At 41.9% G+C, this 144,179-nt stretch overlaps 1 protein-coding gene across 1 annotated transcript; it reads right to left on the bottom strand.

The window, feature by feature from the left end:
• Nucleotides 1-26,017: 26,017 nt before the first annotated feature.
• On the bottom strand, nt 26,018-129,684 carry Rnf217 (ring finger protein 217). Its single transcript, XM_051164625.1, has 6 exons — nt 128,878-129,684; nt 61,673-61,906; nt 47,754-47,918; nt 33,479-33,680; nt 28,244-28,315; nt 26,018-26,895 (listed from the first exon to the last, which is right to left on the bottom strand). The coding sequence occupies exons 1-6, from the start codon at nt 129,682-129,684 to the stop codon at nt 26,822-26,824; spliced, it is 1,554 nt and encodes a 517-aa protein (XP_051020582.1). The 3' UTR covers nt 26,018-26,821.
• Nucleotides 129,685-144,179: the final 14,495 nt, after the last annotated feature.

The raw sequence follows: 144,179 nt of genomic DNA, 5'->3' as shown, positions 1-144,179 counted from the left end.
TAGCAACACAAAAGTGATGCTTGAGGGTGCTCTTAACAACATGGATGTTTTATTAAACAAAGTGTAAAGTGTTCCCATAGAGACCTCTCACTGTTTCTAGTGACCCTAAGAACTCAAGATCCCACGTTTTATTTTCATCATCACTGTTAGTCCAATCTTGAGCCAAGACTGAATTCAAAGTACCAGAAGATGAGAACAATTTTATCCATCATTAAACAAAAATGCTTTTTTTATTTTACCAAGCACCATCCACAGCCACATGATGGATATTTCACAGTCATCGGGAAGCCAGTCTGGGAAGAACAGGAGGGTTCTGGGTGTCTCTCGTGCTCACAGGATATTTTACAGTGACGCGCGCGCGTGTTTGTGTGTGTGTGTGTGTGTGTGTGTGTGTGTGTGTGTGTGTGTGTGTGTGTTTAGGTCACAGATTTCTTCCTTAGAAAACTGAATGGCTCCAACAAGGCGCTAATGACATGTCTCCAGAAGTTCTTTGAGTGGGCTTTTATTCCTGCTGCTCAGGATTCCAGCTTCTGGCCTCCTGGAGCTAATTGGTGCCGCCAGACTTTCCAGCAGAGCCAGCTGCTTTTTTTTTTTTTTAATGGTCAAAGGAGATAAACAGGACCTCAATGGGAGATCTATTTCTGGGCATAGAAAGAGCGTCTGTACTGCTTGTTGAGGGGGGAAGTCACCCAACCGCCCTCATGGAATGCCTAGACTGTTTCTTAGGGCTCTCCTCCTCACTCTGGCACTTCCTGTTCCCTGCTTAACTTGGAGATAGGCTAAGAGAAATAAAGTGAAGTCATAATGAGCCCCGGAGTATGATATCATGTCTAATTTGGCAAACAGAAATTCTGACTCGACGGAACAGTGTGCATCCACTCAGTGTGGAATGCATGGTCAGGGTAGGGAGCACTATTAATTTGGGGTCACAATTACAAGCCAGAGGTACTCACTAACATTCTCCTCAGTTCCATACTATTTGCTTGAGGGAGGCAGAAAGAGAGGGAGCTTCTATTTAGTGAGGAGCTCCCTCAGCCTCTAGCATGAGCAGAACCCACATTTATTCACAGGGCACAGTTGCCAACACAAAGCTTAATGTCATACAGTTGTGATGGAAGTTGATTTATGATTGCTGTCCCTTGACTTTATCACACACTATTAGTCAGAGAGTATGTTACACCATGTCAGAGTTGGTTCTCCCCTGTCCAGGAGGAGGAAACACTGCAACAGAGGCCTGAGGACCTGGTGTGCGGGCACTTGGCAGAGGGCCGACGACAGCCTTGGGGAGTTAACTCACCCCTACCACCATATGGGTTCAGGTTTTCAGACTTGGTGGCCAGCGATATGTTATCTCCTCAGACAAAATAAGCCAGTCCAAGCCAGATTACAAGTACACAAGGGCAGGCTTATTTGGGAACTGAGGCCCCTGGGAGAGTTCATCAGCCTCCTCAGGGGACAAGGCCAGAGGAAGTCAAACCCTGGCTGTGGTGAGCAAGGTTTTTAAGCATTGTAGGTGAAGGAAGATGCGTCTGCCACCTGCTGGACGTGGGGAGGTGGTGGCTCCAAGTAAGGGGGTTAAGGAAGTCTGAAGGAATACCAGGAATGTGAGGCTTTCCTCCAATGGGGGCAGGGTTGGAGAGAGGAGTGGGATTTACCGGACCATGTAGGGGAGAGGGAGGGCAACCAGAGATGCCAACCGAACAGCGAGGAACCTCATGTAATAAGCCATTGAGGGAACTAAGATCTTATATTTTATAATGATGTTTATGGGAGAAAAGAAAGGCCTGTGTTAGTAGATACTTTAAGACAATTGTCAGTACTACCAATGGAATATACAGTACATAGTATATGGGGCCAGAGAGATGTCTTAGTCATAAGAGTACTTGCTGTGCAAAGTTTTATGATTAATATAAAGAGAATGATAACAGATAATAAGATAATAAGGTACCAGATATTACGTTATAGAGGAGTTCATTAAATGAGCATGCTGAGGGGGAGGGGGGAGGGGAATGAGAGAGAGAGAGAGAGAGAGAGACAGAGAGAGAGAGAGACAGAGAGAGAGAGAGAGAGGAGAAAGGGATAGAGACAAAGACAGAAAAAGAGTAAGAGGGGAGTACAAGGAGGGTTTTGTCTTTTTATATAGCCCTGAACAGAGCCACACCCCCATATCAGGTAAGCAATGACGTCACAGGTAGGCAGACTGAAGCAGAATGCTAACATTCCTACCTTTTCTCATAATTAAAAAATGAGGAACGATGGATTGTTTTTGTATATAGTAAGTTAAAGTATATAAATGTAGATAAGGGAGAAAAGAGATGGGGAAGGAAAAGTTGTGCCCTGAAAGTTCAAGGTAGAGGGCAGGCTATGTCAGCCATGTCCTGCAGTGGATAGGGACCAGGGAGACCTGGGGGAACCTGGAGCTGTTTGTCCCAGGCCTAGAGCATACCATTTCAGCCTTTTGCAAATGGATAATGGGCAAAATATTCATCTTAACTACTTCCTGCTGACAGTAGGTTTGGCGAGGCTGCTGAATCTAAGAGCCATCTATACTCCACCAGGTCAAGGAGCTTGAAGCCTGGAAATGTCTAAAGCTCTTGCGCTGGTTGACCCTCCAGTGGCTTGGCACAGAGAACAAGCCTGCGTGTGAGCATCTTGACATCCATAGGCCAACTTCTCAGCAGGGTCGGCCGTGGGACCAGTGTCCCATTCTGGCTGTAGCGCTGTGAGACCGGTGTCTCCTTTTGGCTGCATCTGAAACAGGTCCCTGGCAGAGCTGGCTCAGGCTGGACTGTGGCAGGAGGGGACATTGCATACCTCTACTTTTTCCTCAGAGGTATTGGCTAAGTCCTGGAATATAGTTTTGTTGTAACTGAGCCTGTTGGGAAGGCTCCTCTCGGGTTTTAAAGATTGTACCCGTTCCTATATGGGGGTTCAGAAAACATCCTCAGTTTTTAACTAAGATGGCAGCGTGACTGTAGTTTTGTCTACCTTAAGAATATTTAGATGGACACATTTTGTTTATAGTTTATCTTTTTTTATTAATTTATTCAGATTACATCTCAATTATTATCCCATAACTTGTACCTTCCTGTTCCTCCCTCCCTCCCGCTTTCACCCTATTCCCCTCCCCTATGTCTATGACCAAGGGGGACCTTTTCCCCCACTATATGGTCAAAGGCTATCAAGTCTCATCTTTGTAGCCTGCTTATTCTTTTTTGAGTGCCACCAGGCTTCCCCACCAAGGGGAGGTGGTCAGAATGGGGCACCAGAGCTCATGTCAGAGTCTGTCCCTGCTCTCCACATAACTGTGGAGAATGTCTTGTCCATTGGGTAGATAAAAGCAGGGATTCTATGTTTATTACTTGTATTGTCCTTTGTCAGTGCAATAGTTTGAGCAGACCCCCCTGGGCCCGATCCACCTGTCACAATGTTCTTGTAGGTTTCTAGGACCCTCTAGGTCCTTTTGTTTCCCCATTTTCCTGTATTTCTCTTACCTAGAGTCCCAGTAGGATGTCCTCACATCTATCCTAATCTGGTAAGTGAAGACTTTCATGAGATATGCCTTTTGGGCTAGTGCTCAATTATAAGTGAGTATATACCATGTGAGTCTCCTTCTGGGTTAACTCATTCAGTATGATTATTTCTAGTTCCATCCATTTGTCCACACATTTCGGGATTTCCTTGTTTTTAATAGCTGAGTAGTGTCCATGGTGTAAATGTACCACAGTTCCTTTATCCATTCTTCAACTGAGGGACATTAAGGCTGTTTCCAGGTTCTGGCTATGATGAATAAGGCTGCTATGAATATGGTTGAGCATATGTCCTTGTTGTGTGGTGGAGCATTTTCTGGGTATATTCTAAGGAGTAGAATAGCCGGGTCTTGAGGAAGCCCTATCCCCAGTTTTCTGAGAAAGTGCCAGATAGATTTCCAAAGTGGTTGTACAAGTTTGCATTCCCACCAGCAATGAAGAAGTGTTCATCTTTCTCCACATCATCGCCAGCATGTGATGCCACTTGAATTTTTTATCTTAGCCATTAGATGGAATCTCAGAGTTGTTTTGATTTGCATTTCTCTGATGACTAAAGATGTTGAGCATTTCTTTAAGTGTTTCTCAGCCATTTGATATTTGTCTGTTGAGAATTCTCTGCTTAGTTCTGAGCCCCATTTCTCAATTTGGTTATTTGGTTTGGTGGTGTTTAATTTCTTGAGTTCTTTATATATTTTGGATATTAGACCTTTGTCAGATGTAGGGTTGGTGAAGATATTTTTCCAGTCTGTAGGCTGTCACTTTGTTCTGTTGACAGTGTCTTCTGCTTTACAGAAGCTTCTCAGCCTCATGAAATCCCATTTATTAATTGTTGATCTTAAGGCTTGGGCTGTTGGTATTCTGTTCAGGAAGTTGCCTCCTGTGCCAATGTGTTCCAGGCTCTTCCCCACTATTTCTTCTAACTGACTTAGTGTCTCTGGTTTTATGTTGAGGTCTTTAATCCACTTGGACTTGAGTTTTGTGCATGGTGAAAAATATGGGCCTAATTGCATTTTTCTACATGTAGACATCCAGTTAGACCAGCACCATTTGTTGAAGATGCTATCTTTTTCCATTGAATATATATAGCTTCTTTGTCAAAAATCAAGTGACCATATGTGTGTGGATTCATTTCTGAGTCTTCAGTTCGATTCCATTGATCCACTGGCCTATTGCTATGCCAGTACCATGCTGTTTTAATTACTGTTGCTCTATAGTACAGCTTGAGATCGGGTATGGAGATTCCTCTGGAGGATCTTTTATTGTATAGGATTGTCTTAGCTATTCTGGGTTTTTTGTTTTTCCATATGAAGTTGAGAATTGATTTTTCAATGTCATTAAAAAATTGTGTAGGTATTTTGATAGGGATTGCACTGAATCTGTGCTTCCAAATTGCTTATGGTAAGATGGCCATTTTTACTGTGTTAATTCTCCCGATCCACAAAGGAGATCCTTCCATCTTCTGATATCATCTTCTATCTCTTTCTTCAGAGATTTAAAGTTTTTTTCCAAACAAGTCCTTCACTTGCTGGTTAGAGTTACTCCTAGATATTTTATATTGCTTGTGGCTATTGTGAAGGGTGTAGTTTTCCTAATTTTTTCCTTTGCATGATTGTTGTTTGTATAAAGGAAGGCTACTGACTTTTTTGAGTTAATTTTGTATCCAGTCTACTTGCTGAAGGTATTTAGCAGCTGTAGGAGTTCTCTGGTGGAATGTTGGGGGTCATTTATGCATACTACCATATCATCTGCAAATAGGGATAATTGACTTCCTCCTTTCCCATTTGGATCTTCTTGATCCCCTTTTGTTGTCTTATTGCTCTGCCTAGAACTTTAAGAACTATATTGAAGAGATATGGGGAAAGTGGGCAGTGTTGTCTGGTCCCCAATTTTAGAGGAATTTTTTTGAGTATCTCTCCATTTTTTGATGTTGGCTATTGGCTTGTTGTATATAGCCTTTATTATGTTTAGGTATGTGCCTTGTATCCCCGATCTCTCCAAAACTATAAAGATGAATGGGTGTTGAATTTTTTCAAATGTTTTTCTGCCTCTAAGGAGATGATCATGTGAGTTTTTTTCTTTCAGTTTGTTTATATGGTAGATTACATTGATGGATTTCTATATATTAAACCATCCCTGCATTCCTAGAATGAAGCCTACCTGGTCATAATGAAAGATATCTTTGATATATTCTTGTATTTGGTTTGTGAGTATCTTACTGAGTATTTTTGCATTCATGTTCAGTAAAGAAATTGGTCTGAAATTCTCTTTTTTTTTTTTTTTTTTTTGGTTAGGTCTTTGTGGAGTTTAGGTATCAATGTGACTATGGCCTCATAGAATGAATTTGGTAATGCTCCATCCATTTCTGTTTTGGAGTAGCTTGAAGAGTATTGGTATTAGTTCTTTTCTGAAGATCTGGCAGAATTCTGCGCTGAAACCATCTGGCCCTAGGCTTTTTTTTTTTTTTTTTTTTTTTTTTTTTTTTTTTGAGACTATCAATGATTGCTTCTGTTTCTATAGGAGAAATGGGACTATTTTAATTTGTTTATCTGATCTTTATTCAATCTTGACAAGTGGAATCGATCAAGAAAATTGTCCATTTTCCTTAGATTTTCAAATTTTGTGGCATATATGCCTTTAAAGTAGGATCTTATGATTTTTTTGTATCTCTTCAGTATCTGTTGTTATGTCTCCCTTTTCATTTCTGAGTTTGTTGATTGGGGTGGTTTCTCTCTGCCTTTTAGTTAGTTTGGCTAACAGTTTGTCTATCTTGTTGATTTTCTCAAAAAACCAGCTCCTGGTTTTGTTGATTCTTTGAATTGTTCTCTTTGTTTCTAATTTATTGATTTCAGCCTTGAGTTTAATTATTTCCAGACATCTACTTCTCTTGGGTATTTCTGTTTCTTTTTTTCCAGGGCTCCCAGATGTGTTGTTAAGTTGCTTATGTGGGATGTTTCTAATTTCTTTATGAAGGCACTTAGTGCTATGAATTTTCTTCTTAGCACTTTCAATGTGTCCCACAAATTTGGGTATGCTTTTCCTTCATTTTCACTGAATTCCAGGAAGCCTTTAATTTCTTTCTTTATTTCTTCCCTGACCCAGGTGTCATTAAGTGGAGAGTTGTTTAGTTTCCATGTGCCTATAAGTGTTTTTGTTATTTCTGTTGTTGTTGAAGTCCAGCCTTAGACCATAGTGATCTCATAGGATACAATGTATTATTTCAATCTCCTTGTATCTTTTGAGGCTTGCTTTGTGACCTATTATGTGATCAATTTTGGAGAAGGTTCCATGGGGTGCTGAGAAGAAGGTATAATCCTTTGTGTTTGGGTGAAAAGTTCTGTAAATATCTGTTAGATTCATTTGATTCATGACATTGGCTAATGACTTTATTTCTTGCCTTAGTTTCTGTTTCAATGACCTATCCTACAGTGAAAGTGAAGTGTTGAAATGTCCCACTGTTAATGTGTGAAGATTAACGTATGGTTTAAGCTTTGTTAATAGTTCTTTTACAAATGTGGGTGCCCTTGTATTTGAAGCATAGATGTTCAGAAGTATGATGTCATCTTGGTTGACTTTACCTCTGATGGCTATGAAATGTCCTTTCTCATCCCTTTTGATTAATTTTGGTTGAAATTCTATTTTATTAGATATTAAAATGGCTACACCAGCATGCTTCCTGTGACCGTTTGCTTGGAATATTTTGTCCAGCCTTTTGCCCTGAGGTAATGTCTCTCCTTGTGGATGAGATGTGTTTCTTGAATGCAGAAGAATGTTGGATCTTGTTTATGCATCCATTCAGTTAGTCTGTGTCTTCTTATTGGAGAATTGAGACCATTGATGTTGAGAGGGGAGGGGAGACAGGCAGACAGCTTGCTGGCCAGGCAGCCTAGATGACAGCTCAAGCTGCAGGTTTATCAGGAGAAATAGTGTCAGGGCAATAGGGCAGAAAGGAATAAAGGGAGCACCTTGACATCTTGTTCTGGCCTCCACATGTGTACATACATGTGTGTGTGTGTGTGTGTGTGTGTGTGTGTGTACACCTTCACCCGCACTACTGACCTATTCATCACACATAAACTCATCTGTTTGTCCCACATATGCAACACACACACACACACACACACACACACACACACACACACACACACACAGAGTACTCTAGGAAATAGAAATAAAAATTGTTTCCTGAACTGGGAAAAGAAATGTACGGCTCAAGTCATTGTCTAATTAAACAGAATTGCCTGTACTGCTGTAAAAAAAATTATACAGTTATCTGTCATGGTCTCCATCTGTTGCAAAGCCAACTTTCCTTGATGAGGGGTGGGAACCACACTTATTTGTGGGTATGTAAAGTGTTTGAAGTATGCTTAGGGATTGTGCTGGTTTAGTAAAGTGGTAGGTGTAAGCTGTGAGATTGGGTCTCTTAATAATGTCAATAGACACACCCATAAAGTTTCACCAACACAACCACCTAAATGTGAGATGAACAAGGACAACGACAATACACATGCCAAAGTGGAATATGGGGGAACCTCAGCACTACATAAAGAACCATAGTCAACTGAGGAATGCTGAGGTCTAGAGAAACATTCTTTCACCGAGGACACCAATTGATTATCTAATATCAAATGGTCAGCCCTGACAACATATACATACAAGTAATATTATAGATATGGGCTCGATTATGTTTAGGCATATATATGTATACATAAACACATTTATACTTGTAACAGTAATAATGAAAAGAGGCCATGGATGTGAAGAAGAATGAGTAGGGGTATATGGGAGGGTTGGGGACAGGACCAATGGGAAAGGAGAAATGATGAAATTATATTATAATCTCAAAAAACGAATGAAAAATGTGGCTGTTTTGTTTGCATGGATATATGTGTACCACATACATGCCTGGTGCCCGTGGAGGCCAAAAAAACAAAACAAAACATTGGATTCTCTGGAATTGGAGTTATAGATGGTTGCGAGCCACCATGTGTGTGCTGGGAATCAAATCTGGCCAATGATGACCTTAACTGCTGAGCCATGCCTCTGGACCCTTATATTGCTTTTATGAGAACTAGAGTCATTTACATAAGTTAGAATCACCTTCAAAAATAGGAGAGTATTTTAAGGTCAATGCAATACATGCAGCAGCAGGCTCCGTACAGTTGACTTGAATTTTAATGTAAAATGTAACTGCCTTTGGATTGCAACAGGCCATCACAGTTCTTGGAAGCAAAATAGTGCATCTATATTTAATTGGTTTATCCTCCAGCATCCTAAAAATAGGGTATTCTGGGAATGAGAGAATGTCGACTGAATGTTTTAACAAACACTAGGGGTTCTCTGAAGCTATGCTCTGACTGTCCTTGGGTTCTTTGGTATAAATGGGAATGACTGAAAACCATGCCAGTTTCCTAGGGAATTTTATAAAGGAAATACCAGATAGTCTTCTGGAGTTCTCCCAAAAGTGAACTGTGAGTTATTGTACATCAGATGGTGTTTTGGTCATGGAGGAAGCACATAGCCACATGTTTAACACATACTTCCTCACTGGAAGTCTATCCAGATGTTACAAGTAAAGATTCTAGAACAGAAGTTCATCACCTTTGCCCTTGTATTGAGGGGACCTGGTTAAATAAACCTGTCTGACTTCATGACAGGCTTCAGTTTCTTGTTAGTGCAGAACATGCCTAAGTCTCCATTCCTCAGAAATGAGCTCAGAAGTCACTGGAAATATTGTAGAAAATGGGAAGTCGATTAGAGACAGCCTAGCCACCTGACCAGAGGAAGATAAGATTGCTTAAGGTTGGTTTACTGCTGGTCTAATTGCTTAAGGATGATTTATTGCCTGTCTGGAAATCTCTTGTGTTATGATTAACTCATGACCCCGAGTTCGCCCTCACTTTTTCAGTTTGAATGCTCCAATCATGTTAAAGATTGCCTAACACCCCTCCAACGCCGCTACCCCAGAATGTCCCTGGATGTCTTTAAAAAGTGCCCATGAGTTCATCACAGGGTTGCCACGGTGTCTAAGTGGTGACCCCAGCATGCTGGATTTCTGCAGAATAAACACTCTTTGTGGCTTGCATACTATTTGAGTTTGGGTTTTTTCCTTCAGTACATTCAGGACCCTAACAGTGTCTGGTGCTAGAAAGCAGGGCACACATTTGGTAGATGCAAAGGCTGTACATTAGGATTTTAAAATGAGATGGCACACAACAGATCTCATATGGAGAGATTTATTTGAGGAAAGGGAAAGAGAGAGGAGGTAAGAGTTGAGTGGGCCATGAAGATAGAGCGACAGAGACAGAGAGATGGAGAGAGGAAGAAAAGGGGGCACCCTCAGAGAAAGTGCAAGAGAGAAGTACAAAAGTAAGATCAGAGTAAGAGAGAGACAAGATGGTAGCTTGGCCCTTTTATATTCTGGCACACCTGGTGGCAGTGGCAACATCAGATACTGACGTCAACAGTTGCTAAGCAATCTAGAGGCAGGCTGCTTATAGGCCAACATTGTGTTCTTCCTATCATGCCCAAACATCTTCCGTTAATCCTCTCTTTAAATACCTTACCTCCACGTGCAGTCAAAATCGGATGCAACAAACATGAATTTAGCCCCTAGCAAGCCCACACTTCCTGAAATTGGCCCATAAATCCAATGACTGAAGTGAAGACACTAACCTAACAGTCAAGTGATACAGAGGCATGCTGGCAGCACCAGAAGCCAGGAGAGGCACGGGGCAGAAAGGAACCCTCCCTATAGACATGTTGACTTTAGATCTGTGAGAGAATAAATGTCTGTTGTTTTAAACCATCTAGTTTGTGGCACTCCTGTGATACTGAAGCAAGGGCCTTGTTCAGTAGTGACTTGTGCAGGGTGCTTAGCTGAGACATATGGTCATGTGCCCTGTGTGTGTACAGGCAAGATGCTAGGTCTGAGGAGGAAAGAGATGTTAACAGAGGAATAGAGAACTACACTATACCAGGGTAAGGTGACTTGACAGGGCCTGTCAGAGCTAAGAAATGCAGCCACTGAATGGTTTGAACTAAATTAATCTTAGGTTGCAATAATTCAGATTACAAAGCTGAAAGAGACCTTAGGTTGTCCATGTATCTTTGTCTTAGACAAAGGGCTAGCAAGTTATGCCTCTAACCTGATATCAGAAAGCAAAACGGACATTTGTTTGCCTAGCCTTTGCCTGGTAGTCACTCTGCTAGACTGAGGTTAGGGTCTGGTGTCTTTGAAAAGAGAAGCCATCTCAGTTCAACAAAAAACAGTGAATTGGGTAAATAAGAATGAATAAATTTTCAACGAATGAACATCAATGCTTTCCACTACATTCTGCCATTTGATGGGGACAATTCTGTTCTTACTCTGTGACTCAGATTTTAGGGCTTTTGTTTTTGTAATGGTTAATATCATCAACTTGACAGCCTCAACATCACCTAAGACAAGCCTCTGACCACGCTTGAATGGTATCATATAGCTCAGTGGTCCTCAACGGTTCTAATGCTGCGGCCCTCTAATACACCCCCTCATGCTGTGAGGTGTGAGGTTGCTACTTTACAACTGTAATTTTGCTTGTTATGTATCATAATGTACATATCTGATATGTAGGATATCTGATATGTGACTCCCACAAAGGGTCATGCCCTACAAGTTGAGAACCACTGATCTAGATCAAGCAAGATAGGAACACCCACCTTGGTACCGTTGTCTAGGCTGGGACTGTAAGACTTGTGTCGGGAAAGTCTTTTCCTGGAAGCCCCAATGAGAGACAGAGTCCGAGATCAATGCAAACCCAAGAGGCTTTTATTGATCTGTCACGATGGGATCTACCTGCCTTTCAGAAGGAGAAGACCCTAGCAGCAAAAGTATTGGGGTTTTATATCCTTTACGGAAGCAGACTTTAGCAACAGTGATTAGGACAAACTTGATTGGCTAATAGGGTGACCTTTAAGCTGATTGGCTGGGTGACCAGGGCTAAGTGAGGGGACTAGGGCCAGACTGCAGGAGGGAACTTTTTGTTTGTCCTGGTCACTGTGACCTGTAGCTCTGCTTGGTTGGCCCTGGGTACAAGCTCTTAGGAACAGTTGCTGTGTGTTTGTGGCTCTCCCTGGAAACTGCGGTGGTGGAGGTTGGGGGGGGGGGGAAGGGGGCTCAGGTGCTTAGGCCCTGAACACAAAATGGTGTTGAGTTGGTCTCTTCAGCATCTTGTATTTGAGTAAAAATAAAAAAAATTAACGGAGCATGAGCATTCACAAGTTTAAGCTTCTCGACTGAGGATGCAACATGACCAGCAGCTGCCTTAAACTTATGCCACTTCCGTGATGGGTTGTACCCTGGAACTGTGATCCGGAACAAACCTTTCTTTCTCTAAGTTGCTTTTGTCAGGTGTTTGATGATAGCAACAAGATAAGTAACTGACGCAGGTGCCTTGCTCCATAAGGCCAAGATTGGCTTTCGGCTCCATCCTTTCCAAATGTGTAATGGTCAAGTTATTCAGTATTTATACATGCTAATGAATGATGTGACAAGGATAATAATAGATCATTAAATAAATAAATAAAAAATAAATATTATTTAGTCCGAGGGACTGGATAACAACTTGTAATGCACTGCCCAGGTTCTAGCCTTCCCCAACTTTACCTTCATCTCACCTATTTCATCATCCCGCCTACTTCACTTCAGGAGGGATTTCACTGCCCACCCAAGAGGAATGACAATTAACAGCTTTCAGCTGAGCCCCTCTACTGATCTCAGCTGAAGACAGCTGTCTCTTCTAACAGGCCACACTGCCTTCCCAGGAGCAGCCTACATCCAGCATATGGTCTATGTAGAGCCTGAGGTTTCTCTTCCTGTGATGGGGAGTGCTCTGTACCAGGCTTCTCCAGCCTTGTGGCCTCTTGCTGGTGGGCTCACAGAGAGACTTCATTGCAGCCTTTCCTCATCCTGCTTCCTGTATTCTCTCATAAGTGTGGATGCTGGTAACTCTTAGCAGTAAGCAGGCTAAATGCAAATCTCCGTTTCCACGCCTGCCCTGCAGAGAACCGTGCCCATTCCAAGTAACAATACCAGACTCTGGTGCGTGTTGCATCATCTGGAAACAGCACTGGAATGGACTGTCTGTTATTCACTAAAGACACAATGGGTAGCTCCTATGGGCCAGCCACTGTCATAGGCCTGGGGAAGGTAGAGAGGAAGGCAGGGGATATATTCATTACTGATTGCACTACTCTGAAAGAGAAATGGGCATCTGTGTACAGGGTGAATAGGGAGGTGTTTTGACGTTGGGATAGATAGGGCCAAGTGACAGGCCAAGGCTAGCTCAGTGAAAGATAGCATGTGAGATGAAAGACCAGGTGTCCATCTAGGGCACCTAGGATCTGTCTGGAAAAAAAAAAAAAAAGACAACATTTCCCATGTATCCTTTGAATAAAAATGACAAATGCCCTTCAAATTTTTTTTTGTCTGAACACAAAAGAATCTTGAAACATTTTTCTAGGCCATTTGAAAAAATCTCCTCCCTTTTCATTGTGAATGTGGCCAGTCAATGGCCAAAGAGGCTGAGGCCAGCCCTACATATCCATGGGTGCAGATTTTCCCTTTTCCTTTTGAGGATCTATTGCTATTCACAGAGGATCTATGAAACCACAGACATCTTTTCACGGGTTCATGGTCTTTTCCCCTTATTTTTCTGAATTTTAAGGAAAACCGTGTTTCTTGCTGGATGCAGGCTATCCAAGCACATCCCACTTGAGAAAGTGTACACCCACAAGCAAGCCAAGGAGGCACAATAGAGTCTACCAAGACTCACAGAGCTGGGGCTGTAGCTCCTGGACTAGATGCTATGACTTTTTCAGGAGCTACACACTACTGTATGTGTACAGCAGACTCCTGAAGTAGTAGGTTCAGGCCTGAGATTGTGAACTGTGTTCTGGGGTAATCAGAGAGCCCGGGCATTGAAGTCTGAGACCTGAAATTTGCTGTTGTGATGATATAGGTTCTTGCTGCTGTAAGGCTCAAGGAGTACTTGCTGTCCTGAGGGCTGACCACAGCTTGCTTCTCCATCATGCTTACACATCCTGTTAGTTCTACAATCAAATCTAAGCAAATCTCATTTCATCCGCCGTCACTGTCCTTCATGCTCAAGATATCCTTCAGACCCTGTCTTCACCACTCTTGTTCCCTCCGTGAGGCTCTGCCACTTCTCTGGTTTCCATTAGTCTGTGGCAGCACGAGACAGGGATGTGACATAGCATTGGTCACATGGCCTCTCTGTCTAATCTCCAGGGAATTCCACATCTCACTCTGACTGCAGTTGGTACAGTTTTCCACTTGCTTCTGTCAGTGTCTCTTCTTCCTCTCTGTCCATTTTCTTTCCACCTCATCTATTCTGGAATCTTGTCTGGACCTTGGATGCCAATGTCTCCTTTGTCTTTTCTGCTCTTCTTATCAGTGCCGTCAGCACAATTCCTTCATCTCCCTCACACATTTCGACCACACTACATTCTCAGCAGCCTATTGCTATGATGCCCACTTCTCTGCTGGGATTTATTTTCCACCACTATAATTTACATATGTAACATACCGTTCTATTTCTTCCATTCCTGAAAAGCATAAATATAATGAAGGTATGAATTTTTGTCTTGTTATCTGATATATCACTAGGACATAGAACAGTCTGGCACACTGTAGGAACTCCAAACATACAGAATGAATGAACAAAAGCCAGCTATGCGTCCAAGTCAACCTCTCCAGGCAGGACACTGGAGTAAGCTTCATGATGTGCTGTGACTGCTTGTGAATTCAGCTGTAATGTTATTGGTTTTTTTTGGCAAGGCTTTAAGAAAATGAAAGGCTTCTGCTTCCAGCCCATTGGGATGTTTGCTCTCAGAACTGTCACCACACTGGTATGGAGTCAAAAAGGCTTACTGTGAGGATTGTGGGGAAAAAGGAACCAAGATTTAGGTCATATAACCCAGCACTTTGGAAAAATACCCAAACATTGAGGTCTTAAAGGATAGTTTGCATCATTGAGGATTTTGAAAAGTTCATTTCTCAGCTCCAGTTAGCAGCTTTGTGATAAACTCACTGGGTCAGAAAGGCAGAGTGTGCTGTTTCAGAGTAATGGAAGTCAAAGTACGGGCAGGGCCACACCCTTTCTGGCAGTGATAGGACAGAATTCTGCTAGTTGCTTGTTTTTGTTGGCAATCATTGGCTAGCAGGAGTCCCACACCCAGCCAGGTGGTCACCCCTGCTACATGGTAAACAAATGGTGTCTGGGAGCTCCCAAGGCCACACTTCACAGTACACTCTTAACGGTGGAAGAGAAATGCTTCCTGTGGAATCAAGATGAGAAACAGATTGGATTAACTCAGGTGCCCATCTCTGAACTCCTTGGTTTTACGGAAATGGTGGAGTATAAGACATAATGGTACCATGGGGGAAACGGAGCCACCTGATGAGGCGAGTGACACTGAATCACTCAGAGAACAAAACAGTGTGTGTTGATTAAAACAAGGTGACTGAGTTCTTGAGGAAAATTATATATTTAACCAATAAGAAAGTCCAGAAATGTAGATATTAGGCATTAGGCTTTCAAATAATTTGCTCTTTGGGACATTTCAGATGATGTCTTGACTCAATGTGTAATGATCATAGCTTTTCTAGCATCCATTCCTGTCGTCCGTGATTCATCTTGTATTGGCCACTTTCCAAGTGAAAGTTACTAAAGTATGGGCCAATAGTTACCGGAAGTTAATGAAGAGCAAGGTAATATGTTAAGCACTTAAACACATATTAAATTCGTTTAACCTTCAAGCCTATCTTCAGAAGCATCAAAGCAAAGTTAAGTAACATTCACAAGACTAAAGTCTGGAAGTGTCTCCATCGGGGGTTGAGCTAAGCACTGGCATCTTCTCAAAGCTATCTTAACTGAGCTGAGGGCTAAAACCCACACCATGGTAAGTTTCTGAAGGATAAAATTATTAACCTTTCAACAGAAAAGTCCTAGAGATCTTTGATTGAAATATGAAGTATATGGGACAGACTAACAGGCAAGAGCAAATAGTAATGTCCATCCTGAGCCCCCCCCCTACTGTGAAGGATAGTGCAGCTCTCATCACTATACCATACTCTAAGGACATTTTTAAAAATCTGGTGCCAAAATTGGACCAAAAAAATCAGTTTAAAAAACACTACTACATTCCAGGACACATGCTATCTTCTCCACACTGGTGGAGTCACTTGAACTAGAATTCTAGAAGAAACATTGTTTACAATTCAAAGTGCTTGTTTAGCTTGGAGCATATGTTGCAAACACTTGTGGTGTTTTGTGTAAATGAAATACATTTCTACTGTATTTTGTATGTGTGTGTTGTCGGTAGCTATAGCTATAATAAGGGGTAACATCTTTTTTTTGCATTTAAATGTATAGCATGGTGCTTGGAGATGAGTGCTTACTTAGGCAAGAGGGACTAAACGCAACTGAAAACCCAGTGCATTGTACATCGTCAGCCAGGCTGTCATTAACAGATCAGATGCCATTTTTCTCCACCAATCAAATAGCAAGTATTTTAAAAAGAAAACTTGTGGTGAAGACTAAACAGAAAGAATTCTCTTGTAAATGGGTGCCAGGCACATAACTTGGCATCAATTTTAGATGAAGCCGCCTGGATGCATGAGGGGGCATGTGCCATGGGTTTTCAGCCTGTGACCCCAAAACTCATTACTAAGAAATTTTGTCAGGATTCATGTTCAAGAACAATCCCATCACTTTGCTGACAGCATCGAAGTACAAATAGCTTAAGCGCATATTATCTGAAACACCAAGCACTGCTTTTAGCAATCCAAGGACGACAATATAATAAAAAACAATTTTTAAGAGGATAACTTACATGTTGGCAGGCACTATATCAAAGACATCATTATCCATATCTGGGTCTACGGGTGACTTTTTTCTTCCGGAATTTTCCAAATTACTTTTTACCCCTCCATTGCTCTTTCAAGTGCTGGTATAATATAGACCTGATATGTTTAAAGTGCCCAGATTTCAATGCAGAGCAGTTAGTATATGTATAAACTCTTAAGTCACAGACTATACTGGTGTACATTTCTTCAATCTCCTCCCTTGTCAATAATCCCCACCCGACAGTCATCACTCTCCAACCAGTGGTTGGTTTTGTCTGTTTTTGATCAGTGTTATTCTACATATTCCATTGTGTCTGGCTTAATTTATACAACACAGTACCTGCAAGATTCAGCTTTTTGCAAGCATTTCTCAGCCATTATTTGAGTCCCCACCCCTTTTTGATTGTTCTGTAGTATTTCCTTGTATGCATCACTCTATATTTATTTTCCTATTCATAGAAATCATGCTCATGTTCTTTGGTCAACAAATACCCTGCCTTTAGGCAACAGGACTAGGAAAAAATTGCTAGGGTATAAAACAGGTGTGTGTGTGTGTGTGTAACGGTTCCTAGTTTTCTTTCCTTCATCCAGTTCCCTCAGTCAGAAGAATAATTACTTTTTCAATAATTCCTAATTAATTTATAATATGTGGGCACTGATTTTGCTTTTTAGTTTACTTAGAATTAAAATCTATTCAGGAAAAAAGACAAGAGTCTTCTCTTTTAAAAACTTTTATTGGGCATCACTTGATGATGTTGCGTGATATTCTGTACAAATCATGTGGTGAACAGCACTCCACGGGAATCTACACTGTACAACAGTGACCGTTGCAACCATTTGACTTCCATTCGTTTCCCCAGGTAGAGTGAGTGTCTTTATATTCATTCTCCCATGAGATCTGATATCATAATTAATATTACCGCAATGTAAAACAATCAACCTCAAATAATGATTTTTTAAAAGCCAAAATAAAAGGATATAAGGACATTACTGAGAGCCTACAGCAATTAGACTCCACAAGGTATCCATCTACCTTTTCAAAGACTTGTCCCAACAATTTGTGTAGTCTGGTATTTGTGTTGCTTTTTACCACCAGTCACAAGTGAGACAGAGATACAGATACAGACAGAGATAGAGATACAGATAGAGACAAAGATTCAGAAGGAACATGTTATATATCCTTTAGTGGATATGGCACATAGCCACCAACATTTCTTGAGGTAATGTATTTTTAAATTTCATTGCTTAAAAACCAAACAAACACACCTGTTCATTTCCAGACCCTTCCAGTAGGGCGTATTTGTTAGCAGGAAGATTCTTTCCTTCCTTCCTTTTCTTTCTTTCTCTCGCCTTCTTTCTTTCTTGTCTAATATTTATACATTTCCTTATATAACTCATGCCTTTGTCTTCTCTTCACACCTGGTTTAATTTAATCATTTATTCATCATAGATATTTATTTTGACTTTTCATATATACATGACACAACAAAAACAGTATCTTGCATAACACAATGCAAAGGCCTAGGCCTAGAAGAGTGAATGATGTACAGAAAGGATGGAAGTTGCTGCCGCCCATTGTGAATGCAGAATGTGTAAACTGTGACAACTACCTCTTTTTTTTTTTTTGCATCTATAAGCAACTTAATGACAAAATATTGTCAAAGTCAAGTTGTAGATATATGGTCACATTCTCAAATGTCATGGTTGTGTTTCTTTTTATGCTATTTGTAATGTTTTGTGGGTCTACTCTAGAGCTGCAGACAAGCTCACTGACTCCAATTTATTCAGCGTGTTTTTCCTTGTGGTTTAAAAATACAAATTAATTCCATTAACTGATATTTATTTTCTTGCTTTAGTTTGAAAATAGGCAGCATACTTAAGACAAATACAGCTAATCCACTATTGTAGAGATTATAGGGTAGACTCAGCAGCAAATACAGGCTGGGTACATCTATAAAGACACCTGATTGGCATGCATTAAGGTAGAGGGATCAAAGAACACTACCAGAGCATTTATGGCTCTTTTGATAAGAAATAAAGTCACATGAAAGAAATAAGGCACTAATAACGCACATAAAGGTTACATTGTCACACAGGCACCATGGGGAAGGTTTGGGCTGCACAGTAGCATCAGTGCTGCTGGACAGTGGAAGCAATGCTGACCCCCTGGCTTTTTCCACTGATTCTTCCTTTCTGTTCAATGACGACTGTACCAACACTACAGTGGGCAAAGCATCCACTATGTACCATTCAGGGAACCATAAACACAAAGACACATCTGGAAGTTGATTGCTTCAACAATATAAGAAATTGGGCCTTCTCGATACATTTGTTTTTCAACCTTTTAGTTTTGGTAGAATTTGTTTTTTTGTTTTGTTTTGTTTTTTTTTTCCTTTCCATTTGCTTTTCAGGGACCAACTAGCTATTAATGACATCTACTTTGTTATTTCTGCCTGCCTTTTTCCTACAAATACATTCAAAATGGCTTCTTCCATTTTGGTTTTTATGAAGATCAAAGTTAGCAGTACAACTACTGAAATGCAGAAACACTTAAAAAATTAAAGACAAAGAAGTATTTTCAACAAGAAAAACATTATGACCTATTATTTGGGAAGGGGCTATAAAGTTTACAGAAAAGTATAATAAAAGAAAAGTGACAAGATCTGGTACAAATTAATAATGGAAGCCACTCACCTTGGGATAAAGCAATTATTATCCCTTGTTATTTTTATTGAGAACATAATTAAAATGAGATATCATCTCATATTTAAACAGAAGACAGTAATTATTCATTAGATGAATATCTAAATATGCAATAGAGACAGATTAAAGACACAACTATTTTTTTCAAGCACTTTAACACTATGAAAAAAGAAGATGTGGATGATGTAATGTCGTCCTTAAAGTTTGCAGGAAAAGTAAATGATATATTTGTTTCATGAAAATGTCTTACCAATTTTGCCAAACAACTACTTCTCATTCAAGGTTTCTTAATAAATGATGAGTTAATGTAACAACAGTTGCATGCGGCTGTTTTCTTGGTTTGTTTATTTGTTTGTTTTTCCTTTGTTTCTGTTTTTGAGACAGGGTCTCACTATGTAGGCTGGCTAGAACTCAGAGATCTCCTTGTTTCTGCCTCCCCAAAGCGCTGGGATTAAAGGTGTGTGCCTGCTGCTGTTTGATTAGATTGTTTCATGTCTGCAGAGGGCTACTGTCCCACAGAACAAGGCTTAATTAAAGCCTTTAACTGTATTCTGTCATGGGAAGCCAGGACTGGAGCGGGATACGAGGATGACTGGTCACTGCTGACACACACATCAGGCTGCCTGGTGCGTGCTACATACACACACTATGCCTCTGACTTTCATCGCAGAACCAACTATTAAAGAGTGGGGGAGGAGGGAGAAACAAATAAAGATATTACATAAAACTAAAGTAGACCTGGTCCATTCATACACATCACTGTGGACTGAGGAGGAGATGGAGCAAATCCCACCCACCCGGGAACTAAGGGGTCAATGGCCCTACCTCGGTGCCTTTCAATTTTCATAAAAATCTGTACCAAATTGTTTCTGCTTTGGCAAAAGGTGTCTAAATATGCATGTATATTTATAACCATTTACTATTCTAAATTTCATACAAAAATAAGGTTTCCACAAGGCTTAGTAAAGTTTTCAAAATATCATCTAAAGAAATTTAATTACAATGAAAATGACCAATAAATATTAGTTATTGAGGAGCTACCATATGCGACTTTACAGATGGGCATTAGGAAAAGGATTTGCATTCAGCCAATGAAAAGTAAGGATAGTGTGTCTAGAATTTCCCTGTAAAGAAACAAAGCATGCTACATTTCTATAGGCTGAACATTAGATATGTGCATCAGATAAATGCTAGTTGTCCTGAAACAATATATTTAGATATGGAGAAAGCAATGCTAATAAAAAGCTCTGGTAATCTAAAGAATCTAACTAAAATAGTTAGACAACTGCCCTAGCTAGCCACAAGAAGAACCCTTGACATTGGCAGGGACCAACGACTACAGCACAGCCAGCTACAAGGAAAACCTGAAAGGACATTGTTTTTGCAATTCCTGGGGTCACTGAACGCCCAAGTGTGACTCTCTGACCTTTTCTGTCACATGGTAAAACTACATTAAATACATCTTGCGTATTATGTAAATACGCTTGGCTTATGTGTAAATTAATTAAAGTGTTAGTGTTCAAATGGCAAGCTGAGTCTCTAGAATAGGGCCGATCCTGGTCATAGTTAAGGTGATGTGCTTTAGATTAGCAAAGCATCTAACAACCACCACAGGACTTGAACTGATAGCTGCAGCAAACATACAGTTGCTACTCTATTCAAATCCACCCTAAGCTCAAGCTAGAGGACGTTTTTACGTACAGACCAATAATTGTAACGATAAACTACTTTGGGTGAAAGATAAACTACTTTGAATCAGACTGCATGGACTGCATGAATGTCTACGTGCTTTTTGTCCAGTCAATATGCAGGCACTGCATTGAGCTCCCGATGGTCACGGATTTATGAAGTTTGGCTCTACAGTATTATTAACCTCCACCTCCCACCTCCCCCCGCCCCCCAATCCAATTGGCATCTCATTTGTTTGACTTACTTGGCAGAGAGCTAGGAAGAGTTCCTCAGCTCTTACCAAGAGTCAGGAAGTGTCCCAGGCACTCTGGGCCCATTGCAGTTAACAACAAAAAGGATAAAATGACACTTACTACTAGACATAGGTCACCTGGTTTCAGCACTGAATTTCATGGCATTACACTGAATGGTTAAGACAATTTATTCCTCACTTGGCCAAGATGAGGAGGGGAGGAGACTGCAGAAGTAAAAAGCTAAGGAAAGCAACAGGTCCGTGATGTTGAGATCCACAGCTACTGCTATACACACAAGGGAGAATAGAGTGATAGCATATGACTCACACCTGAAAAACAGAAACATAGTCTTTCTAGTAATGATTCTACATAATCTAATAAACTGCCGAATGCCTTTTAGAGACATAAAGAAATGACCCTCAAAAGGGTATTGGCTAATAATACTTCAAGTATTTTTCAAAAAGATAATTTTTGCATTTTAAGTGATTATTCTTGAAACAGTCACTTCTTTAGCCAAAAGATAAGCATATAATTTCTAATACGCATGATTACATGCTTGCCCAACTGACAACATGTATAAGGACATATAAGGTATGTGACATATTAAGGCTTTAGCTCATCAGCAGATAGACAATGACAACAGCCTCACAGGGCTGTGACTGTGCTCATAGGGTCTGGATAGCATAAACTAAAGCTGAAGACTCACAAAGTGATACATAGAAGTCCCAAACAGCCCATGGCTTTGAAATCAGCCTTAGTTGTGCACTCAAAGGAATAGTTACAGGGGAGTCTCATTAGTTGATTTGTGTCAAAAGAGTAACATTTCACAATCTTAAGTACTCTTTCAGGTTTGGAATGCCTTTTTGTTTAGATAACACTGTTTCTGTACAAGTGTCTTAGTTTTATTGATATGATCATTGCAGAGACATATTTTACTATGTGATCTTCGCAGTTAGTGTCCACAACTGTAGTAAAGTGTATAATTAAGTTACAATGTGAAAACAAAATGTGTTCCAGCTATTCTAGTTATTGTGTTTCTAGTCAAGATTTTTTTGTACAGAATTCATGAACTATGAAAATATAGTTAAATACAATTAAAGCTCTCAGTAGAAATTAGTATCTTAACCAGACTCAAGTACAGTTATTATGAAGCGTCAGTATCTGCTATGAGTTCTAAAGGTAGCAAGGCTGTTGCTAATAAACAAGTTTCCCCCCAGGATTACCAAATTTTAGGAACAGCTTTATACCTGAGTACTTTACACTCAAATTTTAACATGTAAAAATGCTTTACATAAAGGAATCAACTTGTGATTCCATAATAATCTGAAGAATTTGAGCACATTTGCTGACATGAGTCTACCCTTGCCGCTGAAAAGCACACATCGCTTTTGTTTTACCAATTAATTATATAAATGGTACACACACCAGAAAGGGCTTCAGTTTTAAGGCTAATGATTATAGCAGGCATTAACATAAAGCAGTAGTGGGGACAGACTTCAACCACTGACATGGAAGGATTCACATTAAGGCCTGTGTGCAGCTTGGTTATAAAATTAACATGTAAAGTGGCTCATGACATAGATTTTGTAGTTTTGGATTTATATGCCACGTAATATTACTTTAGGCAACTAACTTTTCTATAACAACCATAACAATAGGCATTATAAAAATCTGATGTTAAAACAATCTCATCTGTTCGGTAAGGGAGATGCACAGGTATCTGAGAAAAGCCAGAAACACAGGCTCCAAAGACCACAGTAAGCGTCTCTCCCCATCTGCCTCACCTCTTCCCTGGGGGCGACAGAGGTGTGGACAAAAACACGGGTGGAACTAACATAGGGACAGACAGTGTACTACAAAGTGTGGAGTATTATGAAAACACTGGGCCATGTATCTGGGCAGTGAAATTAAAAGACAAAGACTCAGGTAGGGTCCTGAGACTGAGACAGTATTAGAGTTGGGTATTTCCCGAAGGGTACTACTGAATCTTGACCTCACAGCAGAGTGGAGAGGGGAGGGGAGGGAAGGGAAGTGGAGTGGAAGCAGGGAAGGGAGGGGGAGGGGAGGGAAAGGAAGCGGAGTGGAAGCAGGGAGAGGAGGGGAGGGGGAGGGAGAGGGAGAGGGAAGACCATGTTGTAACATGTCTGCTATTAAGTTGTCTTTGATTGTTTTCCTATCTGTTCTTGTAGAAGACAGGAAGTGGCCAAGTGCTGGACCATAAAGGTGGGGAGAGGATGTTGCTTGTGTTATGGATTTTGACCCCTTTCCTTTTTACTCCTACCTTTCATAAATCAATGGTTTAGACAGTGTGACAGACACTATTCCTTTGGCTTGAGTACTAAAGTTAAAAGGAAGCAATGCAAACACTGACTTACCTTTTTCAGACTGTCGAAAATACAGATTATTGCAGATTTTGCTCTCTTTTAAATTTCAGCAAGGTATTTGGCTAATCTTTCAAGGAAGAAGTTTCCCAAAAAGAAGATGTGCTTTAAAATTGGGCACTCTATGTTGTTTGCTCACAAATAGAGTCTTGTTTTTATGGTCTTATTTTCTGACTATGTCTTAAAAATCTTTATTACAAATATTTTTTGTAAAAATAAAAATCAGAATCCCATGGAAATGGTCATAGTAGGTGACAAAATATATGGACACATAAGATTCTTAGTTTGTGATAATGAAGACCATCTTGTTTCCCATTCAATGGAAGAGGGAGTCAGTTAAAACACAGCTCTCAGTAGAGTAGGCAGTAATTTTCAAATGGATATAAACACTGTGGAAAGGTATTTTTCTAGTATTTAAAAACTTGAAAAGAAGTCACAGCAAAGGATGTCATTCTATTTATAGGAAACTAACACACAAGGGTGCACACATGCACACATACAGACACACACTTATTTGTACATTTGAAGGAAGCATCTAGAAGGACAAATATGAGGCCATTGATAGTTACCCCAAGAGAAGAAGGGGTAGATAGGCAGAGGACCTTGTGTTTTATAGTTCTAGATGGTGTGATTTTACACAGAAACATATATATATATATGTATATATTTACAATGCTAACATATAAAGACAAGCCACGGATAAAGACACTTAACATGTATACTTCATTTTGTAAAGGAGCTTTCAGAATTTATTCTAAACGTTACAACTGTTCTATTTTCAAAGTTGGCACTTACATAGAAACACATTTTTTTTTTAATTTTTTAACTCTTTTAAAGATTTGTGAGACTTACTAAAATATTCACAAATAATTACTTTTAAGTTACTACCTTGGAAAGGACACGTGTGTATCTGGTTGTAGGTTCTTTTAAAAGAGAAATATGCATACATTTATTTTATAGATCTATGCACTTACACACAAGAAGCCTGCACAGCGCAGTGTGCGCCCTCCCAACTTCTGATGAAACAACCTCTCCTGGTAACAAATAACCACTTTGTAACTCACATATTGGAAATTTTTTTTCAAATCATATAAAAATATCTGTAAAAGCTAAGTTATTTAAAGAATAGAATAAAAATCCCTGAGTAGACCAAAGACAACAGGCAAAGCAACCCAAGAATACAGACAATCTCAGACCCAAGAGCCTCTGTTCACTCAGGTGGTGTGCATGACCATGGCATGTTACTAATGACATACAGCTGTACGCACACAGTGTACACAGACAGATCCATCTTACCCACATCTAGCCAAACTGATAACCAAGTCCAGGAAAGACGAATTTCTAAAAATTAAGCATTTTTTACAGCAGAGACATGCATTTGGGTGAGAAGTTCTCATCCCTTTGGTCTAAGACTAGAACACCTTAAGCGGTTCAGCAAACACTTGCCAGATGGCTGGCTGAAGGCACAGGAAGATGAATCTGTGAAACCAGAGGCCACTGCTCCTCCCTTGCACCATGGTCTAGAAACGTAATCAGTGCCACACGCTCTCTTCATCAGAAACTCACTATTTAGCAGGAAGCTGTCCGGCTTCTCTCTATCACTCAGAAGGAATACAAGCATGCTAGCTTAGACATGGACCATTCTTCGCAGGTGTGAACTTTTTAAAGTGAAACACAAGGGTAAGAAGTTCTTACACCTTGACATCTGACGCCATGAAATAGCCATATAAATGTGCATGTTATCATACAGTCGACTTCAAGTCAAACACGCACTTACAGCAAGTAGCTAATTTTGAGAATTTAGAGATGAACAGAAGCCTTAGGCTTCTTAGCACTTCTTTTTTTTTTTCTTGATAAACTTTATGATAAAAGCCAGGGAATAGAGCTATTTACTTAAATTCCATTTTCTTATTCTCAAAGACTTCTCATCTCAAAAGAACTTCATGAAAATATTTTCTTCTCCAAAAGCAGTTTATGTTTTGATGAAACTATGTACATAAAAGGCTGTTTTCAAGTTATCTCTCTCTATGAGGAGACATCAGCGAAGTATACATCTGAGTAGTAAACACAGGCAAAAATCCTTCAAAGCTAGTGTTTATTTTTGTAAAACCTTGGAGACAAATTTAAAAAAGAGAAAAGAAGTAGAACATTAAATAATTTTTAAAAACTTGACCTAAAGCAGAATTAACTAGTATTATAAGGTGGTAATTAAATAATGAGCAGAATGGGAATTAAATTAAAAGTTTAAGCAGTTTTCTTCAAAGCAAGAGAAATTCTTTATTAAATTTTCCCAGGAGGGCTTTTTGTCAGGATAAAGTACATATGTCAAAATCCAAGGAATCTGAAAAGATCAAGTGTTGGAAACTTGGGGACTTTCTAAAACCATCCTTTCAGTTTTGTCAGTTTACAAAATTTGGTTCATCTTGGAGTGACATCACATAAATCTCTCTATCTGTGTGTGTGTGTGTGTGTGTGTGTGTGTGTGTGTGTGTGTGTGAGAGAGAGAGAGAGAGAGAGAGAGAGAGAGAGAGAGAGAGAGAGAGAGAGAGAGAGAGAGAGAGAGAGAGAGAGACCATAGAAAGAGCAAGAAACAGACAGGGTTACCATGGAAACGACCTGTTGTTGACGTTGGCTTTAATTCAGTACATTACCAAGTTAGGCCCACAAACATAACCATCACTGAACAGTTGTATAAAAGTAGACATAGAAACTGACAAGCACACGGTTGTGGAGCCTGGTTTAGCACGTGTTTATATACACACATTCACATCCTTATACATACGCACCAGTAACTCACGGTTCGTCTCACTAATTTAGTTTCATTAATTCCCTTCTGGGTGCTGAGATTTTTTTTTTTAAAAAGCAAGTACAATATCCAAAGAACAAAAGAATGATACCATTTGGGCTACAGACGACAACATGTGCATTTGGTGAACTCTGATTTATCTTCTGAAAAGTGGCTTTGTTTGCTGAGACAGACAGGACTTCAGCTTTGTTTACCAGTGTCACTGACAGCCTGGCAGGAAGCACAGGTCCAGACAGTCCAGATAACACTCCGGTGAGGTGTCCTCAAGACACACGAGGATACCCTGGTCTCAAAATAGTTTCTTCCAAGAACCACGAAGGTCAGAGTTATGATACAAATGTCTATAATTAATGAAAGTGACCATTTTTTTTAAAAGCAGCAATTTGTTTAAGGAAAGGACAGGACACCATGTTGGGAGTGCACCGTAGCTAGAGGCACTGTGGCCTGCAGAGAAGCACAGGAGACAAGATGGCAGAAGTTCCCCTAGGTGTTTAAAGGATCCGACTCACAGACGGTGTACCATCCTGCACGGCTCCTCCTGGTACCGGCTGACGTCATGTGAAATCCTCTGTGGATTACCAGTGCATACCTGTCCGTGATCGCTTTCTCTGTTTTTTACAAAGGCAATATATAGGAAATACAAACAAACCTAGGGATGAAAAAAATAAAGGCAATTAGGGAGGAAAGTGCTGAGGTATGTGTGTGTGTGTGTATGTGTGTGTGTGTGTGTGTGTGTGTATGTGTGTGTGTGTACAGATAACATCTACATACATTATATATGTATATATATTTGAAATTTCCCAATTTTACTTATGTGCAAACTATTTACAACAATAATTATTAACATTTTTTATAAGATGTTATTCTTTCTACTTCTCTGTAGTACTCTTTGTCCCCTTTATCACTCTCAGTCACACAAGCTCTAATAAAAAGCAACGTCTTCTAGCAAACCAGCTAGCTTTGTGTTGATGTCTTTATGGTCGTGGTCCTATACTTTGCGCACTATGATATTCATTTCATTATCAGTCAGTATATATAACATCTTGTTTAAGAACATAAACGTGGGACTGGAGAGATGGCTCAGAGATGAAGAACACTCCCTGCTCTTCCAAAGGTCCCGAGTTCAATTCTGAGCAACCACATGGTGGCTCACAACCGTATGTAATGAGACCTTGTGCCTTCTTCTGGCATGCAGGCCAACATGCCGGCAAAACACTGTATACGTAATAAATAAATCCAAAACAAAACAAAAAAACAAACAAACAAAAAAAAACACTCAGGAGGCAGAGGCAGGTGGATCGCTGTGAGTTCGAAGCCAGCTTGGTCTACAAAGCGAGTCCAGCACAGCCAAGGCTACACTGAGAGACCCTGTCTCGAAAAACAAAACAAAACAAAAGAGTATACAGCTCCAAGTTCTAACTATTTTGAGATCTTTGAGACTAGATTCCCTCTACTTGAGAGAACAGATAATAATGTGTATTTAAAGGTCCCAACGGACTCCAGTGACTTGACTGTGAGGTACGTTGGAATGTTATCCTACACATTCATTACCTATAAAGAGAAGGTTCCCTGGGGAAAATCATTTAATTCAGCAAAAGCATCCCAGAACATGTTAGCCAGAACATCTAAGTTTGAGTTTCCTCAGCAGTGCTTCTTATAGTGCGGCCTGTGGGCTAGGCTAACAGCATTAGCAGCATCTGGGGACTTTTTAGAGACATAAATCCATGGGCCCAGCCACCACACTGATCCAGCAATGTGTGTCTTCACACTTGGCTACATCATGCACAGTCTGGAAACTACTCCTTTAATATGTATGTCTATATGTTAAAGAGCCTCATCAACACATCCTGTAGGAAACATTTCCTCTGCGTGGCTGTTTGACGCACGGCACAGAGCAGAAACCACACTCCCTGACAGACTCGTACCGTAACATATACACCCAATGCCTCTACTGCCACGGGAGAATTCTAATCTCAAGTAAGCCACGTGTTTCTTACCGATTACAACCGCGATGGCCCCTAGTGCCAATCCCAAAACTAGGATGAGAGGCGCAATGAAGAGCTTTCCGGCTGAAAAACAGAGGTAAAGAATTTAAAGGGTCTCAGCGCTGAGTTCCAAGCAATGGCAGTAATTCTTAAAGAAGTACAGTTACAATGAAAGGCAAGGGAAGAACTGATACCCACTTGTAACCTACCACTGAAGTTTAAGTACACAGTGCCACAAAGCCCTGGGCATATGCCAAAACATCCATAAGTCATTTATTCCTCATGACCAAAAGATTATAATCTTTCATACTGGCATGCTTTGTTCTTTCTGCTTGTCTTTTAGATTTCTTCTACTTTCAATGTTCGAGCATTGGAAGAATAAGAATTCAGTGACATAGTCTAGCATGCAGCGGACAGTCTACTGAGCTCACAATGTTGGAGAGCTGGTAGGGACCACAGACTGTATCTGACCAGGCCCATGCCTAAGCGAAATGCTTTATTTACTTCCTAGGCAAAGGGGCAAATCCTATGACCACCTAATAGACTCAACTCCAAATGGCATGCCTCAAGACAACTGCTAGAGAAAGCTGCCGTTGAATAAATAATGTGCTGGAAGTTATTCAAGTGAATCATCGAAACAAACTTTAAAAGGAAGCACTCTGCGAAGTCTCAGTGCTGGGAGGAACGTCACACTCGGCAGCACCAGTGGCTTCTCTTCTGAATGAATAACTGATCTGCGATGATAATCACCATTGCCACATGTAACTGCAGCCCAGAAGCCACCAGTGGAATCCCCATGGCTTTGAAAGGCACGGACAGACAAAACCGGGACAGTTACTCGTGCCCTTGTCACTGTGCTGCAATTGCTGGACACTTGGCATAGCTTTACAGCGAGTGTGAAAGGGAGGAAAAGTCCACGGTAGTCACACAGCTAGCTAAGAATCACACAGCAATCCCATTCTCTAAGTTACGAGTAGTGACCGAGGATAGCGACGGCACAAGAAAAGATGACCAACTCAGCCACTGGTTGGGAGTTTGGCAGGGAAAAAAGAAAAAAAAAAAACCAAACTTTTTAATTCCTTGAAAATAGTTTTTCGTACTCGATGACTAGATATGGAAAAAGTTTTAAATATAAAACTTAACAAAATAGTTTAATATCTACTAAGCGTAGACGTGAATCTTTTGTCAGTGTAATAACACATTGCCCACTTTTGTCAGTGTAACAACACATTGCCCACTTTTGTCAGTGTAATAACACATTGCCCAATCACGAGTTTTGGGTTTTTTGTTTTTGTTTTTTTTGCTTTACACCGATGACAAAACTCAGTCAAGCAGGACTAAATCTCACAGCTGCTTGTGCGCAGTAGCTCTGGGCTCCAGCGTCTACAACACAGTATATCGAGGTTTATATATTTTAAGGGTCTGGTTTTCTTTCCCCAGCCCCTGCACATGGCAGTTTCTTTAGTTATATTTCCTCTTAAAGTATCCATCAAGACACTTTCTTCACAGCGGCAGAACACAACTGCCAAGTGACAGCACCGACTTTCCCTTCCCTGTACGTCAGGGAATTCAAGGAGCAATAAGCTTGACCATGTAGGGCGTGGTTAGGTCTACTTCTCAAGACTGCTTTGACTGGGGTCAGCATGCTTACTCTTATTCCAAGGACAATAACAATAAGAATTCTCTTACAACACCATTTTCAATAGTCAAATATAATTTTCACATCTATAAGCTGTATCTTATTTAAATATTTCAAATTTAAAATGTGATTTAATTTTCTGCTATTACAATAAGCCGTTGATTGTCTGTCTAGATGTACTGTTTTGCTGGCTTACTCTTTTAGGTAGCCTATGTTGGGCCTGATGCTTCAATCCCTGAGCCTTTGCCTCCCAAGTGCAGACTTCAGTCTGCTCGATTTGATTTACAGTTTTAAGGTGTCCATATTATTATCACAATTAATTTCCTCTTTCGCTCCTTACCCTTGCCTTTAAAACAAGGCCTGGTGTTATAGCCCAGGTTGGTTTTGAACTCATGTCCTCCTGCTTCAGGGTCAGCATGCTTCCAGAGCACACTGGGCCTCTCGGTGGGCATTATCATGCCACGATAGCTTTACATTTTTGAAAATAACTGTTTAAGGATTTCAATGCTTTCTGTAGAGCATACACGGTCAACACTGAATATTAATAGCAACTGTATATTAATCAGTAGTTCAGAATAACTCATTTTATAATTTAAAATTTTATGATGGTACGTATTTTTAATGTGAAGTCTTTTAATTCTGGTTTCAGCTTCTTTTTACCTGTTTGTTTGTTTGTTTTGAGACAGAGTCATGCTAAAGCTGGCCTCTAATTCACTACACAGCCCAATGGCCTCCAAACTCACAGTCATCTTGTATCCAACTCCACTGTGCTGGGATTATGGGTAGGCACCACCGTGCCTGCTATTTAATTTTACTTGATATGCACAGGTGTTTTGCTCACATGTATGTCTGTGCACCATGTATGTGCAATGCCCATAGACACCAGTAGAGGGCAAGGGATCCTCTGGAACTGGAGTCACAGACACATCTAGCTGAACCCAGGTCTATGGCTGCTATGAACTGAGCCCAGAGCCTCTGCAAGAGCTTTTAGTTGCTGAACCATCTCTCTAGACCCCTGTTTCTTTTATTTAAATTGACTATTTTTTCAAAAGAACTTTTCGAGGAGACTCCATTTCCCTTGTTCATACAATTTGAGTGCTATTAAGCGATAAGAAAAGAGTTATTCTTAAGGAGCTGGAGAGATGGCTCAGAAGTTAAGAGCACTGACTGCTCTTCCAGAGGTCTTGAGTTCAATTCCCAGCAACCACATGGTGGCTCACAACCATCTATAATGTGATCTGATGCCCTCTTCTGTCCTGCAGGTGTTGTATACAGGCAGAGTACTGTATGCATAATAATAAATACATAAATCTTTTTAAAAAAGAATTATTCTTTTTTTTTTTTTTAAGGTTTTTGAGACAGGGTTTCTCTGTGTAACAGTCCTGGCCATCCTGGACTTGCTTTTGTAAACTAGGTTGGCCTCGAACTCACTTCTACCAGTTGGGTTCTGAGGCCCACATGCATGCCTTGGCATATACACATGAATGCCAGTGAACACATACACAGAGTAAATAAACACATGTAATTAAATTTTTTGGGAAACACTTGAAAGTACCACTTCTTGAATAGTCTGCCTGTTTCCTAGATGGCCTTTATCATCCTGAAGTGCCGGGGAGTGCTGGCTGCCTGTGGTGCAGAGAACAAAGACCAAGTTCTCCATGCTGGGCTGTGACTGGCAGGCAAGCGCCTGCCTGCTCTGCCTCTGGCCGAGGACACTTCAAGGTACTAACACATGAGGTAATATACATGAAGGCTAGCTATAATCCAGATCCCCTCTCTTATGGCAGGAGTGGTCCATTTTCCTGTTTTAGTTGGATAAGAGAGGTGGGGACCCCTCCAATGGGGTGCAGTGTCTAAATTGTGTTGTCAAGCTGACAAATGAACTAACAATCAAAACCAATTAGAGATAGCTGTGCTTGGAGGCTGGAACATGTTTGGGAGGGAAACTTACTCTAAGCCAGCTGCTCCTTATGGTGTCGGGTTTACCTTGGCTTAATTGTATGTAAACGTGTGTTGTATACACATACGTCTGAATACGAGATGGGCCACCTGTGTGTACACACAAACACACACATACATAAATTTAATTAAAAAATAAAATAGAGATACAACCAAAGTGTTATTAGACAAGTTAGGCAGAAAATAGCTTCCCTCAGTAAGGAGGCCTAGACAGAAAAACAAAAAGAGTAATTAAAAAAAGAAAAGGAAAGGAAAGGAAAGAAAAAGGATTGGTCAAAGCAAAGGTCATTTAGAATAAAGATTGCACTGGAACTGGAAGAAGGAAGGACAGGAGAGATGAGATCTTTGGTCTGAGCTTGTTCTCCACAGATAGATTTGCAGATGCTCACAACTGCAATCTTCCCTCATGGCATGACTCTTACAAATACTCCTTACATATCGTAGCTATCCTCAAAGTCCATAGAAGCAACAAGTAAATACTGGTTTTACCATTGTAATTTTTACCTAACAAGCAAATAAAGGAACAGACGATACTAGAAGTTATTAAAATCAACTGGCTACTGGATGGTATTGATTCTGCAAAAGTATGTTTAATTAAAACTCAGCTGAGGTTTTTTTGTTTATTATTATTTTTTTAATAATGACCACATTTGGTTTCAGGGGGTGGCCATGCTAGTTTCCACTGACTGAAACATACTTAAAAATGAAGAGTCTGCATTGCAGATCTATTTTAACTACCAACTTTTTCTAGATCGGCCATCATGATTCCTGACAGATGAGTGACTCACAACAGTGAAGTGGCCGAGGAGAGCCACAGAGACATTCTTATGAACAAGACAAAGCATGTGGGGAAGATGGAAAATGTTCTCATACCTGTGAGAAGAAGAAACGCTCAAGTACCACGCAGTGGGAAGAGGAGGAAAACTCACAGTGAACACATTGCCCAGGGGCTATGGCAGGAAGTCAGCTGAGGTCAGAAAAACTGTACAGGACGAAGCAGGGCATGGAGCCAGGTGACTTGATGTGAGCAGGTATTTAGTATGTTTCTGCCTGCATTTTGTATGTGTGTGAGCATAGGGCCTGTGTGTTTGATGTAGAGGGGGTTACAGGACGATTCACAAAGTAGTCACAGTTGGTAACTAAGCTTCGGCTTACATGCACTTGGCAGCTTTGATACTTGTCCCATTATCTACTTAGTTGTTGATAACTAGCAAAATGACAAAGACACACAACGATTCATCTCTATAGATATTATACACATCAGTTTATAAGGCTCCCGGATGTGTGTATGTTCTTTCATCACTGTTCCCTGTTCATGCTGGACTGTATTTAATGAATCAAATAGAGCATCCTCGTGTTTCAAGACCTGTTAATGCTCATGCAAAAATAAATACGGCATTCTTCTTGTTACCAGTTGGCTTGCACCCAGTGTTTCAGAAGTGCTGATCAGGAAAGAGTGTCATGTGAACCATCTTAGCTTTTCAGTTTTGCTCACAAAATGAGTGACTCTCCTCTTGCTTTTTGGCAAAGGCCTCACTAAAACCCTTGGCACGCAGCAAGTCCTCCGGATTCTCATGGCTGGGACCCTTCTATCGCCACTCATGGACCCCTAAGGAAGACATCCAAGAGCAAGAGTGTGTGCTACTCACCACAGACTGACCCTCGAACTAATCTTCTTAAATGAGGTCTCTCTGGGAGGTAGCGATATTTGCATCCAAATATACTGAGGTTTGATGTGTGGTCTCCGAAAAACCGGAGCTGGCGGTATCTCTCTCCACATCGGTAACAAAAATTAGTGTTACACTGTGAACAAGTCATATGGTCACACCCTTCTGTTCTCTGGATATGGATCTGGATAAGGGGACAGACAGAAGGAAATGCAATTAATGTCTTTTAAAAAGTAAAATATGTTAAATATTACAGAATCAGCTGTTACCAAATTACAAGTCTTATGTAACATTACTGAAGTTTTCCATTTGTTTATAATCACATTTTTATTTAAAAGGTTCTTAATACTAATTATATCATTATAAGCTTTTAACGTGTCTTTAGGACTTTCTCTGTGGTGACTATTTTAATGTAGTTGGGAACTTTATAATTAACACAAGAGTCAAACCTGCCATAGGTTGTTGTTTGGCTCTTAGTAGGCAAGTCATGGCCACCGTCTACAACCCCACCTATTCCACTTGTGACTCTACTCTTTTCCCTCAGGTACACAGTGTGGTCAAGGGCATACGAGCACAGATGTGTCAGGCTCCCTACTAAACCATGATTTGGGCAATAAAACCAAAGGTGATGGTTGTCGCTACTGGTCACCTCATTCTTTTACAGTTAGACAGTTTTCTCTTTGTACATGCTGGTCCAATAGTAGTAGATAAAGGCTCTGTGCAGCTTGTGAATTACCTGAGGGTCTCTCTTTAAGGACAGACATAAACTGGAAATAAAATCTGGATACAAGGCCTCCTAGTAACCTAGCCCGTGGTCCAGAGACCACGCTTTTTGTGCCTATTTGTTAGTAATTATGTCCTCAGAGCCTTGCAGCCTACAGACAGCAACGAGAAATGATACAGTGCACAGCCCAGATGCACTCTGTACTGCTTATACCCTGGGGTTGGCGGCTATGCCTGTAGTGCCAGCACTCGGAGGAGGACGGGGAGGCAGGTAAATCAGACGTTCAGTGCTTTCTCCACCACACCAGAGAACTCACAGCAAACTTGGCCTACATGTCTTAAAACCAAACCAAAACAACAACAACAGAAAACCAAAGACAAAACCAAACCAAAACAATAACATGTAACATGGACCACAGTACTCTTGACTGCCAAGGCACCAGGAGAAAGCATGTTTGAAATCAACTTCTAAGCCCGTAACAACTACTGTCAACTTTACGACTGTATGCTGTATTTAGCTAGAGATAGCGGCTGATGGTTTTCATGATAAGACAGCAATGTCAGGGGTAACCTACAAAAGTAGGCACTGAATTTCCTTAGACCGTGCTGTGCACCAGGCACTGTATAGACTGGTACTTCCACGTCTTCTAACTGCACTGTGGGACCACCGTTCTTATCCATTACCTGAGCTCTGAAAAGTATTTTGACTACAGAAGTTTGGGGAAGTGGGGCCTAGCTGGAAGACGGAAGGCATTTGGAAGTGGTCTCCGAAGGTTACAGCCCAGGTTTTAGTTCCCTTTACTTCCTGGTATGCCATGGTGCAAATCGCCTGGGTCTCACATTCCTGCTGCCAGGGATGCAGCCACTTTGCCATGCCTTCCAACCATAACAGACTGAACTCCCCTACAAGCACGAACCAAAACAAATTACTAAAGCTTCTGTCAGCTGTTTTGGTGTGCGTGTGCGTGTGTGTGTGCGTGCGCGCGCAAAAGTAATGAATATAACTATATAAACACATTATATTATTTTATAGCTCTAGAAATAAACTGACACAATGCAGATTCCTGTCAGCAGAAGGCATTCAGGGCTAACATTTGCTAAGCAACTTGGAATTCTGAACTCCTAACGTCCAAGGTATACTACATCCAACATGCTAAGGAAAGGCTTGGAGAAAATATACTTAAGAGTTACCATTTGATAACAATGCTAAATGTTATTTTTATCTTAAAAACATGAAACGTTAAAACACAGGTTAATATTATGTATTTACATTAGATGTCTTTATTTTTTCCTATAGTTTCAAGCCATTCATCATTTTAGCTCTCCTTGAAACAAACTAACCACTCAAGTGGATGCAGTTTAGGATCAAAACCCACTGGACTAACTGACAACTTGTAATGCACAAATGCCCCATGATTTATTACGACTGAGTTTCTCCTTCTTATAATAGATGAGGGGTGCTGTTTCATGAATTCAACATTTATACACCAATGTTACCTCTCTGACAATTAAAAGTCATTAGACAAATGGTTGATACTAGCCACCATATGAGTTTGCTATTAAGGAACCATTGTAGTAGACAGAAATGAGAAACAATCCAAATTTTGTGCCCATGATATAAAGGACTAATTATTTTGACATTTCATAAGTAAATTATTATAAGATTAAACATCATATCATACATAAAAATGGTACTTATCTTTCAGAGGCAATTTATATTTAATTCAATAAAACACTCACAGAATGCCTAAAAAGTAGTAGAATTTAGTTTTTAATTTTGGTGTAAATCTCATTTAGTCAAAAGATAGAATAAAAATAAAAGAACTATTAAACATTCAACTCATTTAAAATTGTATCAGCACATATCTACACAAAAATATTATCTTTCATTAAAAAATGAAGGAGAAAAAAGCTAAATTGCTCTTTCTGTGTGATTGTTATCAACTGATATTTTGCTCAAGAGTGAATACTAAACACTTTTTGAAAGAATCTTGAGGCTGGAGAGACAGCTCAGTGGTAAGAGTCCTGGCTATTCTTCCTGAGAACCTGGGTTCAATTTCCAGCACCCCCATGGCAGCCCACAACTGCCCTCTGATGCCTTCTTCTGGCCTGCACAGGTACCAGGCACGCATACAGTACACAGATCTATGAGGACCAACACCCATACACATAAAATAAATAGGAAAGGGGTAGATTTGCATATTTACTCCCCTCACATCGTGTTTGGGCTCTGGAGGAATTAATTAGAAGGAAGAGTAACCGTTAGGAGAGAACTAAAGACAATCTCATGAATAGCACACACTTCTCAACTCCCTGTTCCTAAACACTCCACAGGACAGGGGCTCACCCTCCTGAATACAAACCTGTAGATAGTCTTCAACTATCAAATAGAACTATTCTACGCTACAGTAATGATGGGCCCAGCAAAACATGACCACCATTACAATAGTGGCATGGATGTCATGAGAGCAAACAAGGAGCTTCTGGTTGAATTTTAGACCTGCTTCACATGACAAAACCCATGCCAGCCACCATTATTGGGGCCAAGAACCTATGGCTAGACAGGTCATAGACCCCAGATGAGAACCTCCTATTATCCTTCAGCCAGTTTTCTTATAAAATTTTGGACAGCCTGCCAAAGGGGTAACACCACCACAACAACGGGCTGAACCTCAACACATCAATCAATAACCGAGAAAAGATTCCCAAAGACATGGCCACAGGCCGATCTGGTGAAAACAACTGCCCAGTTGAGATATTCTTAGATAACTATGTACTGTGTGTGTCAAGTCAACAACTAGAGCTAACTAGGCTTCCTCAGATAGTATCCAGCAAGCAGTCAAAGGAAGAACTGCACTAGTGATATACCCCTGCGGCCCAGTGCTTGGAAGCCTGAGGCATGGGGGTGGGATGGGTTACATAGTGAGGATCTTGTCTTAAGACACAACGTAAAATAAAAGACAATAAATAAATATGAGTCTTTAGTTGCCCTCAGGGTGTCAACAAACAATGTCAAGGGTTGGGGTAAGAGCTTATTATTCACAGGCAATTATGAGAAACCAAAAGGGTAAAAAGCAGTTGCTATTACTGTCAAACTTGCTCTTAAAAATAAACACAATGTTGCTTTTATGATTATGCACTATCTTCTATTGTGATGCTAGCTTTTTTAAAAAAATTCTATTTTATTAATTTATTCTTATTACATCTCAATGGTTATCCCATCCCTTGTATCCTCCCATTCCTCCCTCCCTCCCATTTTCCCCTTACTCCCCTCCCCTATGACACTGACTGAGAGGGACCTCCTCCCCCTGTATATGCTCATAGGGTATCAAGTCTCTTCTTGGTAGCCTGCTATCCTTCCTCTGAGTGCCACCAGGTCTCCCCATCCAGGGGACATGGTCAAATATGAGGCACCAGAGTACGTGTGAAAGTCATATCCCACTCTCCACTTTTAAAGCCAGCACTGATAATTCGTTGCCTCCAGTGGATTTCTTTTGGGTAAGATAGAGAGGTTTTCTGCAAGCTTCTGTCTTATGGTTAGTCTAGGATGAAGGGAAGTCTCTGAAGCAGGCACAAGCACTGCCCAACTTCTAATTCCACAGTCTAGAGCTTGGTACAAATCGGTTGTCTAGGCAAAGATGATTCTCATTTTGCATTTTCTGTGACTTGAAAACAAATGCTCTGAACCCCCTGTCCCTCTTAGTCACGTCTCAGATCTTCCTCAGCTGACCGTAACCCACGCTCCAGAAACATCCAGCTGTCTTTTAGTCCTTTGGCCAACAGACAATTACCTGTTTGCTGATAAGAATCTTACATGGTCCCTGCTCTTAAGAAGTGTGTAATTTAAAGTGCAGGCAGATATTAATAAATTATACAAAAATGTATCTCCGAAGTCATAGAAAAGTCTAGGAAGAAAATGAAGCATGTGTGGGAACGACAGTTAATGGAGGAACCCCGATCTGGTGCTAAGGGCTGGAAGAGGCTTATCTGAGGAAGTGACACGTAATCTAAGAAATGAGAGGCAAGCAGCAGTTTCCTAGCCAAGTGGGGTCCCAGGGAGGCACAGAACTTAAGCACTGTGTCTGAATGCACAGCCACATCACTGAGTACTCTGTACCCAGCAACTTTAATTATCTGCATCCCTCTGCTTCAGCCCTGGCCAATAAAGTCTACATTGGTCCAGATCATATACGTATTTTTGTTTATCTATTTATTTCTTCATTATTTCTTGTTTGCACCTGTGTGTATGTGTGTGGAGGGGGCATATATTTTGGGGCAAGAGAGATCTGTGCCCTCTTTTACTAGTCTCTGCCTATTCCTTAAAGTCAAGGTCTCCTTCTGAAGCCCAGGCTTTCCTTTTCTTGGCTGAGCTGGAAGCCAGCAAGCTTCAGCAATACGTAACTCAAGAGAGGAAGCTACAGGAGTGTGTGGGGTTGTTAGATGTTGCTGGAAGGTGAACTCTGGTTCTCAGGGCTGCAAGGAAGTGCTGAGCTACGTCCTCAGCCTTCTCTACACCGTGCGTGACACATCCTCACACAAGCATGTTCTCAGCAAATGCTACCCATGATCACACAACTGTGGAGCCCACTGAACGTGCTTTAAGTGGTTATCTTCTCATGTCCGCTGCGTCATCTAATCAGCTGATCACCACAGCCTCTCAGATGTTTGATGTACTCTTTCTTTTTTGGTTCTTCGTTTTGTTTTGTTGTTTTGACACAAGGCTTCTTCTGTGTAGCCTTGGCCATCCTGGGCTCCCTTTGTAGACGAGGCTGTCCTTGAAAACACAGTGATCTGCCTGCTTCTGCCTCCTCAAGTGCTGGGATTACAGGCGTGTGCCACTATGCCCAGCTGATGTGCTCTTCCTTCAATGACCTCCATTTTTCCATTTTGCCCAGATCTTTCTTAGGTTCCTATTTCTTCCCCCAGCCCTAATTCTACCCCATACTTCCAATACTTTGTGCATGCTCTTTTGGTGACCTCTTCAACCTATACACCATTGGTCTCAATTTTCCTCCACTCTATCTCATTTCTTTATCTCATCTCTGGTCCCGCTTAGATCCACCCAAGTATTTGCTAGTCACTTACATAATCCTTTTAGTCATTTCTGAGCTGAATAGACAAAACTCAAGTTACCGTCCTAGAGTGCATTATCCTAACAGTAATGAGATAAAGCTGTCTCTTGTCTCCATGTGCAAGTGAGCTTACGGCACCCTCACCGCTTTAGGCACACAGTCAATGTCAACTCACTAACTTCCTCTAACTTCCTATGTCAAACTAATCCTGAAGTTCACAGAGCTGTAGCTCCAGGGCATTCTCCTGCTGCTTCTCTTCCCAGGCTTTTGAGGACCAGCCTTGTTCATACCCTCATCTTTTTCAGGCCATTTACACCCACTTTCAAAATACCAACCAGTCGGCTCTTGCTTACATCCTTTAAGTGGCCCCTAGTTGGGACAGTGAGATTAAGTTGCTTAAAGCCGTGTTCAAAGTTCACTTTCTTCTTCCTCTTCTTATTTTTAAGTCAGTTATTTTTTTTTTCTTATTCAACTTTTTAAAGAATTTATTTAATTTTTATTTCATGCACAAATGTGTTTTGCCTGCATGTCTATATGTGGGTGTCAGGTTCCCTAGAACTAGAGTGACAAACTGCTATAATCTGCCACGTGGATGCTGGGAATTGAACCCAGATCCTCTGGAAGAACATCCAGTGCTCTTAACCACTAAGCCATTTCTCCAGCCCTAAAGTCCAGGCTCTCATCCACTTTGCCAAGCATTTGTGGCTCCGACAGGCCACATTTTCTGCCTCTGTGCCTCCATCATACTCTCTCTCTGGGAAGCCCTTTGTCACATAAATAAAAGTTCTCAACTACTTTGCTCGTGTTCTCCATCCTTCCATCCTTCTTTCTGTAACTTAGTCCTGTTCTCTTTCTCTCATCTTTTTGGTGCTGGAGGCTGAATTTGGGGCTCACCCATGCTGAGTATGTGTTCTACCACTGACCTACATGGTCCATCTTACTTTAAATTCTGAGTCGAAGTTGCTTCCGAAACAGAAAGAGAGTCTTAAAACTGAATTATCTGAGAACTTTATCTCCTTTAAGGAAAAATGCCTGCATCACTACTCATGTAAAGGTTTGGCCTCCAACTTTTTACTCACGCACCTCTGCCCGAGTGGATCATGGTACACCTCCCTTTCAGGAGTGCCATGATGTATAAGAGCCTCTCAACAGCCACTTCCATCTTCTTGTAAAGATTTGGCAGGAGTATACCTGGCTATCACAAATGAGGCTGATGTTGCCTGGGGTCTCTTGGAAGAACTAGACTCTTGGCAGATAGTTTTCTAATGCATTAGATAGTCACACAGATGAAATATTTCTAGTATCTGAACACAGACTCTATTTTATGTATAAACAAAGATATTTACATAGTTTTCATATAGCCTTTTTAAACTTATACCACTACTGCGCAACTGCGGCTAGTGATTGGATCTGAACTTAGAACCTAACTCCATTTTATATTTAAGCCAAAAAAATGTTTGCATGGCTTTAAAATACATTGGCTTTTCCCATGCTATAACTGCACATACACATATGCTTTCACATACATGTACATGTATGTGCATACACATGTACACGTGTTCAGACGTATTCATACACTTTTTTGCCTTCACTTAAAACTGTTAAATAGCTGGGCATGTTGGCTCACGCCTTTAATCCCAGCACTTGGGAGGCAGAGGCAAGTGGATCTCTGTGAGTTCGAGGCCAGCCTGGCCTACAAATCAAGTCCAGGACAGCCAAGGCTACACAGAGAAACCCTTTCTCAAAAAACAAGACAAAACAAAAACCTGTTAAATATAAAGGACAGATATTGATAACATTTTCATTGCAAAGTTTATTAAATATTAATTTATGTATATGCCTGCTTCCTTACTTCTTTTAATGTCATAATACATGTTTAAACATTGTAAGTGCATGTTGTTACATCATAATAGCCACTTGTTTCTATTTTATAATTAGGGCAACTTAACAATTTTTTAAAATGAACATAATGTACTTTTATATCATTATATGTATGTCACATATCATTATACATTTAATCTCCAAAGACTAAGGAAGTTTTTTTTTTGGTCTTCGTTTTTTTCTTTTCTTTTTTTTCTGGAAGGGGTCATAAAAATACAGTTCTGGCTGGGTATGACAGCACATGCCCATAATCACAGGACTTCATAAAATAACAAGGAATGACTGTAAGCTATCCTGTAAACTGACGTGGGAGATGATAAACTATGACGTGAGCTGGCGTGTGAAGACTGCAAGTGAGCTCTCGCAGAGGCTGGCCGTCGATAGCAAATGTCAGCCAACACTAGACAGCACTGTTATCACTATTAATGGGTTAACAGCATAAAAAGAGAAACAAAGACTGCATATCAGAACTTAGCATTACCTATTATTATTGTGGCTTATTTATGCATGTGTGTGTGTGTGTGTATGCATGCGCACGTACTGGGGATATAGCTCAGAGCATGTGAAAGCAACGGTCAGCACGCCACCTCTGACTATAATCTTGGCGTCTCCTTTAAAAGCAGAAAATTAACTGCCTTTTATCTTGAAATAAGGCACGTGTTGGCTAGAAGAAATTACTTAACTACCATTGTTTAATATTATTTCACAGATCATGTTTGTTTCATATTAGCCTTATAGCATATGTGATCCAAGTAATTAATTCTACGCTGTGTCTTATAAAATGGCTCAAACAGAAGCACAAGTTTATTTCTGTAAGAGGAGAAGAATTGCATTGGTCACCTATAGATCACCTGGTTGGTTCACTGTGGCTAATTTCTAGCATGTGGCCTAAAAGTCTGAGTAAATGCTTTTTAAATCTGACACTCAGGAAGAGCGTAACTAGGAAGGAGATTTAATGAATTCCCTTTCAACTCTCGCCTCCAGCACCCACCACCAAGAAAATCTCCCTAATAATTATGGAAAACAGCTCAACTTTGCTTTAGCTAGCTCTGAATTCTGAGCAAAACTTGCCATTTCCCTAAAGAAGGTAAAACAAAGAACTAAACAATAAAAAGATATTCTGAATCCCTAAAGGATATACAGCTTATAGGAGATGTTTGTGCGCTAAGCAATGCCACCAGCTGTGACACTACCAGTGATCACTTAATGGCTGTCCATGGACTCACTGCCCACATTTGATGATGGAAAATGGTGCAAGCCTTGCTATAGAAGTGAGAGAATGGTTTCCTTACAGAGCGCGTTCTTCATGGAATTATGTTTGATTGACTCAACTTCCTCCTTGCATTGCACTTGCCTCAAAGCGTCATGAAAAACAGCCCGAAGGTATGTACTCCTGTGTTTTCAAAGTTTATGTGTTAAAAAGCACATGTATGAAAGGCAGGAGCTTTACCTTAGAAAGAAATGAGGATTGTCTTTGCCTCCTGAATGCTGAGATTACAAACATGTAATCTCCTAGATGAGAAAATTATAATAAAATATAGGGCTCTTTGTGTTGGGTCATGACCTTAATGAAGCATTGAGAAAGTCAAATGCCTTGTTTTAAAATCTAAACTCTCACCCGCAGCGACTAACTTCACTGGAGGTTTAATGCTAAGGTACACATGACTGTGACACTTTTTACAACAGTGATATTTATTCAGTTCTATATTGTTGATACGTGTTCATTAATTATAACTATGCATCACTGTAGGCATAATGTTATTGTATACTGGGTAAAGACTCAAATGCTGGTTTCTCTGCCCTACCCCATATCTGGCTGTAATCCTTGTTCTGAGAATCTCCGGTCTCAATATTGTGTAAACATGGCTCTCCAATTGATCACTGGTATATCAATAAAGAGGCTTGATGGCCAATGACTGAGCAGGGGAAGAGGATAGGGCTAGACTTCCTGCCAACCAGTGGTGGAGAAGAGAAAGAAGAAGTGGCGATTCAGGCATAAGGAGAGGTCCAGGAGATATCGGGAGAGAGCAGCGGGAGAGAAACACATAAAAGCAAGCATCTTGGAGATTTATGCTGGGAGGTAGCCAGATTATCTTAGAAAGTTAAAATAGATTAATACTGCTTAGTTCTTGTGCTGTAAATGTTATTAAATAAATATGAGTTCAGTCTCAATTATTCAGGTTAAGAGAGAAACTGCAACATAATTTTACAAGCAACTACTAACACATCTCCCTTTAATTATATTTAATTTAGCAAATCTTAAGTCACTTTAGAATGTCATCTATAGTTTCAAGATGAACTTTTGGGCATGAAGCTGAACTGTTTTTATCCCCTGATAAAATGTAATTCTTTACTTGTGTTAAATTTAACTTAGAGGTCAGATCGTCGTGAACTACGTTTTGTTGTGTTGTGATGAAGCTGAAGGGAAATCTGTCAAAATAAGCTCATGTTTTCTTTAGAGTTAGAACTTACATGAACAGAAAAGTGTCATAATTGATTAAATAGACCACTGCATTCAAAAGTCAGAATGGGAGGGGGCCAGCCCCCATCTTTACTAGGACTTAGCAGGCAGGGAGACAGAGGCAGGCAGAGGTCTGGGAGTTTGAGGTCAACCTGGTATACAAGTAAGACCCAGGCTAGCAGGGAGCCACATGGTGAGGATACCTTCTCTTAAAGAAAAAAAGGAAGAAGAAAAAAAAAAAAAAGGAAGGAAAGAAGGAAAAAAGAAAGATAAAAGGCAATGGTGGGGCCAGAAGGATGGTTCAGTGGTTAAGAGCACTTACTGCTCTTGAAAAGGATCCAGGTTAGCCTCCCAGTGCCCACACCGTGGCTCATGGCCATCTGTAACTCCAGTTCCAGGGTATCTGATGCCCCCTCTGAACTCCTGCTTGTAACTGGCGTACACAAATTCATGGAAGTACTTACACATGTACATAACAATTAATTCATTAATTAAAAAGAGATAATGACATTCATCAAAATGATTAAGCAAAGTTGCTCTTAATAAGGCATTATTACAGTTTCATAAAAACACTTCATAAATAACATCTGGAATTGTTTTTATATGTTTACCTCAATATAAAATAATTACACTTGAAAGCAAATAACTTTATCGTTAATGACAGGAAAGAGCTTGTGACACTCATTTTTACTATCTGTCAGATCCAGTTGTACTTTTTCTTACATTTTACTAGTTTGTGTTTGTATACATGTGTGTAAACATGCTTCATCTACAAGCATGCCCCAGCACGTTTGTGGAGGTTGGACCATAACATGCAGGAATCGGTCTCTCCTTCAACCACCTCGGTATCGCAGCCTGAACTCAGCTTGCTGGGTTAGGTGGCAAGTGTCTTTACTCACTGAGCCATCCTGCTGGGCCGCAAATTCAATGACAAATAGTAGTTTTGATTTATTTGCACAAGTCAAGGGTTCTCACAGGACCACGCCACGTATGAAACTGCAGTTTCCATTTGAGGCAGGGGCATCTCATGTAGAAGACGAGCCACAGGTACAAGGAAAATAGGAAGAAACTGCTTTATTTAAACCACTAGTTCACACAGGGAGGACCACACTCTCATGCTACTTGAATGATGCGTTTTGCCTAGGCAGCATCATTTGGAACTCAGCCGTTTTATAATAGAAACTCTCTAACAACTTAGCAACAAGATTGGAGATCCCAGTAATGACACTATTTGGTACTATAATATAACATTTGCTTAGCTAGAATTACAAATTGGTTGGTAAGGCCGAATTATTTAATAAATACAGTTGAGCCAAGATTTTTTAGTTGTTAGGAAATCATTATAAATAATTCATAATAAATGATAAATAAATTATGGATTGTATTTAAAAAGTTAAAAACATTGATATATTAAAAAGGAAAAGGGAAAAGAAAAGGAATAAAACAGACACTTGTATTAAACTTTTACATCAAACTTTTGGACAATAAAGTGACTTTTTAAGCTTAGAAACAAATGAGTATGGAAAACATGTAAGTATATGAAATATATGTGCACATGTCCAAAGAGAAAGAAAACGATAGACTCAGACAAATAAAAGTTTTAAAAATAGGTGCAAATCAGCTAAGTTATAAAAAGAAGGAACAAATAGAGAAAATATTCTCTAAATGGAGTTAAAGCTTGAAATAGAATGTATAGAACTCAATGCAAACCAGTATGTCCCAACTTAGCCCACTCAAATGGCCAAAGAACATGAACAGGAAGTTTAAGGATTCATGACAAACTCAAAAGAACATGAATTTATTATATTCAGCCTATAAAAATAAGGAATTGTAAATATAAAAACACATTACACAATCACTAAATTAGCAAATGAGTAACAGTGTACTTGAAATATGAACAGGAAAACCTCACCAGAAAGTCTGGAGAAGTAAATTATTTCACCACCCTTAGAATTTAACAATTGGACATTATGCAAATGTGAAAAACACTGAGACCCTGCATGGGCAGCTCTATCGTCACAATAGTATACATTAACAGCTCAAAGTAGGAAAGAATACGTATCTACACATATTACTCATGTCATATTTGTAATGCAGTGAATGAAACCAAACATGAGTGAAAAGATATTTAAGCAGAGATGACATGGTTAACAGAAATGTTTAGAGAACAATTTAGTAACATTAGAATTGTTTGAGTGGCCAGGTGGTGGTGGCACATGTCTGTAATCCCAGCAAAGTGGTTAAGTAGAAAACCAATGACACTACACAGCCATGATGCTATCTAAAATCTTTATGAAGGTAATTGAAGAAGGCCGTGGAGATGCAGTGAACATGTAAGTGCAGAGGGATGCTGGGTGAACGCTTTTCCTCTCCAAATTTTTATCGTTTCATGAGCTTAGAAACAAACACTTAAAAACACGTTACTATTAATACTAATAAAATTAAGATAGGACACAATAGCAGAATGCAAAAATTTAAATGTTTCTGTCAAAGCAAAACTCAAACGCATTTGTTACAAATATTGAGGATATTTACATGAAAATCAGTCATTTATTTGGAAGCATTATGTATGAAAATATTTTGAAAAAACCTTCTCCCTCTTTCATGTTTGTAAATTGTAATGGGTGATTTGTGAAAAGGGGCCTTAGAGTATACAATATTAGCCCACTGACTCTGTCTCCTTAGTTCCTACTACAAGAAATATTTGGAGGAGAGAGTGCCGTAATGATTTCAAAGACCAAAAACGAAAAAAGGAAAGGTCAGAAAATGTTTGATCTTTAAAGTCTGGAAGAAAAAAGTCTGCAATCAAAGCAAGCCATAAAACATGACTTATGCTGACTTAGGTTTTATGCATGTGAGCTGCGTCACACAGCTCCTCCAGTGCAGCAGTGTGAGTGGTTGCAGGGCTCTTTCCTTTGGGCTATTTAAAGGACAATTCTTTTGAAAGCCTCTTTACCTATTCCTCTAAACGGGCTGCGGCACTTACACTCTCTTAGCTGTTTATCTGTGCTTGTCGAACGTGCGAAGTTGCTAATGCCTGCAGTAACCACACCACTACCTTTTCTTCCACCCTTCCATTTGGTTAGAATACGTGTGTGATAAATGTGTGTTTTCCTCCATTGTGTCCGTTCATTCAGAAATCCTCCACTGAAAATGTTATGCGGCCATTAGTTCAGACTATAGTTTTACCAGACTAAATGGAAATTGTTCTGATGTCTATTTATAGAGATGTGCAGTATACTCTTCAGGAAAACTGTCCAGTAGACCAAGTGAGCAGCAGTCCTCAACTCCTCCTGGCCTAGACTGGGGGCACTAGGCAAGAGAAAGGTAAACTGCCTCATCTTTTAACTTGCTCTACAGTGGGACAAAACTGTAAGTGTACAGAGCAATTGGTGCAACACAACAGATCAAAGCTGCGATGCATTCTGTTCTGCAGGGCAGGGAAAAGTAAGAAAAATGAAACCGAAACCACTAGGAACCACTCCCAAGAATTAAGTCAAGCTGGTCTGTAGGTCCTGCTACTGAGGAGGCTGAGGCAGGAGCTGGGAGTTCCAGGCAGCCTGAATAACACTGAAAGAACTTCTCTCAAAAAATTCCTCTAGTAACTGAGTTCACATTATATTATTTACTTTCTATATGTATAAAACAGAAAGTGAGTTTGGTACAGCAAAACATTACATAGTCAACGATAGATTAATTTATCAAATACTTTTGCTACAATTTGGAATGCACCATTGTTAATTTTAATTTTTTTCTAATGATTTAAATCTCATTGATGCAGTGCTAGCAACTGCAAAATTATTCTTAAAGAAAATTAGGCCCAATATGTTTGCCAAAAGTAAATTTGTTCAAAGATAGTACACTTTAAACACACACACACACACACACAACTTTCTAAAGTAAACCTTAAACTAAAATTGTCAGACTGCAACAGATAGATGCTACGTACACATACATTTTCAGTTTGACATGCAATATAATTATTCTTACAAAGGAGCAAGAAACGGCAAAGCCCCCTCACACCCGAGCAGTCAGTTTGAAACACGCTACACTTCCACACTGTGAAAATCGCTCGTGTAAACACGGCGTCATTTCCCCTTCCCACTAAGGCTTAGCTCACCTTGCACTTTGGGCACTTCTGGGCATTTCTCTGCCCATGTTCAATTTCGCTGGCCCAGTGACGCAATAGCTTGTCTCCTTTTTTGTACTCCTTGCAGTTAACACCTTCATGCCAAGGAGAGTGGCACTTAAAACACCAGATGAATTGGCAAGTGGGACACTGGATCTGCATAAGAAAAACAGTATTAGGACTTAAGAGACACACTGGATGTTTTCTATCACTATGATGAACACCAGGAACAAAAGCAAGCTGGCCAGGAAGGGGGTTATTTGGCTTACACATCCCAGTCACGGACCATCACGAAGGGAATAAGGGCAGGAACTCAAGGCAAGCACCTGGCAGCCGGAAGTGACGCCAAGGCCAGAGCAGAACACATGTCTTGTTCAACCTGCTCTCCGATATAACCCAGGACCACCTACCCAGGAGTGGCACTGCTCACAGTGGGCTGGGCCCTCCCACATCAATCACTATTCAAGAAAATGCCCTACGGATGGAGGATTCTTCTTAATTGACATTTCTTCTTCCCAAATGACTGGGCCTGTACCAGGCTGACAAAAAAAAATTAAGCTCCATAGTGTCTAAAGGGGTAAGAATTGCAATGCTTTGGGAAATCAGCTAAAAAGTTATTACTTGAAGTATCTTCCCCAAGAACAAACAAGATCAAATCTCGGTAAAATAGGAACACTTTGCTACTGAAAGAGGGAAAAAAACCTGTTTTGGCAAGAATAGTTTGTTATTTAGAGACTATTCAGGCATTAATTAAACATGAGACATTTTGAAAATCAATTTAGTTGTATGAACATCTCCCATATTGAAGCACAGAGCAAATCTTGAAGGCACCAAATCCAAACAGCACACTGGTGATACCATGTCGCTGCACCAGCAGTGACCACGGAGGACACGTTACAAAGATGCCAGTGTATTGATCCTGCTGTTGCCATCTAAGAAGCCGTCAGGAAGAAGCCATCTTTGTAAGTGTGAATTTATGGAATGTGCTCATTGAAAGTACCTGTCCTCCACTCAATGGGAGGCAGCCCTCACATGTTCCTTTCTTTACTGAGGTTCTGAAGAGCACTCAAGGTTTCTTTCGATAAACTGTAGCTACCACCACTACTTACATCTTTGGATACGGATGGCTTTTTGACCTTGAGTTTCCCTTGCATACATTAACTGAGGAACAGTTATAATCGGTGGCTCTTTTGCTTTTAAGTCAAAAGACTCTAGCTCTCACTCATGTCAAGTTTCTGCGCATACTGTTACACCCTTTTAGTGCCTGCACTTGAGAGCAAGATTGGAGGCTAGCCTAAACTATGTAGAGAGACACTGTCTCAAAAAAGAAAAGCAGGGGTAAGTAATATTCTTCCTACACAAATGTGAAGTAATAAATTTTTGCTTCCAATTTTTATATAAAATAGTCAATTGCTCTGGCAAAATTCTTTAATTTCAATTTTTTTTTTGCTAAATGGTAATACCATGTTTTATTTTTCTTACTCTCAAAATAATGCTACAATGTGTACACACACAGAGAGAATATATTACAGATATTAAGCAACCCACCCAGAGTAATTCAGAGCATAGGTATTAAGAACGCATGGGAACCTAAACTTGTCTGGCTACACGGCCAGCATGCTCTACACATCCAGCATGCTCTACACAGCCCGCATGCTCTACACGGCCAGCATGCTCTACACGGAACCCAAACCTTCAATCGTACTCAGCAGCATTCCTTCTTTGACCGTCACACTGAAGGTGACCATGGCTAAACTATTCATTCCATCAGTTACCGTTTTACAGGATTCCCAACTTGCTGACATAAACAGGAGGACCCTGAAAGGTACTCATATGTAGTTTGAGAAACAAAACAAAACACAACACCAAACACGTTTGCCTTTTCTGAATACTAAAATTAAAATGAGCCTTTTTAAAAATAATAAAAGTTTACTAGCTAACACAGCTTACATAACATGGGCTGGGTACTCCAAGTGTCTGTCCACTGAACTTTTTTTTTAAACAGAGGATTTCATGTAGCCATGATGACGTCTACCTGTTGACCCTTCTACCTCCATCTCCCAAATGATGGAGTTACACATGTGATTTATTTACCATGCTAAGTCAGTCATGTTTAAGGTCATTCAACAATGCAGAGTAGATGCCAACATTATACATATATATGGGGTGTTGCTTTTGCATACAAATGGGATGGCACGTAAGTCAGAAGAGCACATCTTTCCATCATTCATCTTGCAGATGTCAGGAAGCTTGAATACTGAGTCCAAATGTCTCCTATTACACAGCAATCGTAATTCTAAATCACCAAACCCTAGCATCATTAAATGAAAAAATTTAAGGTCTCTTTTAAGTTAAATAGAGCAACAAGCCTGTGGATCTGAGTTCAAGCCACAGAACCCATATTTAACAAAGCCAGCTGGGCATGGTAGCGCATACATTTAATCCCAGCACTCGGGAGGCAGAAGCAGGAGGATCGCTGTGAGTTCAAGGCCAGCCTGGTCTAAGCGAGTCCAGGACAGCCAAAGCTAACAAAGAGAGACTCTGTCTCAAAAAACAAAAACAAACAAACAAACAAATAAAACAAAAACAAAAAGGCAAAAACAAAACAAACAAAAGCCAAGCATAGAGGTTGTTCATATTTGCAACTGTAGCTCTGGGGACTAAGTGGTCAGCCAGCTCAGCCTAAGCCAGTGGCTGAGTACAGGGCCAAGGGAAAAACATAAGGTGGATGGTGCCCAGCTTGAACTCTGCATACATGTACTTGTACACACACAGATACACAAATACACACACACACACACACTACCACCACCACCATCATCTCCTCCCCCTGCAAGGTTTTAAATCAGATTTAGATTATATTTCTTAGTCAGTAGAAGTAATGTAAAGTTACATTGAGACTGGGAAATACTTCACAAAGGTGGGACACTACCAGCAGCTTAAGTATCCCTGTGGCCAGAAGTTAACTATCACGTCTACAGATTTTGAACAATGATAATCAGAAGAAATATGTAATTGTCTTAAGGTACCATAATGAAGGGGGGCTGGCACCTGATGTCTAAACCAGAGAATGCGGTCCCCAGCAGAAAGCAAGCCCTCCTACTAATTCTTACCAACCCAGGTGCAGAGACAAACTGAGACAGGCATTATAAAGCAAGATCCAAAGTGACCATGAATGATGAAAACCCACACTCAACAGCTTACCACACTTTGAACTAAAATACGACACAGTAATAGCTACCTCGGCATCCACAGCGTTCCTGAAGAGTTTCAGTCCGGGCTTCTGCCTGAAGATGTCATATCTTGCTCATTATGGACTTAGCCACAGTTAAAACAGGCCTTATATAAACAGATATACACACTGCATCTTCCTCCCCTCCTGTGCTCAGCTATTGCCCTCAGGAAATGCCAGCTCACAACCACAGGCCGACCACATACAGAGTCTGCCTTCTGAATAGAGTTATCTTCACACAGAAGCGCCACACTCCCTCCTTCCCACTGGGACTGGTTTGAGTGTGAGATGTGAGGCCTGGTCTCCAGCTGGGGGCACTGTTGGGGAAGTCTGTAGAGCCTCCAGGAGGAGGAAATGGGTCACTGGGGCAGTAGTTGAAGCTTTATAGCCGTGCAGCACTTCCTGTCCACTCTTCCGCCTCCCGATAGCAGATGCAGCGTGGCCAGCTGCCCCTGTGCTTCTTGCCACACACTCCCCAGCACGATGGGCTGCATCCTCTGAACAGTGGCCCTGAACAACTCCCTTTCATTGCCTCTCCTCAGCAATAAGAAAGGTCACTACTTCTCAGGAAGGCGGAGGACAAGCAGCGTCAGCATCATCCAGAAGCTTGTTGGAAACACAAGACTCACGAGAGCTCATACGAGTGAATCGGGAGTTTAAATTTTCCAAGATTCCCCTCAGGTGATTCATACCCATGCTAAAGTTGAAAAGGACTAATCCACTCTTTGTAACTCCAACTCTCTGACCAGAGATTCTCCCAAATACATGTAGTTACTGGATGGCAGAGTTGGCCAAAGATGTAGCTGACATCCTCAGAGGTCACTCACTCTTCAACAATGAAAAGCAAACTCTATCTTCTCTCCTTAGATGCAAAATGGGAACACACGTGCAATCGGCCTTTACTGTGGAGGCAAAGACAAGAAGATCTCTAGAGAAGAACACTGATATTGGCTTGAGCTCTTATGCCTCCAGAAATGTCTGGTTCTCCCTGACACCTGTTCTCTTCCTTCCCACTTCCGGGAGAGGGAGCATTCTTAGCAAACCTCATTGGAGTGGCCTGAGAAAGACGCCTCTCCGCTTTCTATAATTGAAAAGGATCTAATTAACACAGTGTGCCACCAACGCTTCCTGAGAAAGCTTCTTGCTTCAAACTGTCTTCTCTGTCCTTCCTAACCAGATTTAGGACCTTTCCCCGGAAATTTATATTAGCTGTGCAGACATCCAATCTCCCCAGGAGTCTACCAACTCATCAAGGGCAAGGGCTTCATCTGCCCCATTCTTCCTGGAGTCTCTAAACTAATAACACAAACACAGTCAATAAGTAAGTTCTCTGTAAACGGGATCTCATTAAATCCAGTAACTGGCGTGGCACTATCACATCACCAGATGACGTTTTTCTCAATATTTTATCTTCATGGCACTTTATTGATCGTCATGATTAATATGCAAACTCTTCTGCCTGAGTTAAGAAATATAACAGAACCTTGTAACACACTTCTGACGACTGAAACACGTTAGTTTTCACAGGAACCCTTGCCATACCCACACTCAGGTGATAAGCACTCAAACTCAGTTGCCCTTAGCAAATGATGTTTCCCTGTAAACTCACCATGCCAAGAATACACTCAAGACAAAGAATCCAAAATAAAGAAAACTGCAGATAATTTTTTCACTAAGTTCCCATATCCCTATAAAATGTATTCTTTGTATGTTTGTGGGTTCATGTGGGTTTTCTACACTTGTGTGTGGAGGCTAGAGGTCAGTGTCTGATGTTTGTTCTATTGCCCTTTCTCTTATTTTTGAGACAGGGTTTCTCAGTGAACTTGCAGCATACCATTTGGTTATGCTGGTTGACCAGAAGGCCCTGGGATCTATCTGCCTTTCTCCGAGCCTCCCCAGTGCATGTTGCCATCCCCAACCTTTATGCCGATGTGGGGATCGGAAGCCAGGTTCTCCAGCCTGTACATCAAGCATTTTACCAACTGAGCCAATGGACAGCCCTGTAATTTTAGCTAAATCACAAAATCCTTACTTATTATTTTCAAGATGTTAGACAGCATCCATCTAGGAGGGAAGCATCGTGAAGATAAGAGCTACCTCAGTTTTCCAGGAGGAATTTCTTTTCATGGAACAGCAGGTTAAACATGCTCTCAGTAATGAAATGCAGTCATCAATTCATTTGCACCAGAAATTTATATAGCACCTGACTGGCAGGTACTGACCGTACTGATTTGGGGGTGGGAGGGCACAGCAAAGAATGAGACTACCTTGTCCATTGTGTACTTATTAGGAGCTGACAGACATGAAGTGAGGCAGCAATAAAATCGTAGTCTGCCAGGGCAGAAGCTTGTACAGTCAGTGCCCTGGGAAAGATCTTTCATGAAGGGTTGGAAGATAAATTATCAGAGAGACGGTGGCAGAATGTTGCTGTACCATGTGATAAGACCCCGTGTCAGGCAGAGTCTACCTGGAGGACTAGACAGGGCGCGGAAAGCACATGCAGGAAGAGACAGTACCCTGACAGCCTGACCTGAGACAATGCTGCAGCTAGCTCACCCTGAACCTTGCTGACCTACTCAATAAACAGTCTGGAAATCCCTATAGCCCTGGCATATGCACCAAGATGCACAGTGGTTCAGACATCGCTCATATAAATCATCTAAAATTTGGCCTATGGTATGTCCTAAAGAATCTAATCAAGGTAATAAATTATCAGTTCCCCTTTCCTTCTTTCCCTCCTTTTTTTTTTTTTTTTTTTTTTTTTGTAGATGGGTAAATGTGAAGATGTCGAGATATTATAGAGGGGCAGTAAAAGAGTCTGATGTGAAGTTTCAAACACCTCCAAGAGACACTATTTTGATCCTTGTGTCTGCAGTGGCCAGACAGTCTCCTCATGCAGAGGTCCAGAGTCCTGCTCTCTGAGATTTTAGTGTCTATTGGGGTTTCTTCTAGCACTACATGAATCTTCACACTTCATGAGGCAAGGGTCCCTTAACAGAGTCTAGGTATGGTCAACTGAATTTTGCCTGATGGTCACCCAGCAGAGATGAAACCAGGCTAGATGAGAAAAGATAATGTCAGTAAAACTGGGGACCCAAAGGAGAGAAAAGACACAGAGAGCCCACACAGGATACAGTGTACAAGATGCCACCCTTATCCAAACATGTACCTTGCTAACCACCCACAAACACCAACTTCATGGCTAGTGTTACGTGATCGTAGTTTCATACACATTTGTTACACAAAATTTTCACCTCAATTATCTCAAAACTTAAAAGATTTTTTTTTTTCAAGCAGGAGCCATGTTTTTCTAGGGCAATGTATCAGAAGCTGCAAAGGGGGACCACTTCCAAAGAGCACTCTGCTCCCTCACCTGAGATTACCGCTTCATAACTCTCTGGAAATACTTTAAAGCCTCTCTCTAAACTCAGACAGCAAGGCCTAAGAGGTGAGTGAGTCGCCATCTTGCCTCAGGACCCACTTTCCCACTGATGTATAAAAGCAGGGAGGAAACGGAACATTCTGCGTTGAGTTGCCTAATCCCCAGGCCAGTGTGGCGCCTCACTGGGTTTGTATGAATGGAAGAGTAAATGAGAAAAGGCAGACGGTGAAAGAGGAGAAAGGCACAGCCCCAACCCTTCTCGTTCCTGAACATCTGACACTGTACACTAACACGGCTAACTTACCCTCCTCCTAGATGCCCAACACCGGAGATGATTTTCTGATCTTTTGTTCTAAAGACTCAAGAGACAATATGATGAAGAGAAACAAAGTCAGTTCTAAATACCACTAAGGTCTATTTCTGTTGGCTATAGGTCTGGACAATGACGACAACATTGATGGTTGGTGTTTAAGGGTACATATAAAACTAAGATATCAGGTGAATTTCAATATTTGGCCATTAGAAGTTGAGGGGAGGAAAATCTCTAAAAATATGGCTATCTTATGAAATCAAGAAGGGGAAAAAAGGCAACTTTGTCAAGGCACTCCATAAATAAACAAAGAGAGGCATGTATTCATAAAGTCTAGTAGGCTTGCATCATAGCTGAACATTAATAAACACTTCAAGTTTAACATATGCAGCCCGCCCTTTGTTTAACCAGCTTCTTTAAATCTGGCTGGACAAGTTCATTTTTATCTCTCTTGAGCAAGAACATCTGAGAAACTACAGTTGTTTTCTGTCGGTTGCTGACATGGATGATACATCAATCCCAAGAGAAATCAGGGTTTGTCAGGAGCTAAGCTGACCCTGTTGGCTGATCAGCAGTCTGCTTCTTATTTGTAAATAGTCAACTGGGAGAGAGAGAGGGAGAGGGAGGGGAAGGGGGAGGGGAAGAGGGAGGGGGAGAGAGAGAGAGAGAGAGAGAGAGAGAGAGAGAGAGAGAGAGAGAGAGAGAGAGAGAGAGAGAGAGAGAGAGCGCACTGTCACATCTGCGTTCATGGATAAGCCTGAAAAAATTTTTGCAAATAGAAAGATATTCTCCTGTCATTTAGCCAGAAGGAAGGTCAAGCGCCCTTTACAACACCCTGGCTCAACAGCCTTCTGAAAGCACTGAAGAAGTTATTTTCACCACACACATATGAAATAATGTATGTGTGCAGCTATAGGGCATGATTATCCAGAGGGCTTGTGATCAGCACAGAAGGGTGGGAAGGTGCTAAGGCTGTAAGACGGTTTCTCTAGGACATCTGAGAGGCTTCTCCTTGTACCTGAGGGTGAGTCAGAGCACCATTGTGCAACTCAAGGCAGGTGAGCTTAACCCTTGTGAGGAGTGAAGGGCTGTGGTTACCTTTACCTTCAGGAACCACAGAGGCGCCTTTGACATCTTCCCCGTGTTTCTATGCATGGCCTGCAACTCACACTGAGTCAGAATGAAGAGGTGGCTCACTCTTAGTCTACACTTGGAAGGAGGAGGGAGCTCAGAGTTGAAGGATCTCAGTCAAAGACAAGTAGCTACTTCTGATCCTGTGTGGTAACCTGTTCCTCTCCTTCTCTCCCTGCAACAGTAGAACAACTCTCACTCTTCTTCCCCCATCCCACCCCTCAGCATTTTTTTTCATGTCCCTGAGTTTAGTTATTGTGATGGCTGTTCTTGGCTGTCAACTTGACTACATCTGGGATTAATTAAAACCCAAGTGGCTGAGTACACCAGTGAGGACTTTTCTTATTTATATCATTTGACGTGGGAAGAAACACTTTTAATCTGGATCTTTTTCAAGGCAGGAAGATCCACCTTTGATCTGGATGACATCTTCGGGTGGCAACCTATATAAATGGCATGAAAGAAGGATGCTCTTTGTTTATGCCTGCATGCTCTCAATCTCGACCCATTGGGAGTAGAGCCTATTGCATCTGGATTTTGGCGCACAGTGAAGAACAGCTGAAACATCCACTCTCATGTGTTGAACAACTACGGATTCTCCCTTTCATTGGCAGACAGCTAACGTTGGTCTAGCTGGATCCCAACCTGTAAGCCACTCTAATAAATCCCCTTTCTTTTTTTCTTTATTCCTACCTTCCTTTCTGTCATCTCTCCCCATATATATATATATATATATATATATATATATATATATATATATATACACACATGTATATATATATGTATGTACACATATGTATATATGATAGATAGATGTACATGTATATACATGGTAGAAGATGACAGATAAATTCTGTCAGTTCTGTTCCTCTAAAGAACTGACTAATAAAGCTACAAGTCTCTCTTCCTCCAACCTCCTAATACTGATGACCTTTATAAACCACTTCTGACACATGGTTCTGATGTCCCAAAGGGTCTTTGTACTTTCCATCATCAACATAGTTCTAACTCAAGTCATTTTTCTAAGACCTAAACAGCGTACCCTGTTGCTCTTCCAAACAGTCAATATCATCGTCTTCCACCCCTACCATCCACTTCTTGGCCTATCATTGACTGCTTCTCTACTCTTTTCAACTCTTCTCCTTTAATACTCAGGGCTGTTGACTTTGTTACCTTTGCCTAACAATAATGACCACAGTGGTTTCTGCCATGTGTGGAACATGTACTATGTGTCAGTACAAGTGTGATTTCATTCAACTCTCACTCTCACTACACTCCGAGAGCACCAGTGCTATAACTACCCCCAGGTAGAAATGTATAAACTAAGCTCAAGGTACAGAGAAAGTGTGATGGGCTGATAATATAAAATCACGTTTTAGGGGGCTGGAGAGTTGGATCAGTGGTTAAGAGCACTGTCTGCTCTTCCAAATGTCCCTGGTTCAATTCCCAGCACCTACATGGCAGCTCACAACTGTCTGTAACTCCAAGATCTGACATCCTTATACCAATGCACATAAATTAAAATTAAATAAAAAAATTAAAAAAAAAATCACGTTTAAGGCTGTGTTCTGACCTACTTTGGTAAACTCGACCTTCTTTAGTGGAACCTTTCCAATTTCTCTTGTCTTTTCTTCTCCCGCACTCCCAGTGCTTTCAGCCTATATTAATTACAGGAATATATTTATTATTATTTACATGTTGGCCATTTATCAGTTCCCTTAGCAAGTAGGTTTCATAAGCACACTCCCAAGGTCATAGTTGTTTATCAGCAGCGAATGAAGTCAGCCTGGGCCTCCTGGAGACCAGGTGGAAGGAGAGGCCTTAACCAGGCAACTACACAAATGTACCATCAAACCACACATGATAATCGCTATGGAGATGAACTTCCACTGTGGGTGATGCACTCGTCTCTAGCTGTCATGTGAGTTCATTTAAGATATACTGATTTTTCTCGTTGTGAACTTGCTTGCAACTTGACAGGCATTAAGTATGACATCAAGGCATTAAAGGGACAATTCAGGCTACTAATTGTATTTTTTAATCAGAAATTGAAGCCAGTCCTATAGAAATGAAATTGTATAAAATTTTGACCTTAAGGCATGAGTTACAGGGAGAAGGTGATGTAGATGTTTTGAAGGAAAAAGTAAAGCTGATTTGACAAGGTTGTCTCAGTGTAAATTTCTCAACTCAGGAAATCACTTATTCAATCTGATATGAATTTGACAGTGTTTAGAATATAGCACACTTTATTCAAATTACTGCCAGATGCAAACTGTTAACTGGGGGCCTGGGAGGACAAATAAGCACCCAGGAGTCCTGATTACTGGCAAATGCTCTATCCTGTCTGCCCCACTGCCATCTGATAAGTACAAATATTTAACAAATGGTTTTTACAAAGAGCAGAAAGGAAAGGTCTGGGCACGCCATTAGACCTCAGCTCATGTGAGCAGCACCCACTCAGCTGGAAAATGACCATGATATCTTTAATAGAGTTCAGCCTGCGACCTAAGTGCTTCTGACTTGACAGCTAAAGCCATAGTTAGTGCTCAGAGTGACTGTCATTGTAAGAGCTAGACACTATAACCCGATGATTCAAAAACAGTACTACTACTGAAGTACACAAACACAGTAAAGGACTTGTTGACATAAAGCAAGCATGGAATTACAGGCAAGCCTTTGGTTTGTTAACGTATGGCAGAGTTTGAGTACTTTGTTATAGCAAATTGGAGGTGGATTTAGTAGTTGGATTCGTCACCTCAAGTGTCAAGACTCTGGTGTCAACTTAACAGTGCTACCCTGTATGCATGTATGCCATAGGGCTTGCTGGCATAACTGTGTTGATGCCCTCCTTACCTCAGAAATTATCGAGATAATTTTGAGCATGTAAATGGGTAGAGCTAACGGACAGCTTGGAGTTTAGTGATGAGAGATGCCTACCGAACAGTACAGGAAAAGCAGTAAGCAGTGTTGCTTTGGGCATTCCTGGAATCATGCCTCAAACTACAGACAGCACAGAAGGGGGATTATATGTATATCAACTGTCGGGGCTTTCTCCTCTAGGATAACCAGGGGCAACACACCCACACTCAGTGGTAGCCTTGCTCTTGGTGAAATCTGCATAGCAGCCCTGCTGTGAGTTATGCTGCAATTTGGATCTGCAATGTCCTAAAGGTCCATGATGCCTGTGAGGTTGGTTTGCTACCTACGTGCTAAGGTTGTGATGTGAAACCTTATGGGGTGGGACTTCGGAGATGAAGATAGGTCATTGTGGGTACATTCTGAAGACCCAGCCGTACTGAGACCCAGCCGTACTGAGACTCAGCCTTTCCCTTCACTTTTTGCTTCCTCTGTCACTCTACAGGTCCCTGCGACTCACCACAGGCTGCGAATAGCAAGGCAATGCAAATAGCAAGTCACTGACCAAAGCTAGGAGGCAACCTGCCCTCCATGTAAACTGCATATCTCAGGCATTTTGTCACAGTGACATAAAGCCCAAACCCTGAAGATCTGAACTGCTTTATTCTGAACATTTACTTTGTACTAAATTTCTACTCTCTTCAAAGCAACTTTTCTTCTCCTGATCCATTTGTCCCTGCTTCTTTGCTTAGCTACAAGCTAGCTGATAGACACTAGAAGAAGTCTATTGTAGGGATATATTATCCAAATACATTTGGTTCACTCAAAAACAACACATAGATAAATGTATGTGTATACACACACACACACACACACACACACACACACACATATATATATATAAGTTATGCTTACCCTAACATGCTTTTGATAAAATAAGACACATTTTATGCTTACAATAATTGTACCTTATAGTACTCGCTGTCCATTGAGTAATAACATTACGCTTTAAATTACTTAATTGTTTTCACTTTGATTCAATTATGCATTCATGTTTTAATTACCACAAATTCCATAGCTGGGCATTCTTGTCTTACACGCGTATCTAATTGTAAAAGTAACTTAGAAAAAAATGAAGTATTCTAAGTTAGTGAAAGACAAGTTCTAAAACTAATCATTTCTTGATAATATTAATAAAATAAAACTGAAGTGGTTCCTCAAAATAACCTAAGAATGCACAGCATCAAATAAAAATGTTCCATTAGGACCCAACATATGCAAAGCATGGCTTCAGTTACACATTCTTATAGTCACAAGTTGGCATGTTTTGCAGAAGATTGACAGGAGACTTTTTCCTGACAGTTATGCCTCAAAGGGACCAGAGTACATAACATCACATATAGAGGTACTTTACCTGAGTCGAGTAGCTTCAAAGGCCAATTAGTCACAAAGAGATTTGAACTAACTGAGCGGGCCTCTAGCTCTCCATTGGCACAGTGGAGAAGAGGAAATCGCTCACTAAACCACAGTCTCCTTGAGGCTACACAATGAATAATGGAGTGGCCGCTGCCTCCAAGACAGAGCACATGGGCAGGAACTGCCCAGAAACAGCCACTTGCTGCAATGGCCCCCACGGCAGTGGCCTCACTGTCCTGTAGTAGGTCAGGCTCTTACTGAGGTGTGACATGCTACAAGACGGTTGTTCCGGGTAGAACTGATGCGCTATGGTGTCCTGACAGCTCCCTAGGCTGCATCCCACAGCTGCGTATAGGATCCTTGTCTTTGGTCTTGCCCTTTTGTGGCAGCCGCTGAGCGCTGCTGGTCAGATTGCTCTCTGATACCTACAGAGGTAACTTCAAACCTGTGAATACACCCTACAAGACTCAGCCTGACCTGCTCTTACCCATCTTCCCAGCTGCCTCTCCCTTCCTTCCCTGCTGTCAACAACACACCCAGCCCCTGCCTCTGGGCCTAAGCACTGACTCACGCTTTCTCTGAAATGCTCCTCTTGTGTCAGCCAGAAAAATTCCTTCTCTGTGAATCCACTCCTAAGGTCCTAGTTAGTGTCTATCTGAGTCTCCTTACAAATGTGCATTACATATGTTCCTTTCTGCCACAGCTTACATCTTAAGCAGCGTCGCCCCCCACCCCTCATGTCTATATGGTAAATAAAAGCTTGTTCCTAGTGAGAGGTGTTGGAGCTTTAGGAGCCAAGGCCCAATGGCAAGCCTTTGGGTCACTGAAGGTCCCCTCCTCTGAAGGTCCCCCCAACCCCATTCCCCACTGTCCTTTGCTGTGCAACCACAAGATGAGTAGTTTTTCTCAGAAGATTCTCCTACACTGGTGCAAAACAACTAGGCTAAAGGACCCTGGACTAAACTGTCTCAAAGTGTCCAACAGATGACACAAACCTTTTCTCTCTATAAGTTGATGATTGTAGGTATTTTTTTTTACAGGAACAGAAAACTGGCCAACATACTGTTATGAGACTGTTTTGAAGCAGGGACTGTGTGTCACATCTGTTTGTCACCCAATTTAAGTAAATGCCAAGTGTATAGCAACATTCTGTATTTGACAAATAGTGGATGAATGATGTTTTATACAAGTTTTGCTCATGATAGATAGAGGTTGAGAACAAGGAAATTTAGACCACTGAAAAAGTCAAGCTCATTATTTAAAACAAACAAACAAACAAACAAACAAACAAAGCCCTAGTGTTTATTTAGCATTTGGTAATAGTGATGACTGTCACGCTAAAGCTTAGCCTTTCCATTGGGTCATTAAAAGAATTTCCAACATAATTAAAGAAAAAACTTAAGTGTACTCTCTTAGCATGGGTCTCCCAATACTGCAGGTCAGAATCACAGGCAACATCTGCTTACCTGAGGCTCTGGATAAGGGGTAAAGGAAGGGAACCCAGGTAATGCCTGCCACCAGTCGGCCTACTGACTTCTTCAATCCTGTGACCTTTGACCTACCACTCTGGCAAGCATGCTTACTTTGTATCTGCTTTCTGATCTGGAAGGAGTGGGGATGTGTCCTTTTTTCTTAAAGGTTGTGAAGTGTTTGCACTGAGGACAGGGCTTGGTGCTGGAGTCAATTCGGCCAAGTTCCAAGAAATATTTATACTTGATGGAGTCCTCGTGGGTTAAGTTGTAGACCACAGTTGTTTCCTCCAGGAATTCGAAACACTCTGTGATTGGGCATTTAATTTCAACTTGGCCAAGCTGTACCTGTGTGAAACAACAGACAGAAAAGGAAAAGACCACTGGTTATTAAGGTTCTTTGTTTTTGCACACAGCACTAATTATTTCATGCTTTTAAGAAAAGATTATCAGCTGTCTTTCCAGATAACATAATGAATATTAGTCATTTTGAACCATACATTGAGTACCAAAAACGTATATCTATAGGATGCCTAAGTGTCCTCTGACAATTATGTTTGTGAACTTATTTGATGATCCACAGGCTCATTAAAGAAGCAACCAACCATCCAACTGTTTTGGAAACTGCTGGATGTGAAAGCTGGCAGGCAGCGAGCCAGCTACAGGGCGTGCAGATGAGTCAGCATCCTGGGACCTGGCAACCAAGAGGCATTTCAGAGAGTTCAGCCTCACTGCAGTGTTTCAGCCCTATACTTTGGGCATATTTTTTTTTAAAGAGATTTTATAAGGTGCTTATGTTTAACAGCTAATAGTTTATAAAAATCATGACCCAAGATTAATATTTTCTCTGGCCCTTCCCTAACAAACACACAATATGCTCTGATGTCATCACAATCTTAGAAATAAGTAGGAAAAGAAACAGAACACACTGGTGTAAGAAAAATAGGAAAAGTCTGGTTTGCTGAGATGGTTCAACAGGTATAGGTGCTTGCCCGTCAACCTAATGATGTGAGCTCAGTCCCCACACAATAGAAAAAGAAGACCAACTTCCAAAAGTTGTCCTCTGACTCCACATGCATACTTGGGCACAAGCAAATCCCCTCCCTTACACACACACACACATACCCAAATGAACAAAATATAAAACAGTTAAAATACATTGGTATTATTATGACATTGTAAGTACAGTGATAAAATCTGATTGTAACTATGAGCAAATTCATCAACAAATGAGTATTATGGAAGATATAAAAAAAACCACCTGTTTTTGACACATTTTATACAACTTCAATGTGAAATTATATGGTAATTTATACCTTAACAGTACACTAGGATGCTGGCCAGACTCCTCCACATTATCATCAGGTTAGCTCGCGGCTTTTCCTGGCATCACCAAGCCCCCCCTCCCCCAGCTTCCTTCGCTAACCTTTAACTTCTCACCTACTTCCTCTCAAGCTTGTGTGAGATGGACAGCAAAGTCAAAAATGCATGGTAGCTAAGGTTTTTATTTTCAGTTGTTCTTTGCAGGCACGTTTTATCTCTTCTCCAGACCATGCCTTCCCTGCCTTCTCCACCTTACTCTTCCTGCATTCTTTTCTCATGTAGATGGGTGTGTTCTGTTTCTCAGAATGTAAGAGTAGCATTACAAGACTTGTAAGATCAGAAACTTGTAATTGTTCATCAAGTGAGTTTCCAGTGTCACCCTCCATCACATGGGGGGTGGAGTGTGGAGGACATTATGGTGCCCTGGCTTGGGTCTCCCTTCACTACTCTGGAAAACATCCCAGTTCCCTTTTATTCAAAGTTTACTTTCTTCACAGCTTAAAACTGGATTGTGTTAACATTTTCTGTTTTAATAGTCATGTTTAATGTGAGTGTCATATAGTTCCCATTCCAAATGCTAACAGTAACATTCTTGTTGTATCTTTCTCTCTTGGCTCAGATCTATGGTCTTCTGAATACATTAATGCTGTAAGGTATCAGGACTAAACCAGATTTTTAGACAGTTTCACTTTATAACCCAGGTTGGCCTCCAATTGCATTCTTCCCCTCTCAGCCTTGCCTTTACCCCTGGCTTTTCAACTATGTTTTATAGTAAATCATTTTAAGTTACACCTCAAGAAAGAAGCCATTATAAGCTCTCCAACAGAGATAAAAATACCCATGGAACAGTAAGAGATTGGGATCATGACATTTGTAACAAATACTTAAATGGCAAAATGTTGCTTATTTTAATATTTAGTAAACATTTGTGAAACCCTGTTCAGAACTAAGTACCCAGTTAAGCTAGGCCAGTGCTTATCAAGACCCAAAGTGGTGATGGTTTCGGCCTGACAGAGTGGTAGAGGATGTCATCAGAAGATGTGGGAAGCTTGGTCACTTCAGCCCTGGGAGGATCAGAGTAGCCTTCTTAGAATGAGCGAAGCTTCAGTTTGGGAGCCAAAGATCAATGGGACTTAGCCAATAAGGATGAAGCTGCTCCAAGCAGCCAAAAGAACCAACATGGTGAAAGGCCTGGAGGCAAACACAGAGCTCTCTGGGACAAGGGTCAGTTCTACTCACTCCTAGTACCTTGACTTATACAGCAAGCATTCATCTGAACTTAAGATCACATCCTTAAAAGAGAGTTGAAAGTAAGATTGGACCCCCTAAGTATGAGAACAGAAGAGCCTGTAAACATGAGCTTGGATCAGAGCACAAGGACAGGGCCTTACCCTGAGGACCCTGGACAGTTTCCCCTTTAAAAACAGTCAAGTACTCAATTCTTAGCATATGGAAGCAGCCTCTCCCACTATAGGGCTTAAGGGCCTGGGCTACCTGTTCCAAGCTTGGGACTTGGGTTGAAACACCCCCCCCCCCCCGCACTTTTGTATTTACTTAGTTTAACCATGCAAGCAGTAACGATGGAGGTGGCCATTTTTATGGCTATCTGGGGACAGTCGTACCTTGTGGAAATGCCATGCAGTTTGGAGAACAGAGCCATCCCAGGCATCCCAAGGACGAGGCTCTCTTGTTACTCGTTGAGCAGAGGGTGTTTATTACCTGACCACACTGGGATGCTGTCCAGCATCCAGCTGTAGGCACCTGCTCTTCTCCTTCAATGGTTCTTGGCTCTTTCTCCAAGCTGACTCCATTTCCATGGATACCTTATTTCCTATAGTTTTCATATGCTCTACTCTCTGTCAAAGCTCCTGAAACCCTTACCCCACACCACCGAGCCAGTGATGGCACATAGCATTTTACTGGTCATGGGGAGCATGTGTACCCAAGTGTGCACTAGGGTATCTCCATCTGGCCCCCTCTCTTCTGGCTTCCTTTGGTATGACCCAGACCTGACATCCAGTAGAAGTACGCAGAGGTCCTTGGGAAAGTCTTCTGAGATTTTTAAGTTTCCTGGCCTATTCTAGACTTGCACATCCAGAATTTGAATTATTTTAAGGAAGCCAGTAATTGGCAGTTGAGACAATGACTCAAGCCTTTCAATTACTCACACTTCCTCCCAAGAACAACCCCCCTTCTCGCGCACAGTGTGACTAGTGATCTAGGTGACTCTTGGCAGAGATGTGTATCAGTTTCAAACCAGTTTTCTCAAAACCTTATCTGACAAGTATCTTGAGTAAGTATCTTGTGTATTCATCTATTTATCCAGAAATATATATTCTATTAATTTAAGGATATACTTAGAAAAGCTCTTTAATACTGAGAAAGTACAAAGTGTCTTACAAGTAATAGTTGATAAGCATTAAGTTGAAGCTGCAGTAATTTTACTTCCTGGGTGGTACATGGCAAAACAGCATACCCTACAATTATTCACCAGATAGATTTCTGCAAACCTGGGCTTCATGGGGTATGCAACACGAAGGACTTCTAGAGAGATTATGATTACGGTCTTTGCCATAATGGAGAAGTGGCAGCTTTCCACTGAGCTCGAAGAGCCTGTGATAAAGAGAAAGTTTCCATAGGCGCAGGAACCAAAGACTGTGGTTCCTGGCTAGGAGGAACCTGATGTGCCTTTGTGCAGAACACAGGCCAATGAATGAAATTTACTAAGCCTGGGACAGAAATATTGGGATGAAGCTGGATTGTCAAGTGGGATCTGATCATATACATATATATGTGTGTGTGTGTGTTTATGTGTGTGTGTTTATGTGTGTGTGTATATATGTGTGTGTGTGTGTATTTTTGCTGATCATATTAAGAATTCTGGATTAAATTATAAATTCAAGCAGCAGAGACTGAAGAGGACACCCTCTAACCAGACAGGACCCTTAGTAGAGGGAGGTGAACACCAACCCACCCACAAAAACTTCAATCCAAAATGTACATTGGCTACAAGATGTGCAGGGATAAAGACAGAGCAGAGATTGAGGGAATGCCTAGCCATACTGTGCAAAAGAGCCAACTCCTGACACTATTAACAACACTCTGCTATGCTTGAAGATGGGAGCCTAGCATTGCTGTCCTCTGAGAGGCCCCACTCAACAACGGATAGGAACAAATGCTGACACTCACAGCCAAACATTGGGAGGAGCTCAAAGAGCCTTGTGGAAGAGTGGCGAGATGGGCAAAAGTACCCGGAGGCAACAGGAGCTCCACAAGAAGACCAAGGAGAGCCAACTAACCTGGGCCCACAGGGGCTTGTGGAACCAACCAAGGACCAAGCATGGACTAGACCTAGACCCCTACACATGTGTACCGGATAGGCAGCGTGGTCTTCATGTGGGTCCCCCTAGTAAGGGAAGCAGAGACTGTCTCTGACAAGTACTTGTCTGCATGCCTTCGATCACTCCCACCTGGCGGGGCTGCCATATTAGGCAGAGGAAGCACTCAGTCCTGATGCAACCTGAGGTGCTGGGATGGAGGGAGCAGTAGCCCCCCTTTCCTAAGGGGTATGGGAGGGGGTAGAGGGAGGGCAGGAACTACGACTGGGGTATAAAGTGAATAAATAAAGAAATTATTTTTTAAAATTTATAAATTCAATATGAGTCACATCCAAGTTTTAAAAGAAGGAGTAACATAACACACTAAAACAAAACAAACAAACAAACAAACAAAAACCACTGAAGATCTTCCTGGAGAATGGTCCATCCAGCAGCCAAAGTGCAGGCTAAGAAAACAGCAGCTTTCAGCTGAAACCTGGCTCCACCAGATGGCCAGGGAACAGGCTGCTGATGACTGAACTTGAGTAACTAAGGCCAGTATGCAGTGCATTTTGAAAGTGAGACCAATTGGGGTCTTTTTTTTTTAATTGTCAAAAATTATCTGTGTTTATGCTACACAGCATGATACTTTAAAAATAATTTGAATGCACTGTGGACTGGCTACATCTGGCTGCAATATTTATTATTTTGGAATGGGAACACTAAAATCCTTATCATTATTAACCACAGTAACCATTTTGGACAACAGTCCCCTTGAATTTTTTCCTCCTAATTGAAATTTTGTATCCTTTGACCAACCTTTACCCAATAGCCTCTATATCTTTCCCACCGCTGCTGTCAACCAGCTCTGGATAACTGCAGCTACTTCCTGCTTTCCAGGTTCTAAACTGACTAAGATCATCTAGCATTCATCTTTCTGTCTGCCCAGTTCACTCAGCATGTCATTCATCATTTGCAACGCTGTTGCAGATGACAGGATTTCCTCTTTTATTTTAAAATTAGTTTGGGGGGGGTTAGCGTGTGTGGCACATGTGGAGGTCAGGAGACATGTGCAGGAGACCGTTCTCGCCTCCCACCATGTGGCTCTGATGGTCAGGCTTACTGGCAAGCACCCTTCCCACTGAGCCATCTCGGCGGCCTGGCTGTGGAAATGGGCTTTCCCACCACTAGTATCCCAGTGCTCGCTTTCCCTCACGTGTTCCCCTACGTTTATCCCTTTTACAGTTGATTGCAATAGGAACAAAAATACTGGGTATATAAAATAGATGAATCAATGCAACCATCCTTCATGACCATAACATCCTTTGCAACTTGGGTTTGGTGGTAACACTTCATTTAGTATCTACCTTTTTAAATCTCCCTGCAGAATAATTACAAACATATGGAGAAAATGGTAGATAGGCATTATGAATCCTTAAGTATTCGTTCTCTCATTTAAACAACTGTCAACTTATGACTAATCCTATTTCTTTGGGGACTTGACTCATTTAGTTCTTGCATCTTATTCTGAAGCCCAATACCATGTCATGCCATTTATAAATATTTTCATATGGCTCCAAGAACTAAGAAGTTCCTTTGGTACTGTAACTATGATGCGAAACATCTCCCCAAATGTCTACTGATATCAAATCATTTTCAAACGTCAGCTAACTTCTAGTTGCAAGTACATTAAAGTTCTGAATATACATAAACTGACTTTGCATTTCTGTTGTGTTCAAAGCTGGTGCCACTACTTACCATCATGGAAAAATATGTTCTCTGTTTCTTCTGAACAAGTTCATTCTTGTAAGAAAAAATTACTTAACTATAAAACAATCTCCAAGGTGTCAGCAGGAGACATAATTATCCACTTAACACCTGAGCTAGCTGGCTAATTTGCCACATGAGAGAACTCAAAAGTAATTTAGTGGCTAAGATGAGAGGGACCTCTGAGGTGATGGATTAATTAATTAAATTCTCCAAAGGAAAGGACAGAAAAAGGTACAATCTGGGGCCCCAGATTCAATTTGTCAAGTGTTTAGTCTGATTTGGACCTTGGTCTTAAGTGTCAGATATGAGACTTCACAGGGTGTTTACAGCCCTTTGCTCAATTAAAACTGAAGGACTTCATATTGCCTCTGACCTGACAAATGGAGAAGAGCGTCGAGACTCCTGCAGCATCTACTACACCCGCTGAGTGCTGGGTATCACAAGAAATTGTTTCCCAGCTCACTGCTTCCCAGCATCAGCAACCATGGGGCACTCTAGGGGCACATGTTTTTGTTTTTGTGTATGTTGGCATATGTGTTCATGTGAGTGGATGAGCATGCACGTGTGTGCACATAGGTGTGGAGGACAAAGAGTAAGGACTAGTGTTTTCACTGACTGCTCCCTTTATTTCCTAAGCAGGCTTGCTCTCATTTTGCTATTCCACTTGCTGACTTGTCTCTCCCTCCTGAATGCTAGGAATAGAAGAAGCTGCCACCCCTCCTGGCTTTTTCTGTGAGTACCGGGGATTCACACTTCCATCCTCAGACTTGCACAACAAGTACTTTATCTAGTGAGGCAGCCGTCTGCACATGATTGTTTTTAGTTCACTCAGCAGCTTCCACTGTGATGACACCTTAGAGATTTTGGATGATATATATGGAAATCATCAAGCCAAAAGTTCTCCCAGGTACAAGCAGGATCACTGTAAAGAAAACTGTACCTAGGAATCTGAAGCAAAAACACCAAACACACACATAAAATAATAAAATGGGGTAACCAAATTAAAAAAAAAAGGCATATCACCAAATGGAAAAACTTCAGCCCTAGGTGCCTTGTAGCTAAATTCACTAATCATTCAAGGACAAAATAACATTAATATTACACAGTAACTTTGGAAGAAAAGGGAATCACTATAGTGTTTGGTTTCTGAGGTTAGCATAACCCTGATAGCGAAACCTGCAAAATAAGCCGCAAGAAAAACAGTGCTGAACAATCTCTTCCATAGGCATTGATGCAAAAACCCTGGCAAAGGATTAGCAGACTAAAGTGACCACTACACAAGACTACCACGATGAAGTTGGCTATATTTCAAAAAACTGCAAGCAAGATTATGAGTTGAAGCAATTTTAACATTAATAATACAAAGGAGCCTTTCTGGCTCTCTGAGCAGCACCATGGTGTTTGTCCAAAACAAGCACCCATGAAAGATGGCAAAGGGGAGACAGGAAGAAAGTGGTTTGCCCATTTTCTAAGGAAGATCTGTCAGATACGAAAGCCATGGATAGTTCAATACTGGAAACAGTGGGAACAGATGGTCTGAAAGACTCTAGGAACCAGAACTGTGCCCCCAAGGACTCAGTGGCTGTGTGTGAGAAGTGACGTGAGCCTTGCTGTGTGCATGTCGATGAAATTGATTTTGGAGCACTGACTTAACTACTAAGGATGTTTGGGGCAAGACTATCTGGTTAATTTCCGTGGAAATGACTTTACCTGGGACAAAATGTGTCCTACGGCCAAAAAATGGAGTCAGTCAGTAAGGACCTACAGATCGCCATTAAACATTACAGGGTATTGTCCCTGCTTTTTGTTACCATCCAGAACATGCTATTAAGACCCTGATGCTGAAGACACTATATGACTTAACTACTAAGGATGTTTGGGGCAAGACTATCTGGTTAATTTCCGTGGAAATGACTTTACCTGGGACAAAATGTGTCCTACGGCCAAAAAATGGAGTCAGTCAGTAAGGACCTACAGATCGCCATTAAACATTACAGGGTATTGTCGCTGCTTTTTGTTACCATCCAGAACATGCTATTAAGACCCTGATGCTGAAGACACTATATGTGTGTCAAAGGATACGGAGAAACCAAGCTGCTACCATCGTGAAAGTTTCTCCTGTCCTGGCTCACTTTGACAGTACTGGAAGCCTCCCACGCTACTGCAGAAGAAGCGTCATCAACAATCTTATCCCGCTGTGAACCCTGGAAGCTATTTCATTCCAATGACTAGCTTGACAAGATTGGCCTTCTAGTGTAATAGTGTCAGGGATGCTATGGGATTGACCAACCACTTTCTGACCAGATTTACATTGAGATGGAAATCAGGCCTGATACCACTAACTGGTCCAAAAGTCTAAATGTGGTTAAATCACTGGCCCTTGGGAAGAAACTAATATTATTCTGCCAAATGGACACAGTATCAAATGTATAGGTGATGCACTCTTCAACTCTCATCAGAGAAGCTTCTTTTTTGCAGTGGCTCAAGGTTTAACACAGAGTCCTACAACTGGTCAACATGCAGAGGTTGAGAGACTATTGGGTGCTCAGCGCTGATTGGGACATCTATATCACACCCTTCCTCTCAAGGGTCAGGGGTCACCACAAAAGAGGGAGTAGTAAGAATCAGAGACAGAGGCAGTAACTGTCAGCAGTGAAACAGTAGCTGCAGGCCATAGCAGAGCCATTGCACAGAGCAGTTGTGACTTCCTATACAACACTTGGAAAGGACCAAGCCAGCCAAAATCCCAGCATGAATGGGGAGTTCTCATTAAGTTACACTTGAGCTAAGGAACTATTGCTAATTGATGACACCTAGTGTGGTACGGAGAGTCAGTTTTCCCTGGGGATGAGACCCCTGAGAGGCTACTAATGTTCCAATAGACAGTCCTACCCCCTTGTACATACAGGAACTCAGTAGGATTTTCTTGAAAGAGCATATGAAATTAGGTAGGAGAAATGGTTGCGGGACTAGATATAAAGAGGAAGAGGAAGATGGAGAGGAGGGTGTGAGGGTGTATTTGATAAACACACACACACACACACACACACACACGCGCGCACACACACACGACATTCTCAAAAAAAAAAAAAAAAAACAACAAAAAGGCAGGCTGTGATTACAGCTCGTGGCCATGTTAAACTACTGACAGCTGTTGGCATCATCTATTCTGCAGCAGTCTTACAAAAACACAACAATCAGTGGGCAAGACCTCCCTAACCCCAGTACCGACCCACGTGACACATCCAGAAGACAATGGCAGAAATCATGGCACACAGGCCTTAAAAGAAGAGGCAGCATGTTGCTTCTGACCAGCACTGGGGAAACCCAGGAGCAGCTTGCCAGTCAACGTACCCACATCAGGAAAGGACGAATCCTGAAGAAGGCCAGCTTTGAACTAGGAAAGCTCCTGGAGCCTCATGGTAAAGACAAGAAGCCTGAAGAGGCTCCTGCTGCTGAGCCCACTGCCAGTGCCGGGCTTAAAGCACCAGTCCAAAGATCTGCTTAAAATTCATAATTTTAATAGTGACAAACTTTTTAAAAATCCTATTTTTGAAAAAAGTAAAATTAAAACACAATAAAGAAGAAAATTCATTTGATCATCACACACAAGAAATCATCTGACACATTCAACAACCATTGAAGAGAAGATCTTAGCAAACCAGGGTGGCATGGAGAGCCCCTTAATGTGATGAAGAACAGCTACAAGGACGCCAACAGCAAACATCGTAACTGTGAAACACTGAGTGTTTCTTCTCAAAGTTGGATAAGGGACAGTTATATCCCATGTCACTATGATTCAACACTGACTAGAGCTCATGACCAAAGCAGGATGACAAAAAGAGGAAATGAGAGTGAAATGACTGGAAATGAGAACTCAAATCCCTCCGCTAGCAGATTTCATGATCACAGATTAGAAAATTCAAGTTCTAACAGATCAACTACGAGATCAACTATGAGAGTCATGTGGCTGTGGATACAGCAAGCACAAGATCCTGCACAAGATGCTGTGCTCATGTCAACAAAACAGATTCCCTCGGGACTTCATGCACTCAGTGCATAGTCATTCAAGGCTTTCTCCACTCCAGGTACGTAAATAGGTTAAATAGGTCTGTAACACACAATCTTATGTATTTATATACTGGTTATGAGAACTTAAAGATAGTGTTCAAGAACCAGTGACATTTTAGGTGATTTTCCAACAGAGATAAACATTAACAAAATATCTTCGCTAGAAATACCTGAAGTGTTTTGGAGTCAAAAGAGCAGCAAATGACTTGAAGGACATACTACATTCTGGATCTGGAAGATTCAACACACTCAGACAGAAAGCCAAGCCGTGAGGAGCTATACATTCAAGTTCTGTGGAATTTCTAGCAGTTTTCATTTTTTTATTTTGTAGGGGAACTAGGCTCAAAATTATAAGATAATTTGAAAACACATATGGATAACCACGACACTTTCTACTGTTTGCGCTCCCCAAAACTCATATATTGACCATTTCATTACCATCGTAAATATCAGGAGACAGGGCCTTTGGATGATGATCACATCGTGAAGGTGGTGGGGACCCTGCAGGTGGGATTAGTGCCCTCTGATACACCCCAGTGCTTTTCCCCTTTCATGGTGAGAGGCAAGACTACAGACACAAGTAGTCTCAGGGCTCAACTTTGGGCCTGCACTGGTACCGTAGTGCATGTGACAGGAATGTGTGGGCAAGCTTACTTCATGGCAACTACAAAGTAAAAAGCAAAGGAAAGGAGCACCCGAATGTCCCTTTAGCATACATGTCTCATGGCGACCTACCTTTCTTTCATTAGGTCTCAACTCCTAAAGGAACCCCCACTTTCCTATAGCACCCCAGGATGGTAACAGGCCTCCCACATGAGTTTCAATATGTAACTTAGAAACAGCTCCCCGGCTTTATTTGATTATAAAGGCATGAATGAACTCAGGAAACACAGCAGTAAAACATGTTCTACAAGACTTAAACCTCATCAGGGAGCTACAGGAATTACAATAGTGTGATGCCGGCATAAGGACAGTTACTGCAACTGTGGGCCAGAAAGGAGCACAGAACAAAAACCACTCCATAAAAAAGCCAAACACCCACACAGCCAGCTTCCTCAGTAACTCCCCTGGGTTCTCAGCCACCCAAATTAGTCTCACACGCACCCTTTATGTGAGGTGGAGTGTGTGTGTGTGTGTGTGTGTGTGTGTGTGTGTGTGTGTGTATGAGAGCGGTGAAAAAAGGAAGCTTCCAAACACACTCGAGAAGACTTTTGTAATGGAAAAATTTCTTACACATGACAGGAAAATATACATTATAAAAATGTGTCGATTTAAACCTAGACTCACCAATAAATAGGGAAGTAGAAACTCAAAATTATGAGATGGCATTCACAAAACAGAAATGACAGGTCTTATATTCAGGAAGTATTAAAAAGTATAAAAATACAGACAACAAGCCCAGTTTTTAAAAATGGTCAAAGGACAGGGAAGGAATTCATAAAAGATGACGCCTGCATCCTGAGTGACCACGATGAACGGCAAGTGTGCTCTGTCCCATGAACTCTCAGGGAAGAACCGCAAGATTAACAAACCCAACGCTCACAGCTCTTGAAGAGTCAAAATATGGCTAGGGAGAGCTGGCTTGGCGGGCAAGAAACTGTCAGGCAAGCGTGAGCACCAGACCTTAAAGTCCCAGAACCCACCGTCAGCCCCGTGCAGCAGCACTCGTCTCTAATGCCTGTGCTCCCATGCTAAGATGACAAGCAGAGGCAAAATCCCAGGTGCTGGTGGGTGGGGCTGCCTGCTACAGTCAGCAATGAAATGAGCAGTGTTATCTCAAGACAGAAGCTGAAACCAACACCTGAGATTGTCCTCTGAAACACTATGACAAGCACACATTCATAGCGCTCTCTCTCTCTCTCTCTCTCTCTCTCTCTCTCTCTCTCTCTCTCTCTCTCTCTCTCTCTCTCACACACACACACACACACACACACAGGCGGCAGGAGGGGGGAAAAGGAAGGGGAGCGGAGAAGAGATAGATTAAACAAATGTTAAGTAATTAAAATAACCATAATATTAATGGGTAACTGGATTTCATGTAACCAGATAGAAGTAGTTTTCTACATGTAGTTATCCTCCTGTATTATTAAACATTTCCCTCTTCACTCTCTGAATTTTTATAATCACTTATTTAAAGTAAATTTAAACTCCTGTGTTTTAAGGTTGTAAACTCTCATGGTTCTTCAAATAAGAGGTAAGAAGCAAAGCATATAAAGGGCAGGGCTCGGTTTCAGCCCACCCCGTTTCTTCACACCTTCCCCCAGAAGGCTGGCATGCCCTTCCAGAGACCCTAAGGGCTGCGGGAGAAATGCAAGGATCTACCCTGTCCTCAGTAAACTCAAATGTTTGTGAACAATAGTCTTGTTCTCTTTACCAGACAACACACCCTAGAGCTGTTTCTGTATTAACGTTAAGTAGGTTTTACTGTTTTTTTTTTTTCATAACTCCCAGTACAGTGTATCACTTTGCTGTAACTGCCATACTGGGCATATTGATATACCATTCTCGGTCTTTTGTTATGTCACACAATGCTGGAATGCATACTCTTTTATGTGCACTATTCAATTGGACACAATTACTTATAGAAGATGAATGCCCTAAAGAAGGATTGGTGGGATAAAGGCAACAGATAGTACTAATTTGTCCTCCAGTGGACAGTTAAAGAGAGAGGGTGTGGTGGCTCACATCTGTAACTCCAGTATTCTGGAGGCAGAGAAAGGAGGATCATTAGGTCAGGAGCCAGCTGGAGTAACTCAGTAAGACTGTATCTCAAAACATGCAAAAAGAGGCCAACAACAGAAAACCTTATGACTAATTTCAAAATAAATATGAATGAACTCATGTGGTAATTGGGTTTTGTGTTCACTTTAGCCAAAACCCTCTAGGTTATAGACAATGACAAAGCATCGTTCTGTTTCATCCATTCCATCCACCAGTGGACATTTGTGCTGTTTCCATAGCTGTGGCCAGGACTACAATGGGTATGGCAACACAACTATTATATATAAATATACACTAGTGAGGTCCCTGGATTATATGGTAGCTCTGCTGAAACTGTTTCTGTAACAGCTGTGATAAACCCCCACCAAACAAGGCACAGAGTTTTCTTTTTCTTCCAGAGTGTTATTTCTAATAAAAAAAAAAAAATTCTGGCCATCACATTTCATAAATTAAAATATCCAATAGCCTTACATTCAAATAAAATGAAAATTCCTCATTATGCGAACCCATGTGAAACAAAGCCCTAAGTCATGATTTGACCACTTTGGAGGCTCCCTATTTAACCCACCACAGGCTACGTCTCAATCACTTGTTTTCCTCTGGGCTCTTAGGCATGCTAGGGCACATTTTATTTAGGACTTTTTTTCGTTTTTCGAGACAGGGTTTCTCCGTGTAGCCTTGGCTGTGCTACACTTACTTTGTAGACCATCATGGCCTCGAACTCACAGCAATCCACCTGCCTCTGCCTCCTGAGTGCTGGGATTAAAGGCATGCGCCACCACGTCCAGCTATTTAGGACATATTTTATGTACGTTTTTCTTATATAAAATTTTCCTATCTTAGTATAGATGTCAAATCCTACTGAAAGACTTTCCTATTTTCTCAAAACTGAATCTGGTGATCTTAAACAATATGTATACCTTTGTCAGATGCTGCTTGCTCACGTAAGTTTATTTGTCCTATGTCAGAATAATTGTTTTTCCTGTTATCTTATAAACTCATTAAGGATAGGAACTATGTCTTGCTTATACCTGTACCTGCTACACCCTGCTGACAACCTGGCACAGACATGTGTTGAAATTCAAAAAGAGGTTGATACCGCTTGCTTGAGGCTTTTTATATAATGATCAGGTGCCACTGATTAAAAGGGAGATAAGGTGAGGAAATGAGACTAAACAGTGTATGGTTCTGGACTATTTTAACAACAGTAAGGAGGCATGCAAAATGGCCCCACTCGGTGGTGATGGGGATAAACATGACCAGGCCTAAGCAGCAGAGCAGACGCATCAGGCTGGAAGGCCAGCCTCTTAAGAGATCACCCATATATCACCTGGCTGGCCATGGTCTTAGATACTACTGCTGATAGTTAAACAAGGGATGTTAGAAAAAAAAAATTCCGTGGTCCTCTCTGTCTGCCCATTCTTCACAGTCCAGCTTCCTGCAAGTGTTCCTGGGCATCTTAGAAGAAAAGGCAGTATTATGGTTTGGATAGTTAAGTGTCTCCCAAGAGTCTCGGATACCAAAGGCTTAATCTCATACTATGCCTTCATCAATGGACTGACCCACGGACTCATTCAAGATCTCAATAGAAAATCGTGAGGGAATGAAACTTGAGAAGGCATGATTGAAAGGTAGACCTTGTACTTGGCGCCATCCTGCCAATTCTCCCTCCTTCCTTGATACGATACCCCATAACTTTCCCTCACAATGTTCCCACATCTCATAGTCCAGGAAAACAGATTCAGCCAACCACAGGCTAAATCCTCTGAAACTATTAGCCAAAGAATCCCACTAAAGTTGCGTTCTTTTAGGTGTTTGTCTTGGTGACCAAAAGCTAAAGGACACAAGCGTTTGTTGCTAACCCAACTTTCACTGGCTGCAGTTTCTCTTTTCTCTAATGAAGACATATTGGGGACTTGAAATATCTGGTGACAGCTTTGGCCAGTGTATGGTCATATTACTAAAGGACAAAATATCTGATTTTCCTAGCTCTTTTGATCACATAGGGAAAATGAGATGACCTGTATTCACATAACTGATAAATAGTTTTATAGAAGATATTTGGAAAATGGAAAAGAAAAACCAGGCTTTGGTTTAATCATCTAAATGCTATCATTTTAAACAAAATTTTTTTCTTTGAGAATTCTCTCTCTTTCATATATATATATATATATATATATATATATATATACACATACATATATATATATATACACACACACATACATATATTTTACATATTATATATTATATATCCTATAAATATATCATATTTCATCTACATGTAATTCAGTTTAGTATCTTGTTAAAGTATCCTTTATTCGCTTGATTTAACTGTCATCTTGGAGGCTTACTGCCTCTATCTGTTAAACTGGGCCTACTCCTGAAGCTTCCAGCCTCTGTCCAATCTAATCTAGGCCTAAAATGTTTTCAGCTTCTTAGACTTACTGCTGAATAAGCTCACCCTTTCTAACTCTTTCTGAACTCTGGCTGGCTGGTTCAGGTCAGCTGTTCTGGCTCAAACTTCTCTCTCTAAGCTGACTGATTCAATCTGGCTTCTCTCAGCTTGTGACTAAATTGCTCTGTTTGCCCTCAAACTAACTCTAGCAAACTGATCTAATCTTTTGGCTCCTTCGCATTCTCTGGCTCCTTCTGTCTTTACCTGTGTCTTGTTTGCTCTATCTTCAACCCATCTTGGTAAAACTGTCTCTTCTCTGTCTGCCATGCTCTCTTCTCAATCACCTCTCTTTCCTCTCAGTTCTTGTAGGAATATCCTATTCTGTCAAATTGTTCTCTGATTTTGTCACTTTTTCTGCCTCTTAATTAGACATCACTTTCAAACATGGCTGCTTCCTTCTATAAACTAACTTTACCTTCATTGTTTGGGATTAAAGGTGTGTACTAAGGGCCTGTCTGTGTTACAGCCAGAGTTGCCATATTACTGGATTAAAATCCCTGTACAATATCTTACCTTTCCAGATCCATGCAATGTGAGCCCTTGTTATGGTATTACTATCCGTGACACTTTCCAGTATCCACAAAGCAGAGAATATCTGAACATTCTGCAACCCTGCAAGCTGTCAGCGAGGAGCCAGAGTCAACCCCCACGTGGACTCTGCATCCAGCTTAATGTACGTCACTGAAGTAGGATGAATACCTCAGTGCAAAAAGCGTTCTGTATTTGAGGTTATTTTTTTAGGCTGGATTCCCAGAACTGGAACTACTAAGTCAAAGGGAATGATTATTTGAAGATTCTTAAAACCACTTTGCAAGGGCAAATTAATACTACATAATATCAGACATTTTACTACCCTTTTCTCTATGGAAGACTATCACCTAAGAAAAACAAAAAGGCATACAAACACACACTCACACAGTACACTCACACAACACACACACTCTCACATACACCTCATAATCTTTTTAATTTGGCAAGCAAAATAGCAATGCTATTATGTTAATGTATGTATAGGTTACTGCCTTGATATATGTCAGTACACTACAGCCATGTCCTGGCTGTAACAGTCTGAACCTGCTCCCACACTATGCACTATTCATGGAGATTATCTCATATTCTGTGTGAAGCATGAAGAGTTTCCAGCAAGCCCAGCCAAAGGAGAGGCTTTATGCAGAATCCAGCCCTGAGCAGATGTTTACTTGGCAGCCTAACTGCACTAATTAGCATCAGAAAGCAGCGCAATTAAAAAAAATATACAACCAGATCTCAGACCCAGGAATCACAGGTCTGTAAAGTGCCCAGACCATCTGGATGACTGGGCCCAGTCCTCCATTTTGAGAAAGAGAGGCACGTTGGTACAGGAAAGCAAGGACCTTGGAACACCAGGCACTCACAGCACAATGCCCTCGGGCCTCTTAAGCCACATCCACTCTCTACCAGGAGCTGACTACAGTCTCAAGCCCTTTCCATGCATTACCTACTTCTCACACTTACATGCTCTGGTTTTTGTTTAATATTGGCTTCTTGCATACAACCAGAACTTACTGCTTAATTGTTGACATAAATTGAAACAAATAATCAAAATCTTGGCAGACAGGGGTCCCCAAGCCAGAGACAGAGGATAAACATCTCTGTCTGAAGTCCTGTTGTAGAGCATAGGATCTCACTCCTGCCCACTGCAGCAGAGAAGCCTCGTAAAGGAGGGGAGCAGGTGGGGCCTCAGGACCTGTGAGGCCTCTTGCCAACATCAGCTGTGCTGCCCTCCACAAAGCTGGCCATCAGATGGCAAGCCAAGATTTGACCTCATGTGCAAACTGACAATGTAAGATTTTCATGGACATAATCTTAGCACTGATTTTTTTTTTTTCATTTTCTCTACAAACAGATGATTACAGGTGAATTTTAAATGGAAAGTGCTTTTCTTTTTTCTTTCTTTTTTTTTGTTTTTTGTTTTTTGTTTTTTGAGACAGGGTTTCTCTGTGTAACAACACCTCTGGCTGTCCTGGAATTCACTCTGTAGTCCAGGCTGGCCTTGAACTCACAGAGATCCTCCTGCCTCTGCCTCCCAAGTGTGGGGTTAAAGGTGTGGGCCACCATCCAGCCTGAGAAAGTGCTTTTCAAAGAATGTGCACTACCATGGCAACTAAGAAGGAGTTTGCTTTGAGGTCTAGAAATGATGTGATCAGAACATTTCAGAGCTAACCCACATTTAGAGAAATACAATGTTGCCTTCTGTTCCACTCTTCCTTGCGTGCAAATTCAAAAATGTCAAATTCCCTTAGTGGCAAAGCATCGTTAATATATATTTTAAACAAGAAAACAGTATACGCAAGGCTATAATCTATGTGCAAAATAATTTATTTCTAGCTTTCTACTTTGAAACATTTCGTATCTTCTCACTCACACACATTTTTTATTGTGCCTGGTCATTTAAAAAGTATCTATACAGCCAAGGCTACACAGAGAAACTCCATCTCAAAAAACAAAAAACAAACAAAAAAATTATCTATCTAATTGTAATATAACCGTGTGATCAGGAAACAGCACAGGGTGGTATTTTTACCTACCATTAGGGCCATCTTCACATTCCTCAATATTCCCTCCCGTGTTCTTTACAGTTGGTTTTTTAAAATGGTCCAATACTGATGAAGAATCACAGGGTGTATTCAGCTGTCCTAGTGACTCGGCCATTTCAGCCCCTCATCTTAAGAAAATACTGTCATTAAACGTGAGAAATTCAGGCCAGTTATTCTGAAGAATGTCTCACAAGGTGGATGTGTTGATTGCTTCATGCTAAGGAAACCCAGGGGATCGCTTTTCTGGTGTGGTGTCCACCCAAACGCTGGGCCAGAAGGCACAGGATTCAGCTTGATGCTGCTGCTGCTGCTGCTGCTGCTGCTGCTGCTGGCAAGTGTGCTTGTTTAGTTACAGAGCTGTCTGCCAGGGTGCTCGGTCATAGGAGTGCCTCTTCCTTTTGTGATTAACACATAATGTATAAGTTGGTACTTGGACACAGATCCATATTTCACTCTCCCAAGAATGTTTTACACAGTGGCTTTTCCATCTGTTGATGATCTGTCTCTGAGTCAGACACTGCACTAGGGGTTGGGAAAAAAGACTGCCTTTTTCTAGTTTTAGTATTCCTTCTAAATAAGAGAGTACTTTCCATGTTGGGGTGTGTGTGTGTGTGTGTGTGTGTGTGTGTGGGTAAATAACATTGTATCTTCAGCATTTCCCTTCTAAATCATAATGTTACAATCTACTACCATCTCTCCAACTGGCCCAAGTTTGGTGAGTGAGTGGGAAGACCTACTAAGTCAGCATCTTTTGGCAGGTCTGCATTAGTCTTGAATAATTCCTTGCCCTAGCTCTGGAATCAGCAGATTCTCCAGAGAGCTGCATCTTGAATACGGAGTTAACTCTATTTTAAATCCAGGATCTGGGCCTTAGCGATGTTCTTGTTTCTCCTAAGGCATCATTTCAAAGCTACACAACCTAATATCCCTTTCCTCATTCTAAACTATGATTACATATTAATGCCTCCAGTTCTATTCTCATTGTTTTTCACTCGTTCTGCAGCAAGAAAACTGTTGAAAAATACACAAAGCATCTTTGCTTAGGATCTCAGAGGCTGTGCACTTCCACATGACTGCCACGCCCCTCATATTCCACTCCATTCCTTCCCACCTCTATCCAGGTCACTGTTTTGAACATGTTTTTTTTTTTTTTTTTTCCTGACAGAAATAAGCAGATTTTTATTTTACTTCACTATGTTGCCCCAGGGCATCTTGAGTTTAGGAATGTCTACATAAAATTTAATTGGCAAACACAAGGCAGACCCCTAGTGTCAAGAATGATAGAGATGCAAACGGGACTAGTATGTGTTCAGAGCCTTTCACAGCCATTACAAGTATCAGAGACAGACTTTGACTAGCAAATCAATCATATACCGAATTTAAGTGCCACAATCATCTAAAGCTTTGCATTTCCAGATACACAGACAGTAAACTCAAACTTTTTTTCACTAACTAAATGGGATATTTAGTAAGAAAGCAAGTTGCAGACATTATGTACATCTGTAACTGTGTCACATACGTGACAAAAGAGAGCAGTCATTATAGCAGAACACAGCAGAATCACAAAAACACACCTTACAAGTAAACTTGAGACGTTTAGTGATGCCACTAGATGTAAGCCAAAAGCTCACTTGAATATATTGACTACACAAACCAGTAATCTTCTGAGACAAAACTTAAAATAGGAACTTATTCAAAGCAGTGGTAATTAGCCTTACAGGTATACATTTAATTTGTGATGTAATCTTTAACTGAAAATTCATTAAATATTCAGAATCAATCTCTGTCTCTCCAGCACAGACGATAGACAGACGGACAGACAGACACACAGACACAGACACACACACACAGACACACACACACACACACACACACACACACACACACACTCTATTTCCTATTTTGAGGCATGATAGAATTAAGTACCTAAGTTGGCCTTGACCTCATTCAGCAGCTCAAGCAGGTTTTGAATCTAGGATCCTATGGTCTTAGCTTCTAACGGCCATGCCACCAGGCCTAATCACTTCTTATTTTAGAGATAATAAATAACAGTCAAAGTATCATCTAGATTTCTCCTAGATAAACAAAAATAGAATGGATTTGAGAGTCAAATGGAATTATGGCAAAATATTAAAATAAAAATAATTCTCAATTGTGTATGTGTATCTAACACTGTATCAAACGGCTTTGTATCATTTTTCTCTGTGTAATATTCGCGGGAGCTTATTTTATTATTGTAATTACTGTAATTATCCCCATTGCAAATGACGAGACTAAGGCTTTCTGTGATGCAAGTGTTGCCATCAAAGTCACAAACCAACACAGCTCTGTCTAGAAAACTTAAAATTTAGAGTTGGGAACATCATTTAGATGGGACCCTTGATCCTCTCCTTTCAATATTACAAACCCACATTATTTTTTTAAGTAAATAAAGTTAATAGGAGGATGATAACATTGATACAAGCCTACATCCCACTCCTTTTGCAGTGTTTCAGCCATCGGTTATTTCTTCCTGTGTTCCCTTATGTTCCTTGTGGTCTTGCACTATGTTAGGGAGTGAGCACTGATGTCCTCTCATGGAGGACCTCTCACCATTTCAGTCTCATCCCTTCGTCTTCCCAACAGTTACAGCCAGTGCTTTAGTACCTAGCAATCCACATCTGATCCAGTGTGGCATCATGATGCCATCCATCTTATATTGTTACAGGGCATTGCACTCTTAGAACTTAAGTTTGTTCTGCTCGCCACCCCCCCCCCCCCGGTTGGTTGGTTTTTCTCTGTCCCTACGCCCATCACCCAAGGACAGAGGAATTGTCTATCTGTTCAAAGTCGGGAAGAAGTATGTATTTCTGATGGTGGGCACTCCTCATCTTTATCCAGATTTCCAACTAATCCTGCTACTTTCACATCCATAATTTATCATGCCTTCTAAATATTGGGGTATCATCTACACCAGTGGTTCTCAACCTTCCTAATGCTGCTACCCCTTATTTAATACAGTTCCTTATGCTGTGGTGACCCCACTAGCATATTATTATTTTCATTGCTACTTTTATAAATCATAATGTAAATAAATATCTGTGTTTCCTGATGGTCTTCAGAAACCCCCAAAGAAGTCAATAGCCCACAGGTGGACACCACTGATCTACACCAAGGACCTTCGGAAAGCCACATATTTCTCCCTGGTATTTCTTTTATAATCATCTAAGCTTCAAACAGCTCTGTTAAGTCAATTATTTCTCTAACAATCTCTCTCCTAAAAACTAGTCTGGGTTTCTGGTCCACTGTTGCCTTTTTTTTTTTTTCTCACTGGCCTAGTGATCTAAAACTCATGTTTTGTGAATGCTAATGTATTTGGAAAGCCTTTAGCAAAAACAAAAAGATATTATGTTTTCAATGAAAATTCTTATGCTGAAAGAGATCTGCCCCTGAAACAATATGCGTTCCTTCTGTGGCATAATAATGAGATATGAGTTGGGCCAGTTTCTATATGAAAATACTTGAAAGTTACTCATATTTCCACAACTCTAAGGTCCCTTAGATTAGCAGCAAGTCACTTTACTTGATAAAAATAAAATATAATTATAATTTTTTTCAGTGTACTGCAGGGGGCTTAACTAGACATTACTAAAACTATTTACCACTGCTCTACAAATCTAATTATTATGGGGCTCTACATTATAATCTGTGCTAATGGCAAAGGCGCCTCCACACTATGTCTCCATGTGATATGGAGCTTTTCTCAAAGTGCTCCATGCTCCTACCTCACAAGCTCTCAGATGGCATCACAGACGATTACTGGCTGTCCTCAGAGCAATTCTAATTCAGCAGATCCTGCTGTGAGAGAGCTGGGTGTAAGCAAAAGCATCACAAACGCTTCAGAAGAATCTGGTTAATGAAGGATATAGTAATTCTTGTGTAAGCTGAATGAGATACATGACAGGTGTTCTTAGTGAAGTGACTAGCTGCTTTCCTACCTCGCTGCTTTGTAACTATGTGTGTTCTATCTTACTCTTTCAACATTGACTGTGTTCATTCATTATAATACCATGCCTGTGCCAAAACAACCACAGAACACAATCTGAATAGACGGATTAAAGGGATTGACGCCCACACTAAAGAAAAAGTTACTATTCAGTAACTTCCCAGCAAAACCTCAGCGATGTTTGAATATACACAAATAAAGATTGTATTCAATCTCTATTTTAAGTACAGTGTTACATTCCCTTGAGCTAAAGGCCTACACAATACCTAACCCTAGAACCAATGGGGAGAATGTAGGCACACCCTACAGTAACAGTGCTTAAAAAGAAACAGTTTTCCCTCAAAGCAGGTTATCTATTTTGGGCATTTATGTGGTACTTTATTTCTAGAACCTTAATTACAGAACCTTGCTAAAGGCAACTCCATTAATCCCCAGCTTAACGGCAGAGTTTCTAGTGGTGAAGGCAAATGGAAAACAAAGCACAGTGTATAAACATTGATGCAGTATTGCCATAATGCAGTTATTACCACTGCATAGCGCATAGCTGTCTCTGTCCAACTGAGAAAACTGTGTAATCAATCAAAAGGAACAAAAAATGAACCTCCAAGAAAACTGATTCTCCATATGATATACATCAAACGTCAAAACTCTGCATTATATCTCACTTTATGCAAAATTTTATTAGCTTAGTGGTAGATTTCTTAGAATTATTGTTTCCAAATGTTATGTAATTTTTAAAAATAATGTTAAATATCCCAAATCTCTATACAGAATGTGTGTGTGTGTGTGTGTGTGTGTATGTGTGTGTGTGTGTGTGTGTGTGTGTGTGTGTGAGACAGTGAGAGGAACAACAAGACAGAATGAGATTTGGGAGAGAGAGACAGACACTGGTAGAGGAGAGAGTCAGAGTGTCTCTGAAGGGAAGAATCAGCTTTGCATTTGCTCAGAGTCCCCAACAGGACTATAATGAAGCATACAGGAAGGAGATGACCTTGGCATGAAATGACACTCATTTTCAACTTAAAAACTAATTTCTCTTTATTAAAAAAATGGCTACTACAGAAAGATTGTGCCCTAGATACAGGCATGAGCCACTGGAAGAACCAAGCCTTCGGTTATGAACAGCTAAGCTTTGGAGTTTGGTGTTGAGATTCTGAGTGGAACTCGCTAAAAGATCTAGTCATCTCGCGAGGTTGATTACTCTGTCCTGTGAAATTTAATCATTCACAGAAAGAGATTCATGCCCCATTTCCTGCATCAGACAAAAAGACATACTGTGCGACTGAATGATGTACCTAATGATTAATCATTATATGGAAGAACGAGGAAGTAGCAGCTTACATCAATTATCACTTGATTTCCCCCTTTGTACCTTAATTTCCTTGGCTATAGGTACCATCCTGAGATGCTCCAAGGATTCAGGGAGCATGCAGGGCATTCAGAGCACAGTATGGAAAGCTACACCACCTAGTAACTAGGAGTCACTGCTGTCACTATTACTAAAACCTGGCCCTGTTTGTTCTACAGTGATATTTGATTAAGGTAGAGAAAAGATTTCTGTCAATTCTGGACCACTGGTTTTAGTTAGCCCTAACAACTGTTCTTGGCGCCATGGAAAAAGAGGCACAAAATGTGCCGCCTGGGACTGCCTAGGGAAGCAGTGCTCTCTGTAGCTGTGTTCACATTAGCCTCGGGATTAAGACAGTAACAAGTGGAAAAAGGATAGCGTTACCTAAAATACACTTCTGCAAACAGCGACAAACTGACACGTAGCCAACAAGACAATCTATGTAGCATTCATGCTAATATATTTTACAAATTAATTAATACCAATACTTTTTACTTACAGTACAGTTGTATTATTTAATTTACTGGATGAATATTACTCAGTAGCTAAATAATGGTCAACTGGGGACTTGGTGCTAGGTCTAAGGATATGATTCACTTCCTGGTTGGAACTCAGTCATTTAACACGGTGAATCACTAGGACATGATGAATGGATGTGCAATTCTTTTCTCTTTCTTGAAGAGTTTAGATTTTTTTTCCTATTACATCATTTATTATAAACTAGACACGGTAGATGAGTAAAAACTATACGGTGAATAAATGTGCACTTTAAAAACAACTAAAGCTCTCATTTTGTAATGGAAAGCTATAAATCTTTCCATAATCTTACTTAAAAGAGCACATGGACATAGATCCCCCCTTACACCATCCACCTGTGTCTTCTTTAGCTTGTCAGTGTCCTGCCTCACATTTATATATAGTATATAATTTGTTAACTATCACAACTGTAGAACAATAAAATCTTTTTGTGTACTATGGAGTAGATACTCTATCAACATACAGTTGGCTCAATAAGAAAAATCAAATAAAATAGCAATTCAAATATTTTCAATACTTTTCACAAACCTTTAAGAAGAATATAAAAGTGGTAGTTTCTAAGAAATATTTAATATTCTATATTTAAAACCTACCCATGAAAAAGATGCACTGTCTAAAGCCATTTTACTTCTAGTACTAAACAGATATTTTCAATTGAAAGACTATAGTCCTTAAGCATAATACACATGAATAAACATTCAAAAATTATTACAGATTTGCTAATAAAGTGAAGAGCAAATTAAACAAAAAAGCTTTATATACATTATCCCAACATTAGTGGATAAGCATGTTATAAGAATAAAATTAACTTTATTCCCACAACCTGTGGGTTATGGCACCAATGGAAAACCGGAACAAATTCGTAAGAATTTGGAACAGAAAAAATTTCTGTAAAGCATAAAACGAATGCTGTCTTGGAATACATAAAATATCCTAGTTGTAAATCAATCTTTATCAAAAATGCTTGGGAAAATGACAGTAATTATGGAAATGTTTTAGATAAAATCCCAAAGGCATTATAAACATTTCTGAACTATTAAGCATAGCCGCTACAGGTAGTGCTCATACAACTGATATGAAGACTACTGAAGAAGGGTCGAAGTAAATTAAAATGTCACGTTCACTGTAGTCAACTCATGCCCATCAGTAAATGCTAATTTGCAATACTCTTCCCAATTTCTGTTCAGTGAAGTGCTCAACTCAAAACTCATCCTGCTAGGCCAACCACAACAGCGGCTTGGGGATGCCTGCCACTGTATTAGATGTGCTGTATTTTTAATATTTAGAGACATCTAGACCTCCTCAACTCCTGTACTCCTTCATAACATCTTACTACTTTCTTCTAAGTATGTTTTCTCTTTCAAATGAACAAATACCAAACCACTTCTGACTACCTCTTTCCATTAGATTATTCAGTCAAATTCAATACATACTTGTCCAATGAGAGTCTCCTTAAGAGGAGAAAGTAGGCTGGGCTACTCAAATGTTATTTGGCCAGCCTTGTGATATAACCTCTCACATTCACACTAAGGTGCTTATGAAGGCAAAGAAAAAGTCCAAGGATCCAAAATCCAAAGTGAGACACTAGGTCATCTACCCAAGAGATCTTCTTGCTGGGTGTGGTGGCTCACTTCTGTAATCCCAGAACTGGGGAGGCTGAATGGAATAGGATCACGGTGAATTGAAGACCAGCCTAGGCTAGAGTGAGACTCTGTCTTAAAATCATCGTCACCACCACCACCATCATCATCATCCCTTACACAGAACCATCAATGAAATTGTACACAGAGAAAAAGTAAGGGAAAGAAAAACACTGCAATCGAAAGAAGTAGACTGAAACATCATGAAAGAGACAGCACACCACTGTTCCTACTATACATTTTTGTTTGCTTGTTTGTTTTTGTTTTTCGAGGCAGGGTCTCTCTGTGTAGCCTTGGCTGCCTGGACTCGCTTTGTAGACCAGGCTGGCCTCGAACTCACAGAGATCTGCCTGCCCCTGCCTCCTGAGTGCTGGGATTAAAGGCGTGCGCCACCATGTCTGCATTTTTAAGGGGATAGAAAGATGGCTTAGTGGTTAAAGAACTCTGCCTTTGCAGAGAACCTGAACTCAGATCCCAGAGCCTGTCACCTGTGACTCCAGCCCCATGGGTTCTAATGCCTTCTTTTGTCCTCTGCAGGCACATATGTACATAGAAATAAAAATATACCTTGTTTTTAAAAGTTGTTTGCTAAGACTCAAGGAGACTTTTTCAGAACCCGATGTTTCTTTGCTCTTCTTGAAATGTGATCCATGCCAATCAGGTGAATAATGCACTTACAGTCATGTTGGCACATTTTGAGACAAGCAGAGTGACTTCCGATTTTGTTAGTTAAAATTACTGACAAGGCTAAAATAGTAGATCGAGAAAACTCAAAATCCTGACGTAAGATGAATAAAAACCTGGAGCACTGGAATTAAACCATAATGATTCTAGAGACCACGGATATTATGGCCCAGAAAGTGAAGGCTTAACCTGTGCTAAATGTAGAACGTGGTGATGGTCATTGCTCCGCATAGCTCTAAGTGACAGCCAGACTGCCCTAAGTGTTTGCTTTGTTCTCAGCCTTCTACAGTCCAAGGAAATTAAAATTTGTCTAGAATCATTCCTAAACAAAACTTTAAATTGAATCATCATCATCATCATCACCTACCCTTACATTTTAACATGCTGCTCTCTCTTATGAAAGTCTTTGTCCCCTCCACAATGTCACCTTCAAAACTGCTGCTGTCTAAAATGACTTAACATATCTGAAGAGGCTGGGCTAATTAATGTGTCAATCACACCCATAAATGGCCTCCTGCCTGAGTAATGACTTAATTTCACCTCATTGGTTTGGAAGCCATGTGAACTGACACCATGAGGCTAACCATCAACTCTTGCCAGTCATGCTGACAAGGAGAGCTAGAGACCGAAGCCAAGAGTTCTCAGTAAATGCTGACTCTCTGGCCTGCTATCCACAGGCCCACAAACCCCAAAGGGACTTAGGCTGTACACCCTTGGAGGCCCTGTGATGTAGCAGGTTCCTTCCCCAAGACTGAAGTAATGAGATGTTTAGTGGCCTTTCTGTGAATTTTGCCACAGTTTGAATAAGAAATAGCTTGTATCACCAAAACCACACATTAGGAGTTAAAAGTATCTATGTAATTTTTTTCTGACGTCTTAAAAAGTATTTTCCACCACAAGGATAGAAATTGATAAAGACATTCAAATCTTGAAAATCACGAACTGCTCACTTTATTATTATAATAATTCAGATTATTTTTTCTCAGTATAAATTTTTGAGATTTGGGTTTTTTGTTTGTTTGTTTTTGTTTTGTTTTTTTATATGTGTGCAGAGGACAAAGATATTACCTCTCAGTAGCCAGCTACTGGAGTCTCCTCTTCTCCTGTGTCAGCTAACTCTGATGCTCTGAAAATCTGTCTAACCCCAGGATCTGGTAACAGGAAGTAGAAGAGGACTTACAAGAATCAAACCCAAATCCTATTCCAACTGCTAAGCCATATCACCATGATTATAAACTTACTTTCTTTCTGCTTCTTTTAATTTTATTGGATTATTTTTTAAAGGTTAGACAGTTTCACTACGTAGCCAAGGCTAGTCTTGAATTCACTATTTTTCTACCTTAGCCTGAAGAATGCTGTAATGGCAGGCATATGCTATAACACATATAAGTACCAGACAATGAGGAAGATCAACTATGGTGGTTAATTTTTTTTCTCAGCTTAATACAAGATGGGATCATCTAGGAAGAGAGAGAAAAAATAATTCCACAAGATTAGCCTGCAGGCCACCCTGGAGGGCAATTTTCTTCTTTAACAGTTGGTGTGAGAGGGCCCAGCCCATAGAGGGTGGTGCCATGTCTGAGCAAGTGGTCTGAGTTACAGAAGAAAGCAAGTTGAGCAAGACGTAGGGAGCAAGCCAACAAAGCAGCATTCTTCCATGACCAAAGCAATCTGGACAGGAAAGGGTTTATTTCAGCTTACAGTTTACAGTGGACCAGGCAGGAACCTGGAGGCAGGAACTGAAGCAAGGACCATGGAAACATTTCCCAATATCTTACACAAATAAGACTGTGGTTCCCCTGCAGGTTCTTATCTGTGAGTTCAAAAGCAAAGGCTTAAGGAGATAGCTCAGTTAGCAAAGTGCTTAATAAATGCACTTTCTCCTCCTTGAACAGAGAGATGAGATAGCCACAAGCAGGTTGAAAGAGGAATGATGTTCCCACAGTCTCACTACTGTGACCCAGGAAGGCCTGGGCCCTATTACATAGTCTAGGATGCTCTCAAATCTATGCTTCCTCCTGCCTCTGCCTCCCAAGAGCATAGGTGTGTACCACCAAGGCAGGCTATTTTATTTTTCTTTTGTAGTACCTGGGATCTTCAAATCCAAACATTCAGGAATGCTGGGCAAGCATCCTCCCGCTAGGTCACTGTGCCTTCCCTATAATCTACCTTCATTCCTCTTGGGAACTGGCTCACAGATGTGCAGGAGAGGGAAAGTCATTACACAACCACCAGATGCTCCCACTCTGACCCTTAATTAGCCCAGGTTCTGGCGACAGACGCATGAACATGAGCATAGAAAAGCACGGTACAAGGTGAAAACGGATCCTTTACGTTCATGGCTATGTTGCCACATCTTCTTGAGGAAGTGTATTCTATCTAACTATCCATTCTATCCTGCCCTCTACAGACTAGTGATATCACACTGAATGTCATGAGATATGAAAGCACACAAGACAGGGCATCACTTTCAACCATCAAATAAATGGCAACATTCCATGCTAGCATCAGGATGTAGAATAATGCTCACATGTTGCTGGTCTGAGGGCAAGTAATTTGGAAACCTTCATTCAATACAGTGAACTGAACTCATAAGAAGAAACATCCCAATAAGTCTTTTCACCTATTGTGGTGCCATACAAAATGAAACAAGGTGTTTTTGCTGCTACATTAAGCAATTCAGCTTGGAACTAAGGAAAGAAAATGTCCAGGATCAGAAGTGGAGAGGGAATACAGAGAGAGAGAATCCACAGCTGAAGCTGGAGAAGTCTGGGCCTGAGTTAAATGCACACATTAACAGTTAAATGCAGACGTCGGGCTAATCCACTTACAAGACACCACAGCATCCCAATGTATGAATCAGTTTTCTTTTACTGTGATAGATGCTGGAGATAATTTCAAAAGGAGGAAAAGTTTATTTTGGCTCGTGGCTTCAGAAGTTTTAGTTTATAGCTGCATAGCCTCATCACTTTGGGTGTGTGATGTCACAGCCTCTAGCACTTAGAATTGATTTTCAAAGGCCTATTATTGCATCCTGGAAGCAAAGAGAAAGGAGTCATTCAATCATGTCTGCTTTAGCTTATTTCTACCAACTAGACAAGGTGTCCCACCATGTTCTAAGGAGATCAAGCCTTTAACATACTAACTTTGAGGATTTAAGATTAAACTCCAACACCCAATGAAAGAAAGCAATAGGCTTCTCCTTAGCTCTAAGGGCACCTAAAAGATCATTCCAAGAGGTAGTGCATCCATGCCCGCCAGATGCTCAAAATGTACCACACACAGTGCTGGGACCCCAAGCAGAACAAAGCCACGACAGTCTCTGTCTGTACGGTTCTTTAACCCAGTGAATCAGGGATATTGGGAGGTGGGGGTGGGAGAGGGGGACTGTCACCTAGCAAACATGACAACTGTAAGAAAGTAGAGGGAAAATTTCACACCCAAATCTATGCACACATGTACCAGAACCACCACACAATACTTGCACTTCAAGCACTGGGGACGAAAGGGTCTGAAAAACAGGCAGGATGTAAAAATCCAAACAATGAGAAGAAAGGAAACTTCATGGGGAAAAATTTAGTAAAATACAACAAATTCTTGGTAAAAGGAAAATCAATGACATAATTCATTTGACAAAGTGATTTATAGTCAGGCAAGAATTAAAGACAAATCAGTGAATTGAAATATGGGTATCAGATATTATCTAGAACTTTATACTAAATCATGACTGTAAAAACCTTAAATAAGCCAGTCATGGAGGCACAAGCTTTTAATTCCGGTATTCAAGAGGCAGAGTCAGGCCAATCTCTGAGTTTGAGGTCAGCCTCATTTACAGAGTGAGTTCCAGGAGAGGCTACACAGAGAAACCCTGTCTTGATTCCCACTCCAATGTGTGTGTGTGTGTGTGTGTGTGTGTGTGTGTGTGTGTATAGTAAACATATATCCAGTAGTTACACTTATTACATAAAAACAAAACTAAAATACTGACAAAGCTACATGTGTAGAGATGTTCTCGAGTGAATTTTAATGCTAAAGTTCAAAACCAAAAGCAATTGCAGCATCCGCTGATTTAGGCTGCTCTATATTCATCTGGTAGAACAGTATGCATTGATTAAAAATAAGAACGAAGTTTGTGAAGCAATTGAAAGATAAGTGTTTTAAAACTAAACCAGTGGGGGAAACATCATGAAATGTTTTTGTTCAATAATAAAAGATAATTTGCTTATATTCTATTCATATTGTCTGTAGACCTGTAGTTAAGGGCTGAGAATTGTGAATTACCTGCTGTGGTGCTTTGGATGAGAATGGCCCCAAAAGGCTCATATATTTGAAGGCTTTGCCATCAGGGGGTACCACTACTTGAGAAGGAATAGGAAGAGTGGCCAGGAAGTGTGTCACTGGGGGTGGGCTCTTTCTCTTCCTGTTGGCTACAGATATGGCTCTAGACCTCTACTTGTTCAGCAATATGCCTGCCTGTGTACTGCCAGCTGCTTGCAGTGTCAGGCTTCCCTCCATGACAATAGACTAAACCTCTGAAACTGTTCAGCCAGCCCCAATTAACGCTTTCTTCTTAAGAGCTGCTGTGTCTCTTCAGAGCAACAGAGCACTTAGACACCTACAGTGGGGACTCTTTCAAGGGGAAACTTTCAACTCTTTTTACTTTATTTTATATGTATAAATGCTTTGGTGCATACGTAGACACACACATACACACACCACTTGCACGCCTACTATCTAAGGAGGACAGAAGAGGGCCATTTGGAGGTGGAGTCATTTGTTTGCTGGGAATCAAACCCAGGTCCTCTGGAAGAGTAACTAGTACTCTTAACTGCTGAACCATCTCTGCAGGCAGTCTTCAACTCTTGGTTCACAGTTATAATGTAAAAAATCATATATTGTATTATATTATATCGCTCTTTTACAGATCTCTTTTCCTTAATTACAACATAACCACCTCCAACATAAAAGGACACCTAATGGCATCCGCTCTTTGGTGGACATTGAAGCAGCGTGCACTGAGCCACCTCAGACCAGAGAGCTTTGGAAGGACTCCCAGGCTCCTAGTCATTCAGAATGGCCACCTGAGATGATGGAGGCTTTGATAGCACTTTCCTGAGTTTGGCAGAATGCTTCCCAAAAAAACCTGAATTAACAGTGCATTACTGGATCTCTGTAAATAACTCTTCTTACCTATTTGTCAGGGCACTAAGACACAGTGTAGACCGTACTTAGCTAAATTCTAAATGCTTCTTTTAGAAACAGCACTACAAATCAAGACTGAATTCTCCATGTAAATAATACTTTTCCATTATTCCAGTTTTTTATAGGCTTTCAAAAATCCAGGCTTAAGAAAAGTGTTTCAAAAGGCCTTCCAAGGACCTGGAGAGCTGCTCCAGGAAGCTTAGGGGAGGAGCACTGGATGGCCCAAAGCCCAAACCACATAAATCTGCCTTTCCGTGGCTTACGTGCCATTCCAGCTGACAGCAAGCTTGTTCTGTTGCTTGAAAAACAGAATATCTTTCTGCTTTCTCATCACCATGAAGTCATTTCACCTTGAACCCTTATGTTACGCAAGACATGTCTGCCTTTAAGCTGCAGAGTCAACAGGTTCACATGGAGGCTTTACATCCTCTGATGTCTCAATATGCTGATATTTCGGTGTCGAGTAACAACAGACGAAGCTCCCCTGCATGGCCTGAAGAAGCCACATGTTGAAGACCAAGTTCACAGGACCTACTGTGTCTGCTGCTGCCATAAGTCCCGCACAAGGGCTTTAGAAAGTAGCTGTTTCTTTCTTTCTGATGCTATTCACAGAATCTAAATGAAGAATTTGTATGACTGTAGAGCAGGGAGGCCAGCTTTCTAAGAAACAGAGAGTTGACCTGCGTTGTGGCCCTTGATGTTTGTGCATACTTATCCATTTATAACTGTGTTTTTCATTTTTCCCTTTTCACAAAGCACCTCTGGTTTACAACGGCCCAGAGCACCACAGAGCTCCTAAGTACTCTGCCTTCTTCTGGTGATGGCATCGTGATGCAGGCTGCTCCTGTGCCAGCCACTGAGGATTCACGGCTGTGGTTCCTACTGCCTTGGACTTGACAGACATTTATTCTCCCACGGCTAGGACTTCTCTGCTCTGGCTATTTCCCTTCAGCAGCTACTCCTGCTTCTCTTCAGGATAAGACTCTTAGGGCAGGAAGCCTGGCCTGGCTGGAAGCTGGCAGGTATGGCTGAAGAGGAAGGACACATAGGCTACGTAGAGCTGAAAGAGTCAGGCACAGGAGGGAAGACGTTTATGGCTGATGACAGGCATTTCTGGGGCAGCCACATGGCTCCATGTGACGTGTGCTGCAGGGACAGGGTCAGGAGCAGACTAGGTACCCTTGTGTCAAGACATAAATGCTGTAAGTAGCATGCCCCTAGACAGTGGCTGACACTTTCTGACAAGATTCAGTTTTCAAAATTACATCTAAGAATGGTAACCTTGACTACTGAATTGTGTGTGTTGGGGATGGGGGAGGGGAAGAAACTTACCCCACATACAAAGAAACAATCAAGATAAAAAAATCTAATTTAAAAACATGCATCGGAAGTAGACTTTTTCCAAGGCTTGACATTATTTGGCTGTTGGACAATGAGAGTAAGCACAAATGCTGACATCAATTGCTTTTGGTGCCCATCACAGGCTTTTCCTCAATCTAAACTTCTCTTCCAGAAACCATACACCTCACCAGATGTTAAAGACAAAGGACATTAATAAAACTGCGTGGCACCAGCTACAATAGCAGACACATGAAAATGCCCAAAATATAATTTTCTTTGATAAGGATATCTTTATTTTACGTGTGTGTGTGTGTGTGTGTGTGTGTGTGTGTGTGTGTGTGTGTGTGTGTGAGAGAGAGAGAGAGAGAGAGAGAGAGAGAGAGAGAGAGAGAGAGAGAGAGAGAGAGAGAGAGATGGGAGGGGAAGACAGACAGAGACAGACAGACATATGTGTAACACAGTGCCGAGCACCTGGTGATTACAGAACTACTTGCAGGAACTGACTCTCTCCATGCAGATCCTGGAATCGCACTTTGTGCAAAGTACTTTTACCTGCTGAGCCATCTTGCTGGCTTTATATTTAAAAAAATAATGACATAGGTTATGATGATCTGCGCATACGCTGTATAAAGTGAGTAAATCAAGCTAGTTAGCATGCCCGTCACCTCATCTGCTTGTGTTTATTTGGTACAATATTTTAAGTGCAAGTGATTCTGAAACATTTGACACATTGTCACCATGGTGTGCAGTAAACCCCCATTCATTCATTTATTCATTCGTTCGTTCGTTCATTTTCTAGCATCTGTGTGCATGTGCAGCATTTGCATGCCATGGCACCCGTATGAGGCTCAGAGGACAACTCTGAGGAAACAGTTCTCTCGTGCCTTCTCTACCTTATGGGTTCCAGGGATGGAACTCGGGTCTAAGCACATCACATAGTACTAGGAAGTAAGCACCAGCTAGCTCCCTCAGCAGTCAAGCCGGCTCCCAACCCTTCAGAAGCAGACCTGAGAGAAAGGCACTGCCTTTAGCAGCACCAACTGCAGAAAGACGTCCTAGTTGGGGGTGGGGGTGGGGGGCAAAGCAGAAGATATAAACCTCTGCGGTAGTCTCCCTGCTAACAAAAACATTTCGAATGCAGGCAATCCGTAGGCGTTTGAGGTCCATTAAGATTTCTGTAACTGTAGATCTCATTTCATACTGAGAACCTAACGAGCAGCTAAAATCTACAAGCAGAAATGGTCTTGGTGTCTGCCCCCACCTCTCCCCACCTGGATGGAAACAGTAATTCTAGAGGGCTGCTCAGGGCTCTCCTCCTGTCAGGGTGAGAGATGGGGGACATTCTTGCTTGTTTTTAGGCTATTGTGCATTTTTTCACTTATCATTGCTTTGAATCGTATCAGTCAGCATAATAAAAAAAAAAAAAATGATTTTGTTTCCCTGTCTCAGCACAAATTTTACAAAGGCCATGCCGTGAGGTGCCGAGTGATCCACCACAGTGTGGTTCTGCCACACACAGGAGAAATCTTATATTTGACTCAGAATTCAGAACTTAAAGCAGGAAACAGAGCATGTGAACATGAATAAACAATGATTCCTAATTTTAACAATTATTATTCAAATTTCAACTCCATAATTTAATAGAAGAGTGAGCCTCTAAGAATCAGCAGGAAGGAGTCCACCCAGTTATTTCAATTTATTCCTATTGTCATATTTTAATTACTAGTTAACAAAACATATCATTACATCCTATCAGCCATGGTGCATAAAAGTAAGAGGCGGTACAGTAACAGGCGACTCTTCCCCCAGCATTCACTAGATCCTTTACTCTAGAATTTTCAGGTGTAATCCAACAAACCTGAAAGTCAAATTCACTTTAGACACTAAGATACACTCAGCAAGGTGGAATAAACACAAAAAGACTGATGGCAAAACCATGTGCAGAGCCTCCTCTGTAATCTCGACATGCAGAAGGCTGCAGCCAACTGGGGCTGCAGAGTGAAGAACAGCCCAGCAGCCCCTGGAGATAGAGTGCCTGTCTAAAACCTAAATTGAAAAGGGGAGACAAAAGAGGAGAAAACACCTTACACAGAATTGCACCACTCTAACAACTCTAACCTTAGAATACTTTCGCCTTCTTTTATTTCCTTATGGGCAAAGTCTTCTAAATCAGCAGCTGGAGAGAATATTTAATCAATAAAAAGATTGAAGGATAATTTAAAAATTAATATTCTGCAATATGTCAAATCAATAAGTAAGAGATGATCTCTGAGTTGATTAGAAAGGTGAGACTGTTTGCCAAGGTCACTTTAAATGTTCTCGTTTTACGTGATGGAAAGATATCTCTCTTACATCATGCTGCTACCATGAATACTAGTGTTTTGAAAACTAATTTATGGAATAAAATATAAAAGAAAGAATACTAGAGGTAAGTATCCCAATCTTGCAGTCTAAGGATTTATGCCTATTCAGTTTTCTAAAAGTCTTTTTTGCCAGAATAATTCATTCAGGACTGGCCATTCCATTAATACAGAATACTGCTGGGCTATAACTACAGTTCAAGAAAGCACATGAAGAATTTCCTTAAGACACAGGTACTTGGATGTCCGTAAGACACTTGGGTATCTTAAGTCAGTGTGTTTAGATTATATTCCAGGGGGTCTATTTCTCCACTGCACATTCAAATCTGAAAGGCAAAATGTATTACTAGAATACTTAAAGATATAACCAGATTTTCCTTAGGAATTCTTGAAATGGGTATTTAAGGATGAAGTACCAGTTTTGTTTTTGGTTTGATTTGGTTTTTTGAGACGGAGTTTCTCTATGTAGCACCAGGCTGGCCTCAAACTCACAGAGATCTGCCTCTGCCTCCCTGAGTGCTGGGATGAAAGGCAGACGGGGCACCACACCCAACCTGTTTTCTTTGTTTAAACAAGTTATAATGTATTTTCAGTGTGTGTGTGTGTGTGTGTGTGTGTGTGTGTGTGTGTGTGTGTGTGTTAGTGCAACTGAATATGGAGGCCACAACAGGGTGTCGAGCTCCTTGGAGGCGAAGTTACAGGAGGTTGCTTGAGAGCAGCCCCGTGTTGGTGCTGGGAACCAAGCTTAGGTAGGTCCTGCGTAAGAGCCAGTCCATCTCTCCAAGCCCGGTTTTAAAAACAAGACTTCTTTTCAGGGCACAATTCATGTCTTTATACCAAACAGCATATATCTTTAGTTCATAGAATCTCATACATTAAAAACACTTGCTCACAGACGCAGTAGTGGCATCAAGTGGCAGAGTCCTGTGCTTCTAACTGCTGAGCCACCAACAGGAAGGAAGAGAGATCTGAGCGTAAACTGTAGGCTGACCAAGGAAGCCCACAACTGAAATCAAGGTTTCTCAATGCTTGGAAGAGATAGGACATGAAGAACTGAGTCATCACAAGACAGCTGGCCGCAGTCAGTTCAACAGCATCTGCACTGATGGTTTAAGAAGGTGCTGGGGTAGGGAGGGGAATCATAATTGTTCTCTGACCTTATTCATTTGAAGGTGTTAGTGGTTTGACTTGAGATCTACTGTGGTTTACGTATTTGTTTCAGGTTTATAGCTATATAATTGTATAGGAGATAAACACAATCTGTGTGACAAGTACTAGTGGGTGTTTTGTGTGTATTATAGTGGAAGTGCCAACGTCTATACATTTCCCAATGTTAACTAACCCTGTTTCAAGCTTGTTTTCAAAGCTGTGTTCATCCTTTCACCTGGTGCCCAGAGAAGTCCTAGCCCGTTTTCAGGATCAGGCAAATGCAGCACATGTCAGTCACCTGGGCAGAACTGCAGGCTACGAAACTAACGTAGAGTGCTCATATTAAACATGGAAGTGAATCTGAGCTATGACTGATGTACATCTGTGTGGCTGCCTAAGTTTGTGTGGACCATATGTGTGCCTTGTGCTTGATACCCACAGAGGTCAGAGGACATCAAATCCCCTAGATTACTGTTAGCTGTGAGTTACTTGATGCGAGTGCTCTGGACCAAACCTAAGTCCTCTGCAAGAACAGTAAGCACTTTTAACCACTGGGCCATCTCGTTCTCCAGTGTTTCGGTTTTTTGTTTTGTTTTGATATTTAAAAAGAGGTGGGCGACAGATAAGACCATTATAGAAAAGTGCAACCCATCAAAATGAAGACTTGTGGAGCCCAGTCCTAAGTGATACATTACAACACAACTCCTGCACCTAAGGCTCAGGGACCGCTGTGGCTGTGGAAGAACTGTCAGAGTCAGGGAAACGGGGAGCTTACTCTGAGACCATGTCTCCTGGGAGTGTGAAAACACTGCAGCCATAAAGTCTCACCAGCATGGCTGCCTAAACATGAGCTGAGCAAGGATGACACCAGTACACATGCTAATGACAGGGAAATTTCATGAGGCCTAGGCCCTAGACAACGAACTACAGGCAGCTACGTTATGCTGAGATCTGGAGACACAGTCTTGCCCAAGGGATGGCACACCACCTGGTTATCTAACACCAAATAGTCAGCCCTGAAAACATGTACAAGTAACATTTATACAGACTGAGTGGGCTGTATTTATGTATTTAGGAGCGTGCATGCGCACAGAGGAAATGGTGTAATTGTATTATGATCTCAAAAAACGTGTATTAAGAAGTGGGAAAGGGGAAGAGACACACTTCAAGGTGTTCACACCGTAGCCATGCAACGAAACTGGAGAGGATGCCTGATGGGTGTCAGCTAAGGAAGAGCTGACCGTCTGCCCCCTGCTAAGTGCCAAGTTCCTTGGCCACCTGTGGTTAGCCACTGATGTCACAAGCAGGTTAAAAGCGGATTGACGGTCCCACAGGAGGAAATTTAAAATAAAACATCCCCAAAACCAACTCTTCTCAGAACTCAAGTATGAGCCTCAGAACCAGAGCTGACAAGAGCTGGCAGGCTTTGGCTTGTTCCCACCAAAATAGTCATGTTTTTCCTTATACACTTCTTAGACGATCAGTCACCTTGAGGGATGAAACTACCCCCTTAATCAACTACAGCTTCTAGGCTATATGTAAAGATAGGTCCGTGCTGGTCCACACCCCATGCCCGAAGTGCCTGAGAAGATGTGGTTCGCTTTTAGGTTTTTACAAGTGTTAAGAGTATTCGCACCCAATCTAAAAATCTGAACTTTTAAACACTCCAGAACCCTTTGGAACATCATATGGCAGCATTCCAGATGATTTTAATGTTGAAGCACGTTCAGTCTCATGTGTTCAGACTGGGGTGCTCAGCCTGTAGTTGGGGAAACAGGGCAGCCAAGGGAACCTGAAGGAGCCTGTTCAAAACAGGTCTTATGCAGTCAACATGCCAGGTAATGCTTCGGACCAAAATGAGAACAGAACGTCTATTAGAAGTTCATAATTTTATAGTCTTTTTAAAATCTGTTGCAAAGTGGCCACTTCAGACGTTGTAAGGTTACGAGGAAAGTAAAATCTATGTGTGTGGAAAGTGTCAGGGCCCCGAGTTTGCAAGCAAGGAGGGGAGTGAAGACCTGGGTACACTTGTGTGCTTCCAGAGCATTTAGAAAAAGGAACAGCTGAACTGGCCCCAGCTCCTTCCCTCCTCACCCCACAGGAGTTTGTACTCGGATAGTGTCAAGTGGGAGAAAGCGGCTGAGGGACACGGTACACGTGAGGCATACAGAAAGAGGGCAAGAGTTGGGAAGTACAAAGCGGGTGGTGAGACTATAGACAGGAATATGGCTGAGGGTCACTGTCCAGAGAACAGCTACGGTGAGGACTGGAAACGAGCCTTTGAAGGCGCTGTGACAAGTGCTCTAGAGGGAACATTTTTCCTCCACCCTCCTCCTAGGAAGAGGCGCTGATGTTTGGAGAAAGGACCGGAGCTAAAAAGCAGAAGTTAGGTAGGACAGCTGCTTAAGAGCAGCTGACGGAATGGAGGTGACGAAATCAAGAAGATTCTGCTGAAATAAATGAATTGAGGAGAGAAGATTAGGGATACCAGTGACGAAGGGAGAGCAACGAGGCTAGGAATGAAGAGAATGTAGAGGAAGCGGAGGGTGAAGCATGAGCCAGAGTCAGGAGACTGAGCAGGGTGACCCAGGGACTAAAGGCAGTGCCTCACTCACACACAGGCATCTTCCCAGGTCCATTTATGCTAGTGTTGCTCTAGAACTGCTTTAGATGCACTCAGGACACTTGTCTCTTTCCACTAGGCTCTCCCTCCCTGCATACCTGTGTTCTGGCTACTGCCACCACTCAGCTACGAGGAGGCCTTCAGGTTGACCTGAGGAGACTCTAAGTTGAGGACACATGAACTCTCAATGTGGAGGATGGCTCTGTATTTCTTCTAGTCACTTGGAGCATAAAGCGAATTAACTGGTGGGGTACTGGCAGGTGGCTAACCCTCAGGAATATCTTTCTGAGACAGCACTGGCTGGGCAGGGTGTGATGAAATCACGCAGACACTGAGAGAAAAAAAAAGAAGGTCTGAAACATGAAGACATACAATCACATATAGAAAACCCTTCCTACCACCACGCACAAAACAATAAACAGTAAATTTTGTTCCCTATGTTTGGTCAGAACTAAAGTTTTCTTGTCAGTTTAACAAGTAACTTAAAATAAAATATCACACCAAAAAAGAAAATTAAACTCTTTTCTGATAGCAATGATTAAAAACAAAACAAAAACAAAAAAGGGAATTTATAACCATTCCCTTTATAGAACAGAAACCTGTCTAGTGTTTATCTTATAAAGCTCAGTAGTCAATACTAAAAACACACTACAATTATGTGAGCAGAGTGTGGGTCTTTATAGTCTACATTTTTAGACTAGATTAGACTTTGCTCTGGGTGGAGTTTATTCTTTGAACTCCTGAAGTCCTGAGTGGAGGGAACTCGAGCACCACAGAAACAAACATGGAAACAAAGAACATCACACACTCAGAGAAAAATAGAAAAAGAAAACCACAGACTTGGAGGATATCGCTGAGGCTCCCTGAAACAACACAGAACTAGTATTCTAGATGCAACTGAGCTCTAAACATTAGAGACAAATGCCTAAAGTCATGACAAAGTTCAACGAAGAAAACATAAACAACCTGTAATTTGCTAAAGCAAAAAAAAAAAAAAAAAAAAGCTCAACTTCACTGTAAACCGGGGAAATAAGTATATAAAGCATGGTTCTTTTTCATACCGAGCATATTGGCCAAACAAAATACAATATGCAGAGCCAGAGCAGTACAGAGGTAATGAAAAAGCTGGACCTTCCATCAGCTATGGGAGCAAACACCAGCTGGCACAGTCACTTTGGTAACTCCAGCCAAGCTAAAGATGCTTAGGTTTGTAGGGCAACCAAACCTTCCCTCAGTAAAATTCCCTGTGTGCTGTCTATAAAAGCAACACCAAACAAGAAAAATAGCCTAAATGTTGTATGACATCATGTGCATGTGCTCACATACATGTGCATGAAGTCACATGGAGCCTAGTGGTCGCTAGAAAGTGTCTTCCTCGGTCATCCACCTTGTTTTTGAGACATGGCGTCTCACTGAGGCTGGAGCTCACCCATTTGGCCAGCCTGGCTTGGCAGTGAGCACTCAGTTGCTTACTTGTGCTCTAGAGATTGAACTAAGGTCCTTACATTTGTGTGTCCAATGAGTCCCCGTTAGCTGCAGGATGAAGGCACCAACTCCTTGCTATGGAACAAAGGCTCCGACTCATGGTCACTTCTTCAGTGAACCTTTGCTTCCACTGAGCCAATCCGAAGCCCTGAAGGAAGCAGGAGCCTGCTGCCGTACTTCCCATTCCCTCAGGCTTTTTGCCTGGCTCATTCCTAAATTGCCTTCAGCTGTTGCCTGAGGCCTTGCTGTCACAGCAGCCTCCTGACAACCTTCCTGTTCTAAGCTGTCCCTGCAGCCACACCCAAGAATAACACAGCGCCCAGGACTAGTGCTCTGTGTGGGACCCAGGCTGCCTAGCCCAGAAGTCTTTGATCTAAATTCTGCCAAGTTCACCACCACATGGCTATTTTAACCTCCCTAGGCTTCTGTCCTCCCAGATACCATTAGTTCCCTTTGTATAAGCAAGGCTGTCCCCTTAGTCTCACTATCCACTCTCTTGCTGTCCTCTCTCTCTCCCACTATCTCTCACTAGCTCCACTATTCCTTCTCAGATAATTCTCCCTTCTCTCACAGCTGGCCCTGGCCATGTCTGGTCTGTTTCTTTTCTCTCTTCTCTGAAAATTTTCTCTCTTTTACTTACAATAAGAATGTTAACCATACATACATATGTATGTTAACATATGTTAACAATGTTGATGAGAGTTGCAGAGCATTCATGAGAAACACTGCTTGACAGTTTGCATAAACCAGTTTGGGTCCCCAGGGTTTTAGACCATGATCTGCACGGCCCTGGGGAACCCAAGGGCCCAAGAGGAATGTCCAGCATCACTGTGTCCGACCATGGACCAGCTCTACGCCTGTGCTGCCGAATGCTGTTGTCCCTGTTCACAAGAACACTTACAATGTTCCTATTGAGAATGAAAAACCACAGCTTAGCCAGGCTGAGTTCAAGGCCAGCCTGGTCTACAAAGGGAGTCCAGGATAGCCAAGACTACAAGAGAAACCCTGTCTCGAAAAACAAAAACAACAAAAAAAAAGAAAAAATAATAAAAGAAAAGAAAAGCCGTAACTTTCATTTATTCAACAATAATTTATTCTAATTTATAGATATAGAGCACAGAGGGTCTATAAATACAGATGCAGGGACTATAATATAAAACCCTGGCTGGGCATGGTAGTATAGTCTCGGCCACCTGGGAAGCTGAGGAGGGAGAATCAAATGAACTCAGTCAGGCTTTGGAGACTTGTCTAAGCCATAACCAAGGCTCTGTCTCAAAAGGATATAGCTTGGAGTTCAGTGTTTGCTTAACATTTGAGGCTTAGATTCAATCCCAGTACTGCAGGTGAAAAGTTAAATAAATTAAATAAAATCCTAACCAACTTTAAAATCACACACTCGTGCACACACACACACACTACCTGGTCTACACAGAGTCCAAGGTCAGCTTGAACTTTAGAAAGCCTGTCTCAAAACCAAACCAAAAACTGAAAGAACAAAAATACATAAAAAACAAAACTGCCTTATAAAACTGTATTCACAAAAATGTTTAAAACTAATTCTCAGAGCTGGTGAGATGATTCAGAGCACTGGCGGCTCTTACAGAGGACCCAGGTTCAATTCCCAGCATGCACGTGGTGGCTCATAACCATCTGTATGGCTGGTGACAGGGTTTCAGACCCCCTCTTTTTCCTTCTACAGGAACCAGGCACAAGTGTGGACCGCAGCCATATATGCAGGCAAAACATGTAACCACACAAAGTTGTAATAATAATAATAATTACTGCTATGACAGTGATGACAGTGACAGGACCAGAAGTCCTCTTTTGAGCACCGTCATGCAGCCTGCATTCAGACTTGACCAATGAAGACAACGGCTTACAGCTGAGAGGAGATTACCAGGAGGAGATGGTACTTAAGCAAAGGCCAGGAGCAGACAGGAGCCAAGGGGACAGCAGGAGAGCAGGCAGCCACTGAAACAGTCTTCATGTGGGCGAAGGTGAAGAACACAGTAAGAACAAGGAGTCCAAGGAGACTGGTTCTGACAACGCCAGGAGCGAAGCAATGAGGAGCCACAGACAACATGAGAAGAAGGAGTCTAAGGAGACTGGTTCTGACGAACAATGCCAGGAGCGAAGCAATGTGGAGCCACAGACAACATGAGAAGAAGGAGTCCAAGGAGACTGGTTCTGACGAACAATGGCAGGAGAGAGGCAATGTGGAGCTACAGACAACATGAGAAGAAGTGGCATGCAAGGCTAGATAAGCCACGACAACGAACCCTTGGCTTTTGTTCTGATCAGGAGAATGACAGAACTTAGGCTTCCGAGGGATCTCTCAGGCTTTCACTGAGGCCCATCACTCTACAAGGCCTGTAGGCCTGAAACAGGGAGAAGCGCACGCCTTTGCTGGCTGGTGCCTGGTAAGGAATGATGGTACCTCAGCTCAGAGTCACAGCAGCTGGACTAATGAGTAGTGGCTTTACTCTGTGTATATGATAAAGATGGAATAAACAATCGTAAATGAAATATAGGAATGGGCTGTAAGAGAGAAAAGCCAGAGTCAGCCATCTCCGAGGTTCTGATCCAAGTACCTTGAATACGTTGTAGCCATCAACCATGGGTGGAGCAGGTTTAGAAAGTGGATCTGAGCGTTTTAACTTGTATGGTATCTATTAAATATCCGAGAGTGACACACAGTATACGGACAGATGGGTAAACAGATCTGGAGTTCACTGAAGCAGCCCTGCAGTGACACAGACAATAACGTGTCATCAGTGACACAGGGACTATGTAGCCCAAATCAAATCACTCATAGGAGCTGTGAGCATGTATAGAAAAGAATGGAGGCTGTTTCAAGACTTTGAAGGAAAGTTATGAAGTGACTCAGGGGATGAATTCACTAAGAATCACAAACAATTACCTAGTGTGGAAGGGAGAAAACCAAGAGACTATAACGTCCTTGAAAGCATGCAAAGTACTGCAAAGTGGAACAAGGGCTCAATTGTTTCAGATACTGTTGAGACATCAAATAATGTAAGACCAACAAAAACAACACAAAGCTGGCACAACTGATTAAAGGAAAGTCCACGATGCTCCTCAGAAGTCACAGTGGAAGTTAGAGGTGAAGCCTGGATGGCATAGGATCAGAAGTCAAAGTAAGAAGGAATTGGGGGTGGGGGGTGGGGAGAATGGCTGACTTTAGAAAGAAGTAGATAAAGAGAAAAGCCAGCATCTCCCTTACCACCCCCGCACCACCACCCTCTCTCTTCCTCCTCTTTAAAACAGCAGCAACAGCTAGTCTGTATGCAGATGGGAAGGCTCCAATGAAAGGGAACACTGACCCAGGACACAGTTCTTTAAGCCATTTGGCCCATCTGTATAGAACAGACACTAAGAATGGTTTCTACCGCTCCACGTGGTTGAAAAATGAAAAGTATTCCACAGTACAAAAGTCGTAGCACATTTGTGTATCCATGTTCACAAATAAAGCTTTGCTGGGAACAGAAGTTGTCTGTAGATCTATCATTGTCCACGGCTGCTTCCATGCGACAAGAGCAGAGCTCAGCTGTGACAGACATGATACCAAACACCCTCAGTCCGCTGAGGGAACCAAATCTGCCGCTCAGATCACTAGGAACCACAGACAGGATCCCCTTAACTGGACAGTATTTTGAAGGACTTGCATCATCCTCCAGCAACTCTTTCTCACTTTCAATGACTTACTAAAGGTGTGTGTGTGTGTGTGTGTGTGTGTGTGTCTCCCTCTTCCTGCTGCCTTAGTGTCTGGATGTAGAACTCTCAGCTCCCATCTCCAGCACTGTCTGCCTGCACACTGCCATGCTTCCTGCCGTGGTGACAATGGACTAACCCTCTGAATTCTAAGCCGGCCCCAATTAAATGTTTTCCTTTATAGAGTGGCTGTGGTCATGGTAGCTCTTCACAGCAATAAAAACCCTAAGACACTAAGTAAACTCTTGCACAAACAATTGGTTTAATAAAACAAAAATGTTTTTTAAATCTCCTTTGAGGTTTTGGAGAGATGGCTTTCAGAGGAAACAGGGTTCAGTTCCCAGCATGCACATGGCAGTTCACAACCACCTATACCTACAGCTCCAGAGGATTCAGAGCCCTCAGTTAGCCTCTGTGAGCACCAGACTAACATGTGGTACACTTAATGCACAGGCAAGACACTCACACACAAAAATAAATACTTTCTTAAAACAACTTATGTGTCTGCTTCACAGTGACCAGCACAGCTGCCAACACAGAGCTCGGTTCTATAATATTCAAAGCACATCAGCATAGGGGAGGGAGGGGTCAGAGTCAGACCCACAGAGGGGGAGCCTCATCAGTGAGAGGCCTTTTAGCATCTGTACGTGACACTATCGAAAGGGAAGGACTGTTAGTTGGCAGTTCTTGCCCTCCCTCCCATTATAAAACTGCAACTTTCTCAACCCAGAGAAGAAAGGCTAGCCTGGTGCTAACTAACACAAGAGCCATTACAGAAGAAGGCAAAACGCTCGCAGCAACAGTGACCTTCGGCTTCCCACATCAAAACTGTTAAAAGCTCTAGAACCCTGTCGACCCAAAAGAAAAAGGAGAGTGATAGGAATGTGATATGAATTGCACTTCCTTAATGAAAATGGTCATTTCCACCTTTGTGCCTTGCCTTACCCAGAATTCACTTTAAAGTGCAAAGAAGGAAATGAAGGCCGACAGCAATAATGAAAAACAGGATAAATACTGAACATGCTACAGCGAATACCACTGCATTGTATGCTAATTTTAGAAATTTTAATATATGATGAATAATTATGAACTGCCTTGTGCACCTTACCCAAGTTCCTGGTGTTTGTGTACAACAGCCAGGCTGAGAAGGGGTGTTTCTCAGCTGGCACATGCTGCTGTTATACACCGAGCCATGAATCATAAGGACTACAAACCAGGGCTAGAACGAATCTCACAAGTTGCAGTGCTCACGCATCTGACTCTACAAGGATACCTCTGGGTATAAAATGAACTCGGGAAATGTCAAAGAACTTGCCTAAGCTTGTTTAAACCGCTATAACAAAATACCCTACAGTTGTTAATTTATAAACAAAATGCACATCTCTTATTACAGTTTTAGAGTTGAAGTGCACAAAGAGCCAGGTGTCAGGCGGCTGTATCCAGTGAGGTCCTGTTCTTCACAGACGCATCTTCTCCACAGCCTCGAACACTGGGCACAAGTCTCGTCCGTGAGGTCTGAGCCTTCACAACCACATCACCTTCTAAACCCTTCACTGTCTGAAAACTGAAATCTTAGGCAATCCTGGCACCAGGCACTTCAAATGAGGAACACTTAACCTCTACTTGTAAAAATACTGTCTTATTTTAATTAACTTGTGGCTGTGGTCTAAACATTTGTTCCCCTTCCTAAAAATCAAGTTGAAACCTAATTCCCAGTATCGAGGGGTGAGAAATGGGGCAAGTGATCTGAATGTAGTTCTCAGGAACGGCACTGTGGCTCTTATAATCCACATAAAAGAAGCTTTAGGGCACCTCGATGTCCCTCCTGCCATCCAAGGACACTCACAAGGCATAGTCCGTAAAGAATAACCTCTTGATTTTGAACATTTCCATCTCACAAACTGTAATCTTCTCTGAGTGCTAGGGGAAGGGGGAGAGGGCCATGGGAGATTTGTTGAGCAGAACCCATCTTTGGTCAGATGGTCCCTAACTTGTATAGAACCCATCTTTGGTCAGATGGTCCCTAACTTGTACAGAACCCATCTTTGGTCAGATGGTCCCCAACTTCTCAGTAACCTACTATTCAGGCTCTAAAGTTACTCGTGTCTGGGTCATACTTTCCCACTACTTTAATTTTATTTTTTTGCAGCCTCTTCTGTATGCTAAACAGGTTCAATATTCCTAGTACTAGCCCATACCACATTTGCCATGAAAATCACATAATCACTGGAATTTGCATGTCTCTACTTTACAAAACAGGACACTTTAAAATTAAGTGACTCCTTACCTTTTTTGGGTAATGATCCAAAAATGTAATAAGTATTATAGACAAGGGGAAAGGATTTTCTGTAAGATTTCCAGGCATTTTATAACCTTTTTGAGGCCAGTTCATGAACTAATTGACTCTTGGGTGTTCGGGGGGGGGGGTGTGCTGAATAGGAACTACAGCAGGCCTCCTTAACCATGCTTTTCTTTCCATGGTTTCAATTACTCAGTGGCCACCGTAGATGGAAAACTTAAGTGAAACTAAAAATAGCTGGTTCTTGTTTTAAGTTGTATAGTGTGATGGGGTCTTGCCTTGTCCCAGTGGGTCCTGGTGGCGTGGCGTATAAATGACCATTTTGACCAGCATTTCTGTTCTATGTGTATACTTCCTTGTACATGGGTTACCCTCTTTTGTTAGGAAATCAACTGTTGGTATAACTAGTGCCTTTGTTCAGATAACCTCCAAATACTTTAGTCTAATGCTATGTTACAATGCTAATGTCACTAACTGTGAAGGTTAGCTTTACCTGTCCACACATTCTAGAATTGCCTAAGAGTATCAATAAGGGGCTGTGGAGATCAAATTGGCCGGTGGGCATCTTTATCTTGACTGTTTCCTGATTATGTTAAGGGACGAGGGCCTGCGTTTGGGTCCTGAACTGCACAAAGGTAGAGAAAGTGAGCTGAGAACTCTGTGTGTGTGTGTGTGTGTGGGTGTGTGGGTGTGTGTGTGTTTGTGTGCACGTGCATGTGTGTGAGTGTGCGCATGCATGCGTGTCTGTGTGTGTGTGCGCGCACGCGCGCGTTTGTGTGCACGTGTATACGTTCACTCACTTCCAGCTCTAGACTGTGGATGGGACCGGTTGCTGCAAGTTCCACCCTGATCTCTCTACAGAAAGGACTGTAACCTGACCTAAAATAAACCTTCTTTTCCCTAAATTGTTTTATGTTGGTGTACTTTATCACAACAATAGAAATAAAAGAAGGACACTCACCTCCCTTCTTACCATGTCTGCTCTACGCTATCATCTCACACCATCATGAAATGAATAAGTGTGGTACAACAAACACTGTACGGTGTGCTGAGGCGCTGCGCTCTTATTACAGTACGTTATTATCATTATCTGATCTAACTAGTGACAAAGCTACCAACCTTATTATTGTTAATCTGATTGTGCCTAACTTATTAACCTACTATCCCTATGGACGCACCTATAGGAAAACCTAAGCATAGTACAGAGGGTTCAGGACCATCCTCAGTTGGGGCTGCCCACTGGGGTGTTTGGAATGTATTTCCCACAGAGAAGGACTACTGCCTTAAAAATGTTCTTCTTCTGTGAGTTTGCGGCCAGCCTGGTCTACAAAGTGAGTCCAGGACAGCCAAGATAGCACAGGGAAACCCTGTCTCAAAAACTTAAAAAAAAAAAAAAAAAAAAAAAAAAAAAAAAAAAAAAAAAAAAGTTCTTCTTCTCATTAAAAACAAGAATTTAGAGCCAGGCTGTGGTGGCGCACGCCTTTAATCCCAGCACTCAGGAGACAGCGGCAGGCAGGCAGATTGCTGTGAGTTCAAGGCCAGCCTGATCTACAAAGCAAGTCCAGGACAGCCAAGGCTACACAGAGAGACCCTGTCTGAAAAAAAAAAGAAAAGAAAAGAAAAAAGAAAACAAGAGTTTATAGTCTTTCATAGTCTATAAAAGTCAGTTTACAATGGTAGTCATATCTGTTTTTCCTTGCCTTGTCAAAGCTGCCAGCTCAAGAAAGGTGGCTGAGTCCTCTTCACAACCCTCAACCTGATCAAAGACAGCATGTGACTTTTTAACAAACTGCTTTCACATCATAAACTCATCAACATTTGACTTTTTCATGCCTACCTTATTAAAAGTATTAACTGTACATACTATTCAGATATTAAAAGCTGCTCCAAATTTTGTGAAAATGGCTACATCACCATAAGGAACTCTACTGGCTCTATATAATCCCCATCAAAATCGATGACGTTCTTCATAAAACAGAAGGAAAAAAGTGTCTTAAATGAATGACCAAAACAATCCAAAGCTTAACGAGCAGTGCTGGGATGTTGCAAGAACTAATTCTGGATTTACTACAAAACAGTAATTGCAGGTGAAAATGAAACAAACATAGCTCAGTAAATCAAAATAGAAAGCTCAGAGCAAACATGCACCAAGCAGCCACCAAGGTTTCCACAAAAGGTCCAAATACACACTGGAGAAAAGACGGCTTCTTCACCTAACGGCGCTGGGAAACTGGCTTTCCACAAGTAGAAGTATAAAACTAGATACCTATCTCTCCCTCACAACTCAAAAGGGATGGAGGAGCTTCCTTGAAGACCGGAAACTCTGAACCCTAAGAGGAAAACACAGGGCAAACACTTCCAGTGCAGGCATATGGTGGTTTATATTGTCAAGGAAAAGATCTGGAATTACCTAGCAACAGGTCCCTGGGCATGCCTATGAATGATCATCTACACCACCGCTAATCGACCTGGAAAGAGGCACCTTAATCATGGGCGGCTTTATTCCACAGGGTGGAGTCTTGCACTGACAGAAAGAAAAAAAATAATAATAAAAAAGCTGCGCTCGGACATCTCCACTTGCTTTCTGGCCATGGCTACAATGTAGCCAGTTTCCTTCATCTCTTGCTGGTTACTTCCTACCTTAGGCAAAAATAAACTTTTTCTCCCTGAAGTTGCAATTGTCAGGATAGTTTGTGCAATAAACAGAACAATCTCTAATGTAAGGCATAAACAAGGAGGCAGAGGCAGAAGGATCTCTCTCAGTTCAAAGCCAGCCTAGTCTACATATCAAATTCCAAGACAGTACGCGGAGAAACCCCGCCTCAAAACGTTCCCTCCCTCCCCTCCTTCCCTCCTCCCCGCCTCCCCCTACCCTCCCTGCAAAAAAAAAAAAAAAAAAAAAAAAAGCTGCTGTGACTCATTGCTTGTATGTTCTGTGAGCCAGATGTGTCAGGGAGCTTGCCTGGGCCTTTATGAAAGGGCACCATTTGCGAAAACAAAGTAGGATAAAATATCCAAGTGTCTATAAAGAGTTGAAAAGGTCTATTAACATAAAATACAGTGGAACTATTAATTTTTCCAAAATTATTTTATAAAAAAAATACCGAAGTACTCTTGGACACTACTCAGTACCTATCATTGATCACACTATCTGTTTAGAAAATAGTTTACATTTAGTAAACATTACTCTTTAAATTGGTTTTTTCTAGTGGTATGTCACAGAGTAGGCTGAACAACTGATGGTAAAACGCACGTACGTGTTTATAGTCTTCTAAAATATCTGCGAAACATACTAGAGCACAGATTTACGTGAAAGGTAAATACCTGAGGCATTTTTGTCATACACTGAAAAACATCACACTGACATTAACTTCAATTGAAATGTTACTGGTTTTATAATAAACATAGAACGTATCAGAGGAAATCCCCAAGCACTAAGTGAAACACATTAGCGTGTGGGAGGAAGGGGTGCGTCAGCTACCTGCACCAACCCAACAGAGCAAAGCTTTGTTAAAGCAGCCACTTTATCATTATATGAGCTCTGGGAACAAAGAACAGGCCAGCCACATCAAAATAGCACTGCCTGTGTATGGCGAGCCTGTGCCACCGAAGGCAGAGGAAGTGGAGATCAGAACAGAAAGGAACACTGTTGCAAAAATAAGAACTACAAAGAGGAATATTGGTAAAGAAACACCATTAACTAGAGAAGCAAAGGGCAGTTACTAACAAACTTAGCAAAGTAAGGGTACGCACTGGACAGAATTCCAGGGACTGTTTAGTAATACTTTCTGTGCGCAGCACCTTGGCTGTCTACATGTGGGGAGGATGCAGTTCTTGTTTGTTTCACAGGGTGATGAAGGCTAAGCTAAGCATCAAATCAAGGAGAGAATTATTTTCAAGAGGAATTTTTAAACAGCAAAACTGACTTTAACAATGAGTAAAATATCCACACAGACACGCATATCTATATTTTAGGGCAATGACTTTTTACACAGTGCCTCCAAACCACACAAAAGCAAGCAAACAACAGAGCTCCATCCTAGACAGGTGACAACTAAAGGAGAATAAGGAGACATTTGTCTGTGCTGCCTGGGGGATAAGACTGCAGCTGGTGTACAGGCTGCATGACCTCCAGGCCTTCCAACAGAGCGGCTGCTGGTGCTGCAGCAGAGCACCCCCAGCACCTCTGGAAGGCAAAAGGTGAGGAAGAGAGACAGAGCAGAGACCACCACCTGCACCATCTGCATGATGGTGCAAAGCCACTGTCCCAGCTGCTGTCACAGCAATTGCCTCCAGGTCACCTGCTTGATGCACTTCTTCCCTCTAAGCACAGTTTACTCTCTGCACAGAAGGGAGACTCTCCTTAAAACATTAATGACCTCTTTGCAGCTGTACCAAACGGTCGGGTGATTTCTCATCACACTTGGAATAAAGTATCGATTCCACAGAGGAGTTATAGAATCTGACCCACAACGGCCTCCCAGCACGCTCCTCCACAGCCTCTCAGCGGCCTGAGCTGCTGCTCACTGTGCTGCCGGCCTAGGCTCCACTCTGCAGGAGGTCTTAGGCCTGCTATTACCTCTCACCAGCTCCCAGCTCTTCTTCTGTAGCTGCTACATGGACTGATCTCATCCCCTCTCCAATCATGGTCACCCGCACACCCTCTCTATTTGCACAAATGTGTTTTGATTGTGTGTGTGTTTGCTTACTCCAGCTCACAACCGTCCAACCCTTAGGCCCCTCCTACCACCCCCTACAGCAGCAGCTACTTTTCAGATCCCAGCCAAGTTCCAGCGTTCACTCCTCCTAAAAACAGCTGCCTCTTCCAACAATCCGTAACATACAATTTAGTCTCACATATCACACCCTGATCTCTGTGTGGAGAGCTCACTTTTCACCTGCTGAGTTTCTCAGTTTTCTGAGAAGACTGAGCTGATCATGGACTAGTGTGTAAAGACCCGCCTAGCTCATAAAGATGAGTGTGTGCCCCCAAGTATGCGGTGCTCTGAAATCTTTTTAAATAAAAGAATCTAAACACTCGGTTTCCACCTTACAAGCTCCTCTTACAACTACTCCTTACTGAAGGGTGGTCTCCAAAGGCTTTGAAGGAAAACCAAGCTTTGGACAGTGGGGTTCCTCTCTGGAGAAAGCTCTGGAACTCTTAGCTGCCTGTTATTGTTTGTCCAGAAAACGCGACAAGATTAAATACGCCCCCACCTTGCCAGAGCTCTGGTCTTATGATCAGCAGCAGGCAGGTCCTTACAGGACTGTGCAGGGTTAAGGATGTGGCCACTGACCAACAATTGCTAACCAGCCTGGGAGAAGACTGCCCACTTGACCTTGGCCTCATTAGCTAGCGCTGTGAGCAAACCCACAGGGTTTTGCCAATCCATCTAGATTGTAACAATCCAAAAATGAACAATCCACAAGTTCCAGTGATTTGGTTTTTTTTTGTTTTTTGTTTTTTGTTTTTTTTTGGGTGGTTTTGTTGTTGTTTTGTTTCCTCTTAACTTTAACGAATTAATTAACCACATAAAAGCAATGCCACAGAACTGCCTTTGTTAGTTTTGAAAATGTAGTCAGTTGTTGGTGATTTTGGGTTTCTAAGGCCTGTGTTCTGTTCATTTGGACACTTTGACAACAATGTATCTGAGATAGTATCACAGCAAGGACAGATAAAAAGCACTGCACTGTTGCCTGAGTTTGCTAGGCCATAATACTCACTTTTGCCTCTCATGCATAGCTTATGGGAGGGAAGGTTGATGCTGCCAAATATGCATCTTCCCTGATCGCAATCAACCCTTCTAGCAACTAAACACACAACACTCAACTTGTAAGGCTTTAAACAAATCTGTCAAAATCTCTCTGAAAATCTTCATTTAGACAGACACACAGATACAAGCTAAAGTACTAGGGAAGGAAAAATTGCTATTCTTTCAGCATTTTTCTCCTCAGAGTTCCCTTTAAACACTTCCCGCTTATTCCTCCTGACTCACAAAGATACATTAGAACTCAGAACAACACAAAAAGTAAACTTTAGAATTATCTATTTTGGCTAATTCAAACTACACTTGAAACGAACACTTAACTACTTGATTTTTCAAAATCAACAAGTATTCTTCTTGTGACACAAATATGTAACTCTGAGATTAACAGGTAGGCCCTCATAGTGTGTGCACGCGCACACACACACACACACACACACACACACACACAACTTTAAGATAAATACAATAACAATATTCCTTTATTAAATTTAGGACCCTATCATTGGGTGTTCCTTCCAGCATCAATCTTGACAAGGAGAATATGGCAGCACACAGGAAGACAAAGCCACTTAAAGACATCAGTCGCTAAGTAGGACTAAATGAGGACGTTTGGGACAGTCCTCATCATTTCTCATCCAGGACATCTTTGGCGGAGGAGTAAAAGTGGCCTGCCTGCCAAGGCCACATATTCAAACAGAAAGTGTAAGACTACACAGCTACATCAAAGTCACCTCTACATTTACCAGACCGCTGCTCTTAGATAGAAAAGGACTAAATAAACTACAAGCATTAGAGAAAATAGCTTATGATCAATGATCTCACTTCTCCACTCTTTTCAGTTTCCAGCAACTAGGAGAAAAGGCAACGGTGACTGTACTTGTCACACACAACCCAGAGCTAATTAGTCTCACTAACATTAAGAATGGGCAGTGATCATGTGAGGGGACAAAACAAGAGTGAACACCACAAAAGGGAAGAGATTTGCCAGGTAGCCTATAATTATCGCCCGCACTTTACAGTACAGAATGGTATTGAGGCAATAGATTAGGAAGACTTTAAAAGGGATTAGTCATTCATGTAAGGACTAATCCCTGAATTAAGTTACCTGAGTAGGAGGGGGCATGACACACACATCATACAAGCAGTATGTTCCCTCTATTAGAGATCCCCTCATTATAGATTCCCCTATTACAGACCCCTACACTATAGGTCCTCTCTATTATAAATCCTCTCCATTAGAGATCCCCCTATTAGAGATCCCTCCATTACAGGCCCCCTCTATTAGAGATCCTCTCATTATAGATCCCCCTCTATTAAAGATACCCTCTCCTTCAAGTACAGAGAAGCAACTCCTGCTTTGTTTTGTTTTATTTTGTTTGGTAGAGAAGCAACTTCTAAGGACAACACGCTTGCCTCTGGAAATTTCAAGTTACCAGTTCAAGAAGACACTAAGCAAACAACAAAATGTCCATACACACTAGAGTACCATAAACAACAAAACTCCAGCAGTGGGCTAATGAACATTAACTAGGAGAAGAAATTCAGAAGTATCCTTAAATATGGTATCATTTCCATATAGAATGTTCCTGCATGATAAAAGAATCTGCTGTATCAGAAAGCTTAAACTTTTCAAAGGAGATTTTTAGCTACCACTGTGACTAAAGGTCTGATATAACGGAAAGGAAACTGCACTAGAGAGAATGCTTGTAATAATACTAATCAGAGTAAGTAAAAGTTGACCTTGACCCCCAAATATTTCAGTTACAGTGATATCTAAAGTAATTCTGAAAAGAAATAGCTTTCATATGAAATTATTCAAGCACAAAGTCCAGGAATACAATAAAACCATATTAATCAATATAATGATATATTAGAAATGTATGAATGGTTGGTAACACATAAACATTAAAAAATAAGAAGGAAAATACATGCTCTTAAACTGTGTGTGCCCTAAATCACAATGTTTCTGGATTTTGTCTGAAATTGTGTGGTAGTAATTAAAGTACATCTCTGAAGTCCTGTGACACAGACCTAGAAAGTGTAGGATAAACATCCTTCCCATTGAGTGTGGGTGAGCATGTGACCGCTTTTCCCAGATGATGCTGAGAGAATTGCAAGTCAGGGTGAACCAATTAGGTGACATTCACCAAGCTGGATGCTGGCTTTAAGGAAAGCCATCTCTAATGCAGAATGCTGGGAGGAGCTAGCACTTTGGTAGACAGCCACAGCTGAGCTCCCTGACAACAGCTGCAAGCAGAGTGACTATGACATCTGACCACAGCCACATGAGAAACTCCAAGAGTGAACTAGGCATCTGAGCAATTCCCAGATTCCTGTCCCACAGTGTCATGGTCAAAAATAAAATGGTTGCCTTAAGACCCTGGGCTCTGGAAGAATTTGTTAAGCAGCAGGGACAGTAACCAGAGCAAGGGCTGTGACCAGAGAAGAGATTCTGCAGTGATTGGTGGGACAATATAGGACAGACTCTAGCCATGGATGGCATTTACTCACATTCAAAATTTAAAAATATGTCAAAAGCGCAGAATCAATTTTTACCTTTTCTACCTAAACTTGCCTCATTTTCAACCATCCCCTTCAGTTTTAATAGTAATTGAATACCTACTTTATACTGGGCCCCAATCCAAGGTGCTAGTTATGAAAGCAGCTAGGGTACTATGGGGAAAGTCATAGATATCACAGAATCAAACACCAATCACCCTACAAACATAATTACAAAAGGCACAAGGACACGCTGATACTGACAGAGCAAGGACTCTGAGAGCACTGACAGCAAGAAAGGGTCATGTGGGTACTTGGCAGAGATCTGAAGGTTGAGGGGAGTTGACCAGAGAAAGGACTCTATGCCTTGAGAGAAAAGAGCTTAATGGCAGAAGAGGCTACGGATCAAAACACACCTCAAATCCTACTGGCAGTGTTTTCAAACAAGATAATGAAACATTGAAATTTTCATGTCAGAGGATTATTTTTGGCTGCTGCTAGCTTTGTACTGGTGTGACAAAACATCTGAGATTATCAACTTAGAAGAAACAGAAAGTTCAGTTCAGTTTCAAAGGTTGTGGTCCCTGGCCACTGGGTACTGTTGCATCGGGCCTGTAGCAGCACAGTGCCTCTTGATGGGAGCACATAGCTGAGAAGGATGCTACCTACAGAAATCAGAGGACACAGAGAGGGCTAGTATCCCAGTATCTCCTCCAAACCATGTCCACAAAATCCTAACTTCCTTATCCTAGGCCCTTCCACCTAAGGATTTTACAACTTCAGTATAGTACAATCAGGAGAGCAAGGCTTCAACATCTGGTCCCTTGGAAAGACATTCAATATCCAAATTATTGCATTATCTAGCACGTTTTCTATTTGGACAACACCATCCTTAATGTATTAAGTATAGTGGAAAAAATAAACCCACTTTACACGCACTATTTTCATGTCTATAACACACAAAAGTATCGTGTGTATAAGTCTGGTGTATGTGTGTGCATCACATGTGTGCATGTTTCAGGGGCAGGCAGAGGTAGGAGCCCTAGGAGCACCTAGCTAATGCTGGGTATACTGTATACTGTCACACCTAGCTTTTTACCTGGGTATGGTGGTGGGGATGCAAATCCAAGCCCTCATGCTGGTGCAGCAGGCACTTTAAGATACCCCAGAAGTCCTTAAACAAAATGGTACTAAGCTCTTTGTCTGCACACTGTTTTATTGTCTCATGAAAACAGAGCAGGACAGGGGCAATTTAGATACAATGACAAAGGTGGAGTCTTCCGGGATTCTTACATGGCTTTCTTTATAGCTGCAAATTAAAGGGGCAGCATATAGGAAGAACGCTTACATAGGGGTCAAAAGCAGTCATCACAGAATAATTATGTAACCCGAGACTAGAATGAGGCAGAGTGAGGAATCAGAAAGGTGGACAGCAAGGACAGAACAACAGCTCTCCTAAGACAGAAGCTCATACTACCAAAGGCAAAGACTCCTGAGTGCCGTGAGTCCTCAAAGAACACAAAGTGTAACATATGGCTAGAGGCTTGGGGCTGCCTGATGATAAAGCCGGATCACTTAGGGACATGCACACACAGAGTTCACACTCTAAAGCTAGAGGAGGCCACCAATGGACAACTAAAAAGGAGAGAGACTAAAATGGTCATGCAGAAAGCACCAGCTGGCTTCAGCATTGGGAAGGAAACTGGAGACAAGATTGTAGCAAAGGAATCAAGTCACCAGAATCCCGGAGGGAGAAGAGATGGTTCCACAGTTCAGAATGCTTCCATGCTCACCCAGAGGACCCAAAGAATTCCAGAGCCGAGGCTCATAACTCTCCTTCCAGGGGAATCCAAGTCCAAGTGCCCTTCTCTGGCCCTTATGATGGGGACCTGCATATGTGTCTCTCTCTCTCTCTCTCTCTCTCTCTCTCTCTCTCTCTCTCTCTCTCACACACACACACACACACACACACAGATTAAAAATAAAATGTTAAAGAAGATCTAGGAGGAAAAAGTCGGAGGAAGGAGCAAAGAAAATGGCAGCAGAAATGAAGAAAGGTACAGAAGAATAAAAAATAAATAAAATGAATAAAAAAATTAAAAAAAAATAAAGAACCTTAGGATGTGGGGTGGAAACACTGCACGCAGCAGCAGAAGGAAGAACTCAGGCATGGCTCCAAGTTTCTGAACTGGGTGTGACTGAAGGAAAAGCCGAAAACAAGCTCTGGGAAGGCAGAGAACAGAAGCAGGAATCCACTTTGAAAGGTAAGATGAACTAACTGTCCACGGGTAGGTAATGGGTAGGACATCCTGCTACAACTGACCAAGAGAGACAGCCTTATTGTTAAAAGATAGGGAGAACTGCTGGGTAGCAGTGGTGCACACCCTTAATCCCGGCAGAGGCAGAGGAAGAGGAAGAGGAAAGGAAGAGGAAGAGGCAGATGCAGATGCAGATGCCGGCGGATCTCCTTGAGTTCAAGGCCAGCCTGGTCTACAGAACAAGTTCCAGGACAGCCAGGGCTACACAGAGAAACCCTGTCTCGAAAAAACAAATAAATACACACACAGAAGAAGAAGAAGAAGAAGAAGAAGAAGAAGAAGAAGAAGAAGAGGAGGAGGAGGAGGAGGAGGAGGAGGAGGAGGAGGAGGAGGAGGAGGAGGAGGAGGAGGAGGAGGAGGAGGAGGAGGAGGAGGAGGAGGAGGAGGAGGAGGAGGAGCAGCAGCAATGGGTTCAGATGAGTATTCTGAGGCAAAAGCATATGGAGGCCACCTGAACCCTTGGAGTATTTGAGTAAATGTTAGCAAACACTATAAAGAGTTTGGGGGAGGACGTAGGGCCATGTGGACACCATCACTAAGAGATGATAAAAGAGAAAGTTCAAATAAAGACTAATGACTCAAAGTGAGGAAGAAAACAGGAGCATGTGCCACTAAAACTGAGCAGTAAATGAAATCACTAGCTCCTGTTATTCCTGCAGAGCAGCAGCTTGTCCTGCTTTCCCTGCTAAGTCCCTGCATTTCTTCTCTCCCTTCAGTTGGGAGAATTGGACTTTGTGTAATATAAACATTTCCCCTCCGGACACTGCCTTCCCCATCTAACTTGCTTGTTACTTCCACTTGACCCCACAAAGAGTTCTCCACTCATACATGAAGTTCTTCCAAAGGGACAAAGGGACGGGCACACCTGACAACTCGTCACTCCTTCCATCTTCTCATCCCTCTCGGAGAAGATGGAAACTATTTAGTATTGTGGCCCCCATTCACCTGGCTTTGCCTGGGCCTTCTCTCATCAAGACCTCTTTTTTTTTAAAGATAACAAATTTAAAGGCTATGAAAGGACTGCAGGCTCCAGGGCTAAACAGATCTGATCTTAAATCTCCACTTCCAACATTTCTTGCCTCAGTGACTCTGAGGAAGTTACTGACTCTCTCCAATCGTCAGTGTTCTCATAGAAGGTCCTACTACACTGGTTCTCAACCTGGGGGTCAGAGGAACCTTTGACAGGGGCTGCATACCTAATATCCTGCATATCAGATATTGACAATACATAACATAATCCTAACAGTAGCGAAACTACCATCATGGAGCAGCAACAAAAGTACTGTTATGGTTGGGGGCCACCACAACGTGAGGAACTGTATTAAAGGGTCTGCAGCCTTAGGAAGGTTGAGAACCACTGCTTTAAGGAGACAGCTAAATTCCGATATCATCATTAAGGCAGATCTTAGCTCAATCTAACTGTTATCTTCACAAGAAGAAAAGGAGAGAGACGCAGATGCTCAGAGAAGAAAGATCATGTGAAAGTGTGTATGTGTGTGTACATGGAGGGTTTGTGTGTACAAACAGACCTGCCTATATATATATATATATATATATGAGTGTAGAAACTTGAAGTCCACACATAGTGCCCTCCACCTTTTTTTTTCCTAGTGAGATCTCTCAATACATCAAGGACCCACCTATCTCTGCCTCCCAGCACTGGAGTTACAGACATGTGGCATGATGCCCAGCTTTTATGTGGGTACCTGGGCTCCGAACTCAGGCCCCCATGCTTGTCCAGCAAGCACTGCACCCCTGTTCCATATCCCCAGCCCTCCTTCCCTTTTAAAGGTGTCTTTATTAACTTCTGGGGAAGCATCCCATCTCTGTTCTCACAGATTGGCTTCTCCCTCCCACATTCTTTGCTGGTTCTTTCCTGTGACCCGCACTCCATGTTTGTGCACACTGACATGGACAGAGTAGGTCCACGGCCCTCTATCTGTTATCACTCTCCTGGTGACGTCACCCAGGCTTCAGGCACTAAATGTTATCTACATATTATCAAATTTCAGTCCATATTTTCTACTCAGAACTCTCTTCTGATGCCAGATACTAACCCTGTACCAGACCTTCATGGAGGTCTCAAAGCATTTGACTCTTAGTCTTTCAAAAGCCTCATTCTTTCTGAACCTCGTCCTCCTGCTGTTTCTCTTCTTACTAAATGGCAAGCCCAATGTTCTAATTGTTTGGGCTCAAATCTTCAATTGTTTTTTTTTAATTTTTTTACTCTCACACCACATCCAATCAGTAAATCCCATAATCTGTCAGCTACATAAACATTCAAACAGCTCAAACCATCCATCGCTATCACGTTAGTCTAAACCATACCTTTCCTGCTTGGAAAGATGTCGTCATCTTCAAACTGATCTTTTTGCTTCTACTTAAATCTTACAACGCATTCTCCAGAGACTGTAAATCCCTTCAAAGGGACAGTCATATCTGACTGTGCTTCTGTTTGGTGGTTCCTTGTACTTTCCCATCTTACTCAGATGAAAGGTAAGCTCTCTGTGGCCTTATATCTCTGACATCTCATCACACCCACAGGTCCTGCCATGTATCAACCACTCGGGCCTCCTTGTCACCCCTGGCATACCCTGGGCAGTCTCTGCCTCTGGAACTCTACTGCCATTTTCTAGGTGTGCATAAGGGACTTTGTCAAAGACACTATCTATAACAACACCACTCAGATGACACACTTAGTAACAATGCCCTCTTTTGTACTTATCAACTCTCCCTTATTTCTTTTTTCTCCATAGCCCCCAATGCCTGTAATACATTAAGTAATTATGTATTATCTTCTTCATAGCCTAGCCATAGATTTTGCTATCTTCTTTCCTTTTAGGTCAAGCACAGACAACAGTGCCTATAATACAGCGGATGCTAACACACAAGTCAAGTAATAGGAAATGATAAACTACAGATGGGATTAGAATGAAGACTTTGAGTGGATGGTTGTTCTCAGTATTTGCAAGTACACACACATAGCTCAAGCACAATTATCACAAGAAAGATGGAAAAAAGAGGGTGGCTGGAGTTTACAGAGAATGGCAGATACAGGGCATTTTACTCCTATAGACATTAAATTGTCATTTTATGACAGAACCTAATTTGAAAAGTTTCCTTTTAATTTAGTATGTAAACTCCTTCTATCAAAATAAGATTAGACAAAATAAAGACTTTTTATAGCTTTAGGGTTTGAGGATGAAGTGAGGTAGTCAGTCACGTGATGAACATATTCCAGCCCTGGGTTGGATCAGCAACATAAAAGAAAAAAAAAAAATCATGTTTCTCTTAAGTTAATGGAGTAAATATTTTAAAGGAAGGAGGTGTTTGCTTACAAATATTCTATCTCCAACAACTACAATGTATTCTGAAACATGTTTGTGTGTATACATATATGTACATATGTAAATAGGCATATATACATGAACAAGTATATACAGATTTACTAATTTGGATTAAACATAGTAAGAAAACTCATAACACGGTTACTAAAAGGTTACTCTGTTCCTGTAATGGTCTTAAAAGATGCTACCAGAGAGTAGTAAAAAGAGGAAGAAAAAGAAAGTATCTAATCATTTTAAAAAGAGCTTTTATCAATGAAACTTACAGCAAGGCTGTAAGATGGTTTCTTGAGAGCACTTAGTATGTCCAAAGAGGATCTCCCAGTACAGATCTAATTCAAAAATACAAGACTAGTTAGCAGCTGCCTGTCTTCACTGTTCATCACAAATTCTTTTTTTTTTTAAGATTTATGTATTTATTATTATGTATACAAGTGTTCTGCCTACACATACACCTGCAGGCCAGGAGAGGGCATCATATCACGTTACAGATGATCATGAGCCACCATGGAGTTGCTGGGAATTGAACTCAGGACCTTTGGAAGAGCAGGCAGTGCTCTTAATCTCTGAGCCATGTCTCCAGCCCACAAATTAGAAGGCTGCAAACTCAATCTCTACCACAATCACTCTGGTCTATCACCTCTGGACTAAGGAATGCTGAGGTCTAAACACTGACCTCATCCACTTTAGAAAAAGAGTGAAAACCACACTTAGCCACCAAACAGGTAGCAGTGCACACCTGTAATCCCAGCACTCAGGACGCAGAGGCCAGTGGATCTGAGTCCAAGAGCAGCCTGGTCTACAGAGTGAGTTCCAGGACAGCCAAGACTCCACAGTGAAACCGCGTCTCAAGAGGGGGTAAAAATCACATCTGAAGGTGTCAGTTGATACGGAAGGTCAGCAGCACTTGGAGTGCTACTTGAGATCTTTTAACAGCGGAGCTCTGTACCCAGCTACTCTACAGAGAGCCTCGATTCCGGCCAGCTGTAAGAGAAGGGAAACAGCCACGCCACAGGAGGACCAGAGTCTCCTGACGGGAGACTGCCCTGAAGAAATTAAGTGCCAGTTAAAAACAGACTTTGAAAAAGGGGAGCCCTCACCCCACCAACCCATGCCAGAACATTCATTAAGTCACATCAGGGCTCAGCTCTTTCTTATCCACAGAGGCCAGGCAAGGCAGCCTAGTTAGGGCGAAGTGATCGAAAGCAGGCAACAGAGTCCATGTCACAGACAGCACCCCACATGAAGATCAAACAGCTCATTGGTTACACATGTATAGGGGGCCTAGGCACAGTCCACGGATGCTCCTTGGTTGGTGCTTGTAAGCCCCCATGGATCTAGGTTAGTTAACTCTTGGTCTTACTGCAGCATTCTTGTCCCCTCTGGGTCCTTCTATCCGCCCCACCCACCTTTCTTCCACAGGACGCCCCAGCTCTGCCCAAGGCTTGGTTGGCTGTGTGCCTCAGCATCTGATTCAATCAGCCTCTCAGAGAAGTTAAGTTAGGCTCCTGTCTGTAAATATAGAATATTGTTAATGGTGTCAGGGGTTTGCTTTCTCCCATGGGGTGGGTCTCAGGTTGGGCCAGGTATTGGTTGGTCCTTGCCTCAGTCTCTACTCTATCTTTACCCTGCACATCTTGCAGGCAGGGTAAATTTTAGGTGGATTGGTGTTCTCCCCTATCACTACTGGAGGGAGGATAGTGGGGAGAGGGTAGGAGAGAGGGACTGGGAGAAGAGGAGGGATGGGACTATGATTGGGATATAAAGTGAATATATAAATTAAAAATAAATTTTTTAAAAGCCTGGGGGTGGAAACAGACTTCAAAAGGTAAAAGAAAAACGGGGAAAAATTGATAAGGAGAAATAGTGCAGAGAGAGAAGAGGAAAATAAGGGCATGAGTCAGGAAGGTGTTCAAACAAATGTTACCACATCCCCCTAAATATGCACTGACAGCACATACACACACACACACACACACACACACACACACACACACACCACACACAAACACACATGCACATTCACAAACAAAAATGCATACATGTGCCTTAATTCTCATTTTTGAAATTTGTATTGTGACTCCAAAGTAGAGTTCATCTCACATTATTCTCCACAGTTTAAGGTTATGAAAGCATATTTGGCCTGGTAGGATCTATAACTCTACCCACGTGAAGACAATGGTATTCAAACTCCATGTTCAGTAAGATAAAAAACATTCATCTGTGTTGACATTTAAAGGAAAAGAACTGAACTTACACTTCTTTACCCAGGAAGACTGGGTGACTTAGATTTACCCACGAGATATTTTCCTTTCGGGCCCTAGGTCACTGGTTCTAGGGTGACTACAGTAGCAAGTCATGTCAGGACATTACCATGTAGCAGCTGTTTTCCTCGCAATGTGTAGAAGAAATGTGTTGCTTGCGGCTATTAATACCCACTGGACAGGTGTATACATTCCAAGTCATCCGCATGTACCAGTCTCCTGCACTTCTGACCAGGGTGCTAAAAGCCACAACAGCTGCTGCCTTGAGCTAGTCCGTTAGTAGACTTAGGTCTTTCTTTTGTGTTAGCCAAAGTCCTAAATGTTAATATTTCATATTTAAAACACATTGTTCTGGCTAAATCAAAATCATGAAGGGAAGATATTTGTGGATGGTTTCTGCAAAACAAAAATGGCAACAAACTATCTTTCTTCCTAGAAGACTGTAGCCATGACCAAGCACGCTGAGAAGATAAGACATCTTGTAGAACTTGGGAATCTGGGAGACACTGCTGGCATCCTGGGGACTGTGTGCTAGACATGTATGTCACTAGAAAATGCACTTCTATAAATGTATGTACAAAACATACATATACCAACAAGCGGTGGTACCACACACCTTTAATCCTAACATTTGGCAGCAAGGGCAGGAGGATCTCAGAGTTTGAGGTCTACAGAGTGAGCTCCAGGACAGGTGTGGCTACACAGAGAAACACTCTCAGAAATCCAAACACAAACAGACAAAACACATACATATACTTAAGCAATATAAGCCAGAGTAACTTCCACTCTCTGGATTGGTGTACCACGACCCCATCACAACACTGAGATAGTACTACGTCACAGTCTAATTGCTTCGGCCTGCTCTGAAACACTGCTGATACCTACACGTCACCATGGCCACACCATCAGTCCCCGGAAAAGTCTTTGCTGCTCCAAATCTGAAAGCATTTCTAGCTCCCAAATTCCTTTCTTCTTTCAAAGAACATAGCAGCTCTTCTCAGAAGCACTCGCTTAACCAGGCACGATTCCAACCCTCAATTCATATGCATTTTTAATGTTTGTATAAAATGTTTAATACTGATTTGCTTTACGTTCTTAAATGACTTTAAATAATACACAAATGTGGCACAAACTCAAATGTGAAAATGTTACTAATAGGTCTTTAAATACATCCTTTCCTACCCACCGCCCCACAAAGGGCTTTAAGAGGCCTTGATAGTCAATGCTTGCCATATTTGCTTAGGTTAAAAGTCTTATCAAACAAGAAAGAAAACATGAAACATTTCCCCTGCCTGTTTTGTTGTTTTATTTTCAGTATTGTGGATCAGACCTAAAGCCACACACAAGCTAAGTAAGCACTCCACCACTGAGCTTTCCGACTCTTAAGATCTGGAAAAGGGGCTAAGTTGCTCAGGCTGGCTCTGAACTTATAAAGTTGCACCGGCAAGCCTTGAACTTGTAATCTGTCTATCTCAATCTCAGAAAGAGCTGGGATTACATATCTGTACATCAGGCCTCACTGCAGCGCCTTTTGCCCTGGTCCAGTAAGGCAGCAACCACAGTTAGCCATAGTTTCACTGGTGGATTCTCGACAGCTCATCGTCTACAGTTAAGTTTCACTGATGAGATGATGCAGTCATAGATGACCATGAAACACAGGCCTCTGAATATAAAGATGACCAGATCTTAAAACTCAGGACCACATCAGAAATATTTATCTGCTTTAAGACTTTGTTTTTTAATCTTAAGTATAAAAATGCTCAGAGCAAAACTTAGCACCCAAGCTTCCTAGGGTGGCCTTAGGCCCTTTACAAGGTCAACAACTACTGAGCAAATATCTGATATATGCTAAGTAGATAGAAATCAACAAAATCTTATAGAAACTTCCGTCTTAACAGAAGTTAAGTCCTTAGTATAAGATAGTGCGTTGGTCCTATGGAGAAGAGCTAAGACCCAGGAAGAGGCAAAGGGAGTGCAGGATAAGGGTCAACTTTTAGAAGGTGGTCACAAAGACTAAGGAGCTGCCTCAGTTGGTAAGAATTTGCTAAGTCGGAGGACCCGAGTTCAAATGCCCAGCATCTACATAAAAAAGTGAGGCACTGCTTGTGTGCCTACAATCCCAGAGCAGAGACAGGCGGGCTCCAGGAACGCAGCCAGACAGCCTGTGTGAAACAACAGCAAGCTTCACACTCTGTGAAAAACTCTGTCTCAAAGGAGTGAAGAGGCCAAAGACAGAGCAGGACATCCAGCATCCTCCTCTAGCCTCTGCGCAAGTGCGCAAACCATGTACACACATGTACACACATGTACACACGCGCACATACAAAGACACTCCGTGAAGACCACAAAGGATGAGCTGTAAATACAGATCCAAAGGTGGGAGTGCTAGACAGTGCAAGCAAAAGGACAGGGAAGGGGTTATGCTAGACACGGGGAACCAAGTCCACAGCCCTGAGGTGGAAGCATGCCTGGCATTCTGATCTTAAATTTGTGCTGTGATAATTTGAAATAATGCCTATGTCTTGCTGTTGGAATTCCTGAGAGTTGCTTTGGGAGGTCAGGAACCCTGATGTCACAAAGACTGCAGATACGGCTCAGACAGTAAGGAGTTGGGGTTTTTGTTTTGTTTTTGTTTTTGCTGGTATGTGCTAAAAGGACGGAGGCCCACTCAACTGGCTCCTTCCCACCTCTTCTCACAATGCTCACAACACCAACCTCCTAAAACTATCTGATGCCGACAAAAAGAAAACTGCTTCAGAGAAAAGGGCCTACTGTAAGAGAATCACACTCTCAGGCAGCGTATCAAAGCACCAGGAGTGCCGACCTTGAACTTCAAAACCAGCTGGTAAAGTGCGCATCCAGCACTTAGTAGTTAGGGCTAGAGCTGGGCACAGCAGGACAAAGTTAATCCCAGAACTCAGGAAACGGAAGCTGGAGTTTGAAGGTTCAAGGCCAACCTGGGATACTTAGCCAGTTCAAAGCCACACTGAGCTACATAGCAAGCTGCTGCCTATGGATGGATGGATAGATAGGTGGAGAGAACATAGACAGACAGACAGACAGATAGATATAAGTGCTACTTGGTATTAGTGCTTATAGATGCTACTTCGCACTATTTTTTTTTTTTAACACATTTGCTCTTTCTGCTCTCTCTGTGACTTCTCTGGAGCAAGGCCCATATTTTGGTTATGTCTGAATCTCACCACAAGGCCTGCACACAGACAGCACCACTATCGGCACAAGGGTGATGTCATAGAAACGACCACAAACAAGCAGCAGACATTCCTGTTTTAAATCTCCGCCAGTGGATAACTCCTAAAACAGACACCACGGCCTGTCGAGGGCGTTTGGATAATCTCAGACGTTTGTGTAGCATTCCACTCTGTATAAGTTTGCCTTTGCGTTTCCAGTCAGGGCCCAGGGCACACTTGCAGCCTACAGCCCAGAAATGGAGATGTCCCCACGGAACACACAGGAACCACACTGTTTACAGAGAGCCCTGTTCAACTCACTTCAGCCAGCACAGACAAACACTATCATCTGAAACTACCCAATCCAGACAGTCCAGCAAGACAAACAGGCAGGAAGGGAGCAATCTCAGTGCAGCTAAGATTGAAAGACACATTTTTAAAATATCTGAGCAGGGGCCTAGAGGTCGAGGTGAAGCGTCGTAGAAAAGCTGGCACCTGAACATGACAAGGTTTTGAAAGATGAGCAGGCCCAGTACAATCAGACACGGGATCAAAGGGCATTAAGGATTGTGCAAAACGCTGGCAGAAACACCGCAGACTGAAAACCATGGAGGGCTGCTATATTTCTCAAGCTTTCCAAGAAAAAAACCAACAGCTCTCCAGAGGAGGGGGTGGTGGTGGGGTGGAAGTTCCGCGGCCGGCCTGTGCCTGTTTGGTTAAATCTCTGGTCTCTCTTTTCTTTGTTTGGCCCTTTCTGTTTTGCTTCTCTCTTGAGGAAATAAAGTACTGTGCTGGCTTAAAATTTCAGTGGACGAACGTGTTTTAACTTCGGTGTGTCAAACTAAAAGTGGGCACAAGTTAATGTTTTCTAATTTACATTTTTCTGGATAGCCGAAAAGAGTAAGTTTTAAAATGAAGGTATCACGGCCTTTCCCTTTACCTGCTCCCCAAATATTTATTTTATGCTCACTGTCTGTTAACTTCTGGGATGCCAGGCCAGTGAGGCAGCCTTTCTGCTCACCATGGAGCAAGCTCTTGCATGCAATCTACAGACAAAATAATCAGAGGGCAGCCCGCCTCCTGTCTCCCCCAGTTGTAAACCAAAACCTGAAGCTCAGGCAGATTTGAGCGGCCAATAAACCGGTACGGGTAAAATACACTTAATAACAACTAAGACGGTAGCAATTGCTGGAGGCCCTAGGTAAGCGGGCCCTGTCACCTCTTCCCTTGCTAGGGAGTTGAGAGGGGAACACCTCCTCCCCAGTGTTTTGGCGTGGTAAACCGGGCTGAGAACGGGCAGGGAGCTGTGGAAGTTACCTGAGAGCTCAGGTAGATTTTGAGGCACTCCTCGCACACCGCCTTCTTGCAGCACGGCAGGGGCTTGATGGGCTTGTCTTCCAGGCACACCCGGCACATCAGCACCATGAGGGGCGCATAGGCGTCCCCTACCCCGCCCAGGCCAGAGTAGGGTGGAGCTCCTATTAGGCCAGGCACGGAGAAGGGCTCCGGAGCCAGGTAGAACTCCAGCTCGATGCTGCCGCCGTCGGGGGAGAGAGGGTCAGCCGGGAGCGACAGCGGAGAGCTGGGGAAGGAGGACGGCGGGCTGGCGGGAATGGGCCCCGGCAGTGCTTGAGGTGGGGACTCCGGCGGCGACAATGACTCGGCGGAGGGGGCCTCCGGCAGGTCGCTCTCCACGCAGTACACGGAGCAGAAGACTTGCGGCTTGGCGGGGGGCGGGTGTCGCTGGGCCAGCAGGTCCAGGAGCAGCCCGTCGGGGGGCTGCTGGCCGGGGGACGCCTCCCGTGGCCCCGCTCCCTCCGGCTCGCGCTCCAGCTGCAGTTCCAAACTCTGGGGGTCCAGCGGCCCGGTGAGTGGCAGTTCCGCGGGCTGCCCCTCCGTGGCCCGGTTGCTCGCAGGCTCCTGGGCGCTCGCGTCCACGAAGCCCGGGTCTCTTCCGCAGCCGCCGCCGCTCGGCTCCGAGGAGGAGGAGGCGGCGCGCGACCCCGGTGCCCCGGTGCGGTCCCCTCGCGGCCTGGGGGACTCTGGCTGGCCCGCCGAGCCCCGGGCAGGGGCCCGCGCCTCCCGGGGCCCGCCGCCGCTCACCGTGCTCTGTTCCTCGCCCATCGCCGCCCGCGGCCCGCGCCGCCGCCGCCCATCCAGCCGCCGGGACCCCCAGCCGGCGCCGGGCAGCGCGGGCAGCGGCTCGGCTCCACTCGCGGCGGCGCTTCTGCTTCCGGGTCCCTCCTCCGGGGCCGGGACGCCCCAAGCTCCCTCCGGGGAGCCCGTGCTCCCGGGCCGCAGCGCGCGAGCAGCCGGCTCCTCCTCCTCCTGGTCGTCGTCGCCGCCGTCCTCCTCCGGCGCGGCCGGGCACCGCCTCGAGGACGCCGAGGGCCTCAGGCTGCGGGTGTCCCGCCCGCATGCAGGTCGGGGCGGTGTCGCGGTCCCGCGAGCCCCGGGCGGGGCGGACGAGTCCCGGGAGTGGAGGGGTAGGGGGAGGCGGCCGTCAGTCCCGCGCCATCCCGGTCTTCGCGGCGGGGCGTGCGGCCGGCGACCCCGAGGGTGGTCGCCCGGCCTGTGGCGTCACCGAGAGGTGACCAAGCCCGCGGGCAGCGGCTTGTGCCCTCCGGGGGGAGGCGGGAGCTGGCAGGCGGGCGACCTCCCTCCCCTCGTGCTTCACCTAGAGCTCTGCGCCCTCCCCCTCACCCCACCCCTTTGGAGCACACCTCCCAACACGTACACACACGCGCGCGGGCACCCGCGCACACACACCCGAGTGAGTGTGAGCTAAGCCGAGGTGCGCTCTCACGCCTAGAGTTCACACTTGGCCCCAGCCAAACCCACCAGCGCCGGCAGGCGCCCCTTATGGCTCTGAAGTAGAACTTCCTATAAAACTGCTAGAAACTGGGCTCTGGACGGAGAAAACACTGCGGGGTCGCGCTCAAGAAGTGGAGGCAGTGGTTGGTTTTCTGCCTAGCTCCCTGTTTTCTGCCTAGTGCGACAGGAAGGATCTTTGAAAACCACAAACAATCCAAAGAGCATATGTCGCCTACTCCTCCAACTAGAATACTTAGAAGCATTAACCAATAACTAATCCGAGATTTATACCGTTTCCTCCGCTAAGTGTTCTCTCTCGGGAAATTGTTTTTGGGAGTTGATTTTGGTGGTAGTGGTGGTGGTTTTTTTGGTTGGTTGGTGGGTGGTTGGTTGGTTGGTTGGTTGGTTGGTTGGTTTGTTTTGGGTTTTGTTGCAGTTTGTTTCTTAACGCTTTACGTGGGTAGCCTGGCCTAATTAATCAGCTAGATCATTGATAGGAATCCGGGAGACTTTCATTAGCAGCCATGTTCATACCCAAAACTCTTTCCAAGACAACAATTATATTTCAGACAGAACTTAAGTATGTGTTGGTCTATCTTTATTTTACAGGAAGTATTAGTCACCCAAACACTGATGTGTTTTAGTTTTCTGAAGCCAATGAAAACATTTTTGGGAAACCAACCTTTAAAAAAAAAAAATTTTTTTTTTAACTTGGGAGGGAATTCAGTTTACACATTCATGTCAAAGAAAGAAGCTGTGAAGTGTGTTGATTTTTTTTTTTTTTTTTAATTTTGCAGTTGTTATTGGGTTGTTCTAAAACAGTTTGCAAGGCAAGTGTAAGTGCTCCATAGTGACTAAGAATTCAGTATTGAGCAGGTTAAAGCTCAGCTTACCACGCCTGGGCAGGGTGACTTGTATTACTCCAAATGCCCTATCACTCATTGGTCTGACCGGAGAATGAAGAATAATTATTTTGAAGATTAAATGGTACTCAAGCAGCCTGGAGAAATGTCTCAGTCAGAACATGGGGAACTACAGTCAGGCCTCGGTGCACCTCGGGAACATGAACTCTGGTGCCCCATATTTGACCACGTCAGGGGAGGCCTGATGGCACTCAGAGGAAGGATAGCAGGCTACCAAGAAGAGACTTCATACCCTATGAGGAGGTCCCCCTCAGTCACAGTCATAGGGGAGGGGAGTAGGGGGAAAGCGGGAGGGAGGGAGGGAGGGAGGGAGGAATGGGAGGATACAAGGGATGGGATAACAATTGAGATGTAATATGAATAAATTAATACTTTTTTTTTTTTTAAAAAGAAGTCAAAACCCACTGTGAAGCCCAGACAGGTGAGTGAATGAGTGCTGGGACTTCTGAAGACTCCCCGTTCTCCTGTTCAAACCGCCCTTCCTCACCACAACTTCTTCATGCTGGATGTTTCTGGCATTTCAGATCACAGCGACATGTTATTCCCATCTTCCTCCAGGGAGATCCTCACTTACCTGAATCCTGGGCCTGGCACCCCTAGCTTCCCTGTCAGGGACCCACAGGGCCCCAGGCCATACAAAAAGCAAATCACAATGCAATGCTATAATGGTGGTTCTTTCCTCAGTTTCCCCCAAATTCATGAAGCACCACTGATAATTGTGCTGATGGGTTTCATTGTTGTTGTTGTTGTTTGTTTGTTTGTTTTAATTTAATTAACTTATTCAGATTACAACTCAATTGTTTTCCCCTCATTTGTATCCTTCCATTCCTCCCTCCCTCCCTCCCTCCCTCCCTCCCTTCTTCACCCTGTTGTTGTTTTTTAAGATTTGAAAATACAGTCACTGGCTGGGTGGTGGTGGCACACGCCTTTCATCCCAGCACTTGGGAAGCAGAGGCAGCTGCTACATCTCTGTGAGTTCCAGAACAGCCAGGGCTACACACAGAGAAACTCTGTCTTGAAAAACAAACAAACAAATAAACAAAAATCCAAACCAACAACAACAAGAAAATATAGTTACTGTATAGCAAGAATTTCACAGATATAGTGTGAGGTTAATATTGCCCTGCTCAGACCATCTACAATGTGTATATGGCTGTCTCTACAACAAAAGTGTTGTTAATGTCCTTACTTGAACTGAACAGCTCCTATAAGCCTCTGCGTTTAATATCTGAACTCAAATTCAGAATTCAGTGTCAGATCCAGAACCTTATTATCAGTGCCTGTTTTTCTCCTACCACCTTTGTTATCCTGGCCTTTAAATATGGCTAGTTTGGTGATTGCTTGAAATTGTTTTTCTTTTTTCTTCCTTTCTTTTTTTTTTTTTTTTTTTTTTTTTTTTTTGGTTTGTTGTTGTTGTTGTTGTTTTTGTTTTTGTTTTTACAGACAAGATTTCTCTGTGTAGCCTTGGCTATCATAGACTCCCTTTGTAGACCAAGCTGGCCTCAAACTCACAGCGATCCACCTGCCTCTGCCTCCCCAGTGCTAGGATTAAAGGCATGTGCCACCACGCCTGGCCCTGCTTGAAATTCTTTAGTCAGATATTAGATTATTTTAAAGCCTAAAATTAGCTAATTAGAAAAAGAAAATAAAAGCTAAAATAAAATCCTTCTGAACTGTTATGGGGAAAAATGCATACTATTTAAATATTATGAAACAATTATATGTAAAATATTAGATTTGTCTGACCACAGAACAGTCCCTTAACTATTTAAAGAGGCACAATTACTATTTAACTGTTTAAAGAAACCAATTACTTAACTAAACTGTGCATCCTGAAGTGGCTGAAGAAGTCTTTCTAGTCTGCATCTCAGCCACACAGTGGACTCTGGGGCCTCCTCAGCTATTTTCCTGCTCTTCGTCTGAGGGGGAAGAGAGCATGGAATCATGAAGAAAAGGAGCATTGAGAGCTCAAGAGAAATACAAATAGTTTTGTGTTCTTTTCCCACCTAAACTCCTTAAGAAAATCCCAAAGAGGAAAGTGTATGAAAAAGTTAACAAGAAAACCAAACATTGTCGTCTCTTCAAAATGCATGACGTAATGCTTGAAAATCAGGAGAAGCCAAGAAAAGAAGGAAAGGAGGGGAGGGGAGAGAGAGGGTAAAGACTCTGTGTGTGTGTGTGTGTGTGTGTGTGTGTGTGTGTGTGTGTGTGTGTGTTAAAACTGTTTCTATGTCCTTAAAATATATGGGGGTGTGGGGGGGACTAGAGAGATGGCTCAGTAGCTAAGAGCACTGGCTGCTCGTCAAGAGGATCTGGATTCAGTTTCCAGCACCCACATGGTGCCTCACAACTGGCTGGTGTAACTTCAGTTTCAGGATATCTATGCTCTTTCCTAGCCTTAGTAAGCACTGGCTACATACTTGATAGACATTTACAAATGTGTACCAACACTTGTGCATATAAAAAGAAACAATTATGTTATTTTTATTTTGGTTTTGGTTTTTTGAGAAGACAGGGTTTCCCTGTGTAGCCTTGGCTGGCCTGGACTCACTTTGTAGACCAGGCTGGCCCAGAACGCACAGTGATCTGCCTGCCTCTGCCTCCCAAGTGCTGGGATTAAAGGCATGTGCCACCATGCCCAGCTAAATAAATACATTAATTAAAGATAATATACATTAAAATTGTAGGCTTCTTTTATTGTATTTTTTGCTTCTCTGCCTTTATTACTTAAGGGTCCATCCTGAACACGTTTTGTACAGCTCATCTGTAAGTCGTATGTGACCATTTAATACCTTCCTTTGTATACTCTATGTATTATAATGTACCAAAATAGATCATTTATAATCTCAATAAATATGTTTATAATATTAGTATGTTATTAATGTTTAGAGTAACATTTATCTACATTCCCAATATATTATACCTCAAAGTCCCAAGAATTAAATTGCTACTGAAAACACTATATTCTGAAGGCTTGTGACACACACTATCAAAAATATTTCACACCAGTTTATAGTCTCATCACCTTGGTGGGTATTAGATAATCTCCCTCTATAATCAGTCTAAGGATTGTTTACTATTTGCCATCACAAATTTAATTCACAGGTATGTTTTTAAAATTACCATAGAGAGAGAGAGAGAGAGAGACTATAATAACAGTCAAGCCCCCTGTAGCTATAAATGATGAAATCAGCACATGTGGTTCTCCATTCCTGAGGTTAGGGTTCTGATCGTGTCTTTGTCACTGTGAAGAGACACATGAGCAAGGCAACTCTTATAAAAAGAAAGCAGCAGAATGCTTTGCGAAATTTTGCATCCATCTGGGCAATTATTTATCTCAAGACAAACTTGTGCGCGCTGTCTGTGTCTCCTGATTCTCTTAAGAACCTTATGAATGACGATACTGCACAAAGCAGTTCATTGGCCTTCATAGGTTCTCTGTTTGCCTTTTATCCCAAGCAGAAAGGTGTCACTGGGAAGATAAGGCACCGGCCAATTCCAGAGAAAGTCAGTAAAATATGAGGGGAAAATGAATTACTTGATTCTTGTCACAAAAGAAGGTTCATTTTCTCAGTTGACCTAGATGAGAAACTCCTTCATTCCTAGTATACTGGCCACTTGAAATTAGTTATGAGCCTTTGCTTGACAAAATCAAGCAAGAGGATTAAATGGTCCTGAAAGTTCTTGTGCCAACAGCTTAAGCTATCCTGCTATATTTATTCTAAAATTATGGCAAATAATTTTATCTATTTATCTCTTAACACACTGCTACCAAGTTGGAATGGGAAAAACCCAGCTGCCTTTGGGGGATGTTAAATGCCACAAGCTGTTTCTCAAATACTGTGGCATCAATATAGCTCAAAATATTTTCTCAAATACTTTTATTTAAATTTCTCAATATGCAAGTATCAAAAACAGCTTTTTACTCACACATTCGTGACTCATTTACATTTTCTGGTATTTATGTGACTCTGATGAGGCTCTGGGGAACTTTGGGGGACTCCTTTATGTTCCATAATTCTGTGGGAAAAGTACCAAGGTAGAAGGGTTTGTCTGTAACCCAGTACAGTTTTCATCTGGGTGTCTATTTGCTTGCACCCTGTAGGCCTAGGTTTTCCGTTCTGCAAAAAGGACAGATCTAACTGTATGGTTCTAGAGTTCATATCATTACTAAAATTATAACTGCCTATTCAATCAATATGCTCATATGTCTTTAGTGCATAATGTCTTGACATGCATAGATAGTGCTTATACTAGTGACTAGAACTCAATCAGATCCCTGAAGAATCTTGCAATTTAGTAGAGAAGATGCATAGATATTGGAGATGTTGGTCACATCTTGTGATCATTGAGCTGAACACAGTCCTGTGGGAACTTCTATCATGGCAGATTTTATGGAGTTGATTAGAGTGAAAAGGGCAGTTATCTACTGACAAATGAGACTACCTACATGAGCCCACTGTAACAGAAAATAAAATGCCTTGAGTGGAAGTGCAGCGGCCCTGGGTAGTAATTGTGGGCTTTTTTGCAAAGCACACAGTTGACCCAAAGGTGTCTAGAGACTTTCAGGCAGATAGTTCTGTTGGCTTCTCCAGATCCCATTTCTTCTCTGTTTCTCTAGATACTGGCCCATAGCACCACAGCTCTGTCTTCTGACTCATCCAAGAGAAATGCTGCCCATGTCTTCTGACGAAGGCCGAGCTACCACCTCTGTATTCTAAGATCCCTTCCTAGGGCTCTCATAATAGCAACAAACATTAAGTGCTGCAATTAATAAAATGCCTCGAAGTTGTAGAAGTCTGTTGCCTAGTGGTTCTGAGACTCCAAGTTTGAAATTATAATGTTGGCTGAAACCCAAATATGGAAGCATGTATTTCCTTCCTACTTCTAGCCCTTGGTGATGCCAGTGTTCCTTGACATCCTATCCTGTGATAGTTTGAATAAGAATGGCCCCCATAGTCTCATATATTTGAATCCTTGGTCATCAGGAGTGGCACTCCTTGAGAGAGATTAAAAGGTGTGGCCTCGTTGCGGTAGATGTGGCCTTGTTAGAGGAAGTGTGTCACTTCTGGGGTGGGCTTTGAGATTTCAAGAGCTCAATGTTAGCCAGGTGTGGTGGCACACGCCTTTAATCCCAGCACTTGAAAGGCAGTGGCAGGGTGCTTACTGTGAGTTCAAGGCCAGCCTGATCTACAAAGTGAGTCCAGGACATCCAAGGCTACACAGAGAAACTTTGTCTCAAAAAAAACAAGAGCCCAATGTCTTCTTCCTGCTGCCTGCAAATCCAGATGTAGAACTCCAGGCTCCTTCTCCAGCATCCTGCCTTCCTGTGTGCTGCCAACTTTCCCTCCATGATGATAATGGACTAAATCTCTGAAAACTGTAATTAAATGCTTTCCTTTGTAAGAGTTGCAGTGGCCATGCTATCTCTACAGCAATAGAATACTAACTAAGCATTTGCATACTTGGTGATTGACTCCTATCTCCCCCTCTGGCACCATATGGCTGTCTATCAGTGTCTTTCTCTCTTCTCATGAGGACGCCAGTCAGTTTGGGTTAAAACTCTACCTTACTACACTATGGCCTTATCTGAACTAGTTCCATGTGTATCCATCCTACTTCCAAGTAAGAGGACAAGTGATTGGGATCTGGACTTTACAAATCATCTGGGGTAACATAGTTTAATTCTCATCCAGAGAAAACTACTCCCTAGGTATTCTGATCCTAGACTGCTGAATTATCTCTTGCTCAAGACCAACATCTGTCCAGTCTTTCTGATTGATATAATTACTAAGTTCTCTGAAACATGTTGTTTATATCATCTGTCTTCCATAGTGACTCTCACTATGTGCGTTTAATTGCTTTGGAAGTGATTTGACTGAGTGTTTTGTTCTGGGATGGGTTTAACCAGAGAATCATGATCCAGTCTGGGTTTAAGTTATGTTGACAACTTAAAATGTATATTAGGGAGTGGAGTCCCAGGGGGCATGAAGAAAGGGCCTCTTGCTACTGTTGTTAAATCATAATGGAATGGGAAGTAGGACAGGATACCAATTGCCAAAGGTTTCCTGTGGCCCAGAGGACAAGGCAAAGTCTTCCTCTGCCTTTTGCGTGGTGCACATTTTCCCACCACTCTTTTGTCCACTCCTCTTTAATCATCCCACACACCTTCCTCAGCTTCCTGCTCTTCCTTACGTATCCCATCATGCCCTAGCCTCCATTCTTTAATCTGTGTCTTGTGCACTGACACTGGATCCTCACCCTGTGGGGGTTAATATCCATTGTCATCGTGACAGAATTTAGACTTTCACAAGAGCTGTTTCTAAGGAAGTAAGACACACCCTAAATGTGGGTGGCACTATTCCTTACTCTGGGGTTCAAAGTCAAGTAAAAGATCTCTCTCTCTCTCTCTCTCTCTCTCTCTCTCTCTCTCTCTCTCTCTCTCTTTCTCTTCTCTCTTCTCTCTTCCACCCCTCTTTATGCTGTAATGATGGACTATACAGCCTCATACATGAACCAAAGCCCTTCCTTTCTTACATTGTTTTGGTCAGGTATTTTTTTTTTTTTTAACAATAGTGAGAAATATAACTAATAGACCTGCAGACCAACTTTCTTCTTAGTTCAAAAGACTCTTTGTTAGAGAATCCTTCTTAAACCAGCCTAGATCATACACCAGCCCTGCTCCCACCACTCCATCCTGGTCCTCTGTCCCTTCATCTTATTCCCCAAGGATCCACCCACCTGAGATAGTATGTAATCATTCTTCTGCTAGGTATCTGCTTTATAATGCATTTATAATCCCATTTAGAAAAGTTCTCGGGCCGGGCGTGGTGGTGCACGCCTTTAATACCAGCACTCGGGAGGCAGAGGCAGGTGGATCACTGTGAGTTCGAGGTCAGCCTGGTCTGCAAAGTGAGTCCAGGACAGTCAAGGCTACACAGAGAAACCCTGTCTCAAAAAAAAAAAAAAAAAAAAGTTCAGTTCTCACACAACATAAAGAATGTGCTCAATAAAAATTCATTAATTGATAGATGCTATTCAAAGTAGAATCTACAACAAATGGTAATAATGTGATATAGTCATGCGTGACAGAAAAAGAATAAGAATTAATTATGAGCCTAAGATTAGTTTCACCCCAATTTAGGAAATCCTAATGTGATACAAGTAATGTTTTATGCCTTTCTTACAAGGCTGTCAAAAAGATTTGTTAGAAGGGCTTAGTTAGTTTTAAATGATACATTTTTGGTTTTGTTTTTGTTTTTTGAGACAGGGCCTCTCTGTGTTAGCCTTGGCTGTACTAGAGTCGCTTTATAGACCAGGCTGGCCTTGAACTCACAGCAGTCCTCTTGCGTCTGCCTCCTGAGTGCTGAGATTAAAGGCGTGTACCACCACGCCTGGCTCTTGAATTGTACATTTTGAACAATAGTTCCCAATATTATTTTTTTAAAGCCCTATGTTAGTCGTAGGCATTTCCAGTTCCAATGAGAATGCCTGTAGGCTGTGTGATGCAGGAACACATTTCTAAGATTGTGCTTCTGAGCCAGATGTGGTGGCATACACCTTTAATCCCAGGACTCAGGAAGGCAGAGTCAGGTGAGTTCAAAATCAACCTGGTCTACAAAGCAAGACCGAGACAGCTAAGGCTACACAGAGAAACCCTAACTTGGAAAACATAAAAAGACTGTGCTTTTGATTTGTAAATTGTTATTTTATACTGGTAGATTCCACTACTACTATTCTGAATGACTTGGGCTGCGGCTACTGGATGGTCGGGCTTCTTCCCTCTCCTAAAATTATGCCTAATACTTATTAGTGTTCACCTCATTTACTCAGTCGACTCATTGCTCAACAGTTACATTACAGCCTTGCATGCAATGCATGCAATGCAATTAAATAGCACATACTTTGATGCATATTTTTTCATTTAATTATTTGCTTCCAATTGTAGATATGACTGAGAGACATTATGAAACTGCAGAACCACAGGACTTTCCACACCTAAGAACCTGGCCAACATGGGGCCACTGTTCACACCAGCATACAGAGATCTGACCAACTCTCTATCTCATCTCTGATTGCTGGAAGATGGCTTCATACGCAAGAGTTCTTTATATATTTTGGATATTAGCCCTTTGTCAGATGTAGTATTGGTGAATATATCTTCCCAGTCTGTAGGCTGTCATTTTGTTCTGTTGACAGTGTCCTTCACCTTACAGAAGTTTTTCAGTTTCATAAGGTCCCATTTATTAAAGGTTGATCTTAGGGCCTGAACTGTTGGTGTTCTGCTCATTGAAAAATGAAGTCGGTGGTGGTAGAGGGTTTTTTTTGGGGGGGGGGGGTCATAGCCTTTAATCCCAGTATTCAGGAGACAGAAGCAAGAGGATCTCTGCGATTGAGGCCAGCCTAGTCTACATTGGGAAATAATATATGCACTGAATTTTCCTCCCCTGATCTTGCTCATGGCATTAGGATAAGTCCTGTTCAGTACTATACAGAAAATAGCATCTCTTCCATATTCATCTGACAAGACCTAGAATTTTCCTACACAAGTTCTCCACCAAACCTTACTCTGGCTATGCTTGATTCCCTCAAACCTTTGTGCAGCCCTCCAAATGCCCAATAGGTTATCCTCTCTAATTATAATAGCCCACCTGTCTCTAGCAGTTCAGCGTGTTTTCCCAGGTATCACGTCTGGTTTTCAGCCACACGAAGAATGTCAAATACTGAAATGGTATATTACAGCCCACTATCTGCTTTCATGCAGCCTGTCACACTAAGAATGCTTTTTATACATTTTAAAGAACTGTTCACAAAGGGAACGACACCAAAGAAGAATTGAATAATAACACCAAAATGTGTTCCAAATCTGAAATGTTTACTATCGTTCATTTCATAGATAAAGTTGTCCTGAACTTGAGTTGGGGATATACTCCTTGTTGGAAGACAGGTAAACAGTACAGAGTTACAGGTGGGGACCAGTGTGATGACTTAGCAGTTTAAGGCACTTCCTGCCAAGCTTGACGACCTGCGATTGAACTGCCCCCTTCACATGGTTGAAGAAGAGAACTGATTCCCACAAGTTGGTCTCTGATTTCTGTGTGTACCACACACGCACGCATACACGGGCGCGCGCACACAAACCACATAAAAAGAAAGTGTAATAGAAACCTTCTAAAAAGCTACTAAGGGGTGGAAAAGTAGAAGCCATCTTAAAAATATTAAGAATAAAATAGACAATTCCCCCCCCCCAAAGACCAAGAATTCTAGTTTCTTTTGGTGTCCTCTAACTCTGCCATCATGCACAGCAACTAAGAACAAGGATGAGATGTAGGAAGATGACAGAATTTTTAAGATATGTACTTTGTTTATTTGTTTTTAAATGATTACTTAATGAATTTATTTATGGTATTCTGTGTGTGGGGGTTCATGCAATAGCCTGCATGTGGAGGTCAGAGGACAACTGGAGGAAGTCAGTTCTGCCTTCCACTATATGAGTCACCGGGATAGAACTGCAAGCTTAGCAGCAGGCGCTTTTACCCACACAGCCATCTTGCTGGTACTTGGTATGCCTGTATGCCAAGTGGCACACTATGGTGTGCTTTTCTAGACAGATAATTGATTCTCAATATAGACTATGATTCCATATATATAACACAGAACCCTCCTTAATTTTCAGTAGTTCATAAAATTATACAGTACCTCTGCATTCAATAGATATATAAAACTGGTAATAGGTTGTGATGTGGTACAGAGTCTACTTCAAGGATATATTTCAGCACAGTAGACTGGGAGCATCAAGATCTCATCTCCCTCTGAAGCCTAGCTAATACTCCAGAGGTTTGAGTGACCAGAGGACAGAGCTTCAGACAGCCTGGACTACTGGAAAATGGAGAGAGAAAACCCAGTAAAACCGGGAGAAAGCTAAGCCATACATTTTATTTGAAGCTGAGATGCAGCCTGACTCCAAGAAACAGCTTTTCCGGTTTGAATCATGTCAAAAGAAAACTGGTTGACAAAGAAAAACACATTTTTTTGAGAAATACAAATAATTGAAAGTTTCTACAGCACACCCTTTCAATTCCCAGGATTTATTCCAAAATTGCTTGATAGATCAAAAAGGGAAATGTAACCCAATTTCATAAAACAAAATAACGCATAGACAGCATGTACAGAAAAACCCATCTTTTAAGAAGACGTTCGACTTAGGGCCAGCAATAGAGCATCCCTTTATGGGTTTTTAAATTTCCAGCTAATATGTAGATACTACAAAACAAAACAAAAGGAGAATTCTGGGAAATTATAGAATGCAGTCTTTTAAAAGTCACTACGGGGCATAAAAGCAAAGGAGAGATGACAGAAAGAGTCCATAAAAACTTGGTGATAGGTAAATACTGATTATTTAATCTGAAAAAAAAAAAAAGCAAAAAGTTAAATGCAAACTCCTTGGACATCTATGAAAGAACAACAAAATAGCCAATTTTCATGTTGCCTAGTTAGCTTTGCCTGTCTACAGCCTAGAGTTGTGAGTGAAGACAGCCTTGCTAGCATTGGTATAGCCTGTGGCATACCTGTAAGTCATGTTCTTGAGTGCTGACTGACGAGGAGGGCCCTTCCTACTGGGAGCAGCGCCACCCCTGGCAAGTGGTCGGGGCTGTGTAAGAAACCTCACTGAGCATGTGTCTTGAGGAGGACTTAGAGACCTACTTCAGTTCCTCAGGCCCTGGCTTCCCTAGATGACCCACTGTCACCTATAGGCTCAAGTAAACTCTTTTCTCCCCAAGCTGTTTTTCTTTCTTTCTTTCTTTTCAGAATTTGTTTGTTTGCTTTGGTTTTTTTTTTTTTTTTTTTTTTTTTTTCAAGGCAGGGTTTCTCTGTGTAGCCCTAGCTGTCCTGAAACTTACTCTGTAGACCAGGCTGGCCTGGAACTCAGAGATCCACCTGCCTCTGCCTCCTGGGTGCTGGGATTAAAGGTGTGTGCCACCACACACACACACACACACACACACACACACACACACACACACACACACACACACCATCAGTCAGAATGCTTTATCACAAAAACAGAAACTAGCCGAGCCTATAACAACAAGCCACTGAAGTCTGAGAATGAAAAGGGAGCAATTGTGAGGTTACAGAAGTACTTGAAGGAAATAACATTTACAACGTCCCTAATTTAGTGATCCAAAGGTTCACCAAGGCCAGGCGTGGTGGCGCATGCCTTTAATCCCAGCACTCGGGAGGCAGAGGCAGGTGGATAGCTGTGAGTTCGAGGCCAATCTGGTCTACAAAGTGAGTCCAGGACAGCCAAGGCTAACATGGAGTGACCCTGTCTCAAAAAACAAAACAAAACAAAAGAAAGAAAAAGAAAAAAGACATGCCAAATAAAAATTTCTCAACTTAATTTATTTCTTAATCTTATTTATTGTTACAGACCCAAGTTTCACTGTTGAAACTGAAAGAATAGTTAACGTAATAACACTGAATGCCAAAAGAATAGAGAAAACGAGTTTCGTGGCTAACGTGGTGGTAAAGAACTCCTCATTTGCTCTTTTAGCACACGAGAGGGAACTGCTTTTCTGTTTACAGATTTTGCCCTCGTCTTACAGAGACTTGCAATTTTTGGTTACTCTCAGTACTGAATATTTTAGCACATGTTTATTCACTACTTTTAGTTCTTTTTATTATTGCCTAAGCATAATCTTTGGCCAATTTCCAACTTATTTTCTGATGTGTTAAAGACACAAACTGCTTGTCTATTATAGATACAATACTTTGCCTTGTAAAAGAGAAGTGTTTTGGTAGCTGTCACTTTTCTTTTACTTAAAACTTTTCCTTATGAACACCCCCTGATTTCATTGGCACAGCAAATTAGATATAAGCATATATATATATATATATATATATATATATATATGCACATACACATATATATGTAAACACACACACATATATAAAATTAGCAGCCCTAGGAAACATGCCTGTAGGTATCATAGATATTTCTTATAAGCTGTAGTTTTCAATATATGCTGACACAGGCACATCCAGATAAAGTAGTTATGCACCTGTATGCTTTCTGATTTCTTTCCACAATTATGTTTGACTTCTTAAACTGTGTGCACACGTGTGTGTGTGGTGTGTGTGTGTGTGTGTGTGTGTGTGTGTGTGTGTGTGTGTGTGTGCAGGTTTCCCAGTATGAAGGACTTTAGCCTTCAAGAACTCAGATCTAAAGTTTGCCCATTTCAACAAGTACCTACAGAGAGCAAAAGAGAGATCAAGGCAACAGCTACCGATGGACTTGCGCAGGCAGCTCGCTGAGCTTTGCACAGACCACGCCACTGCAAAGATGGCAGCAAAAGTGACAGCATCATTCTAGAGCTAGAACCATAGAATCAAAACACGGCAGCTTTGCCCAATTCTATATTGTTCGGAAAAGATCTTAAAAAGAAGCCTAAAATACTAACCTAATGAATTGAGAGTTAGAAATCTCATACGAATACACATAAGAGGGAAGAAACTGTTTCTTTAAGGAAATATTTGGGAAATTTTATGTTATATTCAAAATGGGAATTGAATATGCCCATTGTGTTATGTGATGAAAAACAAGCAGATGAAATTATAACCAAGAAGCAAGTGAATTATACCAGAAAGGATTAAATTAGCCAGCTGTTCACTCTAATATACAAGTGAATGTTGGAACAAATTGAGACTAAGTCACTGCATGCCCCAAATTAGATCATGTATAATTCTCAACAAAACAGCCATTCTTGTTATTGTAGATTTCTTTCTTCTTCCTTGTAAGTCTATTAAGTACTGAACACTGATGAAAAGTTCATTTAGAGAAGCAGTGTAGCAACACCCATCTCATGACTCAGAATATAT

Source organism: Acomys russatus, chromosome 21, assembly GCF_903995435.1.
Source record: "Acomys russatus chromosome 21, mAcoRus1.1, whole genome shotgun sequence".
NCBI lineage: Eukaryota > Metazoa > Chordata > Mammalia > Rodentia > Muridae > Acomys > Acomys russatus.
Note: the sequence above shows the minus strand (reverse complement) of the source record. Positions and strands in the feature narration are given on the sequence as shown.

Bases quoted from the DNA above. Each gene is read 5' to 3' on its own strand.
- Rnf217 (XM_051164625.1), bottom strand. From the start codon at position 129,684: ATGGGCGAGGAACAGAGCACGGTGAGCGGCGGCGGGCCCCGGGAGGCG. The intron at 47,919-61,672 runs GTAAGCATGCTT...TTTCTTATGCAG, and splicing joins GATCAGAAAGCAGATACAAA to ATCCAGTGTCCCACTTGCCA. The intron at 33,681-47,753 runs GTGAGCTAAGCC...CCCCTTATCCAG, and splicing joins AGAAGTGCCCAAAGTGCAAG to ATCCATATCCAGAGAACAGA.